The sequence below is a fragment of the Entelurus aequoreus genome, linkage group LG06 (assembly GCF_033978785.1).
Source record: "Entelurus aequoreus isolate RoL-2023_Sb linkage group LG06, RoL_Eaeq_v1.1, whole genome shotgun sequence".
NCBI classification, from domain to species: domain Eukaryota; kingdom Metazoa; phylum Chordata; class Actinopteri; order Syngnathiformes; family Syngnathidae; genus Entelurus; species Entelurus aequoreus.
Window position 1 is genome coordinate 55,810,543 of NC_084736.1, and position 144,179 is coordinate 55,954,721.

Consider the following 144,179-nt stretch of genomic DNA (forward strand, 5'->3'; position numbering starts at 1 on the left):
CCCTTGTAGCCCTAACTCTTCTGGGCTACAAGGAGTCTACCAATCATGGTGTGGTATATGGCTCTCGAGGGCCGAACATTGACGTCACTTGCGTGATGCAAGCAGAGAAACATTTTGCTGCTTTTCCACGAGACCGCACGTGCTCTCGCTCTCTCTCTCCCTCCCTTGCTCGCTCTCTCTCTCTCGCTGTAAACTCCACAGCGAGCCCCCCAACCTCCCCCCGCCGCCTCCCGTTGGCTCCAGACAGAGACGATTTTTGTTATTTGGGTCCAAAATACCCCTGCGTTAGTGGAAAAGCGGCAAATGAGTGAAAGCGAGAGAAACGTTGCCATGGAGACGAGGGCAGTCACACCGTGACACCTGTCCGTCAGTAATAAAGTCCCCGAAAACCTGGACCAATTGAAACCGTTATTTGTTTTTTTTTATTGTTTAATTTGCATTGCCTCACACGATGAACACTACATATATTTTTATATGACACCATATAACACTCCGGGAGCCGTCACTTTTTTCCGGTACTTTCCACCGACCACCGTGTTGCTGTCGGGAGGACAAGCGGAACGACACACATTGCGGAAATAACATTATTCTGCGTGCGTCGGTTAAATACAAATATATTCCACAACCCCAAACATGTCTTTTTCAAAGCGTGCAGTGAAGAGAAAGGTTAGTGATGAGCAAAGACAATTCCAGGAAAAGTGGGAGATGCAATATTTCTTTGTTGAGCACAGGAACACTCCGACGTGTCTTATTTGCACAGAGAAAGTTGCCGTGCATAAAGAAATACAATTTAAAACGTCATTATACAACTAGACATGCTGAGGAGTATGCAAAATACCAGGGAGATGAGAGAGTGAACCGGGTTGCACATTATGTGTATGTGTATACATTGTTGCTGACTGGAGAAATCGAATTATTATTATTAGAATAGAATAGAAAGTACTTTATTGATCCCTGGGGGAAATTCAGCACCACAGTTCGCTCACAATAGACAAGAATAATAATAAATAATATAATATATATAATATATTATATATATAATATATAAATAATATAAATATATTCTACATATACTCTACATTTAAGTGCAGTCAAGGAACATATGCATTATACAGTCTGACGGCTGTCGGTATGAAGGACCTCCTGTGTCGTTGCGTGTTGCATTTTGGGAGTCTGAGCCTTCCACCAAACGTGCTCATTCTCCCCGCAAGGTCCGAGTGTAGTGGGTGGGAGGTGTTGTCTATAACGGCTAGAAGTTTTGCTAGAGTTCTCCTCTCTTGTTATTACTTATGACTGATTTATTTACTTAATTCTCATTTTGTTCATTTATATTTTGATTTTATTTTGTGTTGAAAATAAAAATAAAGACATTTAAAAATAATTTAAAAAATATATATTTTCTTGCGGCCCAGCCTCACCCAGACTCTGCATCCAGGGGCCCCCAGGCAAATTGAGTTTGAGACCCCTGATTTAGAACTAAGAAAAGACAACTAAAGAATCAACAGAAGAAAATTAATTCACAGTTCTAATCATAATTTTTTTTAACTCACTTTTTATGTCTCCCACTACGTTATTATTCTCTCCAACAGCGTCCCTTGTAATACATTATGCAAATGAGCCAATGATGTCATCTGTCAACTCTAAGCCACTATTGTGACAGTCAATAGCTGCTTTCCTTACTGAGGAGTTGGCAACACTGGGAGATGATGAGAGGTCATGAGAGATTGAGGACAGTGAGGAACATACTTGCCAACCCTCCCGTTTTTAGCGGGAGAATCCCGATATTCAGCGTCTCTCCCGACAACCTTCCGTCAGAGATTTTCTCCCGACAAACTCCCGGTATTCAGCCGGAGCTGGAGGCCACGCCCCCTCCAGCTCAATGCGGACCTGAGACTGAGTGGGGACAGCCTGTTCTCACGTCCGCTTTCCCACAATAAAACAGCTTGCCTGCCCAATGACGTCATAACATCTAGGGCTTTTAGAGAGTGGAGTGCACAACTGCGCACACAACAAGGAGAGGAAGCAGAAGAATGAGGAAATTACAGACATGGCGACGCCATCGACGAGCAAGATGAAGAAATACGCTTGCAAGTTGAACGGAGAAGTTAAACAGGACAATACTGCCATCTAATGGATAGCCACTGGAACACTGAAATTCAAGTATTTATTTTATATGTAAATAAAATAAATATATATATATATATATGTATATATATATATATATATATATATATATATATATATAGCTAGAATTCACTGAAAGTCAAGTATTTCATACATATATATACATATATATATATATATATATATATATATATATATATATATATATATATATATATATATATATATATAAATATATATATATATATATATATATATATATATATATATATATATATATATATGAAATGTATATGAAATACTCGAGTTGGTGAATTCTAGCTGTAAATAACCACGGCCCCAAACACGCCCCTCGCCCCCCGTCACATCCAGGTTGTCTGCCATCTTTGTTTAGCTACTGCCACTGGTAAAGTTACTAAACATGTCAGACCTTAGTCAATCTAAAATACTTTGTTACCATTCTCAACTTATTCATGACAAAGCCAGGAACAAAATCAGGATTTGTATCGGGGATGCCTATGAAAGATGGAGACCATTGAAAATGTTTTCATCTGACGCCAAACTTGCTAATTTCCTCCTTGATAGGTAAGTCAGGCATTAAGATTTTCTTATGACTTGTAACAAATGGAAATGGACATTTGGTATGTAAACTATATTGTCCAATACAGTTCATAATCTTGTCTAACAAAGCTAGTATGTTCCTTCAACTAATGCTTAATGTGATGGTGCTTAGCTCCTAGTGTAATGCTTAGTATGCTAGACTGGTCGATGACACATCGACATATAGGCTAACGGGGGAAATATATGCCCGTTAGCCTGTATGTCAATGTGTCATCCAACTGACAGGGCAAAATATATTTTTAACAAATAAAACCTATGTGGATGTGGGTAGTGTCAGTGCCTATTTCCTTCTCAATATGCTGATACGCTGAGGAAATTGGTTCCAACATTAGTCATCATGACAATGTGAAACGTATTGAGACAGTCAGATCACATGATAAAATCATTCCTCATTGGTGTTTGCATATTGTGGACTACATGTACCAAGTTATATGGCAATGTGAAACGTTTGAAACAGTAGCCTATAGACATACCTTGGTAAAATGTCTCCTCTTTAGTTTTGGGCGTACATTAGGCTGCTAAGCATGATCTACTTATTTTCACCAGTATAACGCTAGCAATAATGCTAGCGTTGGTTGTAGTTGGTTTTAGTCTGTTTTCTGAAAGTACTGACAATAACTACAGTATATAATTGCCATTTGTTGTGATATTGTAGGCATACATGACGTACTTCTTCCTGAAAATAGCCTCAATTCTGTGTAAAATGTGTTGGTTAGAGATTTGTTATTGACAAAACGCTTGTCTATTCAGCTAGCTCAGAGGCCTAGTAGTTAGAGTGTCCGCCCTGAGATTGGTAGGTTGTGAGTTCAAACCCCGGCCGAGTCACACCAAAGACTATAAAAATGGGACCCATTACCTCCCTGCTTGGCACTCAGCATTAAGGGTTGGAATTGGGGGTTAAATCACCAAAAATGATTCCCGGGCGCGGCCACCGCTGCTGCCCACTGCTCCCCTCACCTCCCAGGGGTGATCAAGGGTGATGGGTCAAATGCAGAGAATAATTTCACGACACCTAGTATGTGTGACAATCATTGGTACTTCAACTTCAATTAAGGTCCCAGCACCTCAACCCCTAGTAAGAGGCAGTGGAAGTTTGAAGTTCCTTGGAGTAGCCCAGTCCATCCAGCTGGATTCGGCTGCGTATCTGGCAACTGAGATCGGTAGGTTGTGAGTTCAAACCCCGGCCGGGTCATACCAAAGACTATAAAAATGGGACCCATTACCTCCCTGCTTGGCACTCAGCATCAAAGGTTGGAATTGGGGGTTAAATCACCAAAAATGATTCCCGGGTACTTTAACTTTAACTTAACTTTAACCTCAGTCAGAGAGAGAGGGAGGGGACTACAGAATTTTGACCGTGATTGCAGTACCATTTCTGGCCACATTATTACATATGGCTCCTTTAAAGTTTGATTCGACGTTAAAACAGGAAAAATCTGTGTTAAAAAAAAGGCCAAATATTGTTCAAATGTGTCATGTTACTAAAGTCTCTCATAGGCAGCCCAGTAACAGGCATATGCCTCAGTCTCATATATTTTGGTATTTCACTAATGTTAACTGTAAGCATGCTATTGTTTGCATGTTAACATAGAACTGTTAGCATGTTAGCTTTTTTTTGGCCCATTTTGCTCATATTTTTGGGCCAGTGTGCCAATTAGCATTTCAGTTTGGCTTTGGCTCTTCAGCATTCACACAAAATGTCTACCGAAATTGCATTTTCTAATTCTTTGAAAAACATCTTTATAGTGTACCGGAGGACAACAGGGTGACAAGAACTAAATCATCCAGACTAGAGATAAATTGTATTATTATGTTTATCTTACCTAAAAATAAATGTATTTATTCATTTAAAAAATTTAAAAAAAATACATTTTTGCTATATTTTGCTAAAAACATCAAAATTAATTGTATTTTTATTTGTATTTTTTCTGACTCCTTATTACATCCAGCCATAGAATTATACATTCAAATAAACATATTTGAAATAATTAATTTTAAATGATCATAATAATTCATTTAAAATGACCATATTTAATTATTAAAATAATTGCTTGTTTATCAACAACTTTAGCATTTTATTCATTACACTTTGAAACTCTCAGAAGCCAAGTTATGTTATATTTCTTAAGATTTATTTATGCAAGTTTGAAGTATCAATTATCTAAACACAGTTTTGTTTGCATATTTTCAGGATGTAGATATATATATACAGTGGGGCAAAAAAGTATTTAGTCAGCCACCCATTGACAGTCAATGGGTGGCTGACTAAATACTTTTTTGCCCCACTGTATATATATATATATATATATATATATATATATATATATATATATATATATATATATAATATTTTATATTTCAGGGGTCTTCTTCTACTGCGGTTTCATTGTGAAGTGTACATCCTGACGTTGCCTCTACAGAGCGAAGGAGGTACTGCATGAACGAGCACGAATGGGCCTGCTGGAGCCCTAAATCCCGAGGTTCCATTTAAGGTTTGTTTATGAAAAAGGTTCAAGCTTTGTGTTGGTATAGAGGCCATTAGTGCTTAGCTCAGCTAAAAACAAACCAGACAGAAGACATTTGAACAACCACATGTATAAATAACACCGCAGGTTACAGTCATATTTGGGTACTTAATGTTTCAAACAAAAAAAACTCCACTAACTTACTGGAACACCGTGCACACATAGTTGTGAAATATTACTCAGGATTGTCACATTGAGACATGAGTCTGACATAGCAGACATGAATGTCTGCTATGTCGACATAGCAGCTAAAAACACAATATATTTTGAGATATTACAACAGGAGTGAAGCTGTGTATGTGGTTATAGTCATACCAGAATATCTTAAAATGCCTGCTAAATATAGATAGAAGTGTGTCTCAATTGGATATTGATATCGGTCCATTATCAGCAAAAAAATTGGTATCGAATTATATCAGCTTACATAGAAAATGTCCGATACAAGCAGTCCTGCAGCGTGTTTACTTGTGTGTGATATCATGTGCAAAGCTGGACAGTTAACATCTAAATGTCCTCCAATAAACACACATGGTTGCACTTTTCTTCTATTTTAGTCAAGTCAATTACAAAAGGTAAAGGCTACAAGCAGCTACACAACAGCTAAGCACACAAGCTAGACATGCAAAATAATAATTGAACACTAACATCACAATTGTCAATATAAACATCCATCCATCCATTTTCTACCGCTTGTCCCTTTTTAAAAAATTATAGTTGTATATTACTTACATATATAAAGTCTCCGAAGCAGAAGAGCATTAGAAAGTATCTAGTAACAAACGTGTACGCATCATATACTGTGTCATGAGCTGAATTAAATGAATTATAGTGATCACTAAGTGTCACCAAAAACTATTACCAATCCACTTCAATTTATAAACAGCATAAATCCACGTTTAATAATATATAGGTTAGTCCTGTGAATCTCAAACAGTGGTTTGTGGGCTCCATCTAGTGGTACACCAAATAATCACTTGATTGAAGTACAGTGTTTTATTTTCCTATATTCTAAAACAGTGTTACTGTTCAAACTATGTGTAATGTTCCAGGGGCCAAAAATATGAAGTACAATTGTTAAATAAATCCTCTGCTTTGTTAATGAATACTTGGGCCTACTACGCTACTGTACTTTAATGTTGTCATTATGGTGGTACTTGTAGAGCCAAGTACTCCACGTACCGGCACCATGGTAAGTACCAATGATTGTCACACACATTTGGTGTGGTGAAATTAACCTCTGCATTTGACCCATCACCCTTGATCACCCCCTGGGAGGTGAGGGGAGCAGTGAGCAGCAGCGGTGGCCGCGGCCGGGAATCATTTTTGGTGATTTAACCCCCAATTCCAACCCTTGATGCTGAGTGTCAAGCAGGGAGGTAATGGGTCCCATTTTGTTCCAGCGGCCTAATTTCATGGTACTCCACGTACACCTTGATTCAACTATCAAGAGAGGGTTAGGTTTGGGGTTCGGGTTAACCCCCCGCAAGTCACTGAGGGTCCGCCCACATCATGTCTGACAGTCATTTCGGCAGTAGTAGTATGACCTTAAATGTTTAATTACATTGCTACAAGTCATCTATAATTGCCTATTAAGCAGAAAATTGATTCCAAGAGAAGCTATACCAGATCAGCCTAATAAAGCAGGTGAGAGGCACACTGACTTTTAGTAATCCAAATATGGATAATATGAAATATGTGCACCCCTAGTGGTATAGACAAGTCACTTCAATCTCCATGTAACAATATAATTAATCATATCCCTATCCATTTAACACTACATGTTTTCATGGACATTTGAATTCAACATTGTGTTATTTTACAGCCGTATTCCAAAATTGAATACATTCATTTTTGTCCTCAAAATTCTAAAGACAATGCCCCATAATGACAATGTGAAAAGGTTTTTAAAACATTTTTGCAAATCTATTAAAAGTAAGCGAAAAAAATCACTTGGAAATAAGTATCCACAGCATTTGCTCAGTCCTACAGCCTCAAGTCTTTTTGAATACGACACCACAAGTTTGGCACACCTATCTTTCCTCTTTGCAGCAACTCTCAAGCTCCATTAGGTTAGATTGTGAAGCATTGTTTTTTATTTAGGATGTCTCTGTACATGGCTGCATTTGTCTTTCCCTCTATCCTCACTAGTCTCCCAGTTCCTGTGCTAAAAACCATTCTTCACTGTAGGGATGGTATATGCCTGGTGATGAGTGGTGTCTGGTTTCCTCCAAACATGATGACTGGCGTTTACGCCAAACAGTTCAATCTTTGTCTCATCAGACCAGAGAATTATGTTTTCCATGGTCTGAGAGAGAGAGTCTTTTAGGTGCATCGGATTCTTGGTCGGCAGCACGGTGGTACAGGGGTTGGTACAGGGGTTGGTACATGTGCCTCACAATATGAAGGTCCTGGGTTTGATCCTGAGCTGGGGATCTTTCTGTGTGGAGTTTGCATGTTCTCCCCATGACTGTGTGGGTTCTCTCCGGGTACTCCGGCTTCCTCCCACCTCCAAAGACATGCACCTGCGGATAGGTTGATTGGCAACACTAAATTGGCCCTAGTGTGTGAATATGAGTGTGAATGTTGTCTGTCTATCTGTGTTGGCCCTGTGATGATGTGGCGACTTGTCCAGGGTGTACACCGCCTTCCGCCCGAATGCAGCTAAAATAAGCTCCAGCACACCCCGCGACCCCGAAATGGACAAGCGGTAGAAAATGGAGAATGGAGGGTTCTTGGTCACCTGCCTGACTAGACTAAGATGAAAATACAGAGACATCCTGGATGAAAAGTAATACTTCCCATCCAACCTGATGGAGCTTGGGAGGTGCAAAGATAGGTGTGCCAAGCTTGTGGCAATGTATTCAAAACAACTTGAGGCTATAATTGCTGCCAAAGGTGTATCAACTAAGTATTGAGCAAATACTGTAAATACTTATGTACATCCATCCATCTATTTCTACCGCTTGTCCATGTGATTTTATATTTTTTAATAAATTAGCAAAAATTACAATATAAATAGGGCAGCACGGTGAAACAGGGGTTAGTGCATGTGCCTCACAATACGAAGGTCCTGTGTAGTCCTGGGTTCAATCCCGGGCTCGGGATCTTTCTGTGTGGAGTTGGCATGTTCTCCCCGTGACTGCGTGGGTTCCCTCCGGGTACTCCGGCTTCCTCCCACCGCCAAAAACATGCACCCGGGGATAGGTTGATTGGCAACACTAAATTGGCCCTAGTGTGTGAATGTGACTGTGAATGTTGTCTGCCTATCTGTGTTGGCCCTGTGATGAGGTGGAGACTTGTCCAGGGTGTACCCCGCCTTCCGCCCGAGTGCAGCTGAGATAAGCTCCAGCACCCCCCGCGACCCCAAAAGGGACAAGCGGTAGGAAATGGATGGATGGACAATATAAATAAAAAATCACATTGTCATTATGGGGTATTGTGTGTAGAATTTTGAGGACAAAACATTGATTTATGGATTTATGGAATAAATCTGTAACGTAACAAAATGTGGAAAAAGTGAAGTGCTGTGAATACTTTCCTGATGCACTGTATATACAGTACAAGCATGTACAGCACTGTCCGTAATAATATCATATATTACTTTATTGGGTGTTTTAAACTACATTATATGGTAAAATTAGTTCATACTATATAGCTTTGAATAAATACAAGTTTAGGTATTCTTGTACACAATTACTGTAATTTGTTAAAGATGTACATTTTTGTTTTCAACACTAAAATGTAGACTTATTGCTATCAATATTCTTTATGTGTAAGAGTAAAGGGCGGGGGGCAAAGGTGGGCTCAGAGTGATGCAATGTCGTGTGACTCGGGGGAACATGCTTTATCAGTATCTAGCTTCAAACCCCACTGTGAAAGGCTGTGCACTACTAAACATGCTCGTTGTGGCTATTAACCCTGACTCCCTCATTTTGTTTAGAAGAGAAAAAAACAGCACAAATTATTTTATTAATTATTGTTTAGTAGGTTAAAGTTTTTTTTTAATGTATTGTGCACCTGAGTTAATGACGCTGATCAATATGAATGTGTTATTATTTAGTTTTTCTGCTTGTGTTTGTTTGATATCGTCATTACTGCCTCAAGTGGTGGAAAAGTGTATTCCAACTAAGTACCGCTGCTGCCCATATTTTTAGGGGACACTTGAGGCCCAAAAGTGGGTCCAACGTTAAGAAACACTGCACTAGATTGTTGTATCGGGACGCCCCTAGTCACGAGCAAAAGGGTGACATAATAAATAATTACATGTGGAACTTTAGTTTTATTTTAGATAAATTAATTAGCAAAACAATTCATTTTCCCCCCTCCTTTTCCAAAATCTAAAGGCACATATCATTTAGGCGCTGCGTAACGTTTTTCTATCAACTTCTCCTCCAAACACCTGATCAAGACGGGGTCCACTTTGGGGTCAAATTTGTTGGCAAACCAGTGGCCATAATTGAGGAGCCAGCGGAGTTCTGCAGCCCCGTAGATGCAAACGCTCCGCTTGTGCGTACCTGTGCAAGGTGGATACACGTTTCCTTCCAGATAGTTCCATTTGACAAGTCGCGTTTTACTCTTCAAGTCCGTAACGTCTGGTTGGGATCTAGAAATGTGTCCTGGCACCCCTGGGAGCCTGACAAGAGTGGCCCAGAAGTGTTCATCTGGAGAGTATGTGTCTGCTGACCAGGCCAGAAAGTCTTTGGCTACTTGGTTGCTGCTGATGTAGTTGACAAAACTCCGCGACAGCACAAAATAAGCACTTCCGGTGAACATCACGAGGGCATGAGGAGGCATGTCTTTTGTCATTGTGGTTTTCACAGGAATACGGTGGTACTCGTAAGGCACGTTCTTCAGCTCATGCTTAAAACTGAAGCGCTGCTTCTTCAGCTCGCTGGGTTCACTGGACTCCAGCATGTTACGGCCGTTCAGCCGCCTCAGCTCCACCACCAGTTCGTAGTTGGACTTGAGAGGAAAGTCCTGACCACAGAGGTTGATCACATACTCCCATTTGATCTGGGACCTTAGCAGGTCAGAGAGGCAGTTGAGATCCGCGTTGAGTCGACTAATATGAGCGTATTGGACTGACTCCAGTTTTGAAGCAATAAATACGTTAGGCAGACAGCGAGCAAGGTTCTTCATGGCCTTAATAAACGCCGGAGAGGACTTTTGGTCATAGTGGACACAGTAGATGTTTTGAGGCGCGTAGATGGCGTGAAGAATACATTCCACCATGGGTGCGTTTTGGTGCACCACCAAGGAGTAAGCCAGTGGAAAGTTGCGCTCGACCCCTGACACCGGAATGTCGTCATAACGCCTCCTTGTGATAAAGGTTTGACAGTCCGAAGTTAGACTCACGGTGCTATCATCGTCCACGTCAATGATGGCTTTGTGTTTCATCTCCAGAGCTTTGCCTATTTCCACAGGGTCAAGCTCGTAGATAGCAGTGCAGTTAACGTCCAACCCCTGGCTGTGAACTCCCGAAAGGCCCACGTAGATGCTGTCCCTCACCGTCACTTTGATGTACACCAGCTTGAGCAAGCAAACTGCCACCAGAGACACAGAAAATAGGAAACACCAGCGTCTCAATCTATGTACGGAGCATCCATATCGTATTTTCATTCTAGAAAAGAAACACACAAATATAAGCAGTTGGCTCGAATGGACGAAGAAGGATATTCCAAAAAACTACAAAGATTGACTTGCTACAAGTCGTAATATGTTTGCCTACAGTAGGCGTGTCTAAAGAGCGGCCCAGGGGCCATTTGCGGCATATATATATAAATACACATATATAAATACCGGTACATACGTATATACTTATATACAAACATATACATACTGTTTATATACATTTATACATACTGTTATACATATATATACACACAAACAAAAACATTAGCATAAAAGATCAAACAGGTTAATATTAACCAGAAAAAATTGTAAAGTTGACTCTAATAACACACAGCTGCCTACAGGCTTTATCTTTTGTCATTGCTCCAAAAAAGGTTTGTAAATCAAAATCAATGTTGTCAATAATTACTGACCCATTCAAGGCTCCAATTACTTCACACCAAGTTCTCCACTTTGAAATATTGCATATTTTGTGTGTTTGCCATAAAAAAACCAAGTTTTCTTTGACAAAATGTGCATGAGACAAACAAATAAATAAAAATAAAAAACATTTTTAAAAAAACTACTTATAATTGGCCAATAGATCTAAAGTTGATTTGGAGACTAAAGTGTTGGGAGTTTAAAAAAAATAAAAAATTGTATGACTTGTCTGATTTTTTTTTTAAGCAGTCATTGGTAAAAAAAAAAGGAACTAAAATCAATGGTTTTATGAATTATTGACCTGATAAAAATGCTTATTTTGTGTTTTTGCCATACAAAACAGGGTTGTCTTTGACAAAAAGGACATAAAATATATGTTACTTTAAATCGACAGACAGACCTGAAGATGATCAAGTAATTTACTGTAAGCGTTGAATACAAAAAATAAAATAAGTATATGACTTATATTTAACATTATTATGACATGAGGGGAGCCTTAAGGGCTAAAAAATAATCTATATATTGTATTGGTTTTGATAATGAAAAAAATTCAAAATGGCCCCCGCATACTTTGTTTTTCAGTGTGCGGCCCTCAGTGTAAAAAGTTAGGACACTTCTGATCTAAAGGTTGGTGGAAAAATAAAAGTAGGCATGCACAAAAAAAAAAATCCCAATTTGGAGATTTCTAAGTGATGAGGCTAGAAAGTGTGGCGTAGTAAACACAATGCATTGTGGGTCTTGAGGTCCTCTGAATAACTTATTTACAAGACTGAATGTAAGACTCTGTCTTACAGTTTTGTTCTTTTCTTTACCAAGTTCAAAACATGGCGTAAACGTGCGGCATCTTAGTGCCACAATCGTCATGATTAGAGATGTCCGATAATATCGGCCTGACGATATTATCGGCCGATAAATGCTTTAAAATGTAATATCAGAAATTATCGGTATCATTTTTTTTTTTTTATCGATTTCGGGGTTTTTTAATTTTATTTTTATTTTTATTAAATCAACATAGAAAACACAAGATACACTTACAATTAGTACACTAACACAAAAAACCTCCCTCCCCCATTTACACTCATTCACACTCATTCACACAAAAGGGTTGTTTCTTTCTGTTATTAATATTCTGGTTCCTACATTATATATCAATATATATATCAATACAGTCTGCAAGGGATACAGTCTGTAAGCACACATGATTGTGTGTGCTGCTGGTCCACTAATAGTACTAACCTTTAAAGGCCTACTGAAATGATTTTTTTAAATTTAATCGGGGATAGCAGATCCATTCTATGTGTCATACTTGATCATTTCGCGATATTGCCATATTTTTGCTGAAAGGATTTAGTATAGAACAACGACGATAAAGTTCGCAACTTTTGGTCTTTGATAAAAAAAAAGCCCTGCCCCTACCGGAAGTAGCGTGACGTAGTCGGTTGTTCGCTTCCTCATATTTTCCTATTGTTTTCAACGCAGCTAGAGCGATTCGGACCGAGAAAGCGACGATTACCCCATTAATTTGATCGAGGATGAAAGATTCGTGGATGAGGAACGCTAGAGTGACGGACTAGAATGCAGTGCAAACATATCTTTTTTCGCTCTGACCGTAACTTAGGTACAAGCTGGCTCATTGGATTCCACACTCTCTCCTTTTTCTATTGTGGCTCACGGATTTGTATTTTAAACCACCTCGGATACTATATCCTCTTGAAAATGAGAGTCGAGAACGCGAAATGGACATTCACAGTGACTTTTATCTCCACGACAATACATCGGCGAAGCTCTGTAGCTACAGACCTAACGTGATAGCATCTGGCTCAAATGCAGATAGAAACTAAATAAATAAATCCCTGACTGGAAGGATAGACAGAAGATCAACAATACTATTAAACCTTGTACATGTAACTACACGGTTAATAATTCTCAGCCTGGCAAAGCTTAACAATGCTGTTGCTAACGACGCTGAAGCTAACTTAGCAACTTAGCAACCGGACCTCACAGAGCTATGATAAAATATTAGCGCTCCACCTACGCCAGCCAGCCCTCATCTGCTCATCAACACCCGTGCTCACCTGTGTTCCAGCGATCGACGGTGCGACGAAGGACTTCACCCGATCACAGATGCGGTCGGCGAGACGGAGGAAGTTAAGGTGAGTTCGGCGGCTAACGCGTCTGCTATCCATCTCTGTCTTCCTGGTTGTGTTGCTGCAGTCCGCTGCTAATACACCGATCCCACCTACAACTTTTTTCTTTGCAGTCTCCATTGTTCATTAAACAAATTGCAAAAGATTCACCAACACAGATGTCTAGAATACTGTGGAATTATGAAATGAAAACAGAGCTTTTTTGTATTGGATTCAATGGGTCCGAATACTTCCGTTTCAACCGTTAACGTCACGCGCATACGTCATCATACATAGACGTTTTCAACCGGAAGTTTAGCGGGAAATTTAAAATTGCACTTTATAAGTTAACCCGGCCGTACTGGCATGTGTTGCAATGTTAAGATTTCATCATTGATACATAAACTATCAGACTGCGTGGTCGGTAGTAGTGGGTTTCAGTAGGCCTTTAACAGTTAATTTTACTCATTTTCGTTAATTACTAGTTTCTATGTAACTGTTTTTGTATTGTTTTACTTTCTTTTTTATTCAAGAAAATGTTTTAATTTTTATTTTTATTTTTAAAAAGGACCTTATCTTCACCACACCTGGTTGTCCAAATTAGGCATAATAATGTGTTAATTCCACGACTGTATATATCGGTATCGGTTGATATCGGTATCTGTAATTAAGAGTTGGACAATATCGGAATATCGGATATCGGCAAAAAGCCATTATCGGACATCCCTAGTCATGATTGCTTCAGGAAAAAAAAAAAGATTTGGTGAGAATTTTCTCATTTCCAGTGTGAAAGCAAACCCGAGAAACTAAAAAAGGCCAAGTTTACAATGCACAACAAATAGGATTTTTTTGCCCTCAAGTGACACAGATCTGATGTTTTTCGCCAGTCTAAACGCTCCAAAGTGCTTTAAATCTGATCTTTTGGCATCAGATTAAGAGGCGGCCTAAATCCGATTGGAACCTGATCTTTTCAAATGTGACTTCAGTCTAAACGCAATGTGACCTGAATGTGACATAAATCTGATTTTTTTTGTCAGCTTTAAGCGTGCTACATCACTCGTGTGCACTGCGAGAGATGCAGTCGCCAGCAGAAATGGATATTTCATCACAACATCCGGTTTCGATTTCTGTTTAAGACGACCACATTTTCAGTGCATCACTTGTCAATAGTGCGCAAATAATAGGCAATATTAATGCATATTTTAAATCCAAAGAAATAGCGATTGTTAAAAGACCGGAATTTACACTGTGGCGTATTTGCTTGCATGTGAGTGGCAAAATAAATCTCCCATATTTCCACGCTGATGTTTGGGTCTCTTCTTTTTAACAGCCATAAAAACATTACGACCCTCCCAAATATATTACACTAAATACATCTATTCATACTTTATATTACTTTCATTTACTTTCACGTAAAAAAACACTCATTTTTAAGGTGTTGCGACTTTTATTTTATTTTGTAGTCGTAGCAACTTCCTCCCGGTCAACTTCCTCTGTTTTTACTTTATGGAAGTGCGTATGCAAGGGACGCCACATTGAGGCCTTAATGTGGCCTCAACACTGGAGTCTGCTAAAATCCCATTTTATTTGCAGTGTAAACAGTCAGCTAGAAAAAATCAGATGTCAAAATTTTTTTGAAGAATCGATTTTTAAAAAGAACATTTATAAGTTATCTCTGCGCTTACTTGCTACGCGTATACATCATACGTCAGCAGCTAAGAAGCTTTCATTGACCTGTAACCTGTTTTGGAAAGGTTTTATTCTTATTTACTGGTATTTAGAATGTGAATCTTACAACAACTCACAATTTGATTCGGATTCCGCTTGTAATATGACAATATATATACAGTACATATAATATAAATAGTGTGCTGGCCCAACTTACCTTGTAAGTTGTCGTGGAGGACTCCTACAACAATACCGCTGGACAATGAAACAGAAATAATAGTAATAGTAAGTAATAATGGTCATGTTTTTGTTTTGAACATACCTAATGAGTTCAAGGAGCTGTTTATAACTTTTACGTGGATACTTTTAGGGTGCTAACTTTCCAAAGTGTTTTAAGCTTTATATCCCGCTCTCTTAGAGGTTTTACTACATAATGACATAACTTACGCCTGTGGGTAACTTACAAATTCCTCTGGCGGAAGAACAATTTTTTTATTAAATATAATTAGTAATTGTGAGCAACATAAACACTTTATAAATACATGTGTTCTGTTACACTACTAATGGTAACATACAGTAAGCTAACCGGTGGTGTTTGTTATAATTTTTGGTTGAAAAAATTTAACTTTGAGCAAGGTGCAAACAGTCCCTTCAATAAACATCACATTACTTCTACACAATTCAACTTGTTTGAGAAGAAGTAGGAAGAAACTGAGCCTATTTAAACCTAAATATTTAAAAACATGCGTTTAACATGTTGACACTTACATTTATTTACGTTTTGTCATTAAAGGTTTGTTCACTTCCTGTGTTCACATGTCATCATTTTCTAATAGAGAAAGGAAACAAAGAAAGGGAAAATACGAGTGAATACACTTACAGGATATAGCTTCTGCAGTGATAAATGAATAAAAGAATATGTAATACAAATAAAAACGATTAAATAAATCATTATAAGATCATTAATTATGATAAGAAAAAACAAACAAATTATTATTGAAAAAACAAAAAATTTGTTAAATAAGATTAAGTAGAAAAAATACAGTAATAGGAGTTAGTAAACTGCAAGATACCGCTTATGCAGTCACAAATGAAAAAATATTAAAATAAAAATGTAAGACGAATAAAAAAGATTGAAAAAATAATATTTTTAGATCAATAAAAATAACAATAAACAGAAATAATTTTCCATTGAACAAAAAAACCTGCGATTAGGTGGCGACTTGTCCAGGGAGTACCCCGCCTTCCGCCCGATTGTAGCTGAGATAGGCGGTAGGAAATGGATGGATGTTTTCTGTCATATATTTTATTCCAGTATCATTCATATTAAATCCTATTTGTTTATTTTTTATGAAAATGTAATTCTGTTTAATCTTACTTATATATATATATATATATATATATATATATATATATATATATATATATATATATATATATATATATATATATATATATATATATAAATGCTGGTTGTACATTTACCAATATACCGCATTGCTAAATATTAATGATTAGAATATACTTGTTAAAAAGAAAAAATAAGTAAAAGTATTAGGACACACGAATTTTGATATGATCGGAAAAAAATATTTAGTTTAATGGTCAGTGAGTTTTGGTTATGAATTTTCTCATAATGAATAGAAATTGAAAAATAAAATACGATTGGTTCATTTGAATTTCATTTTAAAACACCAAACATTTCAAAACAAAACGTACACTGACCTTTAATTAATGAAGTCAAAATGTAAACTTCGTGGTTGATAATTCAATCAGCGTTGCTTCAAAGGCCAGCGTGATGACTTCAAGTGCCAGGACGAGCATTATGTTTAACATTACGCAGGTACAGTAAGTGGTGAGGCGCACGTTTGAGTTACCTTCAAATATGCCTGTTGGTGTGACGGCACAGTCGGAGGCGAAGCAGCGGAAAAAGTTCCATGTGTGAAGAAAGTTTGGACAGAACAGGGCGTCTGTGTGACGTTCAGGTGCAGACTGGGGGAGGGAAGAGGGAAGAAGTCATGGCGTCAGTCCGCCCACTTGGCCGACACACACTATCATTCACCAGCACCCTCCTTTCAATCATTAACTGTGCTATAGCAAGGCTCCTATTATCTATTTATTATTTATACAACTTATCTTAGTGACCACACATACTACACTGTGCAGGACTACACAACACTGGCTAGACCTGCAAACTCTAGATGCATACAATCCTACATTTATTCATATAAATGGGTTTTAATGTTTATTATCCTGCTGTAGTGCCATTTTTGGCCAAAAGCTTACATTGGAATACAAAATATATATATAATAATTATTTACGTACTTACTTATTGTACATTACTGTATTACTCCTTTATTCACTGTTCTGTTACAAAAAACAAAGAAATGGGATAACACTACATCCATCCATCCATTTTCTACCGCTTATTCCCTTCGGGGTCGCGGGGGGCGCTGGAGCCTATCTCAGCTACACTCAGGCGGAAGGCGGGGTACACCCTGGACAAGTCGCCACCTCATCGCAGGGCCAACACAGATAGACAGACAACACTCACACTCACATTCACACACTAGGGCCAATTTAGTGTTGCCTATCAACCTATCCCCAGGTGCATGTCTTTGGAGGTGGGAGGAAGCCGGAGTACCCGGAGGGAACCCACGCAGTCACGGGGAGAACATGCAAACTCCACACAGAAAGATCCCGAGGCCGGGATTGAACTCACGACTACTCAGGACCTTCGTATTGTGAGGCAGATGCACTAACCCCTCTTCCACCGTGCTGCCCCGTGCTGGATAACACTACAATGATATGAAAAGGGGTAGGAATAAATAAGCTCTGCTTCTTCCTATTCCTTTTGTGTAATGAAACAAATGGAAATATGCGATGTAATTGTAATGTATGCATGTTCGAAATAAACTGAAACAAACTAAACTAACTAAAATACTTAACTAAAAACACCAGAAGCCTCTTTGTTATGAACTAATATTTGTTTGGACTTCAGAAATATTGGCAAACATCATAACGGCCATTGTGTGAATGTTACGCAATTTTAACATGAAACAAAAAAATGAAAAATACATTTTTTCCATCAAAAAACACACAATAGAACGCACCGCACATAACTACATTAGTTTTGGTAAGTAATTTTATAACACATTTACCTTGGAGTGTGGACTTCTACAGTATCTCCTTTGAGCTGCTTCTTCGCCATCAGAAGCTTCTCAATATTTTCATGGGTAAATGTCCCATTCTGCTTCAGTATGGTCCAGACGAGCAATGCTACGCTCCAACTGCTACTTGGTCGGTCATGTTCTTGATTATTAATTTCCTTTAATTCATCCACTTCTTCTTCTCAGCACTGTCCTTAAAACTCACTTTCTTCCTTCCCAGTGTTGGAATAACAAAATTATGTCCAGCTCCAGCTATAAGCGGATGCTAGCAAGTAAGACCACATTTTTGGTTGGATCTTACAGGGTTCACTGTGGAATTCGCCACGCCAACTAGCAATGGGGAAGCTCGTAGCCCAAGATTTTGCTTGCAACCGAAAGCGCAACAATTAGACGAGAGACAGCTCATATTCAAAAACTTTCAAAATTGTAGTGAATACATTTTATGAGATCTTAAGAACATTTTAGACATTTTAAAGCCTAAAATTCATAATGTTGTTGTGGAGGGAAGTGAGTCAGTGCGTCTGCAGGAGCAAAGGTCAACGACTCTGGCAATGGTGTTGAGGGCGGAGCACCATCAGCTAGGGGCGGGGCATGTGCGGGACGGAGAAACACAGCTGGCAGGTGATTAGATGGCACAGGTGGTAAGTGTTAGTCTAATCATCTGTTGTCTTTAACAGTGAGCGACCAGCGGAGGGGAAGGGAGATGAGACTGGAGAAAAGCGACACGCAAGAAGTGTATGGAAAAGCTGCATGGGAAAAATAAAAACTCTGGTAAAACGACACGCCTGGCTCTGTGACGTGATATCTGTGGAACGGGTAGGGATCGACATCCACAGTTGTTTTTTAGACTTTATAAGACTGAGCGGATACCCTGCTCTGGTGTTGAACTTTACGACCTCAGATTGTGTTATCTTAATTAGCAAGCCACAGGAAAAGCAACCAAAACCAACACAGGTAATTAACTGAACAGAAGTTTTATTGAACTACTTCAGTGTACTGGTATTTACATAGTAGGTTTCACATTTCTACACAAGGTACATTTTGAATTGAGTGCATGATATATATAATCAGATAAAATGTGAAGTAAAATAACTAAATAACTCCGAAAAAGGATATCAAATGAACATTCCAACAAATTTTTCAATTAGTTTCAGACACCTAAAATCAAACTTGAGGATGATGGCGAGACCGTCATTAGAACTGCGGAAAGTCCTTCTGTAACAGCCTCTTCCAGTAGCTGTCTATTATAGCATTTGGTATCAGCTCTTCATCCGCCACCAAATAAACTGTCCTGATTGCCATTAGAGGATTCAGACCTGGCACTGAAAAACATGAAACATATTTCATACCAATATTTTACAGAAACAGACGATGGCTTTGAAAGTAACTGTCAACACTTGGTGTTTAGAGAACCTCCAGTTGGAAGACGTGGAATTAATAATTCACATACTGAAACCAAGACTTCACTGGCTGCTTGTCTGTTCTTACTACATTGAGTTGATCTAAAGGAAGTGCCAGACAGGAAATGTGCAGAGCGGCCACAGTCAAATATGCCAGCAGATAGGGAGAACAGACCTGGGGTTAGTGTTTCCTGATTAAAACCATGACTGTTATGTTGGACATCCGTCTCTGATGTACTTTCTTCAGTCAACTTTTTGAATAAGTAAGACAAGGTTTTGTTTTGGAACATCACCTAGCAAAAGAAAGAAATAAGAGAAACACCTATTAACACCAATAATTTGTAAATAAATAATATAGCAGGGGTGTAATAATCATGGTTTAATACGTACCTAGATTTTAATGTCATGGTTTGGTTCATTTTTGGTACAGTAAAGGAACAGAATGCCAAGCATGAAACTGAGGAGTTTTGTGTAAACAGCTTCTATGATCAAGTTTCAGTACGCTGATTTATTAATAGAACAAAATAAATGTTCAATGCTAGCAGATCTTTAAAATGCGATCCACCAAATGTCAACACTGACTTAAAAGGCCCTGAATATGCAACGTTTCTTACCTATTGGTACCTGTTTTTGTGTATTTAGGATCTGCATCAGTCCCAAAAATTTTAAATCAAACCCTGGAGGCATGGTGGAGATATCTATAAAACAATCTTGTCTTCTGTCATACTTTCTCAAAACATGCCGTTTGGAATTTGCCCAATTTGAGACATGCACCTGGGGATAGGTCATACTTGCCAACCTGAGACCTCCGATATCGAGAGGTGTGTGTGGAGGGGGGCGTGGTTGGTGGGGAGGGGGGGGGGGGGGGGGGAGAGTATATTTACAGCTAGAATTCACCAACTCAAGTATTTCATATATATATATAAATATATATATATATATGTATAAAATACTTGACTTTCAGTGAATTATATATATATATATTTATTTTATTATACATATAAATAAAATAAATACTTGAATTTCAGTGTTCCGGAGGCTATCCAGTAGATGGCAGCATTGTCCTGTTTAACTTCTCCGTTCATGAATGAGTATATCATTTCGGCCACCGTGTTCAATGGAGAAGTCTGTTCTACAAAATGTACAGGCAACATACATACCCCTTCCCCTTCGAACTGTCCTGGATGAACTGAAATTCTTGTTTCCATTCGTTTTGGAACTTGCAAGTGTATTTCTTCATCTTGCTCGTCGACGGCGTCGCCATGTCTGTAACTTCCTCGTTCTTCTGCTTCGTCTCCTTGTTGTGTGCGCAGTTGTGCACTCTACTCTCTAAAAGCCGTAGATGTTATGACGTCATTGGGCAGGCAAGCTGTTTATATTGTGGGAAAGCGGACGTGAGAACAGGCTGTCCCCACTCAGGTCCGCATTGAGCTGGAGGGGGCGTGGCCTCCAGCTCCGGCTGAATACCGGGAGTTTGTCGGGAGAAAATTTCTGCCGGGAGGTTATCGGAAGAGGCGCTGAATACCGGGAGTCTCCCGCTAAAAACGGGAGGGTTGGCAAGTATGGGATAGGTTGATTGGCAACACTAAATGGGCCCTAGTGTGTGAATGTGAGTGTGAATGTTGTCTGTCTATCTGTGTTGGCCCTGCGATGAGGTGGCGACTTGTCCAGGGTGTACCCCGCCTTCCGCCCGATTGTAGCTGAGATAGGCTCCACCGCCCCCCGCGACCTCGAAGGGGATAAGCGGTAGAAAATGGATGGATGAATGGAGACGTTTTTCCAATTGTGACATCAGAGGATATCTTCATATATGGTATAAATTTACTTAAAGTACTTTGCGCAGGTCCGCCATTGTAGTCCGCGCTGTAGTCAATAAGTTCCTTCTTTTACGCTATCTGGTTGTGGGCCAGACTGGCTCAAACATGCACATGCATCTTTTGTTGTTACCATTTCTAACATAATGTAGCGTATTGTTTGAACTTGTATCTGTCTGTAGAGACTATATACAGTAGAAGTGCTAAAAACTACAACATGGCTGAAGAGACACGGTCGAAGTGGAGCCACGTAAATAAGACCGCCCACAAAACGGCATATTCTGAAGAGACATTGAGAAAGCGACTTGAAAACAGTCTGTAAAACATAATCTTTGCAAAATTAACACCATTACATGTTACGCAGACCACAAGGAAGTGTTAGATGTAAAACAAATCATAATATGACCCCTTTAAGCAGGTACTTTTGAGTCAAACCTAAAGGTGTTTAAAACCTTTACATGGATGCTGAGTGGGCGCTAACTTTCCAATGTGTTTTAAGTATTAAATCCTGCCCTCATACTTTTTTATTAGTCCGTAACAAGGTAAACTACACTCATATGTAACACATGCATTAGCTTTGTGTGTTGTTAGCTAATGATAGAAATTTGGCTAGCTAATATTAGCTATCACTACTGTACAACAACTACTGTACATGATTGCAAATTGTTAGTTGTTTCTCTTGAAATGCTTTTGTGTTTGTGCATATGCTTCCTGTGTCTCGACAAGACAGCAGTGAATGACAACCCTGAACGCCACACAAATTCCTTCGGCCAGTGAGCAATTTTTATTCAATATAAATAGCAATTTTGAAAAATATAGACATTTTAAAAATGTTATGTTAAACCACTAATGGTGTTCTTCTTGTGTTGTTTTGGTTTAAAGCATTTTATTTGGAGCAAGTTGCAAACAGCCCCTTTAATGTGTCCAGAGCATACTTGCCAACCCTCCCGGTTTTACCGGGAAACTCCCGGAATTCAGCGCCTCTCCCGATAACCTCCCGGAAGAAATGTTCTCCCGATAAACTCCCGGAATTCAGCCGGAGCTGGAGGCCGCGCCCCCTCCAGCTCAATGTGGACCTGAGTGGGGACAGCGGCGACAGTCTGTTTTCACGTCCGCTTTCCCACGATATAAACAGCGTGCCTGCCCAATCACGTTATAACTGTAAAATGATCGAGGGCGAGTTCTTGGTTTCTTATGTGGGTTTATTGTTAGGCAGTTTCATTAACGTCCTCCCAGCGCGGTAACAACACACAACAACAGCAGTCACGTTTTCGTCTACCGTAAAGCAGTTCGTCTGCCGTAAACAGCAATGTTGTGACACTCTTAAACAGGACAATACTGCCATCTACTGGATAGCCTCCGGAACACTGAAATTCAAGTATTTCTTTTATTTATATGTATAATAAAATAAATAATACATACATATATATATATATATATATATATATATATATATATATATATATATAGCTAGAATTCACTGAAAGTCAAGTATTTCATACATATATATATATGAAATACTGGAGTTGGTGAATTCTAGCTGTAAATATACTCCTCCCCTCTTAACCACGCCCCCCGCCCCCAACCACACTCCCTAACATGTCACCGTTGGATATTGCATGAAACGGTGCCATGTAGGACTCACGGGATTCGGTCAGTGACAAAAAAAAGTCACCGGATTCCGCACCCATACCTACACGTGCTTGAACAGGAAGGAGGCAGGTGGAATGGTAAAGATGCAAGGAGTTGAGGTCATTCCACATCTCTACCATAAAAGCCCTGTTCACTGCTTTCTTTTTCCGCACACATCTTCAAATAGAAAGGCTAAGTGTTCCCAAACAGGAGCCTTTAACAATGCAAGTCTTCTCTTTGGTGCCATCATTAGCCATGACTATCTCTAACCAAAGGCTGGGCTGCATTGTATTTATCCATCTCTCACTCAATGTGTATTGCGTGAGAAATTACTAAATTGAAAGTGGCAGACCAAAAACAATGTATTATTACACCCCTATAATAAGAACACAGCAGATAAAAGAGTACATTACAAATACAAACAACAAGAACAACAAAAGGACTTAAAGGTGAACTCTGCTTTTAGAATTTTGCCTGTCATTCACAATCCCTGTGTAAGACAAGAACATGTGTTTTTATTTTGTATGCATTCTAAGTCATTCTGAGGCTAACAATGCAGCTGGGAGTACTTTATTGCGCCCAAAATGCCCTCTAAAAAAACATCCGAAAACCGCCAACAATACGCCATTTATATCTTGTGACCTGAATGTTATCCAAGTATTAGTAATGCTGTTATTATAAGTGCTAACGCAGACTAACTACTTATAGTGTCTTCGTGATCAAAGAGAGCAACTAGTTTATGCAGCTTGTGTTGACAAATTGAGCCGGTAAGTTGCTGCTGCATCACCTCTGAGCTGGTAAAAGTGAATTCTAGATTATAAGAAGGTTGTAGCCATAAACCGGGAAGTTGGTCAACGTTGACATTCAACTTATACACGGTATTGGCGAGAAAGACCCAAAAAGTCACTCATTTGCGGCACCTTATTTTTAACAGGATATAGATGGGAAGATATGAACATCCCATCAGTCGGCATCCCAGTGAAAGCAGACATTGTTCAGTAAGTGTATGTTTTAGTAGTAGTTCATCTTGTTCAGCACTGAGGAATATTTCTGCATGTGCTTAGTGTTTCACTAAAGCTGAATCTGTTTAGCAGAAAGCTTCTAAAACTTCATATATTTAGGCTCAAAAACATACGTTTTTGAATCATCATTTTCCAAAGTAGTCTTTGTTGATGAAGTCTGCCATGATTAGTTTTAGGTGTTGTTGTTGTTGAAGGGAAACGCAAACGTTCTGATGCGTCTGTGAATGAATGTGCCTGTTACTAAATTACATATATACTTACAGCGTGTATATAAAACGTTAATGTAGGTTTTTTAGAGCCCTTTATAGGCAGAATAGAGCGACTCCAATTGGCTCCACTGTTAGCTGACTTTTGCTAACATGTATTTATGAGTTAGAATGCATAAAAAAAGAAAAACATACGGTATATGCTTGTCTCACATAAAGGTTGTGAATGATAGGCTAAATTCCAAAAGAAAGTGTGAATTTCATGGCTGGCTTCCAGCGTGGACACTCCGTGGTAACATACAACCGCCAGACAATTCTGGATGTGGATAGATCGGGCCGTTTTGGACCGAAAGATGGAACTCCTCGCTAGCATCGGAATTCTACGCCGGCTACATCCAGCGGCCTGTGAAGCAGCGGAGTCTAGTACCAGCGGGGGACCGTCGATGGAGGAGACGTAAGCGGTGTGATCGGAAGCAGAAGCGGGGATGCCGAGCGGGGCTAACAACAAAGCTAAAGGCTAATCCTCACAGAACACCGCTTCCTTCCATCCTGCTTTCAAATGTCCGCTCCCTGGAGAACAAACTGGACTACCTTAAGCTGGATTTAATTGCAAGACGCGAGATGAGAGACTCCTGCGCCATATTTCTCACAGAAACGTGGCTGAAACCATCCGTTCCGGACGAGGCAGTTAGCATCGAGGGGCTAACTATGTTTCGGTCGGACAGGAGCAGAACTCTCACTGGTAAATCCCGAGGCGGTGGTGTTAGTATATACATCAATAACAACTGGTGCAATAATGGGAAGATAGTATCGTGTCACTGCTCTCCCGATGTAGTAATATTAACTATAAAATGCAGGCCATTTTATTTACCCCGGGAATTCAGTGCTATGATCTTCACAGCAGTGTACATTCCTCCCAGTGCTAACACCAAAGAAGCTTTGAATGCTTTGTACTGCTCCATCAATGAACTGCAATCCACACATCCAGAGGGAGTTTTCATCATGGCAGGGGATTTTAATCAAGCTAACATGAAAACTGTGTTCCCTCATTTCCATCAATATGTGAATTTTGCAACCAGGGGTGGAAGCAAGCTGGACTTAGTGTTCAGCAATATTAAACATGCGTATAAAGCTGCACCACGCCCCCACCTCGGCTCCTCAGACCATCTATCTGTGATGCTAACCCACAATCTCCTCCCTCAATGATTATCGCCCCGTTGCACTCACCCCCATCATAATGAAGTGCTTCAAGAGGCTGGTAAAGGAATATATTGTCTCCAGACTTCCCCCCACAATCGACCCATACCAGTTTGCTTATCGCCCTAACCGCTCCACAGAGGACGCCATCTCCTCTGCACTCCACCTGAGCTTAGAACATCTGGAAGGAAAGGACACACACGTGCGGATGTTGTTTCTGGACTTCAGCTCAGCATTCAACACCATCCTCCCACAGCACTTGGTGAGCAAACTGGCCCCCCTTGGATTCAGTACCCCCCTATGCAACTGGCTGCTTGACTTCCTCACAGACAGAACCCAGTCTGTGAGAGTGGGCAACAACACCTCCAGTGCCATCTCCCTGAGCACCGGCTCCCCCCAGGGCTGCGTCCTGAGTCCGCTGCTGTTCACGTTGATGACCCATGACTGCTGCGCCAGGTCCACTACTGACCACATTGTGAAGTATGCGGACGACACGACAGTAATGGGCCTCATCCGTGACAACAACGACATGGACTACAGGGAAGAAGTGAAACATCTGGTTGACTGGTGCAGAAGCAACAACCTGGTCCTGAATGTCGACAAGACCAAGGAGATCATCGTTGACTTCAGGAAGCACCAGTCCAGCCACGCTCCACTCTTCATCAACGGCACAGCGGTGGAGATGGTAAGCAGCACCAAGTTCCTGGGGGTGCAGATAACTGACAATATGACCTGGTCCCTACACACCGGAGCTCTTGTAAAAAGAGCTCAGCAGCGCATGCACTTTTTGCGTCTGATAAAAAGAGCGCAGCTCCCTCCCCCCATTCTCACCACATTCTACAGAGGCACTATAAAGAGCCTACTGACCAACAGCATCTCTGTCTGGACTGGAGCCCGCAATGCCTCAGACTGGAAGTCTCTCCAGAGAGTGGTGAGAATGGCGGAAAAGATCATCAGGACTCCTCTTCCTCCTATCCAGGAGATCGCAAAAAGCCGCTGCCTGACCAGGGCTCAGAAAATCTGCAAAGACTCCTCCCACCCCCACCAAGGACTATTTTCACTGCTGGACTCTAGAAAGAGGTTCCGCAGACTCCGAAGCAGAACCTTCAGGTTCTGTGACAGCTTCTTACCTCAGGCCGTAAGACTCTTGAACGCATCATAATTATCCCCTCAACTCCCCCCAAAATGGATTAACTCGCTGGAATAAAAAAGACAATATAACATACATCCATAAACGTGGATGCACATGAAAAAGTGCAATATATTTATCTGTACAGTAACCTATTTATTTATTTATATATGCACCTTATTGCTTTTTTATTCTGCACTACCATGAGCTGATGTAACGAAATTTCGTTCTTATCTGTACTGTAAAGTTCAAATTTGAATGACAATAAAAAGGAAGTCTAAGTCTAAGTCTAAGTTACCCTTTAAGCGTGAGGATGCACTGATATAAATATGTTATTCCAGGTACCAATAAAACAAAGGCAAGCTAATAGTCATAAGATGTAGTCTAGTACAATGCATGTGCCTAACCTTGTCCCAGGCATACGTAGAACTGACAGGGATGTTGTTCGCCAGTATAGACTGAAGCCAGCACTCTGGAAACAAGTGTGACTTTCCTTTGCTGTCCTTTATTGAACCATTGCCCTGCACATGTGCAGAGTGCCACTTCCCCTAAAAACATAACAAAACACAAAGGAATTGTCATTCATTCAGTATCACTTATCTTATATATATCTCACTTATATATATGGTCTTTCAGGCTTATTTTTGGGGTACATCCCGCGCTGATCGCTAATCAATCACGAGGCACATACAGAGGGCTAACTAATGAATTGATCGCTTGCTGATTTTATAAGTTTACTTGCTTGCAAATACAGGAACAATCCATAATCTTTGCTGCTGTTTGCAGGTAAGAAATGTGATTTTCACAAACTAATTAAGTCTTTAGAACGATGAGAACCGATTCCCAGTTGGGAGGCCCTTCGTTTGAGAGACGTTTTTTATGCTCATGCAAATTTAGCATCTGCAATTGCCCACTCTGTACGTGCGCGCCACCCGGCTGCCAACTGGACTAGAAAATGAGTCAGACTTAAGGAAAACTTAGGAGCATTTGGACTAACTTTTTTAAAAATGAATTTTTAAATATTTTTGCATATGAATATATATATGTATTTTTTTTAAATGTAACTGTTTTTTATTGCATTTATTTTGTTTATTTTTATAGGATTCACTTTTCGGGTTCATTATTCTAAAGGACAATACTTCAAGTGTACATACACCAGGTATGGTAGTATAATATAGTAAATTTTGCTGGGTCTTAATTTTAATTGTAATTTTATTTATACTTTTTATATCCATTAATGCATTTTATTCTTACTTATTATTTGTGTATTTTTTTCTATATTGGTAAAATGCTACACATTTATTTAGGCGAGGTAAAATTCCAAATAGTGATGTCCCTGCCAAAGCATGAAAAGATGGCACCGCCTTATGGAATGTTTACAATAAAAACTAGAAAAAAGATACAATTATAGCCAATATTTCAGATAATTCTCACCAATATGGTAATATTTGTGTAAATTCAAATATTCTGATTTACATTTTATCATATCTACAATATATCTATATAGATACTAGTGATTGTTTCCTTGACAACAAAAAACTGTTTAAAAGAAAATAACTAATAACAAATCAGTCTTTTAAACTGCTCTTTGAAAGAAAGAAAGCTCCTCAAGATCTGGCTCCCTTCAAAGAGTCATAAATCCCATCTCTATTGCAGATCACCTGTATGTTTAAGGCAGTGCCACCTCACTGGACCTATAGAGCAAGATAAGCTTTTGATTGGTATAATTTAGATTTATAACAGTTTCATTTTACAATTATTTACTGTATGCTGAATTGTATGGCACATTTTGTCCTCATTTAAACAAGTTCCAAATGGGTTTGAACAGTGATGAACAAGACTAAAGTACCATTAACAAAGATCACAAGCAGAATATTTCACAACTTAATTGAAGTAAATATATATCTTCACCTTTAAGAAAATCTGTAAAACACCTCCATGTGGTATTAGTCCCTTCTGGATAAGCTGAGAGAGATGTTTGCTATGTTCTTTAGCTCTTCCTTGTGACGGTGGATAAATATATTTTGTTTGAACATTGTTGGCTTGGATTATTTTCAGCAAATAAGAGTGATCCTGCCTGTGTGCTGGTAGAAAAAGACCTGGAAGGACTGTAAGGACCTTGTCCTTGGTTTGGGCCAATCTTTTCTGTGGGTTGGCCCGTCTTGTTGACTTTTGGGTTCCCCTTTTTGGAATGAGTTTGTCTTGGGAACCTTTTTTCATCTCCGTCATCTTGGAAGAGAGGGGTTGAATCGAAAGACTGTTGAACTGACGTTGCTGCTCTTGCACTACTTGACTGTTTTGAGTGGATATTTTTTCATTGTCAAGAAAATGTACCTGATTCATTTGCATCTGAAGGATGTTCACTAATTTCCTTTGCCGTGAACAAAGGGAAAGAAATTTAATTTTCACCCCATGTTGAAGAATGGGTGAAGTCATGCTCCTGTATCAAACAAAACATGAGTTATTTGTATGATGCTGTATACTGTCAGAAAAATACAAACATGACGCAGAAGCTAAGACTAACTGGCATCATTGAAAAGGGCAAATTAACTTTAAACTTCTGACTGACATGAAAGCAAAGTGTAAAGTGCTTTGTGTAAGGATGGGGGCCTTTCACATTCAAACCGATACAGTACCAATTCCAAGATGTTAGATCGTAAGTGTATAGTGTATAGGTATCAGTACTGATACCCAAATGTAATTTGATACAAAATTAAGGACACCACAAAAAAATGTAATTATCGGCTTTATTTTAACAGAAAATCTTATGATACAATTAACATACGTTTCTTATTAAATTCAAAGAACAATTTTGGTATTAAATAACATAGTGAACATAATAGACAACTTATCTTTTAGAAGTAAATAAACAAATGGGTTACAAAGGTTCCTAATTTGGCTGCTGTCGTATGCAGTACATACAGTAGTCTGTCATTTCCCATGGTATTATTTTGTCAAAATTATGATGGACGAGCGGTAGAAAATGGATAGATGGATGAATTATCAGTAAATTTACTGTTAATATCTGGTTACTTTTTGTTTTTAACATGTCTTATCTACACTTCTGTTAAAATGGAATAAGCACTTATTGTTCTGTTGTTAAAATACTTTACATAAGCTTTGGTTGATAATACAAATTTGGGTATCTATCCAATACTAAGTAAATACAGCGTCATACATTGGTCATAATTAAAGTTCTCCTGTGTCCAGGGACGTATTTCCTGAGTTTATAAAACATTAACAAAAATGACAAATAATTTTGTTATAATGAAAAATATCAATGCTGTTCATTGATATATACAGCTCTTGTACTTGGCATCGTTAAAGTATAGATCCACTCATTTGTTTACATTTAGGAGCGCTAGATTGCTATTAGCGGTTAGCTATTGTATCCTCCTGTGGCATGTAATGAAGCATGTTTAGCTATTCCTTGTCCTGCAGGGATGATATTTGTAAGACACATAGTTCATTTGTTGCCATGGAGGAGAGGATTAAAGATTTAGAAGTTGCTAAAACACTTTTGACGGACGTTAGCCGCTAGCTCGCTATACGCACTACTTGCAGAGCTTCAGTGTTTAGAGCTTCACTATTATTGTTAGTTTTAAAGACAAAATATGTCCATTCTCCCTCTTCTGTCTTCACACTGTTTCCGCTTGTAAATGCTCTGTGTGTGTGCTGACTAGTGTTAACATGTGCCTCATCTCATATTACCAGCAATGTCACCACGGCATGGCATAATGTTTATGAAAAAAAAAATACTGATATTTTTCAAAGGCACTACAGTACCTTTTTTAATCCATTAGTGTCGCGGTACTTTATAAGTACCGGTATATCGTACAACCCTAATAGGCTATGGTGTGTTGCCGTAGTCACTAAGTAGTTTTTGTCATTAAGCTGAAACTCTTGTCTTTTGTTGAGTCCTACAGTCTTTATACTACAAGTAATGTACTTATTACACACCAGTTGTTTGATTGCAACATGCATCTAAGTTGTAGTTTTGATAACTAAATTTATTATTAAATGCAAAACCTCTTTCTTTCACCTCTGCAACATCTCAAGACTCCGCCCCTCACTCACCCCAGCCAACACTGAAAGACTCGTCCATGCCTTCATCTCCTCCAGGCTTGATTACTGCAATGCACTTCTCGTCAGGGTCCCCAAAAAGAGCATCAAAAAGCTCCAGTACATTCAAAACAGCGCAGCGAGGATCCTGACGAGAGTGCGCAAGCGTGATCACATCACACCTATTCTCAAATCACTCCACTGGTTCCCTATTGCATTCCGGACCCAATTTAAGATTAACCTGCTCACTCACCAATGCATCTACAGCAACGCCCCCTCCTACCTCAAGGACCTAGTTTCCCCTCAACCTCCGCTCCTCAAACACTAACCTCCTCAAACCCATCAGGACAAAGTTACAATCTATGGGCCGCCAGGCTTTCTGCTCGACCGCTCCCGAACTTTGGAACACTCTCCCTGACCATCTTAGAGCACCACAGTCTGTCGACCATTTTAAGAAGGGACTAAAAACCCACTTTTTTAGCACAGCTCTTATCTCATTTCTCTGCCTTCTTGTTTTTAAATGCACTGCTTGCCTATCTGTTTTATCCAGTGCTTTCATGCTTTAATTTCTATTTTTATCTATGTTTCTGTTTTATCTAGTGTTTATCTAGTGTGTGTCATGATTTTATTTCAATTTAATTTTGTATTATATATTCTTACTTTCTATTTTTATTTTTATACTTTGTAGCACTTTGAGATTTTAACAAATATAAAGTGTGTTACAAATTCAATTCATTATTATTATTATTATCATTAAATTTGGAGGTGTTGAAATTGCCTCCAGTGACGTGCAGTCAGTGGAGGCAGGTGAGGCGGGGCCTCACGTGCCATTATGGAAAGAAAAAAATGTAAAAAGAAAAAAAATTAATTAAATTGTTGTATGTATCCAGTGATTATACTATAAAGTTATTTTCCATTTAACTTCACCAGTTTTAGATTATTTTTATTCAAAATCGCTGAATTTTCACATTTGCCGTTCAAATACTGAGAAGAGACTTGCTGTGATCAGCAGCCAGTTGAGGCACGTCACTGCGTTGTGCCTCAACATGGATTGCGGACTCGGCTAACTGCTGGCCAACTGTGCAGTGAGACCGTATTGCTATATAAACTATATTATACATTTCCATAGTTTAGTTAGCTGAGGTATATAATGTAAAGTGTATTTTGTCAACAACTGTATGTGTGTAAGTATTTCTTGTGCTGAGCAATCATAAAACGGCTGCAAAAGACGCACTGGCTGAGGCTCGCAGTAATCCCGCCTCCTGGTGGTAGAGAATGCACCCCCGCCGTAGAATGCACCCCCTGACGGGAGTGTTATATCAACTAAAGCCCACACTTAAACTTTCCACGTGCAAGATTGAATCTATTTAAAAAAGTTATTTAATAAGAAGCCAAAAACTGCAAAAACAACAATGTTCGTGTTGGAGGAGTTGTGAATGACTTCAGGGCCACAACATTAGGTACACCTGCAGACTGCAGCACGGATTTCATATTTCATTCATTCACAACTCCTCCAACACGAACATTATTGTTTTTGCACTTTTTGGCTTCTTATTAAATAACTTTTTTAAATAGATTCAATCTTGCACGTGGAAAGTTTAAAGGCCTACTGAAATGATTTTTTTTTATTCAAACGGGGATAGCAGATCCATTCTATGTGTCATACTTGATCATTTCGCGATATTACCATATTTTTGCTGAAATGATTTAGTATAGAACAACAACGATAAAGTTCGCAACTTTTGGTCGCTGATAAAAAAAAAGCCTTGCCTATACCGGAAGTAGCGTGACGTCACAGGAGGAAGGATTCCTCACAATTCCCCGTTGTTTACAATGGAGCGAGAGAGATTCAGACCGAGAAAGCGACGATTACCCCATTAATTTGAGCGAGGATGAAAGATTTGTGGATGAGGAACATTAGAGTGAAGGACTAGAGGCAGTGCAGGGTGTATCTTTTTTCGCTCTGACCGTAACTTAGGTACAAGGTCTCATTGGATTCCACACACTCTCCTTTTTCTATTGTGGATCACGGATTTGTATTTTAAACCACCTCGGATACTATATCTTCTTGAAAATGAGAGTCGAGAACGCGAAATGGACATTCACAGTGACTTTTATCTCCACGACAATACATCGTTGACGCACTTTAGCTACGGAGCTAACGTGATAGCATCGGGCTCAAATGCAGATAGAAACAAAATTTTAAAAAACCCTGACTGGAAGGATAGACAGAAGATCAACAATACTATTAAACCATGAACATGTAAATACACGGTTAATAATTTCCAGCTTGGCGAAGCTTAACAATTGAAGCTAACTAACTTAGCTACGTAGCTAACGTGATAGCATCAGGCTCAAATGCAGATAGAAACAAAATTAAAAAAAAACCCTGACTGGAAGGATAGACAGAAGATCAACAATACTATTAAACCATGAACATGTAAATACACGGTTAATAATTTCCAGCTTGGCGAAGCTTAACAATTGAAGCTAACTAACTTAGCTACGTAGCTAACGTGATAGTATCAGGCTCAAATGCAGATAGAAACAAAATTTTAAAAAATCCTGACTGGAAGGATAGACAGAAGATCAACAATACTATTAAGCCATGAACATGTAAATACACTGTTAATAATTTCCAGCTTGGCAAAGCTTAACAATTGAAGCTAACTACGGAGCGGCGGCGGCGGGCGTTGTAGCTTTCGACGACACCCCGGCCGCCATCAGAGTCCGCAAGAAACATATATTTCCCCAAAGTTACGTACGTGACATGCACATAGCGACACGCACGTACGGGCAAGCGATCAAATGTTTGGAAGCCAAAGCTGTACTCACGGTAGTGCGTCTTGTATCCAGCTCAAACACAACACAACCTCCTGATTGTGTTGCTGTAGTCCGCTGCTAATACACCGATCGCACCTACAACTTTCTTATTTGCAGTCTCCATTGTCCATTAAACAAATTGCAAAAGATTCACCAACACAGATGTCCAGAATACTGTGGAACTGTTCGATGAAAACAGAGTAGTTTGTATGGTGACACATTGGGTACGAATACTTCTGTTGCCGTCGTGACGTCACGCGCATACGTCATCATACATAGACGTTTCCAACCGGAAGTTTAGCAGGAAATTTAAAATTGCACTTTATAAGTTAACCCGGCCGTATTGGCATGTGTTGCAATGTTAAGATTTCATCATTGATATATAAACTATCAGACTGCGTGGTCGGTAGTAGTGGGTTTCAGTAGGCTTTTAAGTGTGGGCTTTAGTTGATATGCCACTCCCGTCAGGGGGTGCATTCTACGGTGGGGGTGCATTAATCCAGCACAACAGCGGTGCATGGACTTCATTTATAAGTAAAGGTAAGACCATAATAACGTTTTTTTTAATTAAATGAGCTTTTTTGTGTGCTACAGTTTGTATGTGTAAAGTTAAAGTTAAGTTTAAGTACCAATGATTGTCACACACACACTAGGTGTAATGAAATTTGTCCTCTGCATTTGACCCATTCCCTTGTTCACCCCCTGGGAGGTGAGGAGAGCAGTGGGCAGCAGCGGCGCCGCGCCCGGGAATAATTTTTGGTGATTTAACCCCAAATTCCAACCCTTGATGCTGAGTGCCAAGCAGGGAAGAATGCTGGTATGAGCTTTTAAACATAACCCATTAACTGCTGCCAATCAAATGGTGAATAAGATACTCTTTAGGGTTCATATGTTTGTAAATCTGACTGTGATGAAGTCAGTGCCTCACCAGCCAAGAACCTCACCGCACGTCACTGATACGGCATATATAATGTTAATAAGCATTGTAGTGCCTTACTGTCTTTTTGAGCACTTTTTATCAGGCATGTTTGCTTTGTTGGATGTAATTTGCCCGCCATCAGTGTGTGAATGTGTGTGTGAATGGGTGAATGTGGATATAGTGTCAAAGCGCTTTGAGTTCCTTAAAAAGGTAGAAAAGCGCTATACAAGTATAACCCATTTACCATTTGCAACATTATCCCAAACCATCCCAGCACAGTCTGCTTCGAGTGCTTGTTTGCTTGAGCTGGTGTCGAGTCTGCAACCCGACGTGACATTATGTGCAAAACAGGTATTGAAATATGGTACTTTTGAATTTTTGATTGGTTCCCGGTTGTACCAACGGAATTCGGTCGGCACCTATAAAAATACCACATTTGGACCCATCCCTAGTCTAATGTCACGGAACTTATCAAAATTAAGCATAACAACTTTTAAAACTGACTTGTATTTGTGGACAAGATTATCCTTCTCCAACTGTTGCTTGACAAAGATCTCAGCCAGTTCATTCTGAATATTTGTTATAGCTGAAAGGTATATGACTGGAAAGCAAGAACACACAAATACAACTACAGAAAAGGATGTTTTGCATATTCATTAAAACATCTTAAATATATAAAAGTAAACACTGATATATTCAATGGCTTTAATATGAACAGTAAAACACTGACGAATGAATGTACCTCCATCCTGTGGTTGTGTCAGAGACCAAGTTGATATTTCTTTTTGCTTTTTCTCCACCGATGCCAACATTTGCCTTGCAGTCTGTAATTGTTTCAACAATAGGAACAGGTAAGTAGAACATCAGCGTGAGCTAATCCAGTGTTTTTCAACCTTTTTTGAGGCAAGGCACATTTTTGTCATAAAAAAATACGGAGGCACACCACCAGCAGAAAACGTTAAAAAATGTAACTCCATCAGGTCGTCGTGCCTTATTTTGAGTTTGTTGGTGTCTTCCTGTGTGTAGTGCTTTAGTTCTTGTCTTGCGCTGTTATTTTGGTGGCTTTTCCTGTTTTGTTGGTGTTTTCCTGTAGCAGCTTCATGTCTTCCTTTGAGCGCTATTCCGCGCACCTGCTTTGTGTTAGCAAGCAAGGCTATTTACATTGTTGCGATCCTTCTTGTGGGGACATTGTTGATTGTCATGTCCCTTACGGATGTACTTTGTGGACGCCGTAAGTTTTTGCTGTCGTTCAGCATTCTGTCTCTGTTTACTTTGTAGCCAGTTCAGTTTGACTTTCGTTTTGCATAGCCATTGCTTTTTCCTTTCCTTCATTTTGGGTTTAAGCATTACATACCTTTTTACCTGCATGCTGCCTCCCGCTGTGGTCTGCATATTGGGATCACAACAAACCATCCTTGTCTCACCCGACACATTCCGACTTTTACAAAGCAATTAACTACCCGCTGCCACCTACTGACATGGAGTATTACGTGGTTACCCTGCTGAGTTTTACACAGCACAGACACTAAGCAAAGGCACATTATTGGCAGATTATAATTATTGATTTGCAAAAATATTTTTGGGATAAATTAGGTGAAGTTGCATAATTTCCCACGGCACACCAGACAATATCTCACGGCACACTAGTGTGCCGCGGCACAGTGCTTGAAAAACACTGATGTAATCAGTGGAATTTCACCAAAAAACATTGTAACAAAAATCTAGAGAAGCACTCGGAGAGCAGAGACCTTTGCTAAGCCCTACCTCCCAGTAGTACAAAAAGTCCTATACGCAGACTGTAATCCAGATCAGCCCAAAAATTAAATGACTTATCCTTATCCCATTTCTGACATTTCCTGAAAGTTTTATTTAAATGTTCCCAAAATTTTAAGATCTATCTACCCTTTTGTCAGTCTCCACTATCTTGTCTGTGCATGGTCGCTAACATACACCAACAGAAGTTGAAGGTTGTAACGTTAAGCCCAAGGTAATGTAGTAGAAACGATTGGGATTGGGCCCAAAATCTATAAATGACTGAATCAGGCCTTAAATGCAATCAGTGGTTCTTTATCTAATTTCAGACATTTCTTGAAAGTTTAATGCAGTGGTGTCCAAAGTGCGGCCCACGGGCCATTTGCGGTCCACAGCTTGTTTTCTATTGGCCTGCGACACATTCTAAAGACAAAATAAACACGTCCCGTTAGAACACTAGACGGAAGACCTAAGAAAAAATTTAACTGTCTAAATACTCCCCAAAAAAGGGACTTGAAAACCAAAATGACCGACGACTGTATACAGTCGTTGATGATTCCCATATGTCCTAACATGATCATGTCTACAAATTTCTTGCAAGATATGTTACGTTTTTGGGTGTGCTAAAGTCTTCAAAAAATGTAGTTGGTGGTATAATAATGACATTAGTATTAGTATATAAATTGTATATCTCAAGGGGGGTTAGATTTGGCAAAGCAAATTTATTTTAGAGCACAATTCTTAGATAAGATAATTCAAAATGATTTACGGATGTATATACATAAGATAAAGCGAATTAAATCATGAAATAATTACAACATCTTAAAAATAATCATGAATTAATCTAATTTGCTTTTTTACCTATAACACAAAGCTAAGATGTGGATGTTTTGTTCAGATAGCTTAGCTTAATTTGTATGCATGTTTGAAATAAACTCAAACCATAACCATATATTGACCTACATTGTATTGGTCTTAGTATCCATAATGTAGAAAATGTATCAAAATGGCTCTCACATCCTTCAATGTTTCTCGCGGGAATAGGTTTGAGCACCTTGGTTTAATGTAAATGTAATGTAAAGTTTTATTCTAACTACTGTAACAAACTAACAGACAGAAAAACAAACGGGAACAATTAAATAATAATAACAATTACTATATTATGCAATGGTTCTGCACAGAACATTTACTACTGTCTACAGCAGGGGTGTCAAACTCATCTTAGCTCAGGGGCCGCATGGAGGAAAATTTGTGCACACGCGGGCCGGACTATCAAAATCATGGCATTAAAACTAAAAACTAAAGACAACTTCTGATTGTTTTCTTTGTCTTACTTTGGCCAAAAACAAACACATTCTGAAAATATTACAATAAAAATATAGAAAAAAATACCGGCAGCGGTAAAGTTTAGATCCATGAAGGAAAGAAGAAAGTGAATTGATGTTTATAACTGAATACATTAACATATGCATAAAAATGTTTTTTCTTTTGTAATTTTTTTTAATGAATTAAGTACCGTTTTTGACAACCTTTTTCCAAAACACAATATAAAAAGGGAGATATAACAGGTTAATGCATACATGTATCATTTGTTTTCAAAACGGTTACAAAAAAGTGGGACCCCAAAAATTTACTTTGGGACCCCATTTTTATGACTTAAAGGGGACCATTTAGAAAATTTCTAGCGCCAACACTGATGGAGTATTGGTGTGTGCAACACAGCAGCAGGCGGCTGTGGCCGGTTCTTATACTAATCAAATATCATCCCGGGGGCCATAGATAATTCATTCGCGGGCTGCATCTGGCCCGTGAGCCTTGACTTTGACATCACTGGTCTTCAGTATAGTCATAAATTGAACTGAAAGTAACACTCACATTATCTGTTGCAGTGTCATTCTTCCTCAATGGAATGCCAGCAGGTTTATCAGTTCTGTTTCCATTATCCAATTCTCTGGGTTCTAAGTTTGATGTGCAACTGAAGCTCGAATGGCATGGTGGCAGCTTGTTGGAGTGAGCCTCAGCGGAAAGCTCACCTGGAGAAAATAAAAATTTAGCAGTTATTGAAGTTACAAACATGTCCGATAATTTATATTCTACATCTGAACTGGCAAGCTCACCAGACAATGTATCAGGCTGCGTTTGACTTGTGGAAGATTTGTTAAAAAGCTCTTTATTCTCCATCTGGTCAGCTACATCCAGTGCAGTGAAGCCTAATGTATTCCTGGTATTCGGCTGTGAGCCATACTGGAAAACAATGTTTACTCCCTGTGGTGCATACATCAACACATTTCTGATAAAACACCAGCGTGTTGATATTTTAAAAAAGATGACACCAACAATACACTAGAAGCTGGACATTTTAAAGTTCACAGAAAGTTTAACATTTCAGTTGTTACATTCTTTGTTTTAGTAGGGTGTAAAAGGCAAATCAAAAGTAAATTATAGGGAACAACATTCATTGTTATTACTGTAGATTATTAAAGTGTGGCAATGTTTTTATAAAATGCATTTAAAGTTCAACAAAGCATGCATGACAGAGTTGAACAGGTTCAAATGTATTGTATAATTACGTTTAAAACGATTACACATCACTAAAAATGTCAATACAATAGTTCCTCAGCTCATGATTATTTTGAGATACGCACAGTCCCTTGGCTAATTGTTATGTTATAGATTGCGAGTAAATATTTGGGTTACGAGCCTCCTCACAGCTAGTTGCCTAGCAAATGTCACAGTGAACACCATAAGATCCGACCTAAACTAACGATGTCTCTTTCAGGCGGAACCCTCCACACCTTATGCTGCCCAGTACACTACAATTTCAATTAAATAAGGATAGCTCCTTGAGATGCAGCATCTCATTTTCAAGGGGGTCCTAACACAAATACAGAAACACAAAAAACATAAATCACAACAAAACACAATTAAACACAAAAACACTGCTCTACCACTTCCACAGCACCCCGCATCACACCCGCTCACATACATTTACATAAACAAGTGCTTCTCAATTATTTTCTGTCACGCCTCCCCTTGGAAGAAGAAAATATGTTGCGCCCTCGCGACTTCTCAGCGCTTCAGCATGTGTGCTTTTTCTGTGTTGTTGTTTGCCTTTTGACAAGTTTTGTCCTATTTCCTTACTCAATATGAGTCCCAAAAAGACTTCAGACCAGCATGGACAGAAGAATGGAATTGCTGTGGAGATAACTTTTCTGGAAAAAAATGCCAAAGCAGACTTATTTCACAGCGGAGGAGAAGAGCTACTTCTTGTTCACCTTTGCCTTTTCCAAAGGAAACACACACACACAAGGTCCCTCTCCCACGACCCCTTCCTTCTCTCCCTCTGTCTGTCTGCTGCTTTCCCATCAGCTCCTCTTTTGCCAATGTTAATTTAAGTGAATTTTACTTTTTTCAATGTTTATTATTTTAGCTATATGGTTGTTAAAGACAAACTCCCAAGACAAACTGGTCCTAGGTGAGGGATCAGACAAAGAGCACCTCGAAGACCTCTATGAAAAATACAAACGAAGGACCCAGATTTCCCTCGCCCGGACGCGGGTCACCCAGGCCCCCCTCTGGAGCCAGGCCCGGAGGTGGGGCACGATGGCGAGCGCCTGGTGGCCGGGCCTGTCCCCATGGGGTCCGGCCGGGCACAGCCCGAAGAGGCAACGTGGGTCCCCCCTCGAATGGGCTCACTACCTATAGCAGGGGCCACAGAGGTCGGGTGCAATGTGAGCTGGGCGGCAGCCGAAGGCAAGGCACTTGGTGGTCCGATCCTCGGCTACATAAGCTAGCTCTTGGGACGTGGAACGTCACCTCGCTGGGGGGGAAGGAGCCTGAGCTAGTGCGCGAGGTGGAGAAGTTCCGGCTAGATATAGTCGGACTCACTTCGACGCACAGCAAGGGCTCTGGAACCAGTTCTCTCGAGAGGGGCTGGACTCTCTACAACTCTGGCGTTGCCAGCAGTGAGAGGCAACGGGCTGGGGTGGCAATTCTTGTTGGCCCCCGGCTCAGAGCCTGCACGTTGGTTTTCAACCGAGTGGACAAGAGGGTAGCTTCCCTCCGCCTTCGGGTGGGGGGACGGGTCCTGACTGTTGTTTGCACTTACGCACCAAACGGCAGCTCAGAGTACGGACCCTTTTTGGATTCACTCCAGGGAGTACTGGAGAGTGCTCCCCCGGGTGATTCCCTCATTCTACTGGAGGACTTCAACGCTCATATTGGCAACGACAGTGAAACCTGGAGAGGCGTGATTGGGAAGAATGGCCGCCAGGATCTGAACCCGAGTGGTGTTTTGTTATTGGACTTTTGTGCTCGTCACAGATTGTCCATAACGAACACCATGTTCAAACATAAGGGTTTCCAAATGTGCACTTGGCACTAAGGCTGAAACGACGCGTCGACATAGTCGACGTCATCGGTTACGTAAATACGTCGACGCCGTTTTTGGGCGTCGACGCGTCGCATAATGACGTCACACTACCGTCATGGCGAAGCGCAAAGCAGACGATCAAAGAAGACGATGCGAGCGGTGCGAGCGAGGGGGGAAAAGCATTCCAAAAGGGGTCAAAAGTGTGGGAGTATTTCAATAAACGGCCTAATAATGTTGTTGTATGCACACTGTGTCGAGCGGAAATGGCCTATCATAGCAGCACAACGGCTATGAACGAACATTTGAAAAGAAAACCATCAACTAGTCAATCGTCCGCGCGAGTATACGTTGTCATCATTACACAAAAACATGAATGTGTCATTTGTATCTGCTAGGGGTGTAACGGTACGTGTTTTGTATTGAACCGTTTCGGTACGGGGCTTTCGGTTCGGTACGGGGGTGTACCGAACGAGTTTCTAAGCTAAAGCAAAAGTCTTAACAAGCTGCTTTGCTCCGTCTGCCTCTGTCTCAGCACGCAGCATTGTCCCACCCACACAACCATCTGATTGGTACACACGCAGCATTGTCCCGCCCACACAACCATCTGATTGGTACACACGCAGCATTGTCCCACCCACACAACCATCTGATTGGTACACACGAAGCATTATCAGCCAATCAGCAGTGCGTATTCAGAGCGCATGTAGTCAGCGCTTCAGCGTGGAGCAGATAGGTGTTTAGCAGGTGAGCATCAGGCAGCGGACTCTCCCCAAATGATAATAAACACCTCCCAGTCAACTACTAGTAACATCACTATGAGCCCGTTGACCTTCTAGAAACTTAAACTGCAGCTCAGCTCACTCGCAGTCCTGGCTTGAGGTGAAGGCTAATTACCTCTCAGTTCCAGCCACATCGACCCCTTCTGAGCGCCTATTTTCAGCTGCTGGGAATATTGTAAACAAGAAAAGAACCAAAGCAAGTAGACATGCTAACCTTTCTTCATTACAACTGTTAGTCACTCACTGGAATGAGTAGAATTGGTTATTGTGTACTGTGTTGGACTGGATGTTTATTTTGCACATTTTAAAAGCAATACTTAATGTTTACAGTGCTCCAGAATATTTAGATTGGCACTTTTTTGTATTGGATGTTTATCTTTATTTTTGCACATTTTAGCAAATAAGCAATACTTTCACTTTTGTTGAAATGTTTACACTGTTGTTACAGAATATTTCGTTTTGCACTTTTTTGTATTGGATGTTTATCTTTATTTTTGCACATTTTAAAGCAAAATAAGCAATACTTTTACTTTTGAAATGCTTATACTATTGCAGAATATTAAGATTTGCACTGGATGTTGACTTTTATATTTGCACATTAAAAAGCATATAAGCTACTTTTAATTTTGTTAAATGTTAAAAGTTTTAAATGTTTACATTGTTACAGAATATTTAGTCATGTTGTTGTCAATGTTGACTGAGTGGCCATACTTCTTTTTTTTTGTAAATAAAAGCCATGCCTTTTGAAAAAACGGGCTTACATTTATTTTTTCATCTTCATTTTGAATAAAAAAATAATCGGTAAAAGGAAAAATAATCTATAGATTAATCGAAAAATAATCTATAGATTAACCGATTAATCGAAAAAATAATCTATAGATTAATCGATAGAAAAATAATCGTTAGCTGCAGCCTTACTTGGCACCAGGACACCCTAGGCTGCAGTTCCATGATCGACTTTGTAGTTGTGTCATCAGTTGTGCGGTCTCATGTTTAGGACACTTGGGTGAAGAGAGGCGCGGAACTTTCTACCGATCACCACCTGGTGGTAAGTTGGCTGCAATGGTGGGGGAGGATGCCGGACAGACCTGGCAGGCCCAAACGCATTGTAAGGGTCTGCCGGGAATGCCTAGCAGAGTCTCCTGTCAGAGAGAGTTTCAATTCCCGCCTCTGGAAGAACTTTGAACATGTCACGAGGGAGGCGCTGGACATTGAGATCCGAGTGGACGATGTTCCTTCCGTACCTCTATTGTCGAGGCGGCCGATTGGAGCTGTGGCCGCAAGGTGGTTGGTGCCTGTCGTGGCGGTAATCCTAAAACCCGCTGGTGTCCAGCGGTGAGGGGTGCCGTCAATCTGAAGAAAGAGTCCTATCAGGTTCTCTTGGCTCATAGGACTCCGGAGGCAGCAAACATGTACCGACAGGGCAAGCGGTGTGCGGCTTCAGCGGTCGCGGAGGCAAAAACTCTGACATGGGACGAGTTCGGGGAAGTCATGGAAAACGACTTCCAGACGGCTTCGAAACGATTCTGGACCACCATCCTCCGCCTCAGGAAGGGGAAGCAGTGCAATGTCAACACCGTGTATGGTGGGGATGGTGTTCTGTTGACCTCGACTGCGGATGTTGTGGATCGGTGGAGGGAATACTTCGAAGACCTCCTCAATCCCACCAACACGTCTTCCTATAAGGAAGCAGTGCCTGGGGAATTTGTGGTGGGCTCTCCTATTTCTGGGGCCGAGGTTGCCGAGGTAGTTAAAAAGCTACTCGGTGGCAAGGCCCCGGGGGTGGATGAGATCCGCACGGAGTTCCTTAAGGCTCTGGATGCTGTGGGGCTGTCTTGGTTGACAACATTGCGTGGACATCGGGGGCGGAACCTCTGGATTGGCAGACCGGGGTGGTGGTTCCTTTCTTAAAGAAGGGGAACCAGAGGGTGTGTTCAAACTATCGTGGGATCACACTCCTCAGCCTTCCCGGTAAGGTCTATTCAGGTGTACTGGAGAAGAGGTTACGCCGGATAGTCGAACCTCGGATTCAGGAGGAACAGTGTGGTTTTCGTCCTGGTCGTGGAACTGTGGACCAGCTCTATACTCTCGGCAGGGTCCTTGAGGGTGCATGGAAATTTGCCCAACAAGTCTACATGTGCTTTGTGGACTTGGAGAAGGCATTCGACCGTGTACCCCAGGAAGCCCTGTGGGGAGTGCTCAGAGTATAGGGTAACGGACTGTCTTGATTGTGGCGGTTCGCTCTCTGTATGATCAGTGTCAGAGTAAGTCGGACCCGTTGCTAGTGAGGGTTGGACTCCGCCAGGGCTGCCCTTTGTCACCGATTCTGTTCTTAACTTTTATGGACAGAATTTCTACGCGCAGTCAGGGTTTTGAGGGTATCTGGTTTGGTGGCTGCAGGATTAGGTCTCTGCTTTTTGCAGATGATGTGGTCCTGATGGCTTCATCTGGCCAAGATATTCAGCTCTCACTGGATTGGTTCGCAGCCGAGTGTGAAGCGACTGGGATGGGAAACAGCACTTCCAAGTCAGAGTCCATGGTTCTTGCCCGGAAAAGGGTGGAGTGCCATCTCCGGGATGTGGAGGCGATCTTGCCCCAAGTGGAGGAGTTAAAGTACCTTGGAGTCTTGTTCACGAGTGAGGGAAGAGTGGATCGTGAGATCGACAGGCGGATCGGTGCGGCATCTTCAGTAACGCGGACGCTGTATCGATCCGTTGTGGTGAAGAATGAGCTGAGCCGGAAGGCAAAGCTCTCAATTTAACGGTCAATCTACGTTCCCATCCTCACCTATGGTCATGAGCTTTGGATTATGACCGAAAGGACAAGATCACGGGTACAAGCGGCCGAAATGAGCTTCCTCCGCCAGGTGGCGGGGCTCTCTTTCCCTTAGAGATAGGGTGAGAAGCTCTGTCCTCCGTGAGGAGCTCAAAGTAAAGCCGCTGCTCCTCCACGTCGAGAGGACCCAGATGAAGTGGTTCGGGCATCTGGTCAGGATGCCACCCGAACGCCTTCCTAGGGAGGTGTTTCGGGCACTTCCGACCGGTAGGAGGCCACGGGGAAGACCCAGGACACGTTGGGAAGACTATCTCTCCCAGCTGGCCTGGGAACGCCTCGGGATCCCCCAGGAGGAGCTGGACGAAGTGGATGGGGAACGGCAAGTCTGGGCTTCCCTGCTTAGGCTGCTGCACCCGCGACCCGACCTCGGATAAGATGGATGGATGGGTTGTTAAAGTTAAGGATTGTTGTGATTTCTAATCGTTTGTGAGGGCACCAAAAGGACTCCTGTGTGTGTGGGCGCGTGTTGGAAGAGCAGCGCATACAGGGGACAGCAGCTTCTTGTTGTTTTGGCTTGTTAATAAAGAGCAAGTTGATCCCTTTGTTATGTTTGTTTGACTGACATATATTACGGCAGAGCTATTCAACTAAATTGCTCTAGGGCAGGGGTGGGCAAACTTTTTGCCAGGAGGGCCACATAGGGTTCTAAGATTTGACAGGGGGGCGGGGCCAGGAACAGATGGATGGAGTGTTTGTGTGAAATAATATAATTTACATGTAAAAGCCATTACGTGAGAGGATTTCGCCTACAAACATGTAACATATCATGAGTAGGCAGCAAGGCTCATTGTACACACAGCCTTTGATCGGACTTCAGTAAAAAAATATTTCGTTGTCCACTCTGCATTAAATACTCGGCACTCACTGTCCACTTTTCTTTGCTTTGATAAGCTCATTTTTACAGAGGGGCTCACAGGACAAAGCTAAAGAGAAGAAGGGAGTAATATCCCACAGGTCAAAAAGGTCAATGAGCGCCATGTAGTGGGGAAACGCGGTATTACAGGGATATGGTGAAACGAACGAGGTTTATCGAAGATATTAATATGAAATGTAATTTAATAATAGAATTTAATGGGTGGCTCCTCCTTAATGATAGTCAAGCGCTGAAAACGCATACGGGAGGCAGAAACCTTAACATTGATGAGAGTTTTTTGTTAAAAAAAAAAAAAAAAAAGTAGTTTGCCCATGTCTGCTCTAGGGTCTAGAGTTTCAGAAAGTTAAAGACCGGGGGGCCAGACTTCTCCCTTCACTATTATGCGAACCAGCAGCATTGGTTTTTGGGCTATTTCTTTTATCCGAGTTACAAATTTCAGGACAAAATGGCCCCGTTAAGTAAAATGCAAGGCAAGGTTAAAATGTCAATGCAAAGATCTGCTAATGTGCTTACACTGTTCCAAGTTTCTCTATCCAACAGAAGCACTCTAGTGTTTTTAGGAATATACTTGCAAAAAAAGTCTCTCCCACGTTTTGAACTTAAGTCTGGGGCCGGTCTGGTGTCACTGCAGGGCCAGATTTGTCCCCCTGTGTCCCAGTTGAAATGCCCTGCATTACTGTGTAACATTTTATATTGTTTCAAAAATGTACTAACCTACATATGGACTTTTGTTGAGGCTGGAACCCATTACTCATTTTTAAATTGCTTCTTATGGATACATTTGATTCACTATAAGAACTTTACGATTAACTAACCCTGGTAAAGAACCAGTTAATCGAGGGTCCACTGTATTTTGTTGTTATTTATATATCATTTGTTAACTGAATGGGGATGGTTTATTTGTGAGACAAGTGTTTTTTCAAAATAATCGTTTCTCAATCACCTGCTGATGTCCAGAGGATACACAATCCAGCAGTGGAGTGTCATAATCATTGCTTACAGCATTGATATCGCCATCAGCATTGAACAGCTCCTGGACCCCTTCCACATTACCCTCGGCAGAGGCTTTATGGAGAGCTGTCCAGTAGATTACAATTCAAGACACTTTAGTGGGAAATGAAAAAGCTGAAAATATCACAGACAAAAGAAACCGTTCCAACAACCGGCAATATTTTCTAAGTTAACGATGTCTCCGGCTTGAGTGAGGACTTCACCACAGGCCTCATCTACTCTGCATGTTTTGTGAGGAACAGCGTCTTCATTTTCATCTGTCTCGTAAAGCTGTATCTCCTTGTGCATATTACCGTTTTGAGAGTCATTTGCTGTGAAAATAAATGCATTTTAAATCTGTGAAAGTTGAGTGTGAACAAAACTGGTAGACTTTGTATCACAAGTGATCGAGTAAAATATCAGGAGCAGCACTCACCATTGTCTGCATCATCCACAGCATATTCTGCCACTTGTAGTTGGCTTATTGCCATCATATTCTTAGACTCCTTGCTATTGGTTGCTAAAATTAAACCACAGTGTTGCATTCCCTCTTTGCTTTGGATGGTATTAAGATCATGCAACAGGCTTATAGAGTCCTCATCTGATGAACCATCTGAATTGTTGTCATGCTCTTTATTGCAGCCGCCAGTCGTTTCCCTACAAAATAATACAAAATAACCAGGTAAACTGTGAAGAACTTCAACGGTTAAAGTTTTAGATTGTTTGTTTCACACTCTTTAATACTTTAAGATATTAGTTGATGGTTAGATACATTGATGTCAAATGCTAAGATTTATTTTGCTTTCATTTTGCAACCTGGGACCAGCGAAAACAACATTTTAGATTGCAGACTGTAATTCTATTTAACACATGTTTTGCCAAATATAACTTTATAAATAAACATACAGAGTCAATACATTATTAATTAGTTTGGGCACTCTCTAATGCTATCACTGTATTTGATCCAAGCTGCTTAATGCTTAAACATGTCAAATGCTCACATGATATTGATAGAATACAGTGGTACCTTAGTTTTCATAGGGCCCCACTTGAGCCCTTTTCCCTACACACAGTCAAGTGGCATCATTAACAACCTATGGTGTAAACGACCAACTGATTTTGCTGTGGGCAACCACCCAGGACATGAAAAAAATATGTCAACCTGCTGCTGAGAGCTTATTTCATGAGATAGATCATTAAACTGCTTTAAAAAAAATCAATACAGACTCTCATAGCTACATGTAATTTATTGGGTTTGTGAAAAGGGGCAGCAATAAAAGGATCGCTCAGGGCGTAAAACTAGCCAGGACCGCCTCTGCCTGGACGCCACCACTATTGACTTACCCAGAGGGTAGACTACTGTTGATAGGGTTGAACATGTCCTTATTCTCTTTCGTCACTTCTGTACCTAAAAAACAAACATGTTCATCTTTAGTTTAATTTATATGTATTACATATTGGCTACTACTGTGGTATGAACTGCCAATTGTTCATTGAATGTAATATCGGTACAGTTTAAAAAATATATAGTAAATGCTTAAAATGGATATGTAAATTGTTCAGATGTGTTCTAAACACCAAAAAAACACAAATGCACAACTTAGAGTCAAATTATATTTAATTATGAACTTCCATTTAGTGTTTTGAACATTAACACATCATTTTTAGTTAACACACAACAATATAATAATAATTTATATTTTTTTATATATTAATACCATTTTGAAACAACACAATTAAATGCCCCAAAATACTGTATTAATATTACAGTGAAGTCATTTTACTCAACATATATTACGACCTGTATACTTAAATTCCCTTCAAGTATTGCAGAACTGTATTTAAATGGAAATTATACATCATTAAACTGTCAATATATGACAAAAAATTTGACAACATTGCTGAGATAGGCTCCAGCACCCCCCGCGACCCCAAAAGGGATAAGCGGTAGAAAAGGGATGGATGGTCACCTTAACCTTTATTAGAACTGCTTTTGCTCTCTTTTTTAGAAACATTATCAACATAATTACAACAAAGCAACGACTAATACAGAAGCAACTGTTTTAAACCCTTCCAGTGAGGAAGTTAAATGAATAAACATGTACATGGAGATCAGTTAAAGTTCTGTGTGGCTTTAATGGCCCAGTCCACTGACTCATCTGAACTGTCCCCCAAAAAGTCAACAGTTTGATCACTGTCCCTGCTCTTTTCTTCTGAATAACCCTGAAACAAGCGGGTATAGGTCGTTCCTGAAGAAGAAAGCTTGTTGTTCTCAGGAAAACAGGAGGAGTTACTGGCTTGTAAAGGTTCTACTGAAACAGAATAAAATGAAATGCATTACCTTGACACTACGGTTGTGACAAATAATATATTGAAATGTCCATACTTGCTAATAGAATTACCATGTGACAATTTACTCTTGTGATTCTCTTGTGGAACTACAGTCTGATATTTCACATTTTGGACGTCTTCACCCTGACAATGAAAATCATTTTATAGTATATGGGTAATGTTCACACGTCTTGATGATTTATGGGCACAGAATACAAAAACTGTAACTTAAAATGTGGCTCAACAAATTTGACACCAACAACAAACTTAAACTGTGGACTCAATGCTTTTACCTTTTCAAGCTGTACATCACCATGTAGTTCCATGCCCACATCTCGGTTTTGTTTGGTTTTGGCGTTCTTTGCTACAACAATGAAGAGGAAGGTTTTATGCAACTAGAAAAAAAAAGAACTAAAAACTGTCTTATTCTTCTACTGTTGACAAAGGCTGAGGAGTAGTTGACAAAATACAGATGTACACATAAAAAGGCTTTAAAAACTATTGTCAAGTCACAATCCATCACATCAAGAGCTCGAAAAGCACTCTGAGAGGGCAGACCTCTGCCAGGCCCTACTGTATCTACATAGAGTAAAGAATCGTTTTAAAAATTACAGAATTCAGACAGTAATCCAAATCACCCCTAAAAATTAATTACTCATGTCTTTATTTTTTTTCCCCATTTCCTGAAAATGTAATCAAAATCCACCCATAACTTTTTGAGTTTTAATGTACCACATATACTGACTGACTTAGGACAATAAACAAACAATTTGTAATATGTTCATTTAATTCAAAGAAAAGTAAGTAAGAGTTTTTTTCCTCTGTGATAAAAGTCATGTTGAATGATGTTGCCTTTTGTTTGTCTTAAAAGAGCCCAAAGCCATGCCCAATGGCTCAAATACAGCTTTATATTTACTTTGGGTCATCCCGGAATATGAAAGCGTTATTCATTTAAAGCTTTAGACCTCTGAGACCTCATTGTGGCAATGGTTACAATGAAAACCAACAAAGCGTCAAAAGCTACATTCTCACTAGAGTAAGATTCCAATTATAATTTTTGGCCAAATCTGATCTTATATAGTCGTTCACATTACAAAAAATTTGATGTCTAATGTGAACGCAAGCTGAACTGCATGCACGCATATAAACATGACGTCACACGTGATGCAGTGTTTACGAAACATAGCTACAGTTCTAGTAGTTCTCAGTCCTGGCAAATTTGTGGCAATTTAGAGGATTTTGTGCAATCAAAGTCCACATTTTCTGAACCTAATTATTGCGCATAGAAGATTAAGAAGGAAGAGAGCAACCATTTTGGCCTTTTCCAGTTTGTGGGACATTTGCTATGTTGTCTGCTTCAAAGAGTGGAGTGGTGGAACATTGATGTGAGTTCCTAAAACATATTATTTTGCTTGTTTTCTGCTCATTTGTCAACTATTTATTTTGCAACCGTCAAGATGGCGGCGCATGGTATGCTGCGGCTATGCTAACGCTCTTGGGAGTGTAGAGCGATTTGGCAAAAAACACCCGTCATTTCTGTCAATTTCATGGCTGGCTCAAAGCGTCAACACTCTGTGATCACATACGACCGACAGACAATTCTGGATGTGAATGGATCGGGTCGTTATAGACTGAAAGATGCATGTACGGTGGACCTCCTCGCTAGCATGGGAATACTTCGTGGGCTACATCGAGCGGCCTTTGTAGCAGCGGAGTCAAGTGCTAGCGGTGACCGCCAATGGAGACGACATAAACGGTGCGAGCGGAAGCAGAAGCGGGGATGCCGAGCTGGGCTAACAACAAAGAGAAAAGCTAACCAAAGAAGCGTGTAGTCTCCGGGTAAGAAGCCATTTAAACTAGAACTAGCCGGCATCAGGCTGGATAATCCCTGCACACATAGCAATTCTCTTAGAATAAAACACAACTCACATAATGTTTTTTCTTTTGTGACCGTGTCAGAGGCAGACATACATTGTACTGAGGTAGCTAACTATGATGCGTTCAGTTTATCGCAACATCAAGCAAACAATCTGAATATCCCTGTCGTATCAATTGCTAGATATGGTCGAAACTATTTGAAGTGCAATACGCATAATAAACGCAACATTATTAATATTGATACTTCGGATAATTTCAACAAACAATCCTCAAAACAGCCCACTACCTATAATATGGGCTTTTTAAACATAAGATCATTATCTTCCAAAACGTTATTAGTTAATGAAGTCATTAGAGACAACAAACTTGACGTCGTTGGTCTCGCCGAGACCTGGCTCAAACCAGACGATTTTTTTGCGCTAAATGAGGCATCTCCTCCTAACTATACCAATACACATGTTGCCCGACCTCTTAAAAGGGGAGGGGGTGTCGCACTAATATACAATGAAAACTATAATCTTACACCTAACCTAAATAATAAATATAACTCGTTTGAGGTGCTCACTTTGAGGTTTGTCACACCGCTGCCTCTCCACCTGGCTGTTATCTACCGCCCCCCTGGGCCCTATTCGGACTTCATCAGTGAATTCTCAGAGTTTGTTGCTGATCTAGTGACGCACTCCGACAATATAATCATAATGGGGGACTTTAATATCCATATGAATACCCCATCGGACCCTCCATGCGTGGCGCTCCAGACTATAATTGATAGCTGTGGTCTTACACAAATAATAAATGAACCCACGCATCGCAACGGTAATACGATAGATCTAGTGCTTGTCAGGGGTGTCACCACCTCTAAAGTTACGATACTCCCGTACACTAAAGTAATGTCTGATCATTACCTTATAAAATTCGAAGTTCTGACTCATTGTCAACAAACTAATAATAATAATAATAACTACTATAGCAGCCGCAACATTAATACTGCCACAACGACGACTCTTACTGACCTACTGCCTTCGGTAATGGCACCATTCCCAAATTATGTGGGCTCTATTGATAACCTCACTAACAACTTTAATGACGCCCTGCGCGACACCATTGATATTGTAGCACCGCTAAAGCTAAAAAGGGCCCCTAAAAGGCGTACCCCATGGTTTACAGAAGAAACTAAAGCCCAGAAATTATCATGTAGAAAGCTGGAACGCAAGTGGCGTGCGACTAAACTTGAGGTTTTCCATCAAGCATGGTGTGATAGTTTAATAACTTATAAACGCATGCTTACCTCAGCTAAAGCTAAATATTACTCAAATCTCATCCACCTCAACAAAAATGATCCTAAATTTCTGTTTAGTACAGTAGCATCGCTAACCCAACAAGGGACTCCTCCCAGTAGCTCCACCCACTCAGCAGATGACTTTATGAATTTCTTTAATAAGAAAATTGAAGTCATTAGAAAAGAGATTAAAGACAATGCATCTCAGCTACAACTGGGTTCTATTAACACAGATACGACTGTATATACGACGGATACCGCCCTCCAAAATAGTTTCTCTCTCTTTGATGAAATAACATTGGAGGAATTGTCAAAATGTGTAAATGGGACAAAACAAACAACATGTTTACTTGACCCAATTCCTGGGAAACTTATCAAGGAGCTTTTTGTATTACTAGGTCCATCAGTGTTAAATATTATAAACTTATCACTTTCCTCTGGCACTGTTCCCCTAGCATTCAAAAAAGCGGTTATTCATCCTCTACTCAAAAGACCTAACCTCGATCCTGATCTCCTGGTAAACTACCGGCCGGTGTCCCACCTTCTGTTTATCTCGAAAATCCTCGAAAAAATTGTAGCACAGCAGCTAAATGAACACTTAGCGTCTAACAATCTCTGTGAACCTTTTCAGTCCGGTTTCAGGGCAAATCACTCTACGGAGACAGCCCTCGCAAAAATGACTAATGATCTATTGCTAACGATGGATTCTGATGCTTCATCTATGTTGCTGCTTCTTGATCTTAGCGCCGCTTTCGATACTGTTGATCATAATATTTTATTAGAGCGTATCAAAACGCGTATTGGGATGACAGACTTAGCCTTGTCTTGGTTTAACTCTTATCTTACTGACAGGATGCAGTGTGTCTCCCATAACAATGTGACCTCGGACTATGTTAAGGTAACGTGCGGAGTTCCCCAGGGTTCGGTTCTTGGCCCTGCACTCTTTAGTATTTACATGCTGCCGCTAGGTGACATCATACGCAAATACGGTGTTAGCTTTCACTGTTATGCTGATGACACTCAACTCTACATGCCCCTAAAGCTGACCAACACGCCGGATTGTAGTCAGCTGTAGGCGTGTCTTAATGTAATTAAACAATGGATGTCCGCTAACTTTTTGCAACTCAACGCTAAGAAAACGGAAATGCTGATTATCAGTCCTGCTCAACACCGACATCTATTTAATAATACCACCTTAACATTTGACAACCAAACAATTAAACAAGGCGACTCTGTAAAGAATCTGGGTATTATCTTCGACCCAACTCTCTCGTTTGAGTCGCACATTAAGAGTGTTACTTGTCTACAAGCGATGCTGAGATCATTATCCATGCCATGCGTTCGTTACATCTCGTCTCGATTACTGTAACGTTTTATTTTCGGGCCTCCCTATGTCTAGCATTAAAAGATTACAGATGGTACAAAATGCGGCTGCTAGACTTTTGACAAAAACAAGAAAGTTTGATCATATTACGCCTATACTGGCTCACTTGCACTGGCTTCCTGTGCACCTAAGATGCGACTTTAAGGTTTTACTACTTACGTATAAAATACTACACGCAAGCTCCTGCCTATCTTGACGATTGTATTGTACCATACGTCCCGGCAAGAAATCTGCGTTCAAAGAACTCCGGCTTATTAGTGATTCCCAGAGCCCAAAAAAAGTCTGCGGGCTATAGAGCGTTTTCTATTCGGGCTCCAATACTATGGAATGCCCTCCCGGTAAAAGTTAGAGATGCTACCTCAGTAGAAGCATTTAAGTCTCATCTTAAAACTCATTTGTATACTCTAGCCTTTAAATAGACTCCCTTTTTAGACTAGTTGATCTGCCGTTTTTTTTCTTTTCTTTTCTACTCTGCTCCCAACCCGGGGTGGACCGCTAGCCTGTCCATCAGATGGGGACGTCTCTACGCTGCTGACCCGTCTCCACTCGGGATGGTTCCTGCTGGCCCCACTATGGACTGGACTTTCGCTGATGTGTTGGACTTTCACAATATTATGTCAGACCCACTCGACATCCATTGCTTTCGGTCTCCCCTAGAGGGGGGGGGGGGTTTCTCATAGTCATTCACATTGACGTCCCACTGGGGTGAGTTTTCCTTGCCCGTATGTGGGCTCTGTACCGAGGATGTCGTTGTGGCTTGTACAGCCCTTTGAGACACTTGTGATTTAGGGCTATATAAATAAACATTGATTGATTGATTGATTGATATTTTGGCGACGAATTATGATGCTTATTGCTTTTTGATGACATTCTGGTCGGATGAATGAGACCAGAGCGTTTATACTGCAGCTACATTCGATTCATGTCCAATTTATATCCACATGCGAACGAGGCCTCAGTCGGATTTGAAAAATTCTGAAATGCATTGTTCACATTGACATGAAACAATCGGATACAGGTCACAAAATCGGAATTGACCAGCGGTGTGAACAAGGCCTTAAATGTCGACCAATAATAAATAATAAACTTTACAGATACAAAATACATACAAAGTACCGGTACACATATTCTCCCTCTACAGTTACCTAAAAAAACAGTTCAATCATATAGTATGCTTTATGCTAGGGCTGGGCGATGTATCGATATACGCGATATATCGCTGGTTTGTCTCTGTGCGATATAGAAAATGACTATATCGTGATATCGAGTATACGTTCTCACGCAGTTGCTTTTAGCTGCGGGCATTACACTACAGGCTCTCCTCGCTCTTTCCTTCTCACAGACAGACAAGCGCACCTTCGTACACACGTCACATACTGTCACGACATACGTCACATACGTATACGCCCTCCCCGAGCAGACAGGTAGCAGCATGGCTAATGCTAGCTGTGATGCTAGCGGAGTGGTGCGAGCGTTAATACAAGAGAAAGAAGGTGCGAATCTGGTAACAAATGGAGGAATAATGAATTCCCAAGAAAAACATCAGGGGGTCCATCGTCTGGCGGTGGTTTGGCTTCAAGTGGGAATATGTCGAACAGACAACCGTAATTTGTCAAGTGTGGGGCAAAAGCGTTGTAACAAACAGTTCAGGGTGTCCCAAGTTACCAGAGTGTGTTAGATAAGGAGGAGGAGTTTTGTCCCTCCAGAGTGGTTGCCGTAGGGCTGTGACGTAGGGTGTGTGTGGTTGTGGAAGGAGGTGTGTGATGTTGACATTAAAGAAGCGGTGGCTACCGAACCTGCTCTAATGTCTCCCGTTTATTATTTTATTAGATACGTACACTGTATAGGCCAACCCAGGACACTCGGCTACACTGCTAATATGTAGCATCATTTGAAGTCACCCGCTAGACAATGAAGAGTGCTTACTCCGCACGTCAATATCTCCGTTTGATGCCACACATCCACACCATCAAAATGCCGAGGCAAACATTTCCAGATCAACACCGTATGAAAAAAATAGTGATTTTTTTAGTTGTGATTTCCTTCTCTGCATTAAAGTTTAAAAGTAGGATATTTTAATGCAGTATGAAGAAGAATGTTTTAAAGTAGACACATAGAATCATCATACTGCTGTGAATATATGCATCTAGTGTTCATTCAAGGCTAAGGCAAAATATCGAGATATATATCGTGTATCGCGATATGGCCTTAAAATATTGCGATATTAAAAAAAGGCCATATCGCCCAGCCCTACTTTATGCATTGACTTTAATAGGAAACCTAAAAAAAGTCTTAGTTTAAAGCATTTTAATAAATATATTTGATGAGTTTATATCATACCTCCTAATTCTTGTTCAATGTTTGTTGATTTAGCAGATCTTGCTTTCATCATTGCCACTTGGACTAGAAGTGTATGTTCTTCATTCGTGCCGAATGCTTCCTCTTTGGGTGGATGTGACCCATGTTTCAAAAGCAGCTCCACTATCTGCAGTCAAATGAAAAAAACAGTTGCAGGTAAAAAAAAAAACTTCTGAAACATCTACCAACCTTTTCATTGCCAAACGTGGTGGCATCATGCAGTGGTGTAACTTTGTCTTGTGATGCAACATTAACCAGGGCTCCAGCATTAAGTAGACACAAGCAAGCCTCATACTGATTACGGAGAGCTGCTTCATGTAAGGCTGTGCGTCCTTATAGCAGAGATAAAGACCATTGTCAATGTTTTTATTGTGAATAAAATACACAGGTTCAAAATAAAGTAAAAAAAACACTGCACCTTACCTGTTTTGTCAGCCATGTTGACATTTGGTCCCAGCTTAAGGATGTCTTTAAGCAGCTGAACATCTCGGTTAAGTACAGCCTCATGGAGCAAAGTCTCACCAAAGCGATTTTGACGTTCAACAACTTTAAGAGTTGTGCCTGTCAGAAGTGGAGGACAGAGCAGGAAAAAATAGAATTATTAAAGTCATCCATTTGCAGCAAACATCTCCAAGTTTTCTGTAGTACGTAGTCCTTGTGAATGGTCTTCCCACTCAATGAAAGAAACAACCATATTTTGTTTATTCCTTTTTAGTCATAACTTGTGAGTGACTAAATATTTACTGTGTTACCTCGGCTTACATGTGCCCCACCGTTTTTTTTGGAATACGAGTCGTCTCTTGGATATTTTTTAGCTTTAAATAAATAGCTTTAAATTGCGAGTTACGAGCTAGCTTTATATACCTTGCCCCTGCTAGTTGGCGTAGCAAATGCCACACTGTACCCCGTAAGATCCACCCAGATCGCAGATCGCTAGCTAGCAAGACAAAACTGTTTTTGCAAACATTGGTTCGAAAAAAAGTGGAGGACAGAAGAACCATCTCCCTCTAGAGCAGGTGTGCCCAAACTTTTTCCAGTGAGGGCCGCACACTGAAAAATCAAAGCATGCAGGGGCCATTTTGATATTTGTCATTTTCAAAAACCAGTAAAATTTAGGGCTCCCCTTAAGTTTGGTCCCAGGTACCCAGATAGGTCTCAGTTATAAAAATGTTAAAAAGAAGAAGAAAAAAGTTTATAAATTTAACATTTTTGTTAAAGGAAACCGTTTTTATGGAAAAAACACAAAATATGCAATGTATTTACCCCCAAAAAAATTTCAAAGAGGAATATTTTATGTGAAGCAGTTGAAGCCCTAACTAGGTCAATATATCTTAACAACATTGATTTTTAATTCATTATTACTTTTTGAGCAATGGTAGTTTAAAAATAAAAATCCCACTAAAATTCTTAGGGATCCAAAGGGCCTAAATCATACAAGTGTTAAAATTCATACATTATGTTTTCTTATTTTTACTTTTAACACCTACATCTCTAAATCTACTTTAGATCTATCCGTAGATTACAAATTTAAATTATTTATTTTTTAAGGTTTTTTTTGTGTTTTAATTATGCTCTTTTTGTCATTAAAAACTTAGTTTTTATAGCAAACACACAAAACATGTTATAGGTTTTCCCAAAAAATATTAAAAGTGAAATATTTGATGTGAAGTAATTGGAGCCTTCAATAGGTCAATAATTCATTACAACATTGATTCCTTATTATTTTTTAGCAATGACAGTTTTAAGAGAAAAAATGGCCTGCATGGCAGCTTTGTGTTATTAAAGTTAACATTGCTACTGTTTCTCATAAAATTTCAAATATATGCTCTTTTATTCAACTTTTTCATATTATTTTGTAATACAATTGAAAATTTGGCTGCGCGCAGCACTTTGGACACCTGTGTTCTTGAGCATGTCCCCCTCTAAAATAAGTTTTAGATTGCATGTAAAAACATATGTGATTTACCTTTCAAACCAACATGAAAGTGGATGATCTCTCCCTGTCTTTTATGTATTTATTATTTTAAATATTACTGTTCTTTAATGTGTGGGCAGCACTGTGACACAGGGGTTAGTGCGTGTGCCACACAGTACGAAGGTCCTGGGTTCGATCCTGGGCTCGGAATCTTTCTGTGTGGAGTTTGCATGTTCTCCCCGTGACTGCGTGGGTTCCCTCCGGGTAATCCGGCATCCTCCCACTTCCAAAGACATGTACCTGGGGATAGGTTGCTTGGCAACACTAAATTGGCCCTACTGTGTGAATGTGAGTGTGAATGTTGTCTATCTGCGATGAGCTGGCGACCTGTCCAGGGTGTACCCCGCCTACCACCCGAATGCAGCTTAGATAGGCTCCAGCACCCCCCACGACCCCAAAAGGGACAAGCGGTAGAAAATGGATGGATGGATGGATGGATGGATGTTCTTTAATGTGTATTTTAACTACTTTGTAGCATTTGTGAAATTTGAACTGTTTTAAAAATGTGCTGTATAAATAAATAGATTGGACTGGAAGAGGAAGTGGATGATATTTATTGAAGAAAAAAAAGAAGCCATGGAAAAACATAATCGAGGTGTATGTGTAGTACGACTAGCGGAGTACTTTGCAATCTACCATACTGAAGCTGGTGAAGTCTATAATCCCAGCCAAGGGTGTTAGGATAATTTTTTTGAATGGCAGACATGTATCCATTAAAATCTGAAGAAGCTGCTGATGGTGTGTTTGATGGCGAAGCAGTTTGAAAGAGATACCCTAAAAGTCGGCAGGCGCTGTGCAAATATTAAAGTCCATTTAGGGACAAACAAGGGACTACAACAATTTTGAGTTATGAAAGCCGTCACAGGACCAATTAATCTGGTATGTCAATGCAACACTATATTTATTTAAATTTTATTTTTTATTCAAATATGAAGTTTTGATGTTCAAATGCACATTTTTTATATGGGTTTACCCAATGCAGAGTTTCCACTGATATTTAATATTTCCATGATTTACAATGGGAATCACAAACATAAGAGGTCAAATGAAATTTCAGAATTTCAGATAATTATCTACCTCAGAAGTTTGAATTTGGGAAAACATATTTTTAAAAAGCTGTCAACTGTCATGTTAGATGTGAAAAATTGCAGGTCAGTTGCCACTAAGGGACGTTTTATAACATGGAAAACATTTGAATGAGACACTGAAAGGTGCATTACACGCAATACTGTACCTGTTGGAAGTCTCTTAGAGGTTGATCTACTCGCCCGGGCAATTGGCTTTACAATGTTTTGTATTTTCCTGTAAATAATATGTAATTAATAAAAACATCAAAATTGATTTTTTTTTTGGAATGTCTAAAATGTTATTACAGAGAGGAAGTGACAGACGCCTATTAAATGCATCCAGTTAGTGCTGCAACGATTAATCCGATTACAAAAAGGCTTCCATTTACATTCCATTACTTCAGTTAATCGTTTAATGATTAATAAAAATTTATAAAATCTGTACTGTAAGAAAGAAGGTAAAAAAAAGTTAAATATAAAGTAAAATATGGTAAACGAAGGCAAAAGGTAAATAGAAGGTAAAATAAGGTAAATAAAATGTAAAAAGGTTATAAAAAAGGTAAAAGAAGGTATCTGTATTAAATAAAAGGTAAAATAAGGTGAATAAAAATAAATATAGAAGATATATAAGATACATAAAAGATGAATAAATGGTAAGTAAAAGGTAAAAGAAGGAATATAGAAGGCAACATAAGTTGAATAGAAGGTAAATATATGGTAATAAAAGGTAAAATGAGGAATATAGAAGATAAAAAAAGATAAAACAAAGTCAAAAAGGTAAATCATCGGTAAAAGAATGTAAATAGAAGGTAGATAAAAGGTGAAAAAAGGAATATAGAAGGTAAAACAAGGTAAAAGACGGTCAAAGAAGATAAATCGAAGGTAATGAAGGATATGGCAGGTACAAAAATTGTTGCTTATTTAAACTGTTTTCCCTGAAATACGCATTGAGGCTATAAAGTGTGTTTTATCCCATTACTGGATTTTCTAATAAACTAATCAATGATCACCATTACTAAAATAATCGATAGCTGCAGCCCTAAACCAATTTCCCACCTTACAGCTTCCTTGAAATTCATTAAAAGCCATGCCAGTTAAGATAACAAAAACACGTACCTTGCCTTCGCCCTCATGTTTCCTTGCTGAATGTTGGAATTTCAATGATTCCTAGTGATGTTTATAAGATGCCCACCTCAACTCTGCTGGTGTTGCTGGTTTGTGGATGAACCTTTGTAGAAATAAAATTGTGTAAATCTAAAAACTTAACATGTAATCCAAGTAGTAACCCAAAACCTTGTAACAGATCCATATGTACCCTTAATTCAAAAGTAAAGCCATCAAGAGATAATTTTGAGGCATGAGATAAACCTGGACTTGGTGATTTTAGAATGACTTAGTGGAACCCCTAGTCATTCCACAGTCCTATGCTGATCAGCCGTATTATTAGTGATTTCTTATCAAATATTTTAAATAAAAACAAAACTGCTCAACTTTTAAAGGGAACTGCCATGTAGGAGAGAAAACAGAAAAGAGCTTTCAAAACAATATTGTCACCTAGTGGGGTTTTATCTGTATTGCTGGAAGTGTCAAATAAGTAACCAATCCTTTTGATATCAGTTTTCTGAAGTCACACAATATTTGTTTTCTTGCATGAAATCACAAATGATAGTGTTTCACCATCCAAGTTGTGTGTAACTTTTTTCACCCGGGAAAATGTTATTTGCTAAACCTAACCCAAAACTAAAAATGGGTTGTGAAAAGTTAATTAAAGACATGTTACATACAATAAAGTTATTGACAAATAGTCCTATGGTTAGTAACCATAGAAAAAAATTAAATAAACCCAAACAATAAACACTTGAAATAGTATTTAAATAATAATTATATTCTGAGGGACTACTACTCTTTGCTCAATTATTCCATATGTCTTGCAAATCTAGAACAATTGACAAGCAATAATCTTTGAAGTCTCAAAATTAGCTGGATATTTCTGGTAATTAAGTTTTGTCAATTCAAGACAATTTTATTGATTGAACGCCATTTCACAACGGAAGTTATTTAAAGGCACTTTACACATTGAGCAGGTCTAGAACCACACTCCCAGTCCCTAACATTCAAGAGAACCAGCTGAATCCTACACAAGCTGTAAAAGACCCTAGGCTTTGTGGGGCGGCCATGTCTCGATCGTTGTAAAAGAGACATAGTAGAGCACTCGCGTCAAACACAAGGCCCGGGCCTTGTGTTTGACACGAGTGCTCAGATCTGGCCCGCCACATAATTTTAAACGGCACGCGAAAGCATCAATAAAGTACTTTATCCTTCTATCTGTCTCCATTTTGACAGACAACACACAATACACAAACTGCAAGCAGTTGCATATATTTTAGACTATATTATTGTCTAATAATGGAACAAATATTAAATTATCATACATTAAAAATATTTTTAGTTAAAATATAAATACATGTATTTGCTTGACTTATGATTTCAAAGCAAGTTATCCATCAAACTGTACACTGTAGGGATGATGTTTGACAAGAAATTATCGAGTTCGAGCCTATTATCGAATCCTCTTATCGAACCGATTCCTTATCGATTCTCTTATCGAGTCCAGATAGGTTGTTGTATATGGAAAAAAAACACACAATATTTGATTTAACAAAAGCTCACTTTTATTATATAAGAAAAAAATAAAATCTAATAAATAAATAAATATTGACTGTTACCCCCCTAAAAAAATAAAATAAATTAAATAAATATTGACTGTTGTTACCCAAAGTATATTAAGTGGGATTTTTCAGAAAAACAAATATATACAGTAACACAAAAACAACCTGTCTCTGTGATCACTATAGGTGTATAAATAATAATATAGTGTTAAATAAAATCAGTCCCTTGGGCACAAAACTTAAAAAATAATACAGCTCCCCAACAAGTGCACTTCTGCTGCTATTTGACATAACTGTTTGTTATGATGCTTTGACATTTTTGCACTTTATTTCTTTATTGAAAGAAAATTCTATGAAGAGAAAAGTTGTTTGCAAATGTGTGCTAAAAAATGAAAAGTTAAAGCTAAAAAAATAAAAACACTTTATTGAGTTAACATTATTTCTTTACAGGGTAGCTAGATAGATAGATGTGATGTTATGAGCTAGGGAATATAACAACTACACTACCCAGCATGCAACGGGAGTGACGAGCATGCGCGGTAGCCCCGAAAAGTGTTGTTGCATGTCGTCACCCGGCAGCTAAGAATGAGATTATGAGCACGCTGTGAAAGTAAACGTCAAGAACTCAGCCAACACGCCTCGTCTGCATTATTTATAATTAGACAGACAACACATATACAGTGTGATTTTGTTTTGTTTACAAGGAAAAAAAAACAAAAGTTAAAAAAGGGAGATGTCATATATGTATGTGCTGCGGTTGCTTTAAGAACGTTGCGACAGCTGCCGTAAAGGAGGTGCGTTGCTAGCCTGGTTGCTATGTTTCCGGTTGGTCGTAAAAGTGTTCGTCATGTGTTTGTACCCTGCTCAAATCTCTCAGTAAAGTTATTCATTGGATTATACCTTTTGTTTTGAACTTTATTACACCTTGGAGCGCTTTTTCTGGTCCATTGTTTTTCCTGCTTTCCCTATCTGCGCCTAATGACTGAGCTACGTGACGTAATTTCTTGTGATGTCTCAAGGGGCATTTCTGGTCGGGACGGGATTCGTTCCCAGCGATTTGAATAAAGAACCAACTCTTTTTCTTTACTATAGTGGTCTCGATAACGGGTACCGGTTCTCAAAAAGGGATTCGAGTCCGAGGACTTGGTTCTTTTCTTATCGAACAACCGGGAAAACCGGTTTCGAGTATCATCCCTAGTACACTGTCAAAATGACAAAATATATCGCAGTAAAAAACTGGCAGTCCAGTCCCTAGAATTTTACCACAAAAAAACACTGGTGCCTTTTTTCAATTTACTGTAAAAACTACAATAGAGTTTACAGTGACAAAACAATGGTATTGTTTTTCAATTTACAGTAAGAAACTGTAAAAACAACAAACTGGCAGCTAAGTCGCCTGAATCTTAACGTGAAAAAAATGTGGTTTGGTTTTTCCATTTACAGTAATATGCTGTAAAAACCACCGTAAATTTAAAAGTAAAATTCTGGCAGCAGTTTTTTTTACCCCAAAATCTTTAGATTATTTTTTAAAGTGTATTTAAAAACATATATTAAAATCAAATGCATATGCAATTGTGTAAAAATATTATGAGGCGAATCCTAATACATTTATATTTACATATTATTCACTGTTACACGCAGCCCTTTGAGGGCAGCCCTAACTGCGGGTGGCACTCAATGAAAATGAGTTTGACACCCCTATAGTAGAGGGGAAGAGAGTAGTAGACAATTTTCTGGTTATTGATACACACATTAGGTCCATTATTGCAGTGCGTCTGTGATATGTTATTATATGCTGAAGGATCATGTCAAAATTACTTAAGTATATTTAGGAATCAAGAATAGTGATTTTTATTATTATGCCAAATCTTCACCAAATATATGTAGAATCACCATAAAATGTTTGTATTTAACTAAAAAAATGCAATTGTGTGTAACAGTTTGACACAAAATTATGAAATTTATGTTTTTGAGTGAACTTCTTATGAAAGTACTACATAGAGCAGGGGTGTCCAAAGTTTTTCCAGAGAAAACATATCAATTCGAGGACACAGGGGGGCCACTTTGATACATTTTGACACACCAATACTGATGACGGTAGAACAGAGATTCTCAAACTGTGGTACGTGTACCACTGGTGGTACACAGGCACTATCTAGTGCAGGGGTGAGCAACCCAAAATGTTGAAAGAGCCATATTGGACCAAAATTTAAATAAAAAAAAATCAGTCTGGAGCCGCAAAAAATTAAAAGCCTCGTATAAGTGTCTAATGAAGGCACCACATGATGTGTCTATATCAGCTATTTTAGCCTACTATCAAAATGACCATGTGGCGCAGGCTGACGTAAACCTTTGTTGACAGAAATAATATTCATTCTACACATTTTTACAAAATTGGAAAACATTAGTAAAACGGAGGCTTCTCAGAGGGTGAGATAACGCCTGGAAATTATTGGCTTAGAATGGCCAAAAGTACAGATGTGTGTGTCCAAGTTAAAGGAAACAGCAGGCTGTCTTCCTCTAATGGATTTATTACAATCTTTGCGAGCTGGGTAACGTTTGCTGTGGTCTATAACGGCACACAAACAACTATCAGAAATGTAGCCAATACTACATACAGATAGCGTGTTATTAGACACGCAAATACAAATTAAATACACAGAGAACATAAGTAAAGGAAATTAAATGAGCTCAAATATACCTACAAACGAGACATAATGATACAATATGTACATACAACTGGGCTAAATAGCATGTAAGCATCGATTACTTGTACATGTAAACAAACTACGGTGAGTTCAAGGACTGTCGAAATTAGTAAAACAAAACGGTGCTTGCCAAATAATCTCATCGGTGAAGCATGTTTAATATAAAGTGGGATTTCTAACAATTAGGAAGGTTTTTGTCATGTTTGTCCTCCTACAGAAACCATATTAAAACAAAAAATATTTTTTCCACTCTTTTTTCCATTTTGAACTCATTAGAAAGGAGATTAAAGACAACGCATCCCAGCTACAACTGGGTTCTATTAACACAAATACGACTGTATATACGACGGACACTGCCCTCCAAAATAGTCTCTCTATTTTTGATGAAATAACATTAGAGGAATTATTACAGCGTGTAAGTGGGATAAAACAAACAACATGTTTACTTGACCCACTTCCTGGGAAACTTATCAAGGAACTGTTTGTATTATTAGGTCCATCAGTGTTAAATATTATAAACTTATCACTTTCCTCCGGCACTGTTCCCCTAGCATTCAAAAAAGCGGTTATTCATCCTCTGCTCAAAAGACCTAACCTCGATCCTGACCTCATGGTAAACTACCGACCGGTCTCCCACCTTCCGTTTATTTCCAAAATTCTCGAAAAAATTGTTGCACAGCAGCTAAATGAACACTTAGTGACTAACAATCTCTGTGAACCTTTTCAATCCGGTTTCAGGGCAAATCACTCTACGGAGACAGCCCTCGCAAAAATGACTAATGATCTATTGCTAACGATGGATTCTGATGCGTCATCTATGTTGCTGCTTCTTGATCTTAGCGCCGCTTTCGATACCGTCGATCATAATATTTTATTAGAGCGTATCAAAACACGTATTGGTATGTCAGACTTAGCCTTGTCTTGGTTTAACTCTTATCTTACTGACAGGATGCAGTGCGTCTCCCATAACAATGTGACCTCGGACTATGTCAAGGTAACGTGCGGAGTTCCCCAGGGTTCGGTTCTTGGCCCTGCACTCTTTAGTATTTACATGCTGCCGCTGGGTGACATCATTCGCAAGTACGGTGTTAGCTTTCACTGTTATGCTGATGACACTCAACTCTACATGCCCCTAAAGCTGACCAACACGCCGGACTGTAGTCAGCTGGAGGCGTGTCTTAATGAAATTAAACAATGGATGTCCGCTAACTTTTTGCAACTCAACGCTAAGAAAACGGAAATGCTGATTATCGGTCCTGCTAGACACCAACATCTATTTAATAATACAACTTTAACATTTGACAACCAAACAATTAAACAAGGCGACTCGGTAAAGAATCTGGGTATTATCTTTGACCCAACTCTCTCGTTTGAGTCACACATTAAAGGCCTACTGAAACCCACTACTACCGACCACGCAGTCTGATAGTTTATATATCAATGATGAAATCTTAACATTATAACACATGCCAATACGGCCGGGTTAACTTATAAAGTGACATTTTAAATTTGCCGCTAAACTTCCGGTTCGAAACGCCTCTGCGTGTGACGTATGCGTGTGACGTAGCCCGGCGAACACGGGTATGCCTTCCACATTGAAGCCGATACGAAAAAGCTCTGTTTTCATTTCATAATTCCACAGTATTCTGGACATCTGTGTTCGTGAATCTGTTTCAATCATGTTCATTGCATTATGGAGAAGGAAGCCGAGCAAGCAAAGAAGAAAGTTGTCGGTGCGAAATGGACGTATTTTTCGAACGTAGTCAGCCACAACAGTACACAGCCGGCGCTTCTTTGTTTACATTCCCGAAAGATGCAGTCAAGATGGAAGAACTCGGATAACAGAGACTCTAACCAGGAGGACTTTTGATTTGGATACACAGACGCCTGTAGAGAACTGGGACAACACAGACTCTTACCAGGATTACTTTGATTTGGATGACAAAGACGCAGACGTGCTACTGTGAGTATGCAGCTTTGGCTTTTTTTTGCGTATGTACGTAACTTTTTTAAAATATATAAGCTTTATGAACCTTGGGTTAGGTGAACGGTCTTTTGGGCTGAGTGATTGTGTGTGTTGATCATGTGTTTGAATTGTATTGGCGTGTTCTATGGAGCTAGGAGCTAGCAGAGGAGCTAGGAGCTAGCATAACACGTACCGTACCGTACGTGCGCGTCACGTACATAACTTTTTAAAAATATATAAGCTTTATGAACCTTGGGTTAGGTGAACGGTCTTTTGGGCTGAGTGATTGTGTGTGTTGATCGGGTGTTTGAATTGTATTGGCGTGTTCTATGGAGCTAGGAGCTAGCAGAGGAGCTAGGAGCTAGCATAACAAACACGCAGGTGTTATTATGCAGTTAATTTGTGGCATATTAAATATAAGCCTGGTTGTGTTGTGGCTAATAGAGTATATATATGTCTTGTGTTTATTTACTGTTGTAGTCATTCCCAGCTGAATATCAGGTACCGTGAGTAAGCAGCCTTGGCTGCTAAACATTCGATAACTTGACCGTATGTGCGCGTCACGTACGTAACTTTTTAAAAATATATAAGCTTTATGAACCTTGGGTTAGGTAAACGGTCTTTTGGGCTGAGTGATTGTGTGTGTTGATCAGGTGTTTGAATTGTATTGGCGTGTTCTATGGAGCTAGGAGCTAGCAGAGGAGCTAGGAGCTAGCATAACAAACACGCAGGTGTTTTTATGCAGGATTAATTTGTGGCATATTAAATATAAGCCTGGTTGTGTTGTGGCTAATAGAGTATATATATGTCTTGTGTTTATTTACTGTTGTAGTCATTCCCAGCTGAATATCAGGTCACCCCCGGCTCTCACAGCATCTTCCCTATCTGAATAGCTTCAACTCCCCACTAGTCCTTCACTTGCACTTTACTCATCCACAAATCTTTCATCCTCGCTCAAATTAATGGGGAAATTGTCGCTTTCTCGGTCCGAATCTCTCTCACTTCATGCGGCCATCATTGTAAACAATAGGGAACTTTGCGTATATGTTCAACTGACTACGTCACGCTACTTCCGGTAGGGGCAAGCCTTTTTTTTATCAGATACCAAAAGTTGCAATCTTTATCGTCGTTGTTCTATACTAAATCCTTTCAGCAAAAATATGGCAATATCGCGAAATGATCAAGTATGACACATAGAATAGATCTGCTATCCCCGTTTAAATAAAAAAAATTCATTTCAGTAGGCCTTTAAGAGTGTTACTAAAACGGCCTTCTTTCATCTCCGTAATATCGCTAAAATTCGTTCCATCTTGTCCACTAGCGACGCTGAGATCATTATTCATGCGTTCGTTACGTATCGTCTCGATTACTGTAACGTATTATTTTCGGGTCTCCCTATGTCTAGCATTAAAAGATTACAGTTGGTACAAAATGCGGCTGCACGGCTTTTGACAAAAACAAGAAAGTTTGATCATATTACGCCTATACTGGCTCACTTGCACTGGCTTCCTGTGCACTTAAGATGCGACTTTAAGGTTTTACTACTTACGTATAAAATACTACACGGTTTAGCTCCAGCCTATCTCGCCGATTGTATTGTACCATATGTCCCGACAAGAAATCTGCGTTCAAAGAACTCCGGCTTATTAGTGATTCCCAGAGCCAAAAAAAAGTCTGCGGGCTATAGAGCGTTTTCTATTCGGGCTCCAGTACTCTGGAATGCCCTCCCGGTAACAGTTAGAGATGCTACCTCAGTAGAAGCATTTAAGTCCCATCTTAAAACTCATTTGTATAATCTATTGTATAAATAGACCCCCCTTTTTTAGACCAGTTGATCTGCCGTTTCTTTTCTTCTCTCCTCTTCTCCCCTGTCCCTTGCGAGGGGGAGTTGCATAGGTCCGGTGGCCATGGATGAAGTGCTGGCTGTCCAGAGTCGGGACCCCGGGTGGACCACTAGCCTGTGCATCGGTTGGGGAAATCTCTGCGCTGCTGACCCGTCTTCGCTCGGGATGGTTTCCTGTTGGCCCAGCTGTGGACTGGACTCCCGCTGATGTGTTGGATCCACTGTGGACTGGACTTTCACAATGTTATGTCAGACCCACTCGACATCCATTGCTTTCGGTCTCCCCTAGAGGGGGGGGGTTACCCACATATGCGGTCCTCTCCAAGGTTTCTCATAGTCATTCACCGACGTCCCACTGGGGTGAGTTTTTCCTTGCCCGTATGTGTACCGAGGATGTCGTTGTGGCTTGTACAGCCCTTTGAGACACTTGTGATTTAGGGCTATATAAATAAACATTGATTGATGATGATTGATTGACCTCCTAGGCCAGACCTGGGCATTCTGCGGCCCGCGGGCCACATCCGGCCCTTTGTACGTTTCTGTCCGGCCCGCGTGAGGCCAATCATAAATTACAAAATACATTTTAAAAAGTATCTATCTCGAGTGTGCAATACAACGGTGCTGCTTTTGTTTTGAAAAGCGTTATTTGTATTACTTCCGTGTGGACGTATGCGCGTGCGTGATTGTGAGTGAATGTGAACAGCGGCAATCACAAATTACAAAATAAATTTAAAAAAACATCTATGTTGTGCGTGCAATACAACTGTGCTGCTTTTATTTTTAAAAGTGTCATTTATGGGCGTATGTCCGTGTGTAACCTGTGAGTGAAGTTGCACAGCGACAAGTGATGCCCGGTTATCCCCGAAACGCTAAAAAAAGAAAACTTGTTGACGAATGGCGTGTTTTCAACAAGACATGGACTGCCAAGTATTTCTTTACAGAAATTAAAGGTAAAGCCGTGTGCTTAATTTGTGGTACACAGGTTGCTGTGTTTAAAGAATATACTGTAACGACCTGCTGAAGTTGATGTTGTGTTCTTGAGTTGCGGAAATGAGGAGTGAGGATAGACGTGCGTGTGGAAGGAACGAGATAAGTTGAGCTGTGTTAGTATAGGTTGCTCAATAAAAGTTTAAAAAGAGCGTCAGACTTGGTGTGCACTTCTTCTGGACGCTACAATTGGTGTCAGAAGTAAAGCTTTGTGCATACTGCCCCTGCTTGTGTGAGCATACTGCGCTGCTTGTGTGCTCAGCCTGCTACGTCATCGGGAGGTACGTGCTACGTCATCGGGAGGTACGTGCCACAATGTTTCCTAGCGACTTTGTCAAGATGGAACAGGAGGGGAAGGACATTGAGTGGGGACTTAAGGTGCCGGCAGCGACTGCAGATGTCTGTGTGAATCCCGGACGTGAGGAGCTCGCCGCCAAGAGAGAGAGAGAGAGAGGGAGGAAGGAGAGAGGCAGTCTTTACAGGTGCAGCGCACGCTGCTTGGCATGGGGGAATTCCGCCCTCAATGAAGACTCCCAGGTTTGATGGCAAGGCGAACTGGGAGGCATTTCATCCCACTTCTGACACCAATTATAGCGTCCAGAAGAAGTGCACACCAAGTCTGACGCTCTTTTTAAACTTTTATTGAGCAACCTATACTAACATAGCTCAACTTATCTCGTTCTTTCCACACGCGCGTCTATCCTCACTCCTCATTTCCGCAACAGCTACGCTTCCTCCTTCTTCGCCAATCACCTTACAGGCGTGCTATGTTCACAACAAAGAGGATGCAGGATAAAGTGACAGAAATTGAAATTGTTGCATTGTTTTATACATCAGAAAGTGTTGTGTAAGAAAGTGTTAAAAATAAAACCATCAAAAGCCATCTGCTTTTGTATAAAGATAAGTTAGGTTAAATGAAAATATTATAATTATTTATCTTACGGTATATCAAAAATAATTTGAGCAAAATTTAATTGAAATATTGTCGGTGTGGCCCTCCAGCAGTGCTCGGGTTGCTCATGCGGCCCCCGGTAAAAATTAATTGCCCACCCCTGTCCTAGGCGCTCATTCAGCCTCTGCTCGGACCACAAACACCTCCAGTGGCTCCACCGCATGAAGGACGCCAACACGCGGATCACTCGTTGGTATCTAGCTTTACAACCCTACAATTTCAGAGTGATCCACAGACCGGGGGCGCAGATGGCTGTGGCTGACTTCCTCTCCCGCTCTCACACGTTTGTTTGTTACTGGATACTTCATAATACGCTTCTGCCTTGGAAACTTTGTATGTGTAAGTAATATGCAACTATAATTATACGATACTTGTTTATATTGACAAATGTGCTGTTTTTAGACAACGATATTGTTCAATTATTATTACGCATGTCTAGCTTCAGTAGCTTGTCTGCTATTCTGTGCTTTGCTGTTGTGTAGCAGCTATAGCGCCGTGATTCTCAAATTGTGGTACATGTACCACTAGTCGGAGTCGTGTATAAAGAGAGTATGGCAAACTCGGTTCCATATGTCAGTAATGAATACAGCAAAATATGAGAGGGACAAGCGGTAGAAAATGGATGGATGGCGATCTCCTCAATGATTGGTCAAAAGGCACTCACTTGACTACAGGGCGCCATGACTGCTACTAACTTTGAAATAATGCAATGTGTTTGAAACGTTTCCTCAATAGTTTTTCGACCCGCGAGAATCGAGGACCGCTTTTACCACTATTTAAGTTAAGCTCATGGTAAAGTATATTGAATGATGTGGACACGTTTGTTACTGGATACTTCCTTATGCGCTTCTGCCTTGGAGACTTTGTATGTGTAAGTAACATGCAATTATAATTATTTGATACTTGTTTATATTTAGACTGCGATATTGTTCAATTATTATTTTACGCATGTCTAGCTTCAGTAGCTTGTGTGCTATTCTGTGCTTTGCTGTTGTGTGGTTGCTATAGCGCCATAATTCTCACACTGTGGTACGTGTACCATTAGTCAGAGTCGTGTATAAAGAGAGTATGGCCAACACCAGTGGTCCCCAACCTTTTTGTAACTGCGGACCGGTCAACGCTTGAAAATTTGTCCCACGGACCCCGGGGTGGGGGAGGTGTATGGTATTTTTTTTTTTTTGTCATAAAAAAATACAATCATGTGTGCTTACGGACTGTATGCCTGCAGACTGTATTGATCTATATTGATATATAATTTAGGAACCAGAAATATTAATAACAAAGAAACAACCCTTTTGTGCGAATGAGTGTGAATGAGTGTAAATGGGGGAGGGAGGTTTTTTGGGTTGGTGCACTAATTGTAAGTGTATCTTGTGTTTTTTATGTTGATTTAATAAAACAAATTAAAAAAATAAAAATTATTAATAATTTTTCATTTCTTGTGCGGCCCGGTACCAATCGATCCACGGACCGGTACCGGGCCGCGGCCCGGTGGTTGGGGACCACTGGCCAACACAGTTCCAGGCGATCTCCTCAATGATTGGTCAAAAGCATACAGCATAGGTCAGTAATGAATAAAGCAAAACATGAGAGGGGGACAAGCGGTAGAAAATGGATGGATGGCGATCTCCTCAATGATTGGTCAAAAGGCACTCACGTGACTACAGGGCGCCTTGACTGCTAATAACTTAGAAATAATGCAATGCGTTTGCGATGTTTCCTCGTTAGTTTCTCGATCTGCGAGAATTGTACATCGAGAATTTACATCGCTTTACCCACAACCCGTCAGAACCCAACATTGATTAAACGTTGTCAAAAAGCATGTTGTACCAACGTTAGGTTTGATTTGCTCAACGTCAGGACCTAATTCAACAAGTTCTCAACATTGTTTCAATGTCTTCTGCCTGCTGGGAAGTTTCATGGTTTGTGCACTGGTTTTCACCAGGCTTAACTGTACATTTTAATTCTAAAATTAATAACTACTTCTACAACTAAATACTCCCATGGAATGTCCCCATACCCAATATATCAATATTTAAAGATAACAATATACCTTATTAGTCAGTGACGTCACTCAGACATGCTAGCTTGCTAGCTAAATTATATGTGGATATGTTCACTCATAGATTACGGTTGGTAAATTCGACTCATATTTAACCGAGTGTAAAGGAAAATGTATTCTTTATAGTATAACCAGAGCTGCAATTACCTCAGCAAATGTATTTGTCGACTTTTCCCAAGCACTAAAGTCTGTCAATGGCACAGTGGCGACGACGCAGATTTGACAGAACTGACCTTGTCCTGCCGTCGCCTGTCGAAGTGGCGCGAAATCACTGCACTTTACTTATATTCAACAATAAAAAGTACGCACAGCACAGCAAACCTTAGTAAAATAAAAAACAAATAATGTATATAAATCAATATAAATAAGTAATCAAAAGTTTAATCACTGACCGCCTGTATCCGTCTCTAGCACGCGCATGCGCAGTACACACAAGCTGAGCTGCGTTGTATCATCCCATATTGTATTATTTCACATTTTGTGAAACAAATCAGGGGTGAATAGTTTGTTTACATACCTGATATGAAGTGTTCATTGCATATCCTTGTGTACATCGTAGGTTTCCATCGTTCACGACAAATCGCCGCGATCCGAAGCTAAGATTTGGTTTATCGCCTCGTCTATTGCTACATCCAACAGCACAAAATACAAGTGTGTTAAGTGAGCGAATAGAGAATGAAGGGAATGTTGTATACAACACGAAGGGAAATCTCTTAAATCAACTGTGTGTCATGTTGAGCGTTAAAGAAAATTTGAAACGTGACATTTCTGTTCAGAATGGGGACTCAAATAATTCAACACGAGTACTATTTCTCTCTGTGGGCAGTAGTGATGGGTCGTTAGCGAACAATCAGCTCTTCGGAACGGCTCTTTTAGTTTAACGAGCCTGCTGCTTCTAAGCAAATATATTCATCTTCTTTATTTCTTTTGGAAAGGTGTGGAAAGTGAGCTATGGGAAAAAAGCTAGGCTTTCTAAAAGCCAGTTCATTGCTAAAACGAACAAAAAATCCTAGCAATTATTGCCTGTATTCTGTGTTTATTCCGTTTTGCACATTTACATTTTGTTTTGTATTGGCCCTAGTGTGTGAGTGTGAATGTTGTCTGTCTATCAGTGTTGGCCCTGCGATGAGGTGGCGACTTGTCCAGGGTGTACCCCGCCTTCCGCCCGAATGCAGCTGAGATAGGCTCCAGCACCCCCCGTGACCCCAAAAGGGACAAGCGGTAGAAAATGGATGGATGGATGTTTGTGTTGTTTCACTGCAAAAAGTTGGACATTTCCAATTTGTTTTTGTAGAAAGACAACGTGTTCCATTTTGACCATATCAAACCATATGAATAAAAACACATTTGATATAATTGTAATTTTACTTATGAATCAGAATCAGAATGTCTCCATTTCACAGCTATTGCTAATACTTTCCTTCACTTCCTGTATTATATCTGTGACATAAATATATACAGTACATACATAAATAAAATATGTGAAATACATTCACATAGATAAAAGTTATTGAGGCGTTATAGTCCACATAAAGAAGTGTATGTGCGAATACCTGATTTATTATTAATGTTTAAGACATTTTGTCATTCATAAACACAACTTTTTCACTAGGACCCCTGAATATTGGCCAATGCTGATACTGATCTGTTTCGGCATCAGAAATAATCATTCATACTTTTATTAATTTATAGTGTAGAATGTTAGAAAAGGTTTGATCAAGTGAAATTAATCAAACAGAGAACAAAGGTAGATATGAAAACCACTAATCTAGTTATTATAGTAGGGGACAAGCGTCAGAAAATGGATGGATAGATGGAGTAATAATTGTTTTTTGCCGACACCTAGTGGTCACAATAGGACATTAAGTTAAGCTCATGGTAAAGTATATTGAATGATGTGGACACGTTTGTTTATACTTCCTAATACGCTTCTGCCTTGGAGACTTTGTATGTGTAAGTAACATGCAACTATAATTATTTGATACTTGTTTATGTTGACAAATGTGCTGTTTTAGACTGCGATATTGTTCAATTATTATTACGCATGTCTAGCTTCAGTAGCTTGTCTGCTATACTGTGCTTTGCTGTTGTGTAGTTGCTATAGCGCCGTGAATCTCAAACTGTAGTACGTGTACCACTAGTCAGCGTCGTGTATAAAGAGAGTATGGCAAACTCGGTTCCAGGCGACCTCCTCAATGATTGGTCAAAAGGCCCTCACGTGACTACGGGGCACCATGACTGCTACTAACTTTGAAATAATGCTATGTGTTTGCAACGTTTCCTCGTTAGTTTTTCGACGTGTGCAGCATAGGGCTGCTCTACCCGCAAGAATTGTGGAACACTTTTACACCGCTTCACCCACAACCCGGAAAAGAGAAGTATGTTCTCCAACAACACTGGAAAGCCACCGATTACTGCGTCTTGTGCCAGGTAAAAACATGACACAACGTCTGCGTTTTGTCCAGGAGAGAACCCACAAAAGCCAATACAAATAATAACAGAAGAAATTAACAAATTAAAAAGATGGTTTGACAAAAACAGACTATCTTTGAATCTCAGTATAAGTAAAATAATGCAGTTTGGTAAAAGTAGAGGAGAAAGACAAATACAAATAGACAGACATTGAATGAGTAAAAGAAACCCAATTTTGGGTGTAATAATAGATGATAAAATTAACTACAAATCTCAAAGAATATACAGCAAACGTCAGTAATGAATAAAGCAAAATATGAGAGGGACAAGCGGTAGAAAGTGGATGGATGTTCTGGACCAAAAATCACTCCATATTCTCTACTCCTTGCCAGTGTTACCATATCTGAGGTATTGTGTGAAATAAAAGCATGGTTTAATGTTTGTTTAGAACTATATATAGACATATTATTTTAGTATATTTCGTCAGAAAAACTAACGTCAAAACGACAGCAATTGCATGCATCCGAGCACAGCCGCACACGACCTTGGTAGCAGTCATGGCGCCGGTTGATTAGTTGGCCTACTCTCTTTATACACGAGTCTGGGTAATTTATTTGTTTGGTGACACCTAGTGGTCAATATAGGACATGTTGTAGATGATGCAAACACGTTTGTTTGTGGATACTTTCTAATACGAGACTTTGTATGTGTAAGTAATATGCAACTATAATTATTTGATACTTGTTTATATCAACAAATGTGCTTCTTTAGACTGCAATATTGTTATATTATTATTACGTATGTTTAGCTTGTGCGCTATTGTGTGTGCTGCTGTTGTTTAGCTGCTATAGGTCCTATAGCAGTCTACCATGTTTACCTTTTGGGGTGTCAAAAAAAAATATATATATATATATTCAAATTAAATGCAATTCTTATTTGAAACGATTCTTAATCAATAAAAAATGTTTTTAAATCTAATATGTATATATATTTTTTTAATCTGTCCTGTCCAACCACTCGGGCAAATCATGTAGTTGATGTAGGTGCCCATATCTGATGTATAGATTTACTTTAGAAAAGATAAGTGTTGGATTTTACACTTGTTGCCTTATTTGTATTTGACTTTATTAAATGTTTGGGTATATTTGTATTAAAAAGCTGTTTTTTAAGTATTATAACAACTTATCAGAGCTGTTGTCTATCTTATAGAGAGAGGAATGTATTTAATCATATAAGTGGCACCCAATGTTATTAAAAAAGTATATATTTTCAATCGAGATTCGATTCTGGATCTAATCGTTACCCCCAAGAATGGAATCAAATCGTGTGGTGCCCAAAGACTCACAGCCCTGGTAAATGACTCGACTAAAATAGAAGAAAATACCAAACTTGTGTGCTTATTGGTGGATGTTTCGTTGTTAACTGTACACCCTACAGGACTGCTTATATCAGACATTTTACATATAAGCTCATATCATTTGATACTTTTTTTATTGTGTGAATTCTCCAAAGCATTCACAGATATGGTTTTCTACACCAAAATGCATCTATTTATTTTTGAATTTCAATCAATCAATCAATGTTTATTTATATAGCCCTAAATCACAAGTGTCTCAAAGGGCTGTACACCACAATGACATCCTCGGTACAGAGCCCAAATAAGGGCAAGGAAAAACTCACCCCAGTGGGATGTCGATGTGAATGACTATGAGAAACCTTGGAGAGGACCGCATATGTGGGTAATTCCCCCCCTCATCTAGGGGAGACCGAAAGCAATGGATGTCGAGTGGGTCTGACATAATATTGTGAAGGTTCAGTCCATAGTGGATCCAACATATCAGCGAAAGTCCAGTCCACAGAGGATCCAACATAATACTGAGAGTCCAGTCCATAGTGGGGCCAGCAGGAAACCATCCCAAGCGGAGACGGGTCAGCAGCACAGAGATGTCCCCAACCGATGCACAGGCGAGCGGTCCACCCCAGGTCCCGACTCTGGACAGCCAGCACTTCATCCATGGCCACCGGACCTGTGTAACTCCCCCTCCACAAGGGAGAGGAGGGCAGAGGAAAAAAGAAAAGAAACGGCAGATCAACTGGTCTAAAAAGGGGGTCTATTTAAAGGCTAGAGTATACAAATGAGTTTTAAAATGGGACTTAAATGCTTCTACTGAGCTAGCATCTCTAACTGTTACCGGGAGGGCATTCCATAGTACTGGAGCCCGAATAGAAAACGCTGTATAGCCCGCAGACTTATTTTGGGCTCTGGGAATCACTAATAAGCCTGAGTTCTTTGAACGCAGATTTCTTGCCGGGACATATGGTACAATACAATCGGCAAGATAGGCTGGAGCTAGACCGTGTAGTATTTTATACGTAAGTAGTAAAACCTTAAAGTCACATCTTAAGTGCACAGGAAGCCAGTGCAAGTGAGCCAGTATAGGCGTAATATGATCAAACTTTCTTGTTCTTGTCAAAAGTCTAGCAGCCGCATTTTGTACCAACTGTAATCTTTTAATGCTAGACATAGGGAGACCCGAAAATAACACGTTACAGTAATCGAGACGAGACGTAACGAACGCATGAATAATGATCTCAGCGTCGCTAGTGGACAAAATGGAATGAATTTTAGCGATATTACGGAGATGAAAGAAGGTCGCTTTAGTAACACGTATAATGTGTGACTCAAACGAGAGAGTTGGGTCGAAGATAATACCAAGATTCTTTACCGAGTCGCCTTGTGTAATTGTTTGGTTGTCAAATGTTAAGGTGGTATTATTAAATAAATGTCGGTGTCTAGCAGAACCGATAATCAGCATTTCCGTTTTCTTGGCGTTGAGTTGCAAAAAATTAGCGGACATCCATTGTTTAATTTCATTAAGACACGCCTGCAGCTGACTACAATCCGGCGTGTTGGTCAGCTTTAGGGGCACGTAGAGTTGGGTGTCATCAGCATAACAGTGAAAGCTAACACCGTATTTGCGTATGATGTCGCCTAGCGGCAGCATGTAAGCACTGGAGAGTGCAGGGCCAAGAACCGAACCCTGGGGAACTCCGCACGTTACCTTGACATAGTCCGAGGTCACATTGTTATGGGAGACGCACTGCATCGTGTCAGTAAGATAAGAGTTAAACCAAGACAAGGCTAAGTCTGACATACCAACACGTGTTTTGATACGCTCTAATAAAATATTATGATCGACGGTATCGAAAGCAGCGCTAAGATCAAGAAGCAGCAACATAGATGACGCATCAGAATCCATCGTTAGCAATAGATCATTAGTCATTTTTGCGAGGGCTGTCTCCGTAGAGTGATTTGTCCTGAAACCAGATTGAAAAGGTTCACAGAGATTGTTAGACTTCATTTAGCTGGTGTGCAACAATTTTTTCGAGGATTTTCGAAATAAACAGAAGGTGGGACACCGGTCGGTAGTTTACCACATACTTGCAAACCCTCCCGTTTTTAGCGGGAGAATCCCGGTATTCGGCGCCTCTCCCGACAACCTCCCGGCAGAGATTTTCTCCCGACAAACTCCCGGTATTCAATGCAGACCTGAGACTGAGTGGGGACAGCCTGTTCTCACGTCCGCTTTCCCACAATAAGCTTGCCTGCCCAATGAACGGAGAAGTTAAATAGGACAATACTGCCATCTAAAGGATAGCCAACGAAACACTGAAATTCAAGTTTGTTTTTTTCTCTATGTAAATAAAATAAAAATTAAAAAAAAAAAAAAAAAAAATATATATATATATATATATATATATATATATATATATATATATATATATATATATATATGAAATATATATGAAATACTCGAGTTGGTGAATTGTAGCTGTAAATAACCACGCCCCCAACCACGCCCCCGACCACCCCCCACCCCCGACCAAGCCCCCTCCCTCATTCCAGATTTCCCGAAATTTACCACTTCAACATTTCTTGCCCGATTTAAACAATTCTAACACCAACCAATTCAGCTAATTTAGGACATTCATGCTCCTAATCATTTTCCAAAAATCCTGCTTTTCCCCAAATTCCCAAATTTCCAGGACGTTTTCATTGAAATGAATGGGACATTTTTCCAAGTTGCACAATTCCAACATTTTTCAACCTGTTCAAACCATTCCAACATTAACACATTGCGCTCATCCAGGACATTCAAACTAACACTTTCCCAAGTTCCAAACCAAATTCCAGTTTTCGTGGAAATTCTAACTCTTCAACATTCAAACCATTTCAGCATTTAAACGATTCCAACATTCAAACCATTTCTACATTCATCCTACATTCTATTAGCATTTCAGTTCATCGTCAGCTCTTCAACATTTAAACCATTCCAACATTCAAACTATTTTACATTCATACTACATTCTGTCAGCATTTCCCTTCAACTTCAGCATTGGAGCATTCACATGCTATTCCTTCAGGAATATACCTCTTCCAGTCATTCTTCTACTCCAGATTTTGGCACACTCTACCTTCCACATTTTTCACCCGATTCAAACCGTTCTAACTTCGGGCTTTCCCTTGACAAATTCCAAAAATCCCCAAATTTCCCAGAATTCCAGGTTTTACCGGGACAATTTTCCCGTTCTAAATTAAATGGCCATTTTTCAAACTTCCACCATTTCCACATTTTTCAACCTATTCATATCATTCCACCTTCAACACATTCACTCATTCTGGAAATTTAAACAACTTTTTTTCCAAGTTAAAAAAAAATCCAGAATTTTCCAAAATTCCTGGTTTTCCAAAGCCCTATTTCCACCCTTTTTTCTGGTGACTACTCCTTACACATTTTTCAACGAATTTCAACCGTTCTACCGTCAAAGCATTCCTCTTAATCAGGACAAAAGACAAAGTTGTTTTTTGAACTGGAAAAATTACCAGTATTCCCAAAATTCCAGTAATTACGTCATTACATTTCTCAATTCAATATGTTACTAATTCAACATTTCTCGACCGATTTTGAAAAATTCCAGCATCAACCATTCAGACCATTCAAGTTTTTTTTTTTTTTACCATTTTCCAAAAAATTCCCTCTTTTCCTGAAATTCCCAAATTTTTGTGAAATTCCCATTGAAATCAATGGAACATTCTTCAAAGTTCCCCAACTTCCACATTTTTCATCTGATTCAAACTGTTCCAACTTCAAAATATTCAGCATGTTCAGGAATTGTGTGCTCTACTTCAACAATTCTAAAAAAAAAAGTCAGATAATGGCTTTTTGCTGATATCCGATATTCCGATATTGTCCAACTCTTTAATTACCGATACCGATATCAATTGATACCGATATAAACCGATACCGATATATACAGTCGTGGAATTAACATTATTATTATGCCTAATTTGGACAACCAGGTATGGTGAAGATAAGGTTCTTTTAAAAAATAATGATAAAATAAAATAAGATAAATAGATTAAAAACATTTTCTTGAATAAAAAAGAAAGTAAAACAATATAAAAACAGTTACATAGAAACTAGTAATTAATGAAAATTAGTAAAATTAACTGTTAAAGGTTAGTACTATTAGTGGACCAGCAGCACACACAATCATGTGCGCTGACGGACTGTATCCCTTGTAGACTGTATTGATATATATTGATATATAATGTAGGAACCAGAATATTAATAACAGAAAGAAACAACCCTTTTGTGTGAATGAGTGTAAATGGGGGAGGGAGGTTTTTTGGGTTGGTGCACTAATTGTAAGTGTATCTTGTGTTTTTTATGTTTATTTAATAAAAAAAAAAAAAAATAAATAAATAAACCGACACGATAATAAAAAAAACCCGATACCGATCATTTCCGATATTACATTTTAAAGCATTTATCGCCGATAATCAGCCTGCCGATATTATCTCTACCCATAATTCCTTTTTTTTTGCATTTTCCCCATTCAAAATGAATTGGCCATTTTTCAAACTTCTACAATTCCCACATTCTTCAACCCATTAAAACCATTCCACATTTAACACGTTCCACCATTATGGAAATTCAAACTACCCTTTTTCCAGGTTCAAAACAATTCCAGATTTTCCCGAAATGTATTACTCAACATTTCTTTTAAACAATTACACACATTCAACTCATCCTGGACATTCAAACTAACAAATTCCAAACCAAATTCCGGTTTTCCTGTAAAGTCAAACTCTTCAACATTCAAACCATTCCAACATTCATAATATTCTTACATTCATTCTACATCCTGTCAGCATTTCACTTCAACTTCAGAAATGGAGCATTCACACGCAATTCCTTCGGGAATTGCCTCTTCTAGTTGTTGAATAATATCGGATTGGGACGACCCTAATCATTACATTAGGAATAAACACTAGTTGGTAATATATCAATTTCAGCAACAAAAACGTGAGGAGCAGATAGAGTGGGCTCATTCAAAGCAGCCGAGGAAAAACCGTCCAGCTTGCACTGAGTGGTGTGACTAGGCGGCCACACACTGGCCACGCCCCCTACAGCCGATTCCTAGGAAACGGGGCGTGGCACAATCGTCACCGACGCTGGTCGAGCGCTGTGATTGGCCGAAGCCTCGTATGATGTAGTAGCGTGCCATGGTTCCATGTGTGCTCGCTTAATTGTAGAATCCGCTCAACTTGTGTGGACGCCAGTGACGTTGGAAAGGTTCAAGCCAACCCACTCGTTCCCCGCATGACGCCAGCAGCCTTTATCATCAAACCTCCCTCACATTTCACCCTCTTCATCCTCACAGGTAAGTCACTCTCACGGGCCTTTCTAGCCTAGCTGACGCTATCACACACAATGTTAAACGTCTTTGAAGGGAAGGTGCTACTAACTACATACAGTATTGTCATCTTTCTTGTTAAGTGCTTCGTGGTGATTCATCTGATGTGCAAATTAAAAAGTACACAGGTTTTTATCTTGTGCTTAATTGAATTAAAACTACAAAATGTTGACAAATTGTCAACAAATTTTGCAAATGTATGTATATTATATTTTGGTTAATTTTTGCACAGGTGGGTATCTTAAATTGTAGTCAGGTAAGAGTACTTTAGGGCAGAGGTGTCCAAACTTATTTATTAAAAACAAGCATATATTTTTTTTCTTTATTTCAAAACAGACATATATTTAAAGACAAAACTTTGTGTCAGCTTTGTGTTATAGGTGACAAAGTAATTGTTAGGGCTGCAACAATTCACAGGGTATCCGCAGAGTTTTAAAAAGTATAAAAAACGGTGTTAAATCCAATCATTTGAATTTAAGGCCTTAAAATATCTAAATTATCGTAAAATCCCATAAAAGGTCTTAAATACGATTTTGAAAGGTCTTAATAATCTGTTGACGTTACTTTTATTTATAACATGCATAAACTTCAGTCTCGCTTTGAAATATTGCTATAACGTTTGGCAATTTTTTATTCTGTCTTCCAAACAAGTCTAGGTTCACAACAGAGAGGTTTCTGTTGTTTTTTTTTTAGTTAGGTTAAGCATTTTGTGTTCCAGTGTGAAAGAGCTGTGGATAAATTCACATAATTTAATATATGAATATACAATATTTAAATAATGCCTTCAATTGTCCTTCAAGTCTTTTGTACATTTTTGCCTGTATCGATGTGTAATGGGTCTTAAATTGTATTCATTATGGTCTTAGAAGTCTTAAATGTGGCTTGTTGAAACCTGCAGAGACCCTGCATTCATTTATCAAATCAATAAAAAAATATATATATTTATTATCTCGCCTCAATTAATCCCAGGGGTCGGCAACCCAAAATGTTGAAATAGCCATATTGGAACAAAAATACAAACAAAAATTCTGTCTGGAGCCACAAAAAAATAAAAGCCTTATATAAGTGATATAATGAAGGCAACACATGATGTAAGTGTCTATATTAGCTAGGGCTGGGTGATATGGATGAAAAAGTATATCTCGATATATTTTTACTTAAACTCTATATTCGATATATATCTCGATATATTTTTCGGTGAAAGTATACATATAAAAATATTCATTTTTGAGCGAAATTCAGTGAAATTGGAGTGAGTGGGTAGGTAGGTCTTTATTGTCATTGCACAAGTACACTGAAACTTTGTTTTCAGCACAAACCCGTTCAAGATTAGACAAACAAACAGTGTACATGGTTACAGAACAGGAACCCTGATGAGTTGCCATGACAGCTGTGCTGTAAACAGTCAGCGGCACTTTTATTTACCCAGTTAGTCAAGATGGGTATTAACAGCACAGAAAATAAACTGTTTAAGTAGCACAAAATTACATAACATAAATAAAATGGAAACATATTATTTCTACGTAAAATAAATAACATAGCTGTGCAAATAATACATTTTTGGCAGCATTTCTCGTGCCAAATATGGCAACTCGAGAACAGTTTGGATTTGGGCTTACATGGTAAACAACTCAAATTAATGTTTTATACAGACGCATACATTTATCCAAATCAATCACTCAATCAATGTTTATTTGTATAGCCCTAAATCACAAGTGTCTCAAAGGGCTGCACAAGCCACAACAACATCCTCGGTACAGAGCCCACATAAGGGCAAGGGAAACTCACCCCAGTGGGATGTCGATGTGAATGACTATGAGAAACCTTGGAAGGACCGCATATGTGGGTAACACCCCCCCCTGCCGCGGGAGGTTAGGCTTCTTCGCTATCATCTGAGTCCCCGAGACGATGGCTGTTGGGTAACCATATCATTAGGATTATTGCAATACCAAAATTGCCAAATATACATATAGTACAAGCATCTCTGGTCTATTTTTGAATGCTACCGGAAATAACCTTCCTATTACTGTAGAAACATGACAAAAACAAGACAGAACACACTTACACTGGCTTCCTGTTCCTTTTTTCTGGCAGCTCCTCGTTCTCTGCCTCAGATTGCAGGTCTGAGGTGTCGCAGCCCTTTCCATATTGTTGCATTATTTTTAATGCGTCTTAGTAGTTGTCTAAAATTGAATATGTTAAAATGAACATGAGTTTCAAATTAGCTGTAGAGCTGAACAGAATATTATTATTGATGATGATAAATCAGGTCTCTCTCTTACAAGAGACCTGGTCAGAACATAGACACAATAGGTTATTCCAAGCATAAAGAGAAGCAACTATGACGTTATTTTTAAACAAGAAGATTATGCATACCACAAGTTCGGACAACAGAAACGTCAAATCTTGGCCAGTTTGGCTCATGCTGCTCCTCATTTAAAGCTGCCCTTTCAATTCTGTCGGTGTTTTTATAGCTGGGCCAGAAAAGCATCCTATCATCATACCATCCACTTGGGACAACCGCAATGTCCCTGTTCATTATAAATTTAATCAGATGAAAAGGCACCCTTAATGTAGAAAGAAAGAAATAGGGTATTTATTCATCGTCAAAGGAACAACGTGGACAAAAGCATGCACAACAAAACCACCAAAAGATATGGTTAACATTCTTAGTGCTAAAGATATTCCCCTCTCCTTGTATCCCTTCTCCCAGCTCCACCATCTCGCCGAGTGCCAGCAAGAGTCATAAGTACATGTTAACTCGACTCCTCAACTGGAGATAACTTTCTAGGTAAAGATTGATCTCTGAAATAATATCTCAGCATCCAGTAACCATGGTTAACAGATCACAACCATTTAATACCAAATAACAAATAAGCAAGTAAGATGAGCTGAGATTTTACCTGAATGGTGCCCCAAGGTGGTAAGAACTATAAGAAAGGTAAAAGTACAGGTCATAATAGTCAGAACTTCAGCTCAATCGTAAAGTAGGGTTTGAAATTATGGGTGTAGTGTATACAGAGATCAGTCCCTACCTTGTGTAACTCTCTGCATGTTTAATGCAGGTGCTGGTGAAGGCATATGAATACATCCTTCCCCATGGTGAGGTGCTAAGGGAGATACATTTGTATTAAATTGTTGTGATCTGTTAACCATGGTTACTGGATGCTGAGATATTATTTTGGAGATCAGTCTTTACCTAGAAAGTTATCTCCAGTTGAGGAGTCGAGTTGACAAGTACTCATGACTCTTGCTGGCACTCGGCGAGACGGTGGAGCTGGGAGAAGGGATACAAGGAGAGGGGAATATCTTTAGCACTAAGAATGTTAACCATATCTTTAATATTAATGTGGTGGTTTCGTCTACATCGCTAAATATATCCTGTGGTGTACCTAAGGGATCAATATAGGACCTAAATTATTCAATGTCTAGATAAATGACATTTGTAAAGTTACAAAAGATTTAAAGTTAGTATTATTTGCGGATGATACAACAGTGTTTTGTTCAGGAGAGAACACACAGAAGATAATACAAATAATAGTCTATCTTTAAATCTCAGTAAAAATAAAATAATGCTATTTGGTAACAGTAGAAGAGAAAGTCAAACACAAATACAAGTAGACGGAATAGAAATTGAAAGAGTAAATGAAACCAAATTTCTAGGTATAATGATTGATGATAAATTGAACTGGAAATCTCAAGTAAAAAATATACAACATAAAGTAGCAAGAAACACGTCAATAATGAATAAAGCAAAATATGTTCTAGACAAAAAATCACTTCATATTCTCTACTGTTCACTAGTGTTACATATCTGAGTTATTGTGTAGAAATATGGGGAAATAATTACAAAAGTACACTTCATTCATTAACGGTGTTACAAAAAAGATCAGTTAGAATAATATATAATGTTGGATATAGAGAACACACAAATCCTTTATTTATTGAATCAAAGATACTGAAATTCCACGACATAGTGAATTTGCAAACAGCTAAAATTATAAACAAAGCAAACTATAACCTGCTACCCAAGAATATACAACAATTCTTCTCAAAAAAAGAGGAGAAAAATCATCTTAGAGAGAAATGTAATTTAAAACATTTGTACGCACGTACAACACTTAAGACCTTCAGTATATCAGTATGTGGAATTAAATTATGGAATGCATTAAGCAAAGCAATCAAACAATGTACTAATATGATCAATTATTTATGCTTACATGTGGAAATAATAATAATAATAGTAAATAAAATAATAATAATAAAAAAAGGTAAATAAAGCATAAAATAGTCTCTAATAAATTAATTAAATAAAAAACAGCATATAAAATATATACATCAGCAAATAACAAAAATATAGACATTCCCAAATAATTTTTTTAGATATTCAAGATGGAAACTGTAGCTGCCATTATGATGTGCATTGATGTTTTCTAATGACCGTAAGTCTTGAACTATACAAAGTATTTCAATGGTTGGAATTTGAGCTTTTGCATGATATACTAGTTACTATGGTAATCTAATTAGTTACTATGGTCATTTAAATCACAGCAGCTCAGACGAGGCACCAAGTAGGGTGGGTGGGAAGCGTTTCCACATAGTTTTTCAAGAGCGGCCAGCCTGAAATGCGGAAGGAGATTTTTACAACAAAGTTCTAAAGCTTAGTGATGTATCAGATATTTGAGATTGGTGTGTTGTTGTTGTTTTTTTTTACCCTTCGCGTTCATATTTCGCCGTTGCATTTTTTTGTGTTTCGCTTGATTGTAAAATATGGGGAAGGGGTGTGACGTTCATATGTTGTCAATATTCAATGTTTTATCATTCATAGTTAATATTGTAGATCCCATATTCTTTATTTTCATGTGCATTCTGGGTGTCTCATTCAGTAAAAAAAAAAAATTAAATTCCATTCCGTTTTTTTAAGGCGGTCTGTCATAACTTTTTTAGCATTCAGACATTATTGTGAGGTTTTGTATTAGTGTTCCTAAAAATCAGATATACCGGCCCCCAGACAAATTTTTTTCCTCTAAATTTGGCCCCCGAGTCAAAATAATTGCCCAGGCCTGCTCTTGAGTATAGAATGATCCCTTTCTAGTAAAAAAGCACCGCTTCAATGTACACAATTAAATATCTTGGTTGTTCAAACAGCAGTGTTTTATACAAATTTGGATTTGAGATATGTTGTTTATTAATGGGGAAAGACGTTAACGTCTCTTGTTTTCATGTTAGCATTTAAGCTAACTAGGTAGTCTGTGAATGTATTAAAGTGCAGTTATTAATCAGGTTTTTCCGATAATTTTAATGTAAAACAGTAATCTAACCGTCTGGAGTTTTACCGTGGTTATTAATATTGTGTATCGCTACATCCCTAGTTAGAGATGGTGTTTGCCACAGGACGCGACGTCATGCGCAAGCCAAGTACCGTAACACGGCACCGTTGGACTTAATGTGAACCGGTGCCCGCTTGGACCGGGGAAATTTAGTCTGTGTCAAAAAAAGTACAGGATTTGGTGCCTATTTCTAGTCATACCCCTATCTAAACTTTTATAAACATGTTGTTCAGGGCTGCAACAATTAAATACTTTTTTGATTAAATAGATTCAATTAAAACAAACCTTTGATTTATCTTCTGTTGCTTCGATTAATCGTTACATTAGTGTAACGATTAAAATATATCACATCCGGACTGCATGAAGTACACAGAATTTTAAATACGCGGACATAGTTTCTGCATGGTGCAATAGGATAGACATGAGAGCGGTGATGTATGTGTTGTGGTACTGTCTGGTGGTGAGCTGCGGAGTTTTTATTTAATTTATTTTTATTCATGCACACAAAAAGTGCAATGGTACTATGTTGATAATGTGCATTTATAGAAAAAAAAGAAAGAACAAAGGCTTGGCAAGCAGAAAAATTGTTGCGTATTTCAACTACCGTATTTTTCAGAGTATAAGTCGCACCGGCCGAAAATGCATAATAAAGAAGGAAAAAAACAAATAAGTCGCACTGGAGTATAAGTCGCATTTTTTGGGGAAATTTATTTGATGAAACCCAACACCAAGAATAGACATTTAAAAGGCAATTTAAAATAAAGAATAGTGAACAACAGGCTGAATAAGTGTACGTTATATGACGCATAAATAACCAACTGAGAACGTGCCTGGTATGTTAACGTAACATATTTTGGTAAGAGTCATTCAAATAACTATGACATATAGAACATGCTATACATTTACCAAACAATCTGTCACTCCTAATCACTAAATCCGATGAAATCTTATACGTCTAGTCTCTTACGTGAATGAGCTAAATAATATTATTTGATATTTTACGGTAATGTGTTAATAATTTCACACATAAGTCGCTCCTGAGTATAAGTCGCACCCCCGGCCAAACTGAAAAAAAACTGCGACTTATTGTCCGAAAAATACGGTATTTTTCCTAAAATACACTAGTGTGTTTTGTCCGACTGCTCCATTACTTGAACATAATAATCGTAGATTAGTCCATTACTAAAATAATCGATAGCTGCAGGCCTAGTGTTGATTTTTTTATTATAAAAATTAAACTTGGTTGAAACATTTTAGTGTCTGTTGAAGTACTTCTTTGAGCACATTCAACACAGTGTTGGCGCTAAGAATTTTCAGAATGGGGTCCCAGGGACCCCATCAAGTCATAAAAATGGGGTCCCACATTAAATTTTTGGGGTCCCACTTTTTTGTAAGCGTTTTGAAAACAAATGATAAACGTATGCATTATCCTGTTATATTTCACATTCTATATTGTGTTTTGGAAAAAGGTTGTCATAAACGTTAATTCATTAAAAAAATAATACAAAAGAAAATGTTTATGCGTATGTAAATGTATCAGTTCTAAACTTTAATTCACTTTATTTCCTTCATGGATCTAAATGTTACTGCTGACAGTAGTTTTTTCTATATTTGTATTTAATAAGTTGTAGGTGTATTCATTTCAGTATAAAAGTGTAAAAAGTTTTTTGCTTCGGTCATGAAATTATGATAATGGGGTGCCAGGGCATACATACATTATTTATTTAATGCTTAAATCTCTAGAGTCTACATGGACCCCAGGAAGACTAGCAGTCGCCTTGGCGTCAGCTAATGGGGATCCATTCAATAAACAATAAACAATACATCAAGTTCAGATCCATCCATCTAAGTTGTTTTTTTGTTGTTCTTTTGTTTTGTTTTCTGCCCTTTTTGTCAAAGAAAACTGTTTTTTTTTGGCAAACACACAAAATATGCAAAATCTTCCTCAAAAAATATTTTTCAAAGTGGAATATTTGATATGAAGTAATTGGAGCCTTGAATAGGTCAATAATTCATAAAAACATTGATTTTGATTCAATATTATTTTTTGAACAATGACAGTTTTAAATAAAAAAAAAACAGCTTTGTTTTATTAGTCAACATTGCATCTTTTTCTAAATTACATTTCACCTGTAAGCTTTTTTTATTCCACTTTTTTTATGTTTTTGTTTATTTTGTTAGTATTGCTAGAATGTGCCGTGGGCCTTTAAAACATTAGCTGTGGGCCACAAATGGCCTCCGGGCCACACTATTGACACCCCTGCTATAGATAATAAAATATTAAATCTAAATCTGATAGGTCTATCGATAAAAAGCAGAGCCTGGCGACGGTTGCGCGTTTATCATAATGCACAGTTAGCATCTCTGCTTCAGTAAACAATGACGGTGATGCGAGCGACACTTGCTAACTTGTCAGCCACTTCTCCAAGAGACTCCTTTTGAACACTCCTCGCACATTAACACTTCAAAAGGCACATATTTTCCCCGTTTGTTGACCTGCAAAGTATGTTTTTGGGATGGAGGAGTCTGCTCTGGTGCTGGTTAGCTTGAAGCTAACAGCTAGCCTGTCTCCATCCTCGAACGATGTCGATCCAGCGGGAGATAAAATTGAAGTTTCCATGAACTCACAAAGACTAAAACAACTAATTTACTGGAGACATGGCACAGGATGAAGTTAAAGGTTGACTTTACACTCACCTTAGTGTTTACCATGAAGTCTTTCTTTTTGACAGCCCCTCGCGGTAAAGTTGTCAGAGTGCAAACTGAAGCAGTATTTGTGATTGATAAAACTTTCGGCGTATCAAAATTAAAAAAATTGTACTGGTAAGTGCATTACTTTGAAGTCGACCAATAATTCATAATAATTTAATAATAATTTGACCCGGCAAATATAAACAAAACAAAACACCGGCAGAATGCGATTATCGATAAATAAAAAATAAAAAAAACGGGCTGTAAAAATAAAATAAAAAATCCGCATCCAGGGAACGCACGGACTTCCGGAAATTCGCGTCCTTTCTGATTTCAATGCGTAAAAAGACACAGTGCGTTAACGCCAACACTGCAACAGCACAGTGTTGATATAGATAACCCTGATAACTTTGAGCACAAGGATTGTGATACAAAATGTTTTATATTGTTAAACTGCACTACAGTGTAATTTGTTGGAGAAATACACATGTGCAGTATTTGCCTTAGTTGACCAAGACATGTTGGGGAAGATTCATGTTTCAATATTTCATGCAAAGAGTCCATTTACAAACCCTGTAAAATAAAATATATATTCAAAGATTTGTTACCTTTTTTCCTAGGAAGAATAACAAATTAACATTGCAGGAAAACAAGCCAATTTTTCTGGCAAAAGCACATGTTAAATTGTACTGAAGGCCCTTCTCAGATTGTACTTGTTCTGCAGCAGGTCCTTTCCACAATGCTAACTCGTCTGTTCCGTATGCATGGCCTTCTGGTGGCCTCGCATCCTTGGGAGGTCATTGTGGGCACAGTCACCCTCACGGTCTGTATGATGTCCATGAACATGTTCACTGGAAATGATCAAATCTGTGGCTGGAACTATGACTGCCCCAAAACAGATGAGGTGAGTAACTAACTGCGATAAACAGTCTACATTGACACACAAAAAAAACAACTGTTACTCAAGCTCTGCACACTTGCCTTGAGGCCCATTCAGTGTGAGAGTGTTAAAGATGGAATAGATTGTGTCACAATGACATAGTTCTGGCACTCACAGGGGACATACAGCAGGGCAGTATATAAGGAGATAGACAAATATGGTATTTTCTATGTTTATTAAAAAAGGTTTAAATGACATACAGTAAAATACTGAAGTAAATGAAATTAAATCCCAACCCTGCTACTGAACTTGAATATATGTTGCACTATAGCAGCAGATTTAATATTCACTGAAAATATGCTAACAATAAAGATGACCACTTCATTCTCAAATATTTATTCATACTGTAACTGTGCTGCTCACAGCGCTGCCACAAAAATACAACTTTTTTTTTTTTTTTTTACAAAAAATAAAACATTAGATATTTTCCTAATTAAAATCAGTGAGAGGGAAAGTCCTGACAACAAACTATTTATCAAATGTTTTTTAGCTTCAATAAAAATAAAAGACAAAGCTTTCTGTTACGGGAGCTCAAAAAAAGATTCACATACAAATTGCAATTTTTTATTTATTTTACATTATATTATGTTATTTTAATTTTAAAAATTATACATATATATATAATTTATTCTTATATAATTATACAAAAATCGCATATATAGTTATATGTATGTATCTATCTCTATCTATGGTGAAGCAAAATATGGTGGGAGATGAATAAATTCAAAACATTTTGAGAATGTTTTTTTCAGGCACTGTAACTTTAAAACCCTGTTTTATACTTTCTTTTGACAGCAAATTCTCAGCAGTGACATCATCATCTTAACCATCACACGTTGCATCGCCATTGTCTACATTTACTTCCAGTTCCAGAACTTGAGACAGTTGGGATCAAAATATATTTTAGGTATAAATGTTGTTAATATTCCACAGGACGGAAGATGGCCAAACCAACTAGAACTCATTTTCTTCCATTGCAGGCATTGCGGGTCTCTTCACCATATTTTCCAGCTTTGTATTTAGCACAGTCGTCATTCACTTCCTTGATAAAGAGTTAACTGGTCTCAAGTAAGTTTGTATTTACTTCATGTACTCTTATGTTTATTATTTATTAGAAACTCCAGATGCTTATTGTGGTGCTGTGTCTTCCAGTGAGGCACTGCCCTTCTTCCTGCTCCTCATTGACCTCTCTAAAGCATCTGCTCTTGCCAAGTTTGCCCTCAGCTCCAGTTCTCAGGTAACGATGACCATGTTGATTTTGTTTACGCTTGCACCATTCAACATTCCGAAAAGGAGTTGGAAGGAGAGCTTATTTAGTCCTACCCCTTTTCCACGTCTCAGCAGTCACTGATAGTTTCTTTACTTCTTGGGTTTAACATCTACCTAGTGATTCAGGGGCTATGGTGTGATTGTACATTGGAACCTCCATTTACAAACTCTGATGGTTCTTGAACAGAGTTCAGAAATCTAAAAGTTTGTATAGTGAAGCAAATTTTGCCATAATAAACAATGTAAATATGAATAATGGGTTCCAGCCTCGACCATAATTTATTAAAGGTGTGTATACTTTGAAGACAATATAAAGTGCTATACAGTACTGTATATCACACAAACATAACAAGGTGGTGATGAATCAACTATCTCTTTATTAACAAACCACAACAACAACAAGCTGAACTGTCCTGTATGCGCTGCTCTGCCAACTAGTCTATACCCTATAGTGCTCTCACAAACGATCAGAAATCATGAAAATCCTTAACTTTAACAACCAAATTGCTACAATAATAAACATTTTAAATAGTAAAATCCACTTACGATACAGTGCATAATTACCAAAGAGAAACAAGCAGACAGAGGGAGAGAAAGGGCTGGTGTGCGTGTTTGCTTTGGAAGAGGCGCCACTCACTGTACGCGTGGTAGTTCCCCTCCGCTGTGAAATAAGTTTGCTTTGGTATATTTTTACTGAAAAGTTTGTTCTTATCACAATTAAAACTTGTTGCTTCCTCAGTCTTTTCGATAGAGCAAACACAAAATGTTCGCCAGCGGGACACAAAATGAATGAATGAAGCTTTCATACACAGAGACGTATACGGTGTGATCAGAAGATTCATAAATCGAAAAGTTCTCAAAAAGAGATGTTTGTAAATAATTATTAAGAATTATTATATTGTATATTATTGTTATTACACTTATTGTAATATCTAAATATTAATTATAAGCATATAACAGGGGTGGGAAAACATTTTGGCTCAGGGGCCACATTGGCTTTTGAAATTTGACAGGCGAGCACATGATGCATTAAATCATATTGTATCTGTTGGAACTAAGAGTGGGCTTTTCAAACATGGGCTAATTTAATCATATTCAACAATATCATATCAGAACATCAAAGAAACATAAACATGGTATTAAAAGGTAAACACTTACATTCTCTTTTAGTGGGAGCAGTGTTGTTCACATTTTTTACCAGTGCGTAGAAGTCTAGTATCAGTTTTGTTGGGGCAATTCTCACAACAGATCTTTGCTCAATTCTGTTTTTAATTTTTGGCGGGCCGGATTAAGAGGACCAATTGTGGCCCTCAGGCTATAGTTTGACCACCCCTGGTATATAAGGACGTAATCGCGCACATTACAGCACAGAAAGGTGTCTTATCTACTTTCTACTCATTCATATTTATGGCTCACAGTGTTGAAACAATGTGTCCATGTTTAGTGCTAAAGACATTTTGTCATTCATATTTACTATCCCGATGCAACTTAATACTTCTAATACCTACGTTGCTGAAGCCCTAAAAGTATTAACAGTAAGTAGTAAAAGAAATCTATGCGTGGAATAAATCAGTCTTGGTAAATATTGAATATATTACATATTGTTAGGAACGCGTCTGTTACTACATTCTCTTTCGCTTTCTTGTGTGTGTGTGTGTGTGTGTGTGTGTGTGTGTGTGTGTGTGTGTGTGTGTGTGTGTGTGTGTGTGTGTGTGTGTGTGTGTGTGTGTGTGTGTGTGTGTGTGTGTGTGTGTGTGTGTGTGTGTGTGTGTGTGTGTGTGTGTGTGTGTGTGTGTGTGTGTGTCATTGATGGAGGGTTTTGAAGGCGACAACGGTGACTCCCATTAGCCGCATCTTTCAAGTGTTTTTTATCATCTTTAAAATCGTTTAAAAAAAAAAAGTGTGTTCTTGACTCTCATAATGATTGGGAACGATAGGCAAAATTCCAAAAACAGTGCAGTTCCCCTTTAAGTTCATGACAGTAAATTGAATGATGCAGACACATTTGTTACTGGATACTTACTAATACACTTCTGCCTTGGAGACTGTGCATGTGTAAGTAATATGCTACTATAAATATTTGATACTTGATTACATTGACAAATGTGCTGTTTTAAACTGCGACATTGTTCATTGAAGGACACTTATTACGTATGTCTAACTTGGGTGCTTACCTGCTGTGTAGCTGCAAGCCCCCAGTAGCCCATTTTTGTAAATGACTTAACTGAAAGAAAAGAACAACCTTCTGTGCTTTTGGAGGACATTTAGATGTTAACTGGCTGTCCATCTTTGCATAAGTAAACACGCTGCTGATATCAGACATTTTACATGCAGTTTGATATAACCCGATACTTGTTTTTTTTGTTGCTAATATTAATATCGGATCAGGACACCCTTTATTACTACCCCACTAGACAAAAGACTCACACTCCCTCTTATGCATTATTTTAGGCTTATGATATATTGATATATATTTAAACATTCTATTCTATGTATATGTTTATTATATATACTGTTTATGTTTTTTCAGGATGAAGTTCGGGAAAACATTGCTCGAGGTATGGCTGTGTTGGGACCTACGTTCACCTTGGATGCCCTGGTGGAGTGCTTAGTGATCGGGGTGGGAACCATGTCAGGTAACGTCTGTTGTTTTTGTCATATGTTGCTGTAACCCAGTGGTGACCAAACCTTGTCAAAAACTGATGAGATAGAACTTTGGGTCAGCTAGGTGCCATTGTTATTCTGATACAATGCCGATACTGGAATATTAACCCAGACCGATACGATATCAGCACTAATTATACATACTTGTATTATTTTGTAGTGTGGAATGTTAGAAAAGGTTTGATCAAATGAAATGAGTCAAACAGAGAATAATGGTAGGTAGGAATGAAAAACACTAATCTATCTATTAGTTAGTGTCTGGAATGGACTTATGCTGTTTTTAAGTTCAAGTGTAGTGGTAATTGCTTTTTTGGCAACACTTGGTGAGCAAAATAATTCATTAAGCTCATGACATAGTAAGTGGAGTGATGTGGAAATGTTTGTTACTGGCTACTACCTGGCAGACTTAGTATCTGTATTTAATATTTGATTCTAATGACAAATGTCATGTTTTAGACGGCAATATTGTTCAATTAAGATAGCTTGTGTGCTATTGTTTGCGAAGCTGTTGTCAATTAAGAACACGTATTATGTATGTCTAGCTTGCACTAATCTGATATATCGATCGAATATCGATCGATATATCAGAATAAAATATCTGGACACCCCTGGCTGGTCATTAGTATCACAATTTAATTATTTTTTCACTACAATATGTATTTTTTCTCTTTTTTTCTTGCATTGTTACTTTTTTAAACATTTTTGTTTAAACTCTTCTACGGGCGAACAAAACTAACAACCCTACCATAACCCTTCTTTGGTTGACATCAGTAAAATAAACAAAGTTATTATATAAGTGTGATTTGTTTTTTTTAATGTCATTGATGCCTTTTGAATCTTTCAATTTGGCAGGAGTTCGACAGTTGGAAATAATGTGCTACTTTGGCTGCATGTCTGTTTTGGCCAACTATTTTGTCTTCATGACATTCTTCCCTGCATGTGTCTCGCTGGTGCTGGAGGTAAGAGTTTAATTGCTCGTGCCTTTCAGTGTTTTCAGTTTCGTTGACTCAGTGATGCCTTCCAACAGTTGTCTCGTGAGAGTCAAGAAGGACATCCAATTTGGCAGCTGAGCCATTTCTCCAGAGTGCTCGAGGAAGAGGAAGACAATAAACCCAATCCTGTCACCCAGAGAGTCAAGATGATCATGGTAGGACCTCTAATTTGTCATTGTTTTCCTTTTTTTTTAGTTTGAGTTTCAGTTTATTTCGAACATGCAAGCATACAACATGATACATCACAATTTCCAGTTTCTCTTTTCAACATGTTCGAAAAGGAGTAGGAAGAAGCAGAGCTTATTTAATCCTACCCCTTTTCTTTTACATAACAGTTGCTAAAACTTTTGTTCACTTCCTGTTCTCAATTTATTCACAATATACTCCACAAGTAATCACAATAAAAATAAATAAATAATACTCTGTGAAGTAAGTTACATTTCATATGGTGAGATGAGTAAGATTATTTTGAAAAAATGAGCGGATGGATGGATGAAATCAATTCAGAATGTTTATCATGGTTCTTCTTCTTTGTACTTTGTAAACACTAAGTTTGAAGAGTTTCTTGAAGTGGATCATATTTGTACTTTGTTTGATTGCTTTGCTTAATCCATTCCGTAATTTAATTCCACATACAGATATACTAAAGGTCTTAAGTGTTGTACGTGCATACAAATGTTTTAAATACAATTTTTCTCTAAGATTATATTTCTCCTCTTCTTTTGAGAAGAATTGTATTTTCTTGGGTAGCAGGTTATAGTTTGCTTTATGTATAATTTTAGCTGTTTGCAAATTCACTATGTCGTGGAATTTCAGTATTTTTGATTCAATAAATATAGGGTTTGTATGTTCTCTATATCTAACATTATGTATTATTCTAACTGATCTTTTTTGTAACACCGTTAATGAATGAAGTGTACTTTTGTAGTTATTTCCCCAAATTTTCTTCTATACAGAACAGTGCTACTTCGCTTTTTGTTAGTAATTGAATCAAATAATCCCTTAAGAAATCACGTAAACCCAACTAATCTGTTGCAGACACCTTTTAAAATAAATACATTTTGTAGAGAATACTTTTAGTTTTACATGCAGAAAACAATGCAAAATATATAAGTAAGCATTTAACATCAATTTTACCTTTTTAATCGAAGCTTCTTGTTGGCAAAGACGATGATGAGCATAGAAGGTACTTTGCTCCAAGTCTTCCTTAAATGTAATTAGGGCTGGGAAATAAAACCATATAAAAATATATCGGGATAGACACGTAATAGATATCAATAAAAAATGTGTTCGATAAAACGTTTTTTCTTCGGCGGAAGAAAGTGAAAGTTGCAAAGCAAGGTTGGTTGCATGAACAAAAGCACTCGCTCTCTGGTAAACTAGCAACACAGAAAGTGATCACTGATCTTTGACATGCTAACAGACAATCAGGTAACCGTATTAACTATTATGTCTGGTGGCGCCATCTTGTTGTCTGGCGGGTGATTCTCTGCATGGAGTGAGAAGAGAAAGTAAAAATTAAGAAATTGTGGATAACAATGGAAAAGTCACCTGGACAGTATGGCAGTTTTTTGGATTTTTTCAAAGGGACCATAGTCAGACGAATGTGGTCTGTAAATGATGCAAGGTTCTTGTCACCACCAAGACCAGTAATACCACAACACCTTATTCGTGCTCACCCTTTAGAGCACAGCTGTAACTTCCTGGCACTAAACCTGCAGAAAATAGTTATTCTCATGTTTCTCTCTCTTTACATTTTCACACTTTACACTATTTTGTTACACTTTATTCAACATTTCTTACATATTTCTTATTTTTGCACCTTCATTTTAAGACATTATCTTTAAGTGTTCAATGTGATTTTAGAATGTTGTTTTCCATGGTTGTTGACATTTCCTTTCATTTCTGCCTCGATAGCTGAGGGGATTATAATCAGAAGAAAGTTACATTTTAAATAAAAATGTTTACATTTAGTATATGTTTCTCCCATTGCTTATTTTCAATAGGACATCAAAAAAAATCAATAATTAGCAAAATAATGATAGTTTTCAGCCATATCACCCAGCCCTAAACTCAATAAGGTTTCTCACCTTTTTTATCAATACACATCCACTTAAAATGGGTTATTTTGCAGCTGTTCTTAATTTTAAAAAAATCTCAGAGGCTTAGGGCCTGATCTTTGATCCAAATATCAATTGCTAAATCGCGTGTACCAACAAAAAAATGTGTGAATTATTAGTGGGCATGTTGCAGGTGATCTAAGATTGCGTGTACAATCGATAATAAGTACAAAAGTGGTGCCATATTTAAAGGCAGATTTTTCTGTGTGATGATTTTGACCAGCTGTCACCATGGTGTCCTGCACGTCCGGCATCATGTTTCAACCTGTGTTGTTGAACATGCAGCACACATACTGCAGTCTAGGCTAGTGGTTCTCAAACCATTTTCCCCATGTAGTGAAGTGCATTATATTTATATAGTGCTTTTTCTCTAGAGACTCAAAGCGTAGACTCAAATGTAGATATTTAATCTACATTTAAACCAGTGTGGGTGGCACTGGGAGCAGGTGGGTAAAGTGTCTTGCCCAAGGACACAACAGCAGTGACTAGGTTGGCGGAAGCAGGAATCGAACCTGGAACCTTCAAGTTACTGAGCCACAATGACCAACATTAAAGTACAGTATCATAGTAGGCCTAAGTATTCATTAAAAACAAGGCAGAGATTTTATTTAAAAAGTATATTTTATATTTTCGGCCAGTGAAACATGACACAGTTTGAACAGTAATACTCTTTGATTTTAGTCAAATAAAACACTACTTTAATCAAGTGATATTTTTGGCATACTACAAGATGGCGCCTGCGTACCGCTAGTGGTACATGTACCACAGTTTGAGAATCAGGGGTCTAGCCAATCTCAACAACAGAACCTATGAACGATGAAGTTACACTCTTTTGCTTTTGCCACAACGGGAACTATAACTAATGTGGTATACTGGAATGATTAACAACTAAGAAAATGCATGTTGCAAGGAGTTTTTATAATAATAAAAAATAAAACGCCTTTGTTTTGATGTCGTCCGTCTCCAGATCAGCCCTTAAACCATTTGTCAGCTCAAAGATGGAATTGCTGCATAAGACATTTGTGTGAAAAAGTAGTCCAAAATCGAATCATACTGTACCACACCTAGTGTGTGTGACAATCATTGGTACTTTAACTTTACTGTATGTTAATTCTGTTTTCTCAACTTCACCTTGTTGTGTCTGCAGTCCCTAGGCCTGGTTATGGTTCACGCCCACAGCCGGTGGATCGCTGAGCCCCTGTCCTTCAACACGACAGTTGGAGTCCCACATGTTGGCGTGGACAAAGAGCACCTCTCCCCCAGGAGGATTGAGCCAGTGATGCCATTGTGGCACTATTACCTCACCAGGTATGGAAGGAGAGTCACCAACTCAAAAATAGGAAGTACTTACATTGTCGGAATTTCAAGACGTATTTTGATCCAAAATATATATTAGTTATATACGATTGCACTTATACAACTAGGGCTGCGCCGAACGATAGGCCACCGATCAGTTTTGGACGATTCTGAAAATTACAATCACAAAAGCTGATCCCCTCAAATAATGTTATCACTGGAGGACAAAGCTAAACATGTTACATACTTAGAAGAGCAAGCCTGAAACTGCCCAGCTAATTGCTAAGCTAGCTTCCAAGCTCTCTTGAAACGACAGAAGAAATAAGTGCTTAAAAATATTTTTAAAGTGTAGATGGAAGCAGATATTTACAAGAAATGAACAAGTCGGTTAATAAGAGTAAGAGAGAGGATAACAACTGTTGGTGTGTAGCAGCCAGGAGTGGTACTACCAAGGGTAGTATCAGAACGCCAAAGCTATTTGATTGTATTTAAAAAAAAATTTGAATCTTTTTTGTTGTTTTTGTCAATGTTACAAACTCAGGGAATACGTTAACAGGAGGACTTTGAGGGCAAAAAGCAAAGGATTTAAATGTAGGTAGTAGTTTTGTGTACTATTGGCTAATTTGTTTTGATCAAATATTGTATGTGATTAAGAAGAATATTGTTTAAATATGGTTTTTATATTGACTTTTTATATCTCATAAAACAAAAAACATCTGTTTTTGGTCAGTTTTTTCACTTCTGCTGGCAGGTGTTTAAATTTATTTTTCTATCTAAAATAAACAATTGGGAATCTAACTTTTTTTTAGAATTAGTTATTGCTCTTTGACACTGAAAGAACACTTAATTTTTTTTTTTTTGTGTGTGTTTGAATCAATAAATTTATTTTTTTCTTCTTAAAATCCCATTTATGACAAGAAAATGTAATAGAGTCCTCAACATTGAAAGTCAGTATCCAGTAGGGCCCGGTATGGAATTTGGTACTTTTATAGGCACCAACCAAATCTACTTCTGAGGATCCATTCCTGTAAAATCAAACGTGCCATAGTTCGATACCTTTGTTGCATGTGACGTCATGTCCTGGTGCAGTTGCTCAAGGAAACGATTACTCGAGCAACTCCCTCTAAGTAATGTTGCAATTTTCAACACCAACAAAGCAAGTATGCTTGGTAGAAAGCACTGAAGCGTAAAGTAGGGCTCCACTCTTCCAAAATGCGAAGCTTGATGCTACTTGGTTTGTCCATAGACGGGCTACTATTAGCATTAGCGATTTTACATGGCAATTTTTCTACACCTCCAAATTTGGTAATAAAAACTACAACTAAGATGAATGTTAAAATTGAACAGCTGGTGTGTAATAAGCACACTACTCAGGGCATAAACACTTTGTAGGGCACAGCATAACCAATTCAGCTTCATGGGGAAAAATTACCTTCTTAGACAACATACCATAGTACAGTACTGCCATCTAATCTCTTTGCATTGCTAATGAGACTCAAATGCTATAATAAAACAATATGTAACACTTGGATAGTACAGTTATCATAATCAGATCCTTTTTGAGTGTTACAATAAAAAAAATGTAGTATCAAAAATGTAACATTTAATTACATGCACAAAAACAACCACCAAAAATGTGTACCGTTGAGTACCGGCACCGATTACAAGCTACTCTGAATTGGTACCGAATCGGTTCAAATGGGAATGATACCCATTCCTATTATTCGGTAATAGGAATCACATACTGATTTGTGGCTGGTCGATAGGCGCATCCATACATCTAACCTGTATTCTGTACGTATCAGCTTTTAATGGAAAGTACAAAGAGACGTCAAGTTGTGTTCCTGAAAGTTTAAAACATCATTTAAAACCTGGCTATTAATGGTTCTAAAGTCTTGCTGTGTCGAGTAGTTGTGTTTGCATGTTGTACATTTTATTAAACATGTCTGAACTGTAACAATAACAGTTTTCCTGCAGAATGGTAACCATGGACGTGGAGCAGTTCATTTGCCTGGCCTTAGCCCTGCTGCTGGCCATCAAGTATATCTTCTTTGAGCAAGTGGAGATGGAGTCTACCTTCTCAATAAAGAATCCCATCACCATGTCCACCTCATCACTGGTGTCACAAAGAGCGACAGAGGCCTGCTGCAGGAAGGAGCCTCCCCTCCAACACCACGTTCCACCCCTCAGTCATCCTCCTAGCACCGCAGCCAGCAGAGAAGATAGAGGTACTGTAGTATTTCCTGGCTGGGTCACTTTACATGGACGATAAACATTATCTGAAGTGATCATGTTTACAGCATAATCAAATATGCTTTAAGACTGCGGCGTCCAAACTTTTTTTGTTGAGGGCTGCACAATGTTCTCTTGGGCAGCATATGTACTGTGTGCGTGTGTCTGTGTGTCCGTGTGGAGTAAATTCAGCACACATTAAAATACAATCATAAAACTCAACCTACATACATTAGTACCCTGGTTTTTATATGTTAGTATGATTCGGTTTTAGGCTAAGATTTTCACCAAAACTAGGTGTTTTTCATACACCATCTCGGTTTTAGTCGTATTAAACACTACTTTTATGTACTTAAATAACCAGCCATGGAGCCAAATAAAGTTGTAACATTTCAATCAAAGGCAGTTAGTTCTTCATATTAATTTCACCTTTAATCACTTTGCATTTTTAGATGAGGTAATCCGACCCCTACTTATTCCTGTCCCTGGTCCTGATCCAAAGAGTGTCTTTGTCCTGGAAGAAGACCGGGAAGAGGTCAAGCCGGAAATCACAGACACATACCGCTCCTTGGAACCGAGAGGCCTGGAGGAATGTGTGACTATCCTGAAAAACCCTGAGGTGAGACCAATCTTCCCTCTAATTTTTCATGTGTGTGAGCAAACGCAAAAACTCCCTGAGCATTCAGTGGAGCCCATGTGAGCAACATCAGACGTACACACTGTGGCTACACCAGCAGCACACCTGTCCCAAACCTGACTAAATAACAAGTTAAATCTCCATCCATCCATCCATCCATTTTCTATGGCTTGTCCCTTTCGGGGTCGGGGGGTGCTGGAGACTATCTCAGCTGCATTCGGGCGGAAGGCGGGGTACACCCTGGACAAGTCACCACCTCATCGCAAGGCCAACACAGATAGACAGACAACATTCTCTTATTATAATCAAATGACAGCAGTCATTTCCATGAGATTATTTTCTAATATACTGTAAGTGTTTAGGCCCACTTACAATGACAATAACAAAAAATATTGTTTTTCATGAACTGTGTACTTGTATTGTTTGTCTGGGTGGAGGTTAGGGCTGGGCGATATGACTAAAAAATGTATCACGATATAAGTGTTTCATATCAGTCGATATCGATAATTATTGATTAAAAAAAACAACTATTCTCAATAAAGACCAGGAGAAAAAAGGCTGAATTTAAATACTTTTATTTTAAATATAACCTTTAACCTTTAGAACGAGGTCAGCATTATGAAAAACAGTCAGATAAATGAAAATACTGGTCGATGTGCAAATATTGACATTAAATAAATGCTTAATCCAACAAAATGTGCAAAGTATTGTAATTAAGAAATGAGTAGTGTACAACTTAGGCTTTAAAGCCATATTGGTAACAATATATGCAAATAAATAACAGTCACATTAAGCAAGCAGAAACAAACATGTCTTACAGAATATTGTAAACATCGGAATAAACTTGCGTCTGAACATCTGTGACATCAGTCATTTATGGAAAAATCAAACCAACTTCAGTATCTCCTTTTCCACGGATTCCCTGCACATTGTGTAAAGCTGTCTTGGAAAAGTGCTTTCGGCCAGGTAGAACATAACGGGGGTCGAGCACGTGTATGAGATTCTTGTACCCAGACTTCTCAACTATGCTGAGCGCTAGCATGTCCTTCGCTAATTGATACACCACTGCATCCGTTATTTCTTTATAACGTTTTGAATTTTTGTCGTATGGCATTGCTGCCGAGTAATACTGTCTGCGGCAACAACAGACCACCATCGAGACGATGGTGGTCTGTTGTTTCCGCTTCGGTGCTGTTCCACTTGCACCGGCTGATGTAGATGGTTGTGGCTGTTTGATACTGCTGTACTCCAGCGGGTGAGAGCGGCTCAGGTGGTAAAATAAGTTTGTCGTGTTCCCAGACTTGGTCGGGACGACGACCTTGCAAAGTTTGCAGACAGTATTACTCGGATTCGTATCGGATTTAAAAAATATCCAAAATACTGCCAAACTGGTGACGTGACGTTTCCTTTTTTATTTACAATTTCCTCTCGTGCTGCCGCACTCATATTCCCGTTTCGTTTCACTCCTCGTCGTCAGCTAGCCGTTGTTGCTTTTTTTTTTTCTTCCTGTTAGCATTTCCCAGAATGCCTTGCGGTTCAGGCTCGGCCGTGATAGGTCGAGAGGCCAAAGCCCTTCCTCTGCCTACACCCCCCAGAATGCCATGCGGTTTGCTCTGCCTTTCTTCCTATTTTTTTTCTAACAGAACTCAGTGAAATTATCGAACGTTCTATCGACCCCATTTTCTATTGATATTGATCACATGTCTATCGCGATATATATTGTTATTGTTTTATCGCCCAGCCCTAGTGGAGGTCCATCCATCCATCCATTTTCTACCGCTTATTCCCTTTGGGGTCGCGGGGGGTGCTGGAGCCTATCTCAGCTACAATCGGGCGGAAGGCGGGGTACACCCTGGACAAGTCGCCATCTCATCGCAGGGCCAACACAGACAGACAACATTCACACTCACATTCACACACTAGGGCCAATCAACCTATCCCCAGGTGCATGTCTTTGGAGGTGGGAGGAAGCCGGAGTACCCAGAGGGAACCCACGCAGTCACGGGGAGGACATGCAAACTCCACACAAAAAAATCCAGAGCCCGGGATTGAACTCGGGACTACTCAGGACCTTCATATTGTGAGACAGATGCACTAACCCCTCTGCCAACGTGGAGGTCCTGCTTTGGAAATAGTTTTTACCCCTTTCAGACATTGCATTTAGTTCCGATTAAAACATTCACATGTTGCACAATGAGATGTAAGCAGGGGATCATGTGTACATTCCTGCAACTTCCTGTTTGTAAAAAATATTTTTTTTTTAGTATTTATTTAATATACTAACAGCATTTCATGATTAATATTTATAAAATAAGATTCCCAATAAATGACACTAGAATAAGCACACATTTGATTGGTAAATCATAGTGTAACGACCTGGAATGACACTTTGTGTGGTGTTGGAGTTGTCCGACTTTTTGTGTGGCTGTAAACGCATCACTGGCTAAGTGCCATATGTGCATGTGTTGGCGCAAGTGAGAAAGAGCGAGCGGCTGCTGTTGATATAACAAAGTTGCTTTTGGTCTGGTTTGTACTGCAGAAAATGACCAGTTTTGCTAAATCTAATTTTTTTTACTAATGTTTTGGTGATGTGTTTATGGCCGACAATAAAGAGTTTTGCTCAGTAAAGTGATCGATGGAATTCATGTCCTCAAAGCGTCTCGACAGACGTTACAATATTTGAACAATGATGACGAAAACTGTTTTCTCTGTCGTGTCCGCGTGTCAAATTATTATGCGCTTATTTTTTTATTTGATTTTGTGCGTGGCATAGATTTGCCGTGCACAGAGGACGCTTGAGCAGTGCGCAATTGCACAGGCGCGCACCATAGAGGGAACGTTGGGTGAGACACAAATGCAAACCCATACTTCCTGATATGGGAGGCAGAGATCACGGCACCTATGTTTAGTTCCAACTCCATGGTCTTGGTAGAAAATCTGGTTTTTGGATCATCAAGTCTGTTCATTTAATTAGGCCGTAGAAGCTTAGTCTCTCCATTCTTTCACTGGCTAAAGTGTGACCAAGGGTTTATTTTCGACCCGCAGCTATTTTTTTAGTCCTTTTGATGTTTTCATAGCAAAATGTATTTGTTAGCAATAAGATGTGTTCTTACGATTATACTGTCACCTAGAACACAAACTGGTTTTGGAATTTTGGTCCTCTTCAATGGCTGTGTGAAGTTGCTGGATATTCGCAGGAACTACCAACATGTACATGATCATGCTGCAACCTGAAGCAATGGGCGTGGGTGAAAGGCACAATGAGCCTCAGGACCTTGTTACAATATTGATATACTTTTTAAAATTCTCATGTACATGATCATGCTGCAACCTGAAGTGGTGGGTGTGGGTGAAAGGCACAATGGGCCTCATGACCTTGTTACAAAATTGCTATGCTTTTAGAATTCTACCAATCAAATGCACTCGTGTCCATAACTAACGCCTGCCCATACCCCAACCCCACCACCACCATGGTCCACTCGATTAACAACGTTGATATGCTTTTAGAATTCTACCAATCAAATGCACTCGTGTCCGTAACTAACGCCTGCCCATACCCTGACCCCACCACCACCACCATTGTCCACTCGATTAACAACGTTGACATCACCAAACTGCGTACACGCCATCTCCACAATGGAAACCGTAATTGGTTTGTGAAGAGAACATCATTTTTCAAAGAACCAGAAGTCGCTAAATGTCAGCATTTGCCTACTCAAGTCGGTTAGGTCGAAACCCTGAGTAGGATATGCAGATTAGCTTCCCTGAGACTGTTTTTGTCAGGGGGTGGCTGGAATTGTTGCCTGAACTAAAAAATTCTAGATCATTATTTCAAGTCAGAATTTGTGGATGGGTGGAGGGAGTCCTCGGTGGACACTGCAGGGAAGACCTGGCAGGATTCTGGCAGAGAGACCAGTGAATCACTCTGAAAAAAGGTTAAAAAGACTGACAGGATACCATTCCTACTTAAATAATAACAACTTTAAAGAGAGGTTATCAGAGGTGGTTCCACACCTGAGTGAAGGAGTTGTCATTGACCTCATGAAAGACAGTGGCAATGATTCCACATCTGCAATAAAGGAAGTAGGTGAAGGTAACCTGGCATCCTTAGAGTGGTCACCCCCACCTCCTGGCTTGTCTGGAGAAGAGCAATGTAAGTCACGGGCGAGTTCAAGGTCCAGGATGAAAGAGCAGTTACCGCTCTACAGGGCCGTAGCCTTCCCAGTCCACTAGCTACTGGTATCCTCTTCGACAAACATCAAGGATTAGGGATGAATACCGAATATCTGTATTTTTTTAGTACCAGTTCCTAGTTGGTTCAGCCCTCCTGAACTAACAGTAATGCCATCGTTGTTTTTTTTATCCAGCTGACGGTGGTAATTATGACCTGTTGTCACATTGGGTTCAGCTGCCACTGCATACACACAACAAATCAGCTTGTAAGAAGCAACACCACACAAAAGTTTAACACCACAATTTATCTTTAAAAGTCCCTCAAAGTCATGTACGCTAGTGAACGTGAATGCCACTTCATCAACCGTCCTCATAGCCGTCCATTAATCCACAGGCCAATAATAATCCACTAAAATAAGTGAAAACTCGAAGTACCACAACAATCCATAAAGTTGCTTTGACGCAAGATAAAATCTGCTGACAGGGTCGTAGTCGCCGTCTGACGTCACCCCATCGCGGCGCAAGACACCTTGCTTAAATGTTTCACTTCTCTCTCTTGACTCTACAACTGAACGATTGGGCATTAATTACACTTAATCATTAAGTATTTTTATTGTTCACACAACACATACGCAGGTCGTAGTTGTCAACCTGTGGTCCGTCACTCAAATATGTTGGGAGGTCTACAACTTATTGTGCTAATAAAAAATTATTTTTTTCCCACATCAATTAAATATAGTACCGATAAATATCGGTATCGATAGTGAAAATCGATAAGGGCATCGTATCGACAAAATCTTAACGATATACATCCCTGTCAAGGACACAGCCGACAGTAAAGGCGAGATTGTCATCAAAGAGCCAAGCGGGAGGTGGGGTCCTGGAGTTTGCGACAGAGAACTGGAAGACACCAGACAGATTTGGGTAACTGTCTGTCTTCAGTTCAAGCTACACAAGGTGACGTGGGACAGATCCACTAGAGCTTCAAGAGTGGGTGTGATGGTTTTAGTGGAAGGAGGGACGGGGGATTTTAGGCACTGAGAGTGGCAGAAGTTGGGTATTCCCCTGCCTTCCAGTTCATGTGTTGTCTAAGCCACGGAAACTCAAGAACCAAGGAGTTTGGTGTGTGACTGTGGCCATCCAGGTTGAGCGTTATTCCCAGCCCCTTGCTCCAGAGTCCAGCAAGGCTGATACTGTTAGGAACTGACTGTAACACATGATCTAGTAGGGAGTTGCATCAGGACTCCCACCTTCACTGACCGGCATTGGAGTCTGTTTGCTCAGGGCAGTTTCCTTGTAAAAGGTTGGAACTGGCACAGTACAAACACTTGCCAGCTTGTAGTCACCATTCCCGTTCTTTAGGGGTTAGTCTTGCTTGTCCTCGCCGCATCGGCTCAAATGGTTGTACAAGAAGGGTTGGACGCTCTGTTTTGGCACCGTTCCTGGACCCGGTTGTCTACGCTCATAGGTGAAAGTGCATTGAGGCCGTTAACTCATCCTCAAGGGTCTTGGTAAGACCGCTGATGAGTACAGGTCAGAGGGCACCCTCATCCTATCTCGAGTCTGCTGCTAATGTCCGTAAATCTACAGAATATCCTGCTAACCTTCAGGGATCTTGGCAACGTGCTGAAATGAAGTTTTCAGCTGGGCCCAAGCAGTCAGGGGTGGTAGAACGGCAAAGGTGATGGAGATGTCCTGGGACAAAAAGACATCGTGAAAAGACCTTGATCTAAGTGAGCGTGCTTTGGTCGTCAAAGAAAGTCTTGGGTCACATTGCAGGAAAGGCCCAAGGTTCCTTGAGGCCTAGTTTCTGGTCTTTAGAGTCCAAATAAAGAAGCAAAGCAAATTAGTTGGCACCATATTCACCTGTGTATACATACAAATGAATTTATTGAACACTTTAATCAAAGTATGTAAAAAAGAAAATAGCATAGCCTTTGTAGACCAGGGCAACTACCTAACTGGGAGACCATGTTTTCTGCAGCAAGGCTCTCGTTTCCTAAGTGATGCTGAGGTGATGCTGTTGGTCAACTCCAAACACATTCCTGCTTACAAGCTTGAGGCCATGATGGAGATACCTGAAAGGGGCGTGGCCATACGGAGACAGATGATATCAGCAAAACTTCCCTCTCCCGCCGCACTCTCGTCTTTGCCGTTCACGGACTACGACTACTCCAAGGTGAGGTCCCGCTCATACAAGCGACACAATGAATACACATCTTTGCTTCGTATTGTACAAAGCTGTCCACGTCACTTCCAGGTGATGGGTACCTGCTGTGAGAACGTCATTGGATATATGCCTGTGCCAGTGGGCGTGGCCGGGCCGTTACATCTGGATGGGAAGCAGTTCCAAGTTCCTATGGCAACGACTGAGGGTTGTTTAGTGGCGAGCACTAATCGGGGCTGCCGAGCAATTGCTGTAAGCTTCATTAGACTTTATCTTGACTTTGAAAATTTTTCTTTCTTAAATATTTACAAAAATACAGAACTGATCATGAAACGATAATGTGAATCATACAAATATACTCAATTGAACAAATCAAGCAACAGAAAACCGAAATGTTTTTGGACGAAATAGCTGTCGCAGTAGGAAGAGGATTCATATGGCCCCATTCGTTGCGGTTTACCTGACACATAAAACATAACGAATTTGAAGGATGCACTATCCACTTTAGCTGCCAAATGGCAGTAGGGTGTTGAATATCTTAAAATGTGTTTTGTGGCAATTCAAACTTTGGCCACAGTGTCACTTGCTATGTAGAGTGGCGCTTTCCATCATTTTCAGCAGACTGCATTGCAAAATGATCAACCCCCCCCCCCCCCTTCTTCACGTGAGATTCCTGGGGCCATATGAATCCCTTCCCTGCTGTACAGGTGTCCCTGACCATGGTAAATGATAATACATATATTTTAGAACATGAAAAAACTGTTTACGTCCTTCTAAATAAGTATCATAATTAGATTCCCCCAAAGATGAAATAGCACCCATATTGTCTGGTTTTGTATTGCGAGTCCCACATTGTCATTCCACTTTGTTCATGCCAAAGATCCACTAATTTGGACTTAGTCAAAAAGTACTTCTGCTAAAATTTGGTTGCATCAATGTCGGAAAATGTTCACTCTTAGCCTGGAAACAGAAGTTTGGTAAATGTCTTTATCGAACACCACATCATAATCATAGAGAATAAGACAAATATTGCACTGTATTATTCATAAGACTGACTTAGGCCTACAAATATAGCAAATATTACAGGTGGGACCCTTTGGCACCTCACAATTCAATTCAATTCAAATTTTTGGGATGATGATTTGATTCAGTATCAATTCTCTATTTAACACGATTCACAAAATATATTATCTAGTATATACATGATGATAAAACCTTTTCAAACCAGCTTACAGGTCATAAAAGCTCCTGTTGGCTGCAGACGTACAATTTATACAGTGTTTTTTTTTTAATATCAAATATATTTTTTAGCCTCACCACACTGCGCTTCATACACTGCAACTTCACTGCATTGATTAAAAGAAAAGAAAAATCCAAAGCATATTTGATATATTTAAAAACATGATTTTTATTTGTTCATTTTCTACAGTATATTGATTCATAATTTGAGGATTTTATTTATTTTTTTAAATTGTAATAATTTTTTTATTACTCTATATTTTCCAAGAATTTATAATAAAACATTTTTATAATTTTATGATTTTGTGTTTTATCGATTCCCAAATTAGGAATTGATTTATAAAAGGTATAAATAAAAATCAGGATTTAGATTTTTTTTTCAGTACCCTTATTAAATATGCTTTAGAATAGTTTTTCTGTGAAGCGGCAGTGTTTGAAGGGCGGTGTGCCGAGGTACGACTGTATCCTGCCATTATATCGTGTGTAACTGGCTTGGTCCCCTGCATGCTGCAGCTGTCAGGCGGAGCCAGCAGTCGCATCCTGGCTGACAGAATGACCCGAGGACCTGTGGTGAGGCTGCCCTCTGCCTGCCAGGCTGCTGAGGTTTCAGCCTGGCTGGAGAGCACAGATGGTTTCCAGGTCATCAAAGAAGTATTTGACAGCACCAGCAGGTAAACGTTCAGCCGCCGGGTTGGATCCCGATGTCATGCGTCGCCTGCTCCTTGTTAGTCACTCCTGTGGTTCATGTTGGCAGGTTTGCTCGGTTGCAGAAGTTGCTGGTTGGTCAGGCTGGAAGAAACCTCTACATTCGTTTTCATTCTAAGACAGGTGATGCCATGGGGATGAATATGATCTCAAAGGTCAGTGTGCGTGTGAAGACATTTTGAATAGAGTTGAAAGGTCAAGAAAAAAACCTACTGAAACCTTGTCCTGCTGCAGGGTACAGAGCAGGCGCTCAGCAGACTTCAGCAGCACTTTCCAGAGTTGCAAGTACTGGCTGTCAGTGGGAACTACTGTACCGACAAGAAACCAGCTGCCATTAACTGGATTGAAGGCCGGGGCAAATCTGCAGTGTGTGAAGCCACCATCCCTGCTCATGTCGTCAAAGAGGTGAAAGTCACTGTTTTCCTTGACATTGTGTGTCGACTTCATTAGCTCTGGAAGGTAAATAAATAAATAACATAAATGTAATATTAGATTCAAATTTAGCTTGAATTATATTTTTTTCCTCTACGGCTGTTGTGCTAACCTGTTCAAATTTCTTCAGAGATTCTGAACACACAAAACACATCTGGACCTGTGGTGACTCTAATCTACATTTAACACTAGATCTGTGTTTCTTAACCATAAGGCCCTATTGTTCATTTTATTGACAGTTGAGTTAAGAATCATATTCATTATTAATTGAATTTATTTTTGCACAATATAATTGTATGTACAGTGAAGGTATTTTTCATCAGTTTAAATGTCCCTTCTAGTGTTGTCTCGATACCAATATTGTGGTACCGGTACCAAAATTATTTCGATACTTTTCAAAATAAAACAAAAAATTGCATTATTGGCTTTATTTAAACAAAAAATCTTACGGTACATTAAACATGTTTCTTTTCCAAGTTTGTACTTGAATAAAATAGTGAACATACAAGACAACTTGTCTTTTATTAGTAAGTAAGCAAACAAAGGCTCCTAATTTAGCTGATGACATATGCAGTAACATGTTGTCATTTATCATTCTATTATTTTGTCAAAATTATTAAAGACAAGTGGTAGAAAATTAATTATTAATCAACTAGTTCATTTACTGTTAATATCTGCTTACTTTCTCTTGTAACATGTTCTATCTACACTTCTGTTAAGATGTAATACTCACTTATTCTTTTGTTGTTTGATACTTTACATTAGTTTTGGATGATACCACAAATTTGGGTATCAATCCAATACCAAGTAGTTACAGGATCATTCACTGGTCATATTCAGGGACATATTTCCTGAGTTTATAAACATAATATAAATTAAAATTTGGCGGACCGGTACTTTTCAGAGGCGATATAGTACCAAATATGATTCATTAGTATCGCGGTCTTATACTAATACCGGTTTACCGTACAACCCTAGTACCTTTCATATGCAGTATATTTGGTTAGTACTTGTTCTTATAATCAGCCTGACCTAAGTCTGTTTGTGATTAACATTAGTTTTCATATAATTTGACAAGGTTGTAAACTGTAAGTAGTTTAGATATAATTATTGAATACGATTTAAAATCAAGAGTAAGATTACTAATTCACTGTTATTATTTGAGTGGGCCCCAGGTGGAAAAGTTAAGAACCCCTGGTTGAGATGATCTGTATTATGTTTTAGTGTCAATTTTGCTCCAAAGTCACATTTATAACCCGCTTTCTGCATATGTCTGCAAACGGTTTGAGTGTGTAGGCGTTTCCTTTAAAACGCACTGTAGTGGTTTCCCTCTTGTGGCTTCTCCTGATCACAATAGACCTTCACAGGAGCCCGGGAGTCTGGTTTGAATAATGTTTTATTTGGCGCACGCGCCAGGACAGCACTCTGCTCTGCAACTTTTCAGTCCGACTCTGCTGTGTGAGCATGCAAGGACAGCGCTCTGCTCGGCGACTTTCCAGTCTATTTTGGCTTTGTCTCTCTCTCTCGTCTCGGCTTGGTCTTGCATGCGTGTGTGTCGTCTCGTTCCAACTCCAACTCCCATTCGTGTGTCTCGGCCACTGATAAGCATGGCAAGTGATTGGATGATCAGCCCCAGCTGGGTAATCCAATCACCATGAATGAGGTAGATCCCCACGACTTGATCAATTGAAAAGTAGCTCGCCTGCAGAAAAAGTGTGGGCACCCCTGCTCTAAAACATATTTAAAACCCTCCAACATTTTTTATACACACTGCAAGTGTCTGTCTGTCTCACTGCAAGTATACAGTATATATAATTTAGTAACAGACACCTTCATAACAATATGTAATATGTACAATATACACACTGCAAGTGTGTATGTATGTATGTGTATATATATATATATATATATATATATATATATATATATATATATATATATATATATATATATATATATATATATATATATATATATATATATATAGTAACAGACACCTTCATAACAAACAACAAAGACTATTTTATAGAAGCCAGCACGAAGGAAGAGTGAGACGTTGGAGAAGACAGAAGCCAATAGAGTGAAGTTAAAGCGACTCGAAGCTGCAAAATGTGGAATTTGAAGCCATGCTATTTCAACATAAATGGCGTGCTTACCAAAATAAAAACGTCCCTGGCCAGATGGACCAAATGCACAACTGTCCATCGAGTGAGTCTCCATCCATCCATTTTTTACCGCTTGTCCCGTTCACTTTATATTAATCTGTTACACGCAGCACGTTATTGCTGTCTGGCTAGCTGTGTACAAACAAAACATGAAATAATACTTTACAGATACTGTAATATATTGGTCATGTTTTTCAATCAGTTCAAATTGGTTTTGTATCACAGTGTTGTGCATTACAAACTCAATCGTGTTTTGTGTTGTAGAAGCCAGCTTATCTCTTGCCATAGTTCACTTTTATGGCTAATACCGTAGTACGCCGATGTGTTACTACGATAGAAAAAGAGTGTTTGCTCTTACAATAACAATGTCCCTACAGCTTGGTTATTATACAGGTTACTGAAGGTAAATTAAGTATTGTTGATGGTTTTTGAAGGTATTTTTAAAGTGATTTAGAGGTGCAATTGATTGCTGCCATTAGTTGCATTGCTAGCTACCAAGAACGAGTCGATTTTTACAAATTAGACTGCATTATGATTGTGAACCATCGGCAAAATTCCCCAAAAAAGTGCAGTTCCCCTTTAAGTGCACACCCACCCAAAATGCTAATTGATTGTATTGCTTTTCACAGTATTTGATATATCTTGTAAAAGGTCTGCCCTGCACATGAATGCCGTACATAAATATTATTTCCAGCTGAGTGTCATTGTAATGAACAGAAACACCGTGATGATCTGTTTTACAAGATGATGACATAACGACTGCATTAAAAAGCAGCTGTTGATAAAGTTCTTCCTTGCTGTGACATATTACATGATGTTGGTGGTGTACAACCTCTTGTGCTAAATAAAATAGTCAACAAAAATGATTTTTTTCACATCTTTATTTACACCAATTACACATGGTACCCATAAGAGTACTGATGAATACCGGTATCAATAAGGAATATCGATAAATGTATATATTTGTTTGTATCAATAAGGAATATCGATAAATGTATATATTTGTTTGTTTGTTTGTTTTCACTTTAAGATGGACAACTTTAACTTGATTGTTTTATGTTGTTAAAATGCATTGTAGGTTTTGAAGACCACAACAGGAGCTCTGGTGGAAGTGAACATCAACAAAAACCTTGTGGGCTCTGCCATGGCAGGCAGCATCGGTGGATTTAACGCGCATGCGGCTAACATGGTGGCAGCTATCTACATCGCATGTGGACAGGTGATTTTCCCAACAATTCTCCCTAAGCACAGTCTCATCCCTGGCTTCACAAAACGTGTGTACTGCAGGATCCTGCACAGTCAGTCAGCAGCAGTAACTGCATCACCCTGATGGAGGCGTCAGGGCCTACAGGAGAAGACCTGTACATCAGCTGCACCATGCCCTCCATCGAACTGGGCACAGTAGGCGGGGGCACCAACCTCCCTCCCCAGCAAGCTTGTCTTCAGGTAGGCTCCACCATGCACGCCACAGAATATTCATCAGAGCAAAGGCGCTCCACATTTCATGTCCTATAGTTCAATACCTCTCCTCTCACCTAAAATTAGCAAGGATTGGCACCAACAATTAACCATTTTAGTGGGTTAGCTCATGTTGAAGTTATTGTAAGTGGATTAACTTTGTGTGCAGATGTTGGGTGTGCAAGGTGCCAGTGAGGACTGTCCGGGGGCCAACGCCAGACAACTGGCGAAGATCGTGTGTGCCACTGTGCTGGCTGGAGAACTCTCACTGATGGCTGCTCTGACAGCTGGACACCTGGTCAAGAGTCACCTGACACACAACAGGTAACTGTTTTTTCATGCCTAATAAGGATAACCAGCTACTCTTTTAATTGGACTACTTTTTTGGAAAGTGTTTGAAAGTGTCAAGTATTTAAAGTCAGCGAGCATCAACAGAATTTAAATATCAATAACACCTGCCAAAAGGTAGAGCTCGACCGATATCAGGATACTGTATATTGGTATTGGTCTCTTTTTATCTTAATTAAAACATTTTGTACAACTACAACAGATGGCATAAGCATTGTAAGCATTGTATCATAAGCAGATACAATATATACCAGTATTTAGTATATAAAATAAATATTTACTCAAGTACATAGTAATAACCTTTCTCTCCCTGCTGGTTGCTTGTACAGTAGGTTTCTTCTGCTTACCTATAAAATATCGCATTTTTTTTGCTGGGAAATCCTGTTTTTGTCCTTCTTTTTCCCGGCATCTACCTGGTCCACTTTTTTTGTTTATTGCTCGATTGAGTCGCTCGACAAGCCTCCGTCCGCAACACTCGCAGCGTGGGCTCATTAAAGGAGCGCGGCCATTTTTGTGATCCGGGATTCAATCAAATAACGCGACAGGGAGGGAAGGACATAAGAGACGACAGAGAAGAAATCTCTGCCAAAAACCCAAACTTTGTAAAAAAAAATCTTGACAAATAGACAGGTAAATTGGAGCAGGCAGGAGCTCGCATATTCTCATTTTTTGCTGCTAAATTAACCACAACATTAGCGCCGCATTAAACATTGTCGCTACTGAAACTTGATGAAAGATAGAGATATACGGAAAAGAGTTGCAGTAGATTCAGGTAGCTCAGAGGACTGGCTAGCATATCGCTCTTTAAGAAACAAAGTCACCAAATTAAATAAACAGAAAAAAAGGGTGTACTACCAATCTAGAATTGAAGAAATTAAACACGATGGAAAAAAACTTTGGAGTACTCTCAATCAAATCATGGGTAGAGATCAAATGGGAAAAACACCAGCATTTATTGAATCAGGTGAAGGCTTTATCACCAAGCCCAAAGAAATTGCTGATTACTTCAACAATTATTTCATAAGTAAAGTTGATACTATAAGAAATGGCATGCTGCCTGTAAATTGTATTCTATCTGAGTCACTTATTAAAAATGATATAATGCAGGACAAAAAATGTAAATTTGAATTCTCAGTCACTATCCATCCATCCATTTTCTACCGCTTATTCCCTTCGGAGTCGCGGGGGGCGCTGGAGCCTATCTCAGCTACAATCGGGCGGAAGGCGGGGTACACCCTGGACAAGTCGCCACCTCATCGCAGGGCCAACACAGATAGACAGACAACATTCACACTCACATTCACACACTAGGGCCAATTTAGTGTTGCCAATCAACCTATCCCCAGGTGCATGTCTTTGGAGGTGGGAGGAAGCCGGAGTACCCGGAGGGAACCCACACAGTCACGGGGAGAACATGCAAACTCCACACAGAAAGATCCCAAGCCCGGGATTGAACCCAAGACTACTCAGGACCTTCGTATTGTGAGGCAGATGCACTAACCCCTCTCCCACCGTGCTGCCTTCTCAGTCACTAATGTATTGGAAATTGAAAATCTATTGTCTGAGTTGAAATCTGACAAACCTTGTGGTCATGATAATCTAGATAGTAGACTTTTAAAATTGTCAGCTGGAATAATAGCCAGTCCGATATGTTATATTTTTAACTTAAGTTTTAAAGAAGGAATCTATCCTCAAGTATGGAAGGTTGCTAGAGTAACTCCTCTACCAAAAAATAGGAAAGAAGCATTCACTGGATCGAATAGTAGGCCAATTAGCATTTTACCAGTATTAGGAAAATTAATGGAAACAATTATATTTAAGCAAATTCAAAATGATTTCTCTATAAATGACATTAATTCAGACTTTCAACATGCATATAAAACTGGCCATTCAACATGCACAGCTCTCACACAATTAACAGATGACTGGCTAAAACAAATCGACAGTAAATTATTAGTTGGCACAGTGCTATTAGATTTTAGTGCTGCTTTTGATATTATTGACCACAAACTACTACTTATAAAACTGTCTGCTTATGGTTTTAAACTCTCAGTGATTAACTGGATGAAAAGCTACCTAGTCAACAGACAGCAATGTGTCATGTTCAATGGAACCCTTTCAAATATTAAAACATTATATTGTGGTATTCCCCAGGGAAGTTGCCTGGGACCTTTATTATACTCAATATTTGTAAATGATATGTCATGTATTTTAAAGAATGGTTGCTGTGCAATTTACACAGATGACACAACAATATATGCTTATGCTGATAATTGCACAGACCTGAGCGGTATACTACAAGACAAGGTTATGCAGATTTCTAAATGGGTTACAGAAAATAAGATGAAACTTAATATTTCCAAAACAAAATGTCTTATTTGCTCAAAACATGCTCATAGAAAGGAACGCATATTGAATGTTTCTTTGAACGGAGTTCATATTGAACAAGTTAAAGAAGCCAGGTTGCTGGGAGTTACAATAGATGAAAGACTATCTTGGGCCACTCACATAGTAACAAAAATGAGCAGAAGCATCTCAATCATAAGAAGAAGTGCCTATTTTTTAACTAACACAACTACGAAACAAGTTATACAATCCCTTGTATTGTCACACCTTGACTACTGCCCAGCAATCTGGTCTAATGCATCCAAACAAGAACTCAATAAAATCCAGGTTACCCAAAACAGAGCTGCCAGACTAGCTCTCCATTGCTCATTTAGGACCGGTGTTGAGATAATGAATTGTCATGGATGAGAGTTGGTGAAAGACTAGCGTGTAGTTTGATTCTATTTTTAAAAACAATCTATACATACCATAAACCTTCATATCTGTATTCTCAGCTATTGCTTGCTAGTGAAAGTCACAACTATGGTACCAGGTTAGCCCTAAGAGGTGCTTTCACCCGTCTTAAACCCAAAAGTGATGTTTTGAAAAAGACTGTAATGTATAGGGCAATCACTTACTGGAATCGACTTCCACAATATCTGGTATCAATCACCAGCAGAGTGGGTTTTAAGAATAGACTAAGAGGAGAAGTATTGCGGAAAGAGATTATTCTAGATTGTACCTAATGTTAAGATTAAAGATTAAAGTACCAATGATTGTCACACACACACTAGATGTGGTGAAATTTGTCCTCTGCATTTGACCCATCCCCTTGGGGAGCAGTGGGCAGCAGCAGCGCCGCGCCCGGGAATCATTTTGGTGATTTAACCCCCAACTCCAACCCGTGTTGCTGAGTGCCAAGCAGCATGACTGTTTTTATTGACTATTGACTATTTTATTGATTATGGGACAAGCAGTAGAAAATGGTGGATGGTACTTTTTTCGTCACTTATTGTTTGTCTTTGGTACACTAATGTATATATTTTAGGCCGTTGGTTCTTTGTTTTATTTTTACAAAAATATATATATATCTATTTTTATATTGCTCTTTTTATCTTTGGTATGAACAATATTATGTAAACTCGAAGTTATTATTATTTTTTTGGTTCTTTGTTGTTGCTATTTTTGTATTACAACATTTTATTATTTGATCATGTACTGCTTTTTAATCTTTTGTTTTGTGATTGTGTGATGTTTTTGCCTGGACCCCAGGAAGAATAGTCTCCACTGCGGTGTAGACTAATGGGGATCCTTAATAAACTAAACTAAACTAAACTGGTCTGACTTTTCCTAAAAAAAATGTTTAAAAAACGACTTAAAGCCTTGTCTAGCTGTTTACTGACGTATACTTTTCATTTTTAAATAACTTCAAATGAATATTGGCTCCAAATATCGGTTATTGGCCTCCTTGACTACTAATAATCGGTATCGGCTCTGAAAAAAACATGTCACTCGATCTCTGAACTATACATTGAAAAAAGAACGGTAGTGTTTTAGAACTTCCCAGTACATCAAAACAAACAATGCTGTGCTGATAAATATGACCACAAATAAAGTATTTGATATTCTAAAGAAAACAGCACTGTTGTGGAGCCTTCAAGTGTAAAAAACAAACAAAATATTTCATTATACATCTCATTTTGGATGAAATATGTTTGTTTTGTTCTTTTTATTAACCTTAAAAATTGTATTCGATATTACTATCAACATTTCAGCCTTTTCACATTATACTATGCCTTTTTGATATATTTTTACATTTGTACAGTTTTTTTGTTGTTTAATTTCTCCCTATTGTGCCATAAAAAAAAGCGGTGCGTTCAGCAAATGGCCCCCAGGCCACACTTTGCTTTCCTGGTGACATAAGTAAAACTGGTGTTCAAAGTGTTGCCAGGCAACACAAAAGTATATATAAATGATATTTTCTTAGCACTCATGGAAGTGATAAAGGTTTAGGCCCCGTTTACACTAACCCGGGTAAGGTTATCCAGGGTAAATCACACCTAACCTTATCCGTGTCCACACACAACAATGCCACCGTTTAAGACCCCCGCCCCCCTCCGTCCGCCATAGTCAAATCCAGTGTTGCTTTGTGTGCAAGTTCTTAAATGTAACTTATCTGAACAATATCCAGTGTTGTGGTATTTCAATTAACTGGAATCCAGTGTGCTCTGGGGCCCTATTGTAGTGAATCACACCTGAGCCATCATAAATTAATCAAATCTTTATTAGACACGTAAACAATGTGATAAAGAACATTTGACAACAATCAATCTAGGGATCTAGATATCTGGTCAGGACACTCCTCACTCTTTTGCCTTCACCTTCATTTTCCATTAGTTTTTGGTGACTTTATACAGTCTGGACCTAGACGTCGAGTCCGCGACATACATGGCGGACAATAACTGATACAGTCTGCTTTGCCCGTCCAAATGCATTTGCCGTTTTCCGTAGTTAGTTTTCCCTCGACGGCCACGTAATACAAAGCAAACGCTACCTTTTTTTATCACATCCACGGGAGTCCGCATTCTCGTTGACTCTCCTTCGACAAATGGAAAAAGTTTTTCGTGCATTCGAAAGTTCTCTTGCCGTCTGAGAAGTGTTGTATCCCAAATAGCTGCAATCGCTTTCTCTTTAGGTATTCATGTGTGATTTCCACAAGCGTCTGTACATGTATAAGGAGAAACTCGGCCATGTCTGGATGATCCGCCTTCATATTTCCAGCGGTTAGCTCCGAGCTACGAAACCGCTTTGTTATGAAGCTGGCTGTGGCGTGTTCTTTCTGACCTCACTTCCTGTGTGGCCGTTTTCTTTCTGGCGTCACTTCCTCTCCGAAATCACTTTGTAAACAATCAATGAGTCCTTACAAAGCTAAGAGCCGGAGATTCAAGAAATACACGGCTGACTTACCCGTGTAAAAATTTGTCCGAGGAGGGGGACCTTAAACGATGGTTTAGTGTGGCTGAAACGGGGCTTAGGCTAAATAATTATTCGCCTTAGTGTAGACATGGCCTTAGTTGGCACGCTTTTAGAGCTTTTCTGCACAATCCCTGGGCTTGTGGTGGCGGATCTCCACTCTCACTTGCGCGGAAAATACTTTCAAGACCGCTGGTGTTTGATTATTAAATAAATGAATGACACAAGATAAACTTATTTTACTTTTATTATGTAGCTCTACTTGCTAAATATAGCAACAAAGTGGATAACTTCTGATACGTCTCATTCTCTTGCAAAGCAGGCGCATATATATAGGACTGGGCCGTTACAAGTTTTACTTGACGATATAATGACCTACCAATTATTGCCGATAAAAGATATTGCCAATAATTTCGTTAGACCAAATTAACCATTGATGTAATAATAATTATGTATATCCTTTCAAATGCAATAAACTTGTATTTCTCATGTATTTTAACATTGTAATTGAAATTAAAACATCTAAATCTCCGAGTTGAATAAAACAAACATAATAATAAAATATACTTTGTCTGTTAGCAACATTTTGCACTTGAATACAAATTACCACCAGAAGCAATAACATATATTTAGGAGGGGGAGGGGGGTCTCAAATATACACAACAATAACAATAAATACAATAGCCAAATTAAGTATTGACAATCAAAGTTGCACTTCTATATTGAACATGTAGGCAGAGGTGGAGTTGTACATGACTTAAGTGACAATCAAGTTAGGACATTCTTAAACAAAAGTGCAAAGTAACAATATCAACACTAAACTTTAAACAGATGTTTTAACAGTCATATGCAAAACAAAATGAAGTTTGGCAGATTCTGGGTGATGTTCACCATATGCAGAGAGTGTGGACTGTGGAGTGGTTGTGTTTCAAGTGGGCTTGCAGGTTTGTTGTAGTCGTGCACATTCGGCAAACTGGCTTCTCAGTGTTGAACCATCTTGTTCCATAGGTTTAACTGAAATATTACCACATTTGTGCGATGGCAGTTGGTTTTGTGTTCATTGTGTCTATGTTAGCTGTTACATGCTAACTAGTTGAACTGTGCCTCCTTCTTTTCATTCCGCTACGGTACAAACACGTGTAGCCGCTAAAAGCGTGAATGCTCTTGAAGCATGCACATGGCGATTTATAGACTTTGGAAAACTTACCAACTTTAATTTTAATTTATCGTCGGTTAATTGACTTATCGAATATCAGCTCAGGCCTACGCCCTTGAGGTAACAAAACTGTAGGTTATGCTACACCGACACTCCATTATCGTTTGTGAGCGATGGCCAACCAGAAGCACCAAATCCACATTAGTGTCAGACTTCCACTAATAATGAAACATATGGAAACACCTTCTTTGCTGCTGACTCAGTGCTCGTTGACGAAGCTCGTTGAGGAAAAAGAGTTGTTCAGTATTCAGTACTGACGATACGGAACAAAGCCGTTAACCATGTATTTTTTGCATGTTGGCATCGACCTGGTATCTTAGGTTACGTGTCCGCCGTTTAAACATACAGTACAGTCCAGGCAGATTTCACTGACATGGAAACACATAGAAGCTGAAATCTGATTGGACATGTTTTATTTTTGACATAATTCAACATACCATATTAACAGAAATATAATTTCCTTCAGGAGCAAGTATTTACCAACCAAACCGGATTCATACATCAACCACGTCACCTACAGTAAACCATAAGTGTATCTCAAAGATGCGTTTTAATCATCTTTACCCATCCTGTTTTCAGATCCAAGGTGAACCTTCAAGAGACTGGAGGAACATGCACCAAAAGCGCCTCCTGAGAGAACGACTGCAGCATGACTTCCTTCTGTCAGCATCGCTATTGGCTGAATCAGCTAACTTAGGACAAGATGGCCAAAATAAAGGGACTGGATGCAACTACAAAAGTTATTTTAGAAAGTTCACTCATCAGTCAGTTGTTGTTAAATGATATCTGCAGAATAAATGGTCTGCTTGGATCACACGGACATAATTGTGATCCATATGATGCACTTCCAACTCAAACCTCTCATAAAAAAACATGTTTTTCTATTTTAGATTAAATCATTTTGCAGTGGTAATCATCACCAGGGATGAGTACAGAATTTGCTACTTTAATAGGTACCAACCAATTTCCTGCGATACTACTTGGTACCAAGTCACGTCAAACCAAACGGAGGCATATTTCCATACGTCTTTTACATGTGACGTTATGTTCGCTTGCAAACTCAGCATTGGCTCAAGCAACTAACCCTTTCATTCAATTCCGATGCCTGGGGTGAAGATTTGATTCAGAATCTGATTGTCAATTCAAACAGATTCTCGCAATGTATTATTTGGTATAATAGTTATGATAAAACTTTAAAAAAAAAACGCTTAGAAAAGCTCTTTCTGTTTGCATTGAGGTGGTCTAAAAATGTATTTTATAAAACTGATACTTTTTTTTTTTAAATCTTTATTTTTTATATACATTTTAGAAAATTATGAATTTATTTCGAATCAAATAATGGGCAAACGGGTGTATTCGTAGTGGACTGCCTCTAAGTAATGTTACAATTTTCCATGCCAACAAAGCAAGCCTGTCTGACAGAAAGCGCTCAAAAGTAAGGCTCCATTTTTTTTCAAATGCACTAGCCCTCGGCTAATTTGCACTCGATATACCATACACATGCTACTGATTAGCATTAGCAATTTCACATGGCGATTTCGACACATCCAAATTTGTTAATGAAAACGCAACTAAGGTGCACGTTGCAATCAAACAGCAGGCTTTATACTTGGGGTATAAACACTTTTTAGGGCGCAACACACTCTGTTTCCTGGAAAAAGCTACTTCCTTCTTAGACATCATACCATTGATGGCCTATACCAGTGGTCCTCAATAAGTACAATACTTACAGTACAAACACTTTGGAGGACTCAACAAAATGCAAGACTGACACATTCAACTTTAATAGTAAATGTTTTATGTGATTATGTGCCATGTTTTTTTTCTTTCAAAATATGCCATAAACCAACAAAACATGAGCTGCGAGTGACAAACGGACCCCGCAGGCCAGACTTTGGACACCACTTCCAGGAATATTTACTATAAATGTTTTTTATCCTCCAACCTTTTTTACCTGCCTCACGTTGTGCCAAGATACTGTTCTCCACTTTCAATGTCAAACTCCCAGAATAAGAGTCTGGATTAAACATCGAACACAGAGGACTCTAGTTATCCTTGGTGATGACTTCCCATCGTTAAGACTATTCTGCAAAATACCCACAAACAATCTGTCAAAGTAATGGCTGGTTAGCACTAAATCACATTGTTTACAGTGCAAGTGGACTGGAAACCTTCATGCTGTCCTCTGCAGCGTCATGTGGATGTTGCTCAACTGACCATAGAATGAATGCAAGAATTCTCTTGTTCCAATTAATACTTTGTAATAAAATGTACTTTTAAGTAAAGCATGTGATGATCATTTATGTTTTGCTGCTGTTATAGCCGACCCAAACCTCTCCAATTTTTTTTGATCTGGAAAAAATCTGCTTGATAAATTACACGTAACTCAAGTAAATCCATTGATGATTGTCGATGGTTCTACTACACGGTGAAACCCTATTCAGCTGAGAAAGTACTTTTTGAAGTGAACTGAATAGAGGTGTGACCTTTGGGTTTTTAAACTGACCTCGAATGCAGAGAAGCAGTGATTGCAAAAAAAATGTATTTGCTCATAGTTGCCCACTTAGAACACAATTGTCCTTAAGCACGAGGTCAAGTCACAGGTGTCCAAACTTGATCTAGTCAGCCATTATATTTTAGCATTTTCATTTTGTATTAAAAAAAGAGCTAAAAACAGACAAATATCTAAAGCCAAAACCCAGTCACTGAATGAATGTTTTTTTTTTAAATTTATTTATTTTTATTACTGATATTTGGATATATTTAGTGTTTGGCGCAACTGTACCAGAGCAAGAGGGGATAGGAAGGGGGGTAAAGAAGACTGTGGGGATGAGAAGGGTACAAGAAAAAGAGAACAAACACTGACACATAACTTAGTGTAACACAGTGCTGACAATGAACATTATTGCGCTACAATTGAAACAATATTAATGAATGAAAAATAATGATGGCCCCTGTTAACACGATCGCTTCAAATGCATAATACTGAATATGATATGAAAAATTGGATTCCGAGAGAAAGGAGGCGCGTACTATATTAACCCTATACATTGTTATGGTAAAATAGTTAAGCATTCGCAATGTGCCGTGTTTTATGCGATGTGGGTGTGTATTTGTATGAGTGTGATTGTGTACGCATACAGGTTGTTTTCGGTCACGTGACTTTTGAACGGAAGTAAATCAAGTGATGGGCCACCAAACAAACATGACGACGGTGCAGCAAACAAGAGTACCCAAGGGGCCTAGATATTGCCACTAAAAGCTGATACTGACCCACCACATCATTTTATAAGGCCCGCCAACGCCTGGAGATGATGTACGTCAAAGTATTTGATATTTTCTTAATAAATTAATTAGTTTTTCCATTTTGAGGGATACAAATGTATGTACTGCATGTTATTGCATACCTTTTAAAGGCCTACTGAAATGTTTTTTTTTAATTTAAACGGGGATAGCAGATCCATTCTATGTGTCATACTTGATCATTTTGCGATATTGCCATATTTTTGCTGAAAGGATTTAGTAGAGAACATCGACGATAAAGTTTGCAACTTTTGGTTGCTGATAACAAAAGCCTTGCCTGTACCGGAAGTAGCGTGACGTCGCAGGTTAAAAGGCTCCTCACATTTCCCCATTGTTAACACCAGCAGCGAGAGCGATTCGGGCCGAGAAAGCGACGATTACCCCATTAATTTGAGCGAGGATGAAAGATTTGTGGATGAGGAACGTGAGAGTGAAGGACTACAGTGCAGTGCAGGACGTATCTTTTTTCCCTCTGACCGTAACTTAGGTACAAGGGCTCATTGGATTCCACACGTTCTCCTTTTTCTATTGTGGATCACGGATTTGTATTTTAAACCACCTCGGATAATATATCCTCTTGAAAATGAGAGTCGAGAATGCGAAATGGACATTCACACCCACACAGCAAAAACACTCCGCGGCGGATCCCCCGCGCAGGTATCGCGCTTTCCGGAACGGAACCGCGAAACGGACCAGCATCGGCGTCCATTTGCACTCAGGAACGTATCCGCCACGGCGGCAGGTAGCGGATCCGCCGTGGCGGCGCGCTGAATGCGCTCCGCACCCATGATCAAAGCCTTATTTCCGCGGCGGGTGCGCCGTGACGGCGCGCTGCATCCACTCCGCACCCAAGATCAAAGCCTAACCTCCCGCCGCGGACCAGCAACGGACTCATAAAAACCCTGGCTCATCTGGCCGTTTTGGACCCCTTTATCTTATTTTCAAAATCCCTTCTGTTCTTGCTGTAGGATAAAATAGGAAACTAAAAAATTCACTAAGCCCTACTACAGCAATATAGGCTTACATATGCATTGCCTTGTATTTTTAAACTAACAATATTGTCAATAGGCAGAAACAGAAAATGGTCAATTCACTCTATAAAGTAAATATATATAATATATATTTAAAAAGTAAATATACATATTTAATCTATTAGGCTACAACTTCAAGGAAACGCTGCTCCATGCACAGCTAACATATCAGAAAATGAATAACTGGTGAATGACAAGAAGTCCAATAAAAGGTTGTTTATTTATACGTATACATCTCTATTCCTCCTGAGGAAGTGGAAGCGGGACTCGTCTCCTCGTTGCCCGATCCCCCGCCAAGTTGAACCACCTCTTGGCGTGTTTGGTGACCTCAGCGTCCGTGGCTGACCTTGTCAACACATTTTTACTCACAGCACCTGTAATCAAACAAGATTACAAGACAGATACGTTTATGTTTATGGTAGGAAGCATCCAAAGCCAAGTATGCTTACACAATACAAAATATGTGATAGGTATTAAGGAGATTACATTTGAAAAAAAAAACCATGACTTAAAGTTACTGGAGGTGGTTAAAATAAGGTGCGTAAACTATGAATTTGTGATTAGGGTATAGGTGTGCAAGACATCCAAAATGTTTCAACAATATCGTTATTTTGTTCCTTGATCAGAGTACTTGTTTGGCTCTGTTGGATGACGGCGGTGGGGGTTTGGGGGTGGGGGGCATAAATAAATATCCATAACCCAACTTTGGGAGGTTGACATTGTTTTCTTATTATATTTGTACTATCATTCTATGTTTGTATTCGTGTAGGCCAGGGGTGTCCAAAGTGCGGCCCGGGGGCCATTTGCGGGCTGCAGGTCATTTTTTAACGGCCCCAGGGCACATTTTTAAAAAATATGATCGAAATAAATAAAAAACATTAAAAGTGGTATTTAAAGAGCAAACAGGTGAAATGTAACAAGAAAATGTAGCAATGTTTACTCTAATCACACAAAGCTGCCATGTAGGCTGTTTCTTTCTTTAAAAAATAATAATGAATCAAAATCAATGTCATTATGAAATATTGACCTATTCAAGGCTTAAGAAGTTTACCTTCGCAATCAGCTGGTCTTGGTTGTGCTTAATAGTTTCCAGCAGGCTAAGGATGTGGATTACCTCAGGCACTGTTGACAAACAGCAGTATAAAATTAACATGTTTCAGTGTTTATCCTCATTACTCATAATCCTGACATTAGCTATTGACCTTAGTTAATGACAAAAGTTATTGACAAAGTTTGAAGAAAATATGTGATTGCTTGTGAATTTGAATTTTTTCCAAAATTTGTGGCACAGAATGACCATCCGGTATTTGTCAGTTATTGCTCACCAGAGCAGGAAATGTTGTCGGCCATTCTTCCCCCTCGCCATGTTGGCCTGCAGGCCAGGCTGGATCCAGGCTCCTCTGTCTGCCACATGTTGAGGGCTGCTGGTGAGGGGGGTGGAGGGAGTCGAGGAGGGACTGCCGTTCCTAGTGAGGTGGGCATTGTGAGAGAGCCATCAGTTAACCATGACTGGTAATACCCAAGGGGCCTATCTATACACTAATATTTCAGAGATCAGTCCCTACCTTGTGTAACTCTCTGCATGTTTAATGCAGGTGCTGGTGAAGGCATATGAATGCGTCCTTCCCCATGGTGAGGTGCTAAGGGAGATAAATTGGTATTAAATGGTTGTGATCTGTTAACCATGGTTACTGGATGCTGAGATATTATTTCAGAGATCAATCTTTACCTAGAAAGTTATCTCCAGTTGAGGAGTCGAGTTAACAAGTACTCATGACTCTTGCTGGCACTCGGCGAGATGGTGGAGCTGGGAGAAGGGATACAAGGAGAGGGGAATATCTTTAGCACTAAGAATGTTAACCATATCTTTTGGTGGTTTTGTTGTTTTCGATGTTAAGAGATTATTCCTTACTCTGCCTGTGCAATTGGCTTGCCAACCCCAGAGATGTGAGGTCACTATTTCCCGGGTCTTCTTCGCTATCATCTGAGTCCCCGAGACGATGGCTGTTGGGTAACCATATCATTAGGATTATTGCAATACCAAAATTGCCAAATATACATATAGTACAAGCATCTCTGGTCTATTTTTGAATGCTACCGGAAATAACCTTCCTATTACTGTAGAAACATGACAAAAACAAGACGGAACACACTTACACTGGCTTCCTGTTCCTTTTTTCTGGCAGCTCCTCGTTCTCTGCCTCAGATTGCAGGTCTGAGGTGTCGCAGCCCTTTCCATATTGTTGCATTATTTTTAATGCGTCTTTGTAGTTGTCTAAAATTGAATATGTTAAAATGAACATGAGTTTCAAATTAGCTGTAGAGCTGAACAGAATATTATTATTATTGATGATGATAAATCAGGTCTCTCTCTTACAAGAGACCTGGTCAGAACATAGACACAATAGGTTATTCCAAGCATAAAGAGAAGCAACTATGACGTTATTTTTAAACTAGAAGATTATGAATTTGCATACCACAAGTTCGGACAACAGAAACGTCAAATCTTGGCCAGTTTGGCTCATGCTGCTCCTCATTTAAAGCTGCCCTTTCAATTCTGTCGGTGTTTTTATAGCTGGGCCAGAAAACCATCCTATCATCATACCATCCACTTGGGACAACCGCAATGTCCCTGTTCATTATGAATTTAATCAGATGAAAAGGCACCCTTAATGTAGAAAGAAAGAAAAGGGGTATTTATTCATCGTCAAAGGAACAACGTGGACAAAAGCATGCACAGGTGTTAGTGTATACAAATAAGCAAGTAAGATGAGCTGAGATTTTACCTGAATGGTGCCCCAAGGTGGTAAGAACTATAAGAAAGGTAAAAGTACAGGTCATAATAGTCAGAACTTCAGCTCAATCGTAAAGTAGGGTTCGAAATTATGGGTGTAGTGTATACAGAGATCAGTCCCTACCTTGTGTAACTCTCTGCATGTTTAATGCAGGTGCTGGTGAAGGCGTATGAATACATCCTTCCCCCATGGTGAGGTGCTAAGGGAGATAAATTGGTATTAAATGGTTGTGATCTGTTAACCATGGTTACTGGATGCTGAGATATCATTTTGGAGATCAGTCTTTACCTAGAAAGTTATCTCCAGTTGAGGAGTCGAGTTGACAAGTACTCATGACTCTTGCTGGCACTCGGCGAGACGGTGGAGCTGGGAGAAGGGATACAAGGAGAGGGGAATATCTTTAGCACTAAGAATGTTAACCATATCTTTAATATTAATGTGGTGGTTTCGTCTACATCGCTAAATATATCCTGTGGTGTACCTCAGGGATCAATATAGGACCTAAATTATTCAATGTCTAGATAAATGACATTTGTAAAGTTACAAAAGATTTAAAGTTAGTATTATTTGCGGATGATACAACAGTGTTTTGTTCAGGAGAGAACACACAGAAGATAATACAAATAATAGAAGAAATTAACAAATTAAAAAGATGGTTTGACAAAAACAGACTATCTTTGAATCTCAGTAAAACTAAAATAATGCTATTTGGTAACAGTAGAAGAGAAAGTCAAACACAGATACAAGTAGACGGAATAGAAATTGAAAGAGTAAATGAAACCAAATTTCTAGGTATAATGATTGATGATAAATTGAACTGGAAATCTCAAGTAAAAAATATACAACATAAAGTAGCAAGAAACACGTCAATAATGAATAAAGCAAAACATGTTCTAGACAAAAAATCACTTCATATTCTCTACTGTTCACTAGTGTTACATATCTGAGTTATTGTGTAGAAATATGGGGAAATAATTACAAAAGTACACTTCATTCATTAACGGTGTTACAAAAAAGATCAGTTAGAATAATATATAATGTTGGATATAGAGAACACACAAATCCTTTATTTATTGAATCAAAGATACTGAAATTCCACGACATAGTGAATTTGCAAACAGCTAAAATTATAAACAAAGCAAACTATAACCTGCTACCCAAGAATATACAACAATTCTTCTCAAAAAAAGAGGAGAAAAATCATCTTAGAGAGAAATGTAATTTAAAACATTTGTACGCACGTACAACACTTAAGACCTTCAGTATATCAGTATGTGGAATTAAATTATGGAATGCATTAAGCAAAGCAATCAAACAATGTACTAATATGATCAATTATTTATGCTTACATGTGGAAATAATAATAATAATAGTAAATAAAACATAAAATAGTCTCTAATAAATTAATTAAATAAAAAACAGCATATAAAATATATACATCAGCAAATAACAAAAATATAGATCAAGAAAAAGGATCCTTAATATGTGCAGCAATTTTTCACACATCACCTCATTTTATATTTTTTTCTACAATTAACTATGCCAAAAAACACATAGACATACCTTTTTTTTTATAATGGAAACAAAAACAACATGGCGTCACACACAGCTAGTCCACAGTAAACAGGATCTCGAGCTCCACTAAAGAAGAAAGAAAGAAATAATACACACTCATATTAATAGCAAAGAACGGCTGTTTCCACTCCGTTAACGTCACGTTGTTATAACGAAGTAATAGCGACCTGGGCCTAAACAACACTGACAATAAAGTAATACGCTTTCGTTTCAACCAGTTGGAAATATGTGGAATGTCGTAGCATGTAACCTACACACATTCACAGCGTCTAACAAAAGATAGCCTAAGTTAACTGTATTGAACGTTACTCACCGGCTTCACAAAACACAGATAAAAGACAATTTTACAATAGCACGGCGAAAAAATGACCGTCGTTGTGTGGGTTTTTTGACGAATAACACTCTTTTCCACTTTTCACCTCCCGCGTGCAGCCATTTCGAATTTTCTGAATACGTGACGTCAGACGCACGTCCCCATGCAAAGCATTCTGGGAGGCGGCGCTGGAAATAAAAGCCTTTTTTTTTACAGAATATAAAGTTTTACTGCTAGTCCTAATATCAAACAACGTCATTACAATCATACATAAATGATGATGGAAACACAAAGGCCGATCTTTACTGCGAATGTAGCAATAAATCTATACTTACGTTCGTGTTCCAGCAAAGAAAGTCCAGAGATCTTGGCTCATGCGCGTACACGCTAGTAGGCGCGTCCACGTCTGCGGGTGCAGACATTGGTCGGCTCAGCGCGCGTAGGCGGAGCCTATAACTCTAGGCGGCGCGCGCCGGTTTAGTTTGTCGCGTCCGCGTATGCGAATCAGACACGAGTCCGCTCAGGATCAGCTGTCTGACCGTACAATTTTCAGAGGCGGAGCTGTATCCTCTAGGTGGAGCCAAAACGAATGTGACAGTAACGCGGGTTGGGCGACTTGAAGGCGGATCCGTATAGCAGTCTTCTGCTGTGTGGGCAGTGACTTTTATCTCCACGACAATACATCGGCGAAGCACTTTAGCTACGGAGCTAACGTGATTGCATCGGGCTTAACTGCAGATAGAAACAAAAGAAATAAACCCCTGACTGGAAGGATAGACAGGAAATCAACAATACTATTAAACCATGGACCTGTAACTACACGGTTAATGCTTTCCAGTCTGGCGAAGCTTAACAATGCTGTTGCTAACGACGACATTGAAGCTAACTTAGCTACGGGACCTCACAGAGCTATGCTAAAAACATTAGCGCTCCACCTACGCCAGCCAGCCCTCATCTGCTCATCAACACCCGTGCTCACCTGCGTTCCAGCGATCAACGGAGCGACGAAGGACTTCACCCGATCATCGATGCGGTCGGCGGCTAGCGTCGGATAGCGTGTCTGCTATCCAAGTCAATGTCCTCCTCGTTGTGTTGCTGCAGCCAGCCGCTAATACACCGATCCCACCTACAGCTTTCTTCTTTGCAGTCTTCATTGTTCATTAAACAAATTGCAAAAGATTCACCAACACAGATGTCCAGAATACTGTGGAATTTTGTGATGAAAACAGAGCTTTTTGTATTGGATACAATGGTGTCCGAATACTTCCGTTTCAACCATTGACGTCACGCGCATACCAGTGGCGTGCGGTGAGGTTAATGTCTGGTGAGGCACTGCATCATCACAGTCAGATTTACAAACATATGAACCCTAAATAGTATCTTATTCACCATGTGATTGGCAGCAGTTAACGGGTTATGTTTAAAAGCTCATACCAGCATTCTTTACACAACTGTAGCACACAAAAAAGCACATTTAATAAAAAAAACATTATTATGGTCTTACCTTTCTTGCTGGACATCCACACAGCCAGCCTTTGCGTGTGTACCACGCCGTTTGAAAAGAACGGGTCTTCTGTCCCGAAGTCAAAAGCAAACTTTTAGCTCCGGCGTTGGTCTACCTTTAATTATTACCTCCTGCTTCGATTGAAAGTCCAGTTTAGAAAACTGTTTTATTTTACATATGTAATCCTCCATGTTTTTAATAAAAGTCCAGGCGAGAGGAAATAAACAATCGCTGCACTAATTGACTTGCAAACTTTTTTTTTTTTTTTTTTTCTTCTGCGGCCGAGGGATCACTACCGCCCTCTACCACCAGGAGGCCGGATTACTGCGAGCCTCAACCAGTACGTCTTTTGCAGCAGATTTATGAATGCTCAGCACAAGAAATATGTTACACACATACAGTTGTTGACAAAATACACTGTACATATACCTCAGCTAACTAAACTATGCCATAGTTTAGTTAGCTGATATAATTCATATAGCAATTTAGTCTCACTGCACAGCAGCTCAGCAGTTAGCCGAGTCATTGTGCACAATCCATGTTGAGGCACAAATCAGTGACGTGCCTCAACTGGCTGCTGATCACCGCACCGTCTCTTCTCCGTATTTGAACCGCAAATGTAAAAATAAAAATAATCTAAAACTGGTGAAGTTAAATGGAAAATAACTTTAGTATAATCACTGGATACATATACAATTTAATTATTTTTTTTTTCTTTTTACATTTTTTTTCTTTCCATGATGGCAGGTGAGGCCCCGCCTCCCCTGCCTCTAGTGAATGCACGCCACTGGTGCATACGTCATCATACATAGACGTTTTCAACCGGAAGTTTAGCGGGAAATTTAAAATTGCACTTTATAAGTTAACCCGGCCGTATTGGCATGTGTTGCAATGTTAAGATTTCATCATTGATATATAAACTATCAGACTGCGTGGTCGGTAGTAGTGGGTTTCAGTAGGCCTTTAAACTGTAATAGTGTCCAATATTGCAACAAATATTTTATCATACTTTCCAAACAATTTTTTTTTCAAAATAAAAATAAATACTTAAATAAGTAATTCACTTATGATTTAAAAGCAAGTTATTGTCATGTCTGTTTATCATGTTTTTGTTTTGGCCATGTGCTGTTTGTTTTTTTGGACACTTTCTTAGTTCCTGGTTTCACTTCCTTGTTTGGTTTGGTTTCCATGGTCACCCATTAGTTTTCACCTGTCATGTCACGCACCTGTTTTACGTTTTGAGTCATGCACCTGTTTGTTCCAATCATGTCACTGTTATTTAAGTCTACCTTTGTTCATCACTCGTTCTGCCTGCATTGTGTTTGTCACGCGTTTATGTCAAGTAAGTGTTTGATTATGCCACGTCATCCATGCCAAGTAATTAAGCTTCATGTGTTTTAGGCACGCTTGTCTTTTTGCTTTATTGTTTGCGTGTGTGATAGTTTTAGTGCTTTATGTTGAATAAATCCAAGCTCACCTTCACGCTGTCGTCCGGAGCCGTTTTTTGCATGGGAAGAACAACCCCGCAGCCAGCTGCGACCCCCCCTCGTGACAGTATGCAGGCAGCAGACGTTCTTCCGCAGACGGGCCATGACGAGGTGATGGAGACGCGCTGGCGAAGATGGAGGCCAGCCAGAAAGGCTTCTTTTCGCCAGCATGGCGCGTCGTTCCCCCAGGATCCTCCTCCGGACAACAAGATTCCCCAACCAGCCCTGTCTTCCTCGCCGCCGCAGGAGACCCGTGCTGATGACGTCATCCCGCCCACTGGTGATGACGTCAGAGACCAAGACTTTTTTTTAGATTCCATTTACGCCCTCTGTCAGCCTCCCACTAAGGACTTTGTTTCAAAGAGTAATCCTTTTGAGAATTTTTTTTCAAAATTTAGATTTGTTCAGACTCAGTCTAAAGTGGGGGTGGTATATAGACATTTTGGACAATTTAATGGGGAGGATTCTGCCCCCCTCCTGACCACCCTCCACCCACCCCTAAAGAAGATGCCAGACCGCAGGGAGCGCGTCTGGTATCCGCTCCTTGAGGGGGGGGGGGGGGGGGGGCTGGGACTGGGAGCTGTGTTGGTGGGGTGGCTCAGCTGCTCCCAACTAGGCAGCAACCTCCATCCCGGCCGCCACCACCAGTCCGTCACCATGCCAAGCCACAGCCCCCAGCTAGGCCACCTGCACCACGTCAAGTTCCACGCGGCCAAGCTCCGGTACCGGCTCCACGCTGCCAAGCTCCGGTTCCGGCTCCACGCTGCCAAGCTCCGGCTCCAAACTGCCAAGCTCCGGTTCCGGCTCCAAGCTCCGGTTCCGGCTCCACGCTGCCAAGCTCCGGTTCCAGCTCCACGCTGCCAAGCTCCGGTACTAGACCCACGCCAAGACCAAGACCCACGCCAAGACCAAGACCCACGCCAAGACCAAGACCCACGCCAAGACCAAGACCCACGCCAAGACCAAGACCAAGACTGCCAGACCAAGACCCACGCCGCCAAGACCAAGACCCACACCGCCAAGACCAAGACTGCCAAGACCAACACCAAGACCCACGCTGCCAGGACACGCCACGCCAAGCTTTTCCGCCCGACGCACCACGCCAAGCTTCGTCATCTGCTACTGCCACGTCGACGAAGCGCCTGCCTTCTCGTCTGCCACGGATGTGGCCGCTGCCTGGTCGTCCGCCACGCCGGGTGCGCCCACCTTCTCGTCGGCCACGGTTGTGGCCCTTCCCGGGTCGTCCACCTCGCCTGCGGCGGCGGCGAGTGGAACGCCGCCGCCACATGACTATGCCTCGGTGGATTCGGGGACACTTGGCCTGGCGACCCACCGCCATGTCCCCCTCCCGCCCTCCATGACTCTTGATCCTGTTTTGTGTTTTGTTTTTGGACATCTGGGATCTGTCCGTAAGGGGGGGTTCTGTCATGTCTGTTTATCATGTTTTTGTTTTGGCCATGTGCTGTTTGTTTTTTTGGACACTTTCTTAGTTCCTGGTTTCACTTCCTTGTTTGGTTTGGTTTCCATGGTCACCCATTAGTTTTCACCTGTCATGTCACGCACCTGTTTTGAGTCAAGCACCTGTTTCTTCCAATCATGTCACTGTTATTTAAGTCTACCTTTGTTCATCACTTGTTCTGCCTGCATTGTGTTTGTCACGCGTTCGTGAAGTAAGTGTTTGATTATGCCATGTCATCCATGCCAAGTAATTAAGCTTCATGTGTTTTAGGCACGCTTGCCTTTTTGCTTTATTGTTTGCGTGTGTGATAGTTTTAGTGATTTATGTTGAATAAATCCAAGCTCACCTTCACGCTGTCGTCCGGAGCCGTTTTTTGCATGGGAAGAACAACCCCGCAGCCAGCTGCGACCCCCCCACGTGACAGTTATCCATCAAATTGTACACTGTATAATTCACAATAGATTTTGCAGTGAAACGTGTTTTTACAGCATATTATTGTAAACTAAAAAAAACTACCAGTTTTTTACAGTAAAATTCTGCCCACTGCCAGTTTTTTTTTTTTTTTTACAGTAAAATCTACGACTGTTTTTACAATGTATTACTGTAAATGGAAAAGCTGTACAAATTTTTACGGTAAAAAACTGTCATCTTGCCAGAATAAAAAGAAAGCAGTGGTACAGTTTTTACAATTGCTGTAATATGTTGTAAAAAAAAATTCAATATAAACTATTTATTAGGGCTGTGAATCTTTGGGTGTCCCACGATTCGATTCAGAATCGATTCTTGGGGTCACGATTCGATTCAAAATCGATTTTTTTGCAATTCAACACGATTCTCGATTCAAAAACGATTTTTTTTTATTTTTTTTTTTTAAATGAAAACACTACACAACAATACTATAATAATGCAATACAATTTAAAAACCAAACCCAATTTTTCTGCCGGTGGTGTTAGTGGATGATCCTTTTCCTCAGATAACTGTGGGTGGTGTCTGTCCAAGAGAGCGCAGGGATTTGAAGTATTCCCAAAATACTTAACTTTAGCGTTGCAAAGTCTGCAAATTGCATGGGTCATGTCAAGCCCTTTTTTGCCACGGTAAAATCCAAAGTGTCTCCAAACGTTTGCTTTCAAAGCCTGCGGAGGCGGTTGTATTTCTTTAGGCTGCTGTCACGCCAAATTTCTTCCCCCCTACAAACCCCCCCCCCCCCCATTTACTTCCGGGGCTGCGTCCAATAAAGTCATAAAGTTGCCGGGGGTCCTTAACCGGCACGCGACTGTTCTGTTTCGCGCCTGTACAAAAAAAACCCCAATCGATTTCTTCAGATTCCAGCAGCTGTCAAAGACGAAGTATCCTTCCAGCGACGGGCAGTCAAAGCCGAAGTGCTATCGATCGCTGTCAATGACGTAAGAGGAAACATGACCACGGAAGTAAATGGGGGGGGGGGGGGGGGTTTGTAGGGGGAAGAAATTTGGCGTGACACTGCTCTGTGTCTTTTTCTTTTACCTGCATTTTAGCGGCAACACAACAACACTACACTGTACACTCCCCTTAGTACTAGCTAGACACCAGGTAGCAACGCTGCTTATTGCGCAATACCTACGGTAGCCCAGAAGGCACATACACATTGCCGGGAGCGGGGGAAGAAAATTGATTTTTGAAAAATGAGAATTGATACTGAATCATACAACGTGATAATGGCAGTTTGAATTCGAATCGATTTTTTCCCACACCCCTAGCTGACATGCAAGCAGAGTAGTAGATTTTTGTAAAAAGCTTTTATAATTGTAAATAACAATGTTTTATCAACTGATTGCAATAATGTAAATTTGTTTTAACTATTAAATTAACCAAAAATATGACTTATTTTATCTTTGTGAAAATATTGGACAAAGTGTATTGTCAAGCTTTTGAGATGCGATGCAAGTGTAAGCCACTGTGACACTATTGTTCTTTTTTTTTTTTTATATATATATGTCTAATGATAATGTCAATGAGGGATTTTTAATCACTGCTATGTTGAAATTGTAACTAATATTGATACTGTTGTTGATAATATTCATTTTTGTTTCACTACTTTTGGTTTGTTCTGTGTCGTGTTTGTGTCTCCTCTCAATTGCTCTGTTTATTGCAGTTCTGAGTGTTGCTGGGTCGGGTTTGGTTTTGGAATTGGATTGCATTGTTATGGTATTGCTATGTATTGTTTTGTTGGATTGATTAATTAAAAAAATAAATAATTTTTTTTATAAAAAAAAAATAAAAAAAATCGATTTTAAAAAAATGAGAATCGATTCTGAATCGCACAACGTGAGAATCGCGATTCCAATTCGAATCGATTTTTTCCCACACCCCTAATATATATATATATATATATATATATATATATACATATATATATATATATATATATATATGTATATGTATATATATATATATATATATATATATATATATATATATATATATATATATATATATATATATATATATATATATATATATATATATATATATATAGCGGAAGAAGATGGATGGATATATATATATATATATATTAGGGGTGTGGTAAAAAATCGATTCGAATTTGAATCGCGATCCCAAGAATCGATTCTGAATCGAATCGTGGGACACCCAAAGATTCACAGCCCTAATATATATATATATCCATCCATCTTCTTCCGCTTTATACATATATATATATATATGTGTATATATATATATATATATATATATATATATATATATATATATATACATATATATATATATATATATATATATATATATATATATATATATATATATCCATCCATCTTCTTCCGCTTATCCGAGGTCGGGTCGCGGGGGCAGCAGCCTAAGCAGGAAAGCCCAGACTTCCCTCTCCCCAGCCACTTCGTCCAGCTCTTTCCGGGAGATCCCGAGGCGTTCCCAGGCCAGCCGGGAGACACAGTCTTCCCAACGTGTCCTGGGTCTTCCCCGTGGCCTCCTACCGGTCGGACGTGCCCTAAACACCTCCCTAGGGAGGCGTTCGGGTGGCATCCTGACCAGATGCCCGAACCACCTCATCTGGCTCCTCTCGATGTGGAGGAGCAGCGGCTTTACTTTGAGCCCCCCCCCCCCCCGGATGGCAGAGCTTCTCACCCTATCTCTCTATCTCTAAGGGAGAGCCCAGCCACCCGGCGGAGGAAACTCATTTCGGCCGCTTGTACCCGAGATCTTGTCCTTTCGGTCATAACCCAAAGCTCATGACCATAGGTGAGGATGGGAACGTAGATCGACCGGTAAATTGAGAGCTTTGCCTTCCGGCTCAGCTCCTTCTTCACCACAACGGATCGATACAGCGTCCGCATTACTGAAGACGCCGCACCGATCCGCCTGTCGATCTCACGATCCACTCTTCCCTCACTCGTGAACAAGACTCCGAGGTACTTGAACTCCTCCACTTGGGGTAGGGTCTCCGCCGCAACCCGGAGATGGCACTCCACCCTTTTCCGGGCGAGAACCATGGACTCGGACTTGGAGGTGCTGATTCTCATCCCAGTCGCTTCACACTCAGCTGCGAACCGATCCAGTGAGAGCTGCAGATCCTGGCCAGATGAAGCCATCAGGACCATATCATCTGCAAAAAGCAGAGACCTAATACTGCAGCCACCAAACCAGATCCCCTCAATGCCCTGATTGTGCCTAGAAATTCTGTCCATAAAAGTTATGAACAGAATCTGTGACAAAGGGAAGCCTTGGCAGAGTCCAACCCTCACAGGAAACGTGTCCGACTTACTGCCGGCAATGCGGACCAAGGTCTGACACTGTTCATACAGGGAGCGGACCGCCACAATCAGACAGTCCGATACCCCATACTCTCTGAGCACTCCCCACAGGACTTCCCGAGGGACACGGTCGAATGCCTTGTCCAAGCCCACAAAGCACATGTAGACTGGTTGGGCAAACTCCAAGGACCCTGCCGAGAGTATAGAGCTGGTCCACAGTTCCACGACCAGGACGAAAACCACACTGTTCCTCATGAATCCGAGGTTCGACTATCCAGTACACCTGAATAGACCTTACCGGGAAGGCTGAGGAGTGTGATCCCACAATAGTTGGAACACACCGCCCGGTTCCCCTTCTTAAAGAGAGGAACCACCACCCCGGTCTGCCAATCCAGAGGTACCGCCCCCGATGTCCACACGATGCTGCAGAGTCTTGTCAACCAAGACAGCCCCACAGCATCCAGAGCCTTAAGGAACTCCGGGCGGTTCTCATCCACCCCCGGGGCCTTGCCACCGAGGAGCTTTTTAACTACCTCAGCAACCTCAGCCCCAGAAATAGGAGAGCCCACCACAGATTCCCCAGGCACTGCTTCCTCATAGGAAGACGTGTTGGTGGGATTGAGGAGGTCTTCGAAGTATTCCCTCCACCGATCCACAACATCCGCAGTCGAGGTCAGCAGAACACCATCCTCACCATACACGGTGTTGATAGTGCACTGCTTCCCCTTCCTGAGGCGGCGGATGGTGGTCCAGAATCGCTTTGAAGCCGTCCGGAAGTCGTTTTCCATGGCTTCCCCGAACTCCTCCCATGTCCGAGTTTTGCCTCCGCGACCGCTGAAGCCGCACACCGCTTGGCCTGTCGGTACCTGTCCGCTGCCTCCGGAGTCCTATGAGCCAAAAGAACCCGATAGGACTCCTTCAGCTTGACGGCATCCCTCACCGCCGGTGTCCACCAACGGGTTCTAGGATTACCGCCACGACAGGCACCAACTACCTTGCAGCCACAGCTCCAATCAGCCGCCTCGACAATAGAGGCGCGGAACATGGTCCATTCTGACTCAATGTCCAGCACCTCCCTCGTGACATGTTCAAAGTTCTTCCGGAGGTGGGAATTGAAACTCTCTCTGACAGGAGACTCTGCCAGACGTTCCCAGCAAACCCTCACAATGCGTTTGGGCCTGCCAGGTCTGTCCGGCATCCTCCCCCACCATCGCAGCCAACTCACCACCAGGTGGTGATCGGTAGAAAGTTCCGCCCCTCTCTTCACCCAAGTGTCCAAAACATGAGGCCGCAAATCCGATGACACAACTACAAAGTCGATCATGGAACTGCGGCCTAGGGTGTCCTGGTGCCAAGTGCACATATGGACACCCTTATGTTTGAACATGGTGTTCGTTATGGACAATCTGTGACGGGCACAAAAGTCCAATAACAAAACACCGCTCGGGTTCAGATCCGGGCGGCCATTCTTCCCAATCACGCCTCTCCAGGTTTCACTGTCGTTGCCAATGTAGTAGAATTTCTGACCTTTGACCTATAGTTCAGGTCTGTCAAAAATGTATGCTCATTTTGATTTCTCTTCCTCTTCCGTGGGACAAAAGTGAACTTTAAGTCGTGCCAACCTGTCTAACTGAATGTGTTGACTGTCTAAAAGATTCGAGTTGTTATGGAACAGATAGGGAAAACAAAACAAGACATTGACGCACTAACAAGAGAGATAAGAAAGGGATAAAGCCAAACGAAGAGAGTGTTTTGGGCACCATCTTTTTCATGGTGACGGGCGCGCCCGGGGGGGAAACTTTCTGTGTGCTAGACAACTCAACCCAACCATTGTACCATTTGATTATGAGTAAAATAAAACTCTTGTGTTAAATCTACTTTGGTTCTCATTGACAACCTGGACTTTCCACTACAAAATTGGCGTCACGAACTAGGATGGTCCAGAACTCTGCAAGTCAACATCCGCTCCCGGCTTCTCTCTCAGGCAGACAACGCTTGCACGCGCGCATCTAATAAAAGGTAAGCTATTTTGCTTATTGTGTAAAAGTTGTCTGTCTGAAGAGAGACGGGATCGGTAAGATGAAAACTAAAATTTTTTTTCCATAAAAGATAGTTCTCCAAAAACAACCTAGACTGAGGCATGTGTTGGTTGGCTTGAGTTGTATTATATGTGATCATTTGTCTGTGTGTTTGTTGAAAACTTGTAATCTCTTGTTTTTAACAAATGGGGATTGTTGATAGAATTTTGGTGGTTTGGAGTGTAGAAGCATAGACGATGTGAGACGAAAAATTTCTTTTAACCTCTTCATCCTCTGTCGTTGTTGGCAGAGGATGCTTTTTTCTGCAAGTACATGGTTAGCCGGAGTTGGACACAGCGAAATTTAAGGCAAGGTTGGCTAAACTGATGTGACATTTGGCCCACACAAATTTATGACGTCTATGAAGGTCCTACGTATCTGTCTATGTGGAAGCTGCAGCCGGGTAAAAAGCCTGATATAAGGTGATCGTTCAGTGACTCCGGTAAAGGAGATCAACTGAGCCAAGTTGTCACGAATTTGGAAATTTGCTGCAGTATAGATGGATAGAGTAAGGGCTCCATATGGTAGAGCCTTGGTGAAACTATATGGACTGACCAGACACGATGTACTGTAGAAATTGAAGGGTGATTCCTGGTAATTCTACAGCGCCTTAGGCTGTTATCCGTGTTGGTCAGGAAGGAAAAGCAGGATTTGCTCCGCTGAATGGGTTAATCGCCATTATATGAGTAAGAATGACCTGCGTGTGTGTGTTATGAGACGGCCGATTCCACAAAAGCACGCGTGCATTAGTTGTTTATATTGGTCCGCACCAGGGGGGAGTGTTTTGTGGGATAAAAATGTGTGTTTTTAAATTTTTATATATATATCTGCGTATTTTAATAACTTTTGTGTAGCACCTGGTTTCTTATCTGTTTTAAATCTCCCACATGCTTTTGTGAGAGTTCCCTCACGCTTTTTTCGCACCCACGCTGATAGGCAAGACCTGGGAAATTGTTGGTTATGTGTGTGCGTGTGAGAAAATAGACAAAGTTATGTACAGAAAACACATGAGTGAATGATCCATCCATATAATTATTTTCTTTCGCTTATCAAGAGGTTGGATCGCGGAGGCAGCAGCCTAAGCAGGGAGGCTCCCCCTCGTGGGCGCTGCGAGCGAATTCCAGTCATTTGAATTTGTTTTTAACTATACTGGTGATTGTGACTGTGCGATATTACAGTTGTTTTACACACTGAGATTTTGAGTACGGAAAAAAAAAAAAAAAGAAGCTCTTGCTCGCTGGTAAATTCTCTGTGTGTGAGTGACTGTGTGACGCATATAAAAAAAAAGAGCTGGGAGACATTTTGAGATAAGAGTGTGTGCGTGTGACGAGGCTGTGTGAATGACAGCTGCGTGAGGCATTGGTTCGAAGAGGAGTGACACTGATAGCATTGAGCTAGGTTGGCATTGTTTAGCATAGCATTGAGCTAGGTTAGCATTGTGTTGGCATAGCATTGGGCTAGGTTAGCAAAAATTTGCTTACTGAGGCATAGTAAGGCTAAGTTAGCATCTAGCTTGGCATTACTAAGTGTGGTTGAACAGTTATTCTCGGTCTGTAGAGTGTGCTAGTAGTAGGTGCTTGCTAAGTCCAGTAAAATAATAGATATATGGAAAATTACACATTTAAATATCAATAAATAAATACGGATTGTGGGACATTGAAACATTGTTTAATTCATCATTCATTTATATGTCTAGTATACTTTTTTTGGTACAGCCTTGTTGCTTATCTGATCCATCCAGTTTCTGTGTGGAAGTTGAGACAAACACACACGCACGAACATCATAGATTAGGACACACTGTAACTTTGAATTAATAGTTATACAACAAATAAATTAATAATATTGAATTTAAATTTGATAAAGATAAATTGATCATACATTGACATTTTAATTTTTTTTAGGAATAAACACACAATAAAATAAAAGTTAAATTTATATTCTAATACATCTAAGGGCATCTGTGAAACATAGAGTCTGAAGAAGTACAGATAAGACTCGCCAACACTCAGCGCCATTGTCAAAACAAAACGTAGAGAAGCGTTAAACAAATTCTAATCAGAAGGAAGACAGACCAGAATATGAGAACTTAAGTAAACAGACAGCAAGTAAACCAGAAATAATAATGTAAATAAATAACAAAGAAAGCACATTTCTATGTGACATTGGTGCATGTAGAATTACAAATACAGAATAAAACTAAATGGAAATAACTGTCTGCAAGATGAGCATGACGTCATGAATTGTGCTCGGGTTAGTAATAGATAGATAGATAGACAGATAAAACGTTATTGATTCCTTCAGGAGAGTTCCCTTTGGAAGAACAAGTAAAAAGTAAACAGTAACTAATAAGGGTATAAATGGAAACAAAATAGATTCTATTAAAAGAGAAACTAGGCATTAACGACCATGATATAAAAAAAAAAGTATTGCACTGTTATTGTTTTGCATTCCCTGTCATTATAGCCCCCCAAAGAGGAGTTGTACAGTGTAATGATGTATGAGACAAAGGATTTTTCATAGGCTAAACCAGTAGTTCTCAAATGAGGGTATGGTGTTTCCGCCCGGACAAAAAAGGGAGGTACTTGAAGGTATGCCAAGGGGTACCTGAGATTTTAAATATTTTAAAATGCAGACAATAAAAATAAACGCAGTACGGACGTTAAAAGTTAAAAGATTAAAAGATTTAGCTGAAAGATAAGGAGAAACGTGAATAAAAACATTCCTTTGTTTTGGAGAGTATCACGCACAGCAGGAGGTCAGAGTGCAAGCATGACAGCTTGCTCGCGCCTACTGATAGACAAATGATAGGTTAAATTAACTTATAGATAATCTTTAAGTGAATTAAAAGGGTACTTAAATACACATGAAGTAGTACGTATAATCTTTGAATTAAGGTTTTTGATTAGCAATTAATGGGATAGTTAAGACTGTAATTTTAAAACGTGATATGCAAATTGAACTAACCGAGAGGATATGAAAACGATGGGTGTACATGTTTTGAGTTCCAAATTCTGGAGGAAAAAACCTCAACAAAACGTAAAACCATACAGACGGACTTGGGTGGTAGCCACGGTTGTGCTAGGTCAAGCAAGGGTGGAAAGGATATGCAGCCGGGGGACTGCCAGCTTCTCTGAACAAGACAAGCTCCAAGGTGTAGCCAGAACATGCTCACAAAAAATACAGGTGTGACAGCAGGACGAACAGCAGGATACAAACAGACCCCTGCTGGACATAAGTGTCAACGGACAATGTTCAACACAATCTTTGAAGCATTCCTTTGTGGTCAACCTGCACACACCTTGTAATGACCTGCTTACGAACTGTGCCCTGACAATTCAATACTGCACAGAAGGAACTTCCTGATGTTGCCTGACAGCACGACATCAGCTGACAACTACTGGGGACGCCTCCCAGGAATGAGTGGAAGACGGGGATTGCTCCAACTGTCCTAGCGCTGGCTGACTGAGGTGCGTCCGTGTGTCCTGCCACCCAAACCGCCAAAATGTATGATCACCAATTAGACGAGCCTTTTGACTCTTATATATGGTGGGACTCAAGGTATGGCCGCTCATGTGAACTATCCTTACAACAATTAGAATGGTATAAGATGGACAACTAATGACCCACATTGTTCCCTCTGTCCTGCCTACGAAACAAAAAAAATTTAGGTCAAATGATAAAACAGGGCATAGCTGCCGCTGATTGAACCGATACGCAAATCAATTATTTCGGTTGTCTGTTAAAAACATAGCTATTGGTTGCAATTTGGACATTTCTGCTGTAGGCTACAAAGAGCTAGCAGCTATACAACAGCTGAGCTAAAACAAAATTTAAGCATATCAAATATTTATAGTTGTTTATTACATACACAAAGTCGCAGAGAGACAGAAGTCTGTAGAAAGTATTCAGTAACAAACGTGTCCGCATTAATAAACTTTCTACCACAGGAAATATACTGAACAAATACAGCAGTTACTGTCAGACTCTAATCCGGATTACCGTGTCTATCAGAGACATGGTTAAAACCCACAACACCTTTACGTTCTAATTAATGTCCCAGGGGACAAGATTACAGAAAAGACAGATCGAGTGACAAAGGGGGGAGGAATTATGATTTATGAAAGGGAAAACATTAAAAGTAGATCAATTTGAGTATGTTGAAATTAAAATCACATTTTCCTCAGAAATGTATTTCAAGGTAATTGTAGTATACCGACCGACCACAGCTAAAGACATTTTTCTTGATTCATTTTCAGACATCCTCAAACAGCATAGTATGACAGAAGTAACGGGGGAGGAATTATGATTTATGAAAGGGAAAACATTAAAAGTAGATCAATTTGAGTATGTTGAAATTAAAATCACATTTTCCTCAGAAATGTATTTCAAGGTAATTGTAGTATACCGACCGACCACAGCTAAAGACATTTTTCTTGATTCATTTTCAGACATCCTCAAACAGCATAGTATGACAGAAGTAACGTCATGGAGGACGTTAATCTGGACTGGTTAAATAAGACGCGTAGAAAGAAACGTAAGGATATTATAAACGGCTTCTATATGATACAAATGAAAGCAGCCCTACTAGAATTACAATTGGATGACAAAAATTAAAGAGAACATCTGTAAATACACGAATACAAAACCAGAAAGAAGAGTGCTAAAATAAAAATACCATTGGATTCTAATAAAGACATGAGGACTCAGCTCTCATAAGAGCAATTAAAAAACAGGTCTAAATACAGATCGTATGATTTAAAAGTTTGGAGGA

The 144,179-nt window shown here is 39.5% G+C and overlaps 3 protein-coding genes across 21 annotated transcripts; 1 reads left to right on the forward strand and 2 right to left on the reverse strand.

Moving 5' to 3' along the window:
• Window positions 1-9,128: 9,128 nt before the first annotated feature.
• Window positions 9,129-17,053, reverse strand: gcnt4a (glucosaminyl (N-acetyl) transferase 4a). 4 transcript variants are annotated; one of them, XM_062051002.1, is made up of 4 exons: window positions 16,841-16,916; window positions 15,884-15,944; window positions 15,333-15,370; window positions 9,129-10,890 (listed from the first exon to the last, which is right to left on the reverse strand). In XM_062051002.1, the coding sequence occupies exon 4, from the start codon at window positions 10,887-10,889 to the stop codon at window positions 9,621-9,623; it is 1,269 nt and encodes a 422-aa protein (XP_061906986.1). In that variant the 5' UTR covers window position 10,890; window positions 15,333-15,370; window positions 15,884-15,944; window positions 16,841-16,916; the 3' UTR covers window positions 9,129-9,620. The 4 variants fall into 4 exon arrangements, with proteins under 4 accessions (XP_061906986.1, XP_061906987.1, XP_061906989.1 ...); XM_062051003.1 differs by lacking the exons at window positions 15,884-15,944; window positions 16,841-16,916 and adding an exon at window positions 16,993-17,053; XM_062051005.1 differs by lacking the exon at window positions 15,884-15,944 and having other exon boundaries at window positions 16,841-16,899.
• Window positions 17,054-19,283: 2,230 nt separating this feature from the next.
• LOC133652357 (ankyrin repeat domain-containing protein 31-like) lies at window positions 19,284-72,307 on the reverse strand. Of its 15 annotated transcripts, none has more exons than XM_062051014.1 (14): window positions 72,069-72,299; window positions 47,437-47,500; window positions 46,529-46,749; window positions 46,266-46,424; window positions 46,046-46,179; window positions 38,360-38,507; window positions 38,118-38,275; window positions 35,233-35,314; window positions 34,995-35,118; window positions 29,021-29,126; window positions 28,598-28,915; window positions 27,094-27,234; window positions 19,862-19,979; window positions 19,284-19,608 (listed from the first exon to the last, which is right to left on the reverse strand). In XM_062051014.1, exons 1-14 carry the CDS (start codon window positions 72,103-72,105, stop codon window positions 19,481-19,483), a joined length of 1,938 nt encoding a protein of 645 aa, XP_061906998.1. In that variant the 5' UTR covers window positions 72,106-72,299; the 3' UTR covers window positions 19,284-19,480. The 15 variants fall into 15 exon arrangements, with proteins under 15 accessions (XP_061906998.1, XP_061907006.1, XP_061907002.1 ...); XM_062051022.1 differs by having other exon boundaries at window positions 19,462-19,979; window positions 28,598-28,686; window positions 28,786-28,915; window positions 72,069-72,305; XM_062051018.1 differs by lacking the exon at window positions 72,069-72,299 and adding exons at window positions 71,699-71,800; window positions 71,944-71,957 and having other exon boundaries at window positions 19,462-19,979.
• Window positions 72,308-80,526: 8,219 nt separating this feature from the next.
• Window positions 80,527-122,382, forward strand: LOC133652356 (3-hydroxy-3-methylglutaryl-coenzyme A reductase-like). Of its 2 annotated transcripts, none has more exons than XM_062051010.1 (20): window positions 80,527-80,692; window positions 89,474-89,650; window positions 90,482-90,593; window positions 90,667-90,754; window positions 90,839-90,923; window positions 93,486-93,591; window positions 94,472-94,578; window positions 94,647-94,766; window positions 97,879-98,039; window positions 100,005-100,255; window positions 100,712-100,878; window positions 107,054-107,248; window positions 107,330-107,488; window positions 108,989-109,146; window positions 109,230-109,335; window positions 109,415-109,585; window positions 112,856-112,996; window positions 113,065-113,223; window positions 113,405-113,559; window positions 120,677-122,382. In XM_062051010.1, the coding sequence occupies exons 2-20, from the start codon at window positions 89,486-89,488 to the stop codon at window positions 120,729-120,731; spliced, it is 2,661 nt and encodes an 886-aa protein (XP_061906994.1). In that variant the 5' UTR covers window positions 80,527-80,692; window positions 89,474-89,485; the 3' UTR covers window positions 120,732-122,382. The 2 variants fall into 2 exon arrangements, with proteins under 2 accessions (XP_061906994.1, XP_061906993.1); XM_062051009.1 differs by having other exon boundaries at window positions 80,528-80,692; window positions 89,471-89,650.
• Window positions 122,383-144,179: the final 21,797 nt, after the last annotated feature.

What these genes read in the sequence shown, in the direction of transcription:
- gcnt4a (XM_062051003.1), bottom strand. Translation starts at nt 10,889, where the DNA reads ATGAAAATACGATATGGATGCTCCGTACATAGATTGAGACGCTGGTGT.
- LOC133652357 (XM_062051011.1), bottom strand. Translation starts at nt 72,105, where the DNA reads ATGTACACAAGGATATGCAATGAACACTTCATATCAG. An exon ending in GCAGCCTGATACATTGTCTG is followed by an intron (nt 38,276 to 38,359) that starts GTGAGCTTGCCA and finishes TATTTTCTCCAG; the next exon opens with GTGAGCTTTCCGCTGAGGCT. An exon ending in TTCAGATGCAAATGAATCAG is followed by an intron (nt 28,916 to 29,020) that starts GTACATTTTCTT and finishes CTCTCTTCCAAG; the next exon opens with ATGACGGAGATGAAAAAAGG.
- LOC133652356 (XM_062051010.1), top strand. Translation starts at nt 89,486, where the DNA reads ATGCTAACTCGTCTGTTCCGTATGCATGGCCTTCTGGTGGCCTCGCAT. An exon ending in GGGATCAAAATATATTTTAG is followed by an intron (nt 90,594 to 90,666) that starts GTATAAATGTTG and finishes CTTCCATTGCAG; the next exon opens with GCATTGCGGGTCTCTTCACC. An exon ending in CCCAGCAAGCTTGTCTTCAG is followed by an intron (nt 113,224 to 113,404) that starts GTAGGCTCCACC and finishes CTTTGTGTGCAG; the next exon opens with ATGTTGGGTGTGCAAGGTGC.